Source organism: Lonchura striata, unplaced genomic scaffold (assembly GCF_046129695.1).
Source record: "Lonchura striata isolate bLonStr1 unplaced genomic scaffold, bLonStr1.mat Scaffold_117, whole genome shotgun sequence".
Classification (NCBI taxonomy): Eukaryota; Metazoa; Chordata; class Aves; order Passeriformes; family Estrildidae; genus Lonchura; species Lonchura striata.
This window is the reverse complement of record NW_027461085.1, coordinates 407,518-551,696: the sequence shown is the minus strand read 5'-3', so window position 1 is coordinate 551,696 and position 144,179 is coordinate 407,518.

Here is a 144,179-nt window from a genome sequence, read left to right as displayed (position 1 = left end):
CCCTGGGCTGGGGCCTCACTGCAAAGAATCCTTATATCGAAGGATGGACCCCACACCGAAGATGTCCCCACCTCAAACTTGTGCTGCCCTGATAGACCCAAGGGAGCCCTACAAACTGACATCAGGAACCTGGACTGCTGAGTTTTCTTTCCCAGGGAAAATGGAAAAAGGACGTGCCCAGGGGCCCCTGGCCCTGACTGCAAAGAATCCTTATATCGAAGGATGGACCCCACACCGAAGTTGTCCCCACCTCAAACTTGTGCTGCCCTGATAGACCCAAGGGAGCCCTACAAACTGACATCAGGAACCTGGACTGCTGAGTTTTCTTTCCCAGGGAAAATGGAAAAAGGATGTGCCCAGGGGCCCCTGGCACTGACTGCAAAGAATCCATATATCGAAGGATGGACCCCACACCGAAGTTGTCCCCACCTCAAACTTGTGCTGCCCTGATACACCCAAGGGAGCCCTACAAACTGACATCAGGTACCTGGACTGCTGAGTTTTCTTTCCCAGGGAAAATGGAAAAAGGATGTGCCCAGGGAACCCTGGCCCTGACTGCCAAAAATTCTTATATCGAAGGATGGACCCCACACCGAAGTTGTCCCCACCTCAAACTTGTGCTGCCCTGATAGACCCAAGGGAGCCCTACAAACTGACATCAGGAACCTGGACTGCTGAGTTTTCTTTCCCAGGGAAAATGGAAAAAGGATGTGCCCAGGGGCCCCTGGCCCTGACTGCAAAGAATCCTTATATTGAAGGATGGACCCCAAACCGAAGTTGTCCCCACCTCAAACTTGTGCTGCCCTGATAGACCCAAGGGAGCCCTACAAACTGACATCAGGAACCTGGACTGCTGAGTTTTCTTTCCCAGGGAAAATGGAAAAAGGATGTGCCCAGGGGCCCCTGGACATGGGCTGGGGCCTCACTGCAAAGAATCCTTATATCGAAGGATGGACCCCACATTGAAGATGTCCCCACCTCAAACTTGTGCTGCCCTGATAGACCCAAGGGAGCCCTACAAACTGACATCAGGAACCTGGACTGCTGAGTTTTCTTTCCCAGGGAAATGGAAAAAGGATGTGCCCAGGGGCCCCTGGACATGGGCTGGGGCCACACTGCAAAGAATCCTTATATCGAAGGATGGACCCCACACCGAAGTTGTCCCCACCTCAAACTTGTGCTGCCTTGATAGACCCAAGGGAGCCCTACAAACTGACATCAGGAACCTGGACTGCTGAGTTTTCTTTCCCAGGGAAAATGGAAAAAGGATGTGCCCAGGGGCCCCTGGCCCTGGGCTGGGGCCTCACTGCAAAGAATCCTTATATCGAAGGATGGACCCCACACCGAAGTTGTCCCCACCTCAAACTTGTGCTGCCCTGATAGACCCAAGGGAGCCCTACAAACTGACATCAGGAACCTGGACTGCTGACTTTTCTTTCCCAGGGAAAATGGAAAAAGGATGTCCCCAGGGTTCCCTGGCCCTGGGCTGGGGCCTCACTGCAAAGAATCCTTATATCGAAGGATGGACCCCACACCGAAGTTGTCCCCACCTCAAACTTGTGCTGCCCTGATAGACCCAAGGGAGCCCTACAAACTGACATCAGGAACCTGGACTGCTGAGTTTTCTTTCCCAGGGAAAATGGAAAAAGGATGTGCCCAGGGGCCCCTGGCCCTGGGACCCTGGCCCTGACTGCAAAGAATCCTTATATCGAAGGATGGACCCCACACTGAAGTTGTCCCCACCTCAAACTTGTGCTGCCCTGATAGACCCAAGGGAGCCCTACAAACTGACATCAGGAACCTGGACTGCTGAGTTTTCTTTCCCAGGGAAAATGGAAAAAGGATGTGCCCAGGGGCCCCTGGCCCTGACTGCAAAAAATCCTTATATCGAAGGATGGACCCCACACCGAAGATGTCCCCACCTCAAACTTGTGCTGCCCTGATAGACCCAAGGGAGCCCTACAAACTGACATCAGGAACCTGGACTGCTGAGTTTTCTTTCCCAGGGAAAATGGAAAAAGGATGTGCCCAGGGGCCCCTGGCCCTGGGCTGGGGCCTCACTGCAAAGAATCCTTATATCGAAGGATGGACCCCACACCGAAGTTGTCCCCACCTCAAACTTGTGCTGCCCTGATAGACCCAAGTGAGCCCTACAGACTGACATCAGGAACCTGGACTGCTGAGTTTTCTTTCCCAGGGAAAATGGAAAAAGGACGTGCCCAGGGGCCCCTGGCCCTGACTGCAAAGAATCCTTATATCGAAGGATGGACCCCACACCGAAGTTGTCCCCACCTCAAACTTGTGCTGCCCTGATAGACCTAAGGGAGCCCTACAAACTGACATCAGGAACCTGGACTGCTGACTTTTCTTTCCCAGGGAAAATGGAAAAAGGATGTGCCCAGGGAAACCTGGCCCTGACTGCCAAAAATTCTTATATCGAAGGATGGACCCCACACCGAAGTTGTCCCCACCTCAAACTTGTGCTGCCCTGATAGACCCAAGGGAGCCCTACAAACTGACATCAGGAACCTGGACTGCTGAGTTTTCTTTCCCAGGGAAAATGGAAAAAGGATGTGCCCAGGGGCCCCTGGCCCTGACTGCAAAGAATCCGTATATCGAAGGATGGACCCCACACCGAAGTTGTCCCCACCTCAAACTTGTGCTGCCCTGATAGACCCAAGGGAGCCCTACAAACTGACATCAGGAACCTGGACTGCTGAGTTTTCTTTCCCAGGGAAAATGGAAAAAGGATGTGCCCAGGGGCCCCTGGCCCTGACTGCAAAGAATCCTTATATCGAAGGATGGACCCCACACCGAAGATGTCCCCACCTCAAACTTGTGCTGCCCTGATAGACCCAAGGGAGCCCTACAAACTGACATCAGGAACCTGGACTGCTGAGTTTTCTTTCCCAGGGAAAATGGAAAAAGGATGTGCCCAGGGGCCCCTGGCCCTGACTGCAAGGAATCCTTATATCGAAGGATGGACCCCAAACCGAAGTTGTCCCCACCTCAAACTTGTGCTGCCCTGATAGACCCAAGGGAGCCCTACAGACTGACATCAGGAACCTGGACTGCTGACTTTTCTTTCCCAGGGAAAATGGAAAAAGGATGTGCCCAGGGGCCCCTGGCCCTGACTGCAAAAAATCCTTATATCGAAGGATGGACCCCACACCAAAGATGTCCCCACCCCAAACTTGTGCTGCCCTCATACACCCAAGGGAGCCCTACAAACTGACATCAGGAACCTGGACTGCTGAGTTTTCTTTCCCAGGGAAAATGGAAAAAGGATGTGCCCAGGGGCCCCTGGCCCTGGGACCCTGGCCCTGACTGCAAAGAATCCTTATATCGAAGGATGGACCCCACACCGAAGTTGTCCCCACCTCAAACTTGTGCTGCCCTGATAGACCCAAGGGAGCCCTACAAACTGACATCAGGAACCTGGACTGCTGAGTTTTCTTTCCCAGGGAAAATGGAAAAAGGATGTGCCCAGGGGCCCCTGGACGTGGGCTGGGGCCACACTGCAAAGAATCCTTATATCGAAGGATGGACCCCACACCGAAGTTGTCCCCACCTCAAACTTGTGCTGCCCTGATAGACCCAAGGGAGCCCTACAAACTGACATCAGGAACCTGGACTGCTGAGTTTTCTTTCCCAGGGAAAATGGAAAAAGGATGTGCCCAGGGGCCCCTGGCCCTGGGCTGGGGCCTCACTGCAAAGAATCCTTATATCGAAGGATGGACCCCACACCGAAGTTGTCCCCACCTCAAACTTGTGCTGCCCTGATAGACCCAAGGGAGCCCTACAAACTGACATCAGGAACCTGGACTGCTGAGTTTTCTTTCCCAGGGAAAATGGAAAAAGGATGTGCCCAGGGGCCCCTGGCCCTGGGACCCTGGCCCTGACTGCAAAGAATCCTTATATCGAAGGATGGACCCCACACCGAAGTCGTCCCCACCTCAAACTTGTGCTGCCCTGATAGACCCAAGGGAGCCCTACAAACTGACATCAGGAACCTGGACTGCTGAGTTTTCTTTCCCAGGGAAAATGGAAAAAGGATGTGCCCAGGGGCCCCTGGCCCTGACTGCAAAAAATCCTTATATCGAAGGATGGACCCCAGACCGAAGATGTCCCCACCTCAAACTTGTGCTGCCCTGATAGACCCAAGGGAGCCCTACAAACTGACATCAGGAACCTGGACTGCTGAGTTTTCTTTCCCAGGGAAAATGGAAAAAGGATGTGCCCAGGGGCCCCTGGCCCTGGGCTGGGGACTCACTGCAAAGAATCCTTATATCGAAGGATGGACCCCACACCGAAGTTGTCCCCACCTCAAACTTGTGCTGCCCTGATAGACCCAAGGGAGCCCTACAGACTGACATCAGGAACCTGGACTGCTGACTTTTCTTTCCCAGGGAAAATGGAAAAAGGATGTGCCCAGGGGCCCCTGGCCCTGGGCTGGGGCCTCACTGCAAAGAATCCTTATATCGAAGGATGGACCCCACACCGAAGATGTCCCCACCTCAAACTTGTGCTGCCCTGATAGACCCAAGGGAGCCCTACAAACTGACATCAGGAACCTGGACTGCTGAGTTTTCTTTCCCAGGGAAAATGGAAAAAGGATGTGCCCAGGGGCCCCTGGCCCTGACTGCAAAGAATCCTTATATCGAAGGATGGACCCCACACCGAAGTTGTCCCCACCTCAAACTTGTGCTGCCCTGATAGACCCAAGGGAGCCCTACAAACTGACATCAGGAACCTGGACTGCTGAGTTTTCTTTCCCAGGGAAAATGGAAAAAGGATGTGCCCAGGGGCCCCTGGCCCTGACTGCAAAGAATCCATATATCGAAGGATGGACCCCACACCGAAGTTGTCCCCACCTCAAACTTGTGCTGCCCTGATACACCCAAGGGAGCCCTACAGACTGACATCAGGAACCTGGACTGCTGAGTTTTCTTTCCCAGGGAAAATGGAAAAAGGATGTGCCCAGGGAACCCTGGCCCTGACTGCCAAAAATTCTTATATCGAAGGATGGACCCCACACCGAAGTTGTCCCCACCTCAAACTTGTGCTGCCCTGATAGACCCAAGGGAGCCCTACAAACTGACATCAGGAACCTGGACTGCTGAGTTTTCTTTCCCAGGGAAAATGGAAAAAGGATGTGCCCAGGGGCCCCTGGCCCTGACTGCAAAGAATCCTTATATTGAAGGATGGACCCCAAACCGAAGTTGTCCCCACCTCAAACTTGTGCTGCCCTGATAGACCCAAGGGAGCCCTACAAACTGACATCAGGAACCTGGACTGCTGAGTTTTCTTTCCCAGGGAAAATGGAAAAAGGATGTGCCCAGGGGCCCCTGGCCCTCGGCTGGGGCCTCACTGCAAAGAATCCTTATATCGAAGGATGGACCCCACACCGAAGTTGTCCCCACCTCAAACTTGTGCTGCCCTGATAGACCCAAGGGAGCCCTACAGACTGACATCAGGAACCTGGACTGCTGAGTTTTCTTTCCCAGGGAAAATGGAAAAAGGATGTGCCCAGGGGCCCCTGGCCCTGGGCTGGGGCCTCACTGCAAAGAATCCTTATATCGAAGGATGGACCCCACACCGAAGTTGTCCCCACCTCAAACTTGTGCTGCCCTGATAGACCCAAGGGAGCCCTACAAACTGACATCAGGAACCTGGACTGCTGAGTTTTCTTTCCCAGGGAAAATGGAAGAAAGATGTGCCCAGGGGCCCCTGGCCCTGGGCTGGGGCCTCACTGCAAAGAATCCTTATATCGAAGGATGGACCCCACACCCAAGTTGTCCCCACCTTAAAACTGTGCTGCCCTGATAGACCCAAGGGAGCCCTACAAACTGACATCAGGAACCTGGACTGCTGAGTTTTCTTTCCCAGGGAAAATGGAAAAAGGATGTGCCCGGGGGCCCCTAGCCCTGACTGCAAAAAATCCTTATATCGAAGGATGGACCCCACACCGAAGTTGTCCCCACCTCAAACTTGTGCTGCCCTGATAGACCCAAGGGAGCCCTACAAACTGACATCAGGAACCTGGACTCCTGAGTTTTCTTTCCCAGGGAAAATGGAAAAAGGATGTGCCCAGGGGCCCCTGGCCCTGACTGCAAAAAATCCTTATATCGAAGGATGGACCCCACACCAAAGATGTCCCCACCCCAAACTTGTGCTGCCCTCATACACCCAAGGGAGCCCTACAAACTGACATCAGGAACCTGGACTGCTGAGTTTTCTTTCCCAGGGAAAATGGAAAAAGGATGTGCCCAGGGTTCCCCGGCCCTGGGCTGGGGCCTCACTGCAAAGAATCCTTATATCGAAGGATGGACCCCACACCGAAGTTGTCCCCACCTCAAACTTGTGCTGCCCTGATAGACCCAAGGGAGCCCTACAAACTGACATCAGGAACCTGGACTGCTGAGTTTTCTTTCCCAGGGAAAATGGAAAAAGGATGTGCCCAGAGGCCCCTGGCCCTGGGACCCTGGCCCTGACTGCAAAGAATCCTTATATCGAAGGATGGACCCCACACCGAAGTTGTCCCCACCTCAAACTTGTGCTGCCCTGATAGACCCAAGGGAGCCCTACAAACTGACATCAGGAACCTGGACTGCTGAGTTTTCTTTCCCAGGGAAAATGGAAAAAGGATGTGCCCAGGGGCCCCTGGACGTGGGCTGGGGCCACACTGCAAAGAATCCTTATATCGAAGGATGGACCCCACACCGAAGTTGTCCCCACCTCAAACTTGTGCTGCCCTGATAGACCCAAGGGAGCCCTACAAACTGACATCAGGAACCTGGACTGCTGAGTTTTCTTTCCCAGGGAAAATGGAAAAAGGATGTGCCCAGGGGCCCCTGGCCCTGGGCTGGGGCCTCACTGCAAAGAATCCTTATATCGAAGGATGGACCCCACACCGAAGTTGTCCCCACCTCAAACTTGTGCTGCCCTGATAGACCCAAGGGAGCCCTACAAACTGACATCAGGAACCTGGACTGCTGAGTTTTCTTTCCCAGGGAAAATGGAAAAAGGATGTGCCCAGGGGCCCCTGGCCCTGGGACCCTGGCCCTGACTGCAAAGAATCCTTATATCGAAGGATGGACCCCACACCGAAGTCGTCCCCACCTCAAACTTGTGCTGCCCTGATACACCCAAGGGAGCCCTACAAACTGACATCAGGTACCTGGACTGCTGAGTTTTCTTTCCCAGGGAAAATGGAAAAAGGATGTGCCCAGGGAACCCTGGCCCTGACTGCCAAAAATTCTTATATCGAAGGATGGACCCCACACCGAAGTTGTCCCCACCTCAAACTTGTGCTGCCCTGATAGACCCAAGGGAGCCCTACAAACTGACATCAGGAACCTGGACTGCTGAGTTTTCTTTCCCAGGGAAAATGGAAAAAGGATGTGCCCAGGGGCCCCTGGCCCTGACTGCAAAGAATCCTTATATTGAAGGATGGACCCCAAACCGAAGTTGTCCCCACCTCAAACTTGTGCTGCCCTGATAGACCCAAGGGAGCCCTACAAACTGACATCAGGAACCTGGACTGCTGAGTTTTCTTTCCCAGGGAAAATGGAAAAAGGATGTGCCCAGGGGCCCCTGGACATGGGCTGGGGCCTCACTGCAAAGAATCCTTATATCGAAGGATGGACCCCACATTGAAGATGTCCCCACCTCAAACTTGTGCTGCCTTGATAGACCCAAGGGAGCCCTACAAACTGACATCAGGAACCTGGACTGCTGAGTTTTCTTTCCCAGGGAAATGGAAAAAGGATGTGCCCAGGGGCCCCTGGACATGGGCTGGGGCCACACTGCAAAGAATCCTTATATCGAAGGATGGACCCCACACCGAAGTTGTCCCCACCTCAAACTTGTGCTGCCCTGATAGACCCAAGGGAGCCCTACAAACTGACATCAGGAACCTGGACTGCTGACTTTTCTTTCCCAGGGAAAATGGAAAAAGGATGTCCCCAGGGTTCCCTGGCCCTGGGCTGGGGCCTCACTGCAAAGAATCCTTATATCGAAGGATGGACCCCACACCGAAGTTGTCCCCACCTCAAACTTGTGCTGCCCTGATAGACCCAAGGGAGCCCTACAAACTGACATCAGGAACCTGGACTGCTGAGTTTTCTTTCCCAGGGAAAATGGAAAAAGGATGTGCCCAGGGGCCCCTGGCCCTGGGACCCTGGCCCTGACTGCAAAGAATCCTTATATCGAAGGATGGACCCCACACTGAAGTTGTCCCCACCTCAAACTTGTGCTGCCCTGATAGACCCAAGGGAGCCCTACAAACTGACATCAGGAACCTGGACTGCTGAGTTTTCTTTCCCAGGGAAAATGGAAAAAGGATGTGCCCAGGGGCCCCTGGCCCTGACTGCAAAGAATCCTTATATCGAAGGATGGACCCCACACCGAAGATGTCCCCACCTCAAACTTGTGCTGCCCTGATAGACCCAAGGGAGCCCTACAAACTGACATCAGGAACCTGGACTGCTGAGTTTTCTTTCCCAGGGAAAATGGAAAAAGGATGTGCCCAGGGGCCCCTGGCCCTGGGCTGGGGCCTCACTGCAAAGAATCCTTATATCGAAGGATGGACCCCACACCGAAGTTGTCCCCACCTCAAACTTGTGCTGCCCTGATAGACCCAAGTGAGCCCTACAGACTGACATCAGGAACCTGGACTGCTGACTTTTCTTTCCCAGGGAAAATGGAAAAAGGATGTGCCCAGGGGCCCCTGGCCCTGGGCTGGGGCCTCACTGCAAAGAATCCTTATATCGAAGGATGGACCCCACACCGAAGATGTCCCCACCTCAAACTTGTGCTGCCCTCATACACCCAAGGGAGCCCTACAAACTGACATCAGGAACCTGGACTGCTGAGTTTTCTTTCCCAGGGAAAATGGAAAAAGGACGTGCCCAGGGGCCCCTGGCCCTGACTGCAAAGAATCCTTATATCGAAGGATGGACCCCACACCGAAGTTGTCCCCACCTCAAACTTGTGCTGCCCTGATAGACCTAAGGGAGCCCTACAAACTGACATCAGGAACCTGGACTGCTGACTTTTCTTTCCCAGGGAAAATGGAAAAAGGATGTGCCCAGGGAAACCTGGCCCTGACTGCCAAAAATTCTTATATCGAAGGATGGACCCCACACCGAAGTTGTCCCCACCTCAAACTTGTGCTGCCCTGATAGACCCAAGGGAGCCCTACAAACTGACATCAGGAACCTGGACTGCTGAGTTTTCTTTCCCAGGGAAAATGGAAAAAGGATGTGCCCAGGGGCCCCTGGCCCTGACTGCAAAGAATCCGTATATCGAAGGATGGACCCCACACCGAAGTTGTCCCCACCTCAAACTTGTGCTGCCCTGATAGACCCAAGGGAGCCCTACAAACTGACATCAGGAACCTGGACTGCTGAGTTTTCTTTCCCAGGGAAAATGGAAAAAGGATGTGCCCAGGGGCCCCTGGCCCTGACTGCAAAGAATCCTTATATCGAAGGATGGACCCCACACCGAAGATGTCCCCACCTCAAACTTGTGCTGCCCTGATAGACCCAAGGGAGCCCTACAAACTGACATCAGGAACCTGGACTGCTGAGTTTTCTTTCCCAGGGAAAATGGAAAAAGGATGTGCCCAGGGGCCCCTGGCCCTGACTGCAAGGAATCCTTATATCGAAGGATGGACCCCAAACCGAAGTTGTCCCCACCTCAAACTTGTGCTGCCCTGATAGACCCAAGGGAGCCCTACAGACTGACATCAGGAACCTGGACTGCTGACTTTTCTTTCCCAGGGAAAATGGAAAAAGGATGTGCCCAGGGGCCCCTGGCCCTGGGCTGGGGCCTCACTGCAAAGAATCCTTATATCGAAGGATGGACCCCACACCGAAGTTGTCCCCACCTCAAACTTGTGCTGCCCTGATAGACCCAAGGGAACCCTACAAACTGACATCAGGAACCTGGACTGCTGAGTTTTCTTTCCCAGGGAAAATGGAAAAAGGATGTGCCCAGGGAACCCTGGACCTGACTGCCAAAAATTCTTATATCAAAGGATGGACCCCACACCGAAGTTGTCCCCACCTCAAACTTGTGCTGCCCTGATAGACCCAAGGGAGCCCTACAAACTGACATCAGGAACCTGGACTGCTGAGTTTTCTTTCCCAGGGAAAATGGAAAAAGGATGTGCCCAGGGGCCCCTGGCCCTGGGCTGGGGCCTCACTGCAAAGAATCCTTATATCGAAGGATGGACCCCACACCGAAGTTGTCCCCACCTCAAACTTGTGCTGCCCTGATAGACCCAAGGGAGCCCTACAAACTGACATCAGGAACCTGGACTGCTGAGTTTTCTTTCCCAGGGAAAATGGAAAAAGGATGTCCCCAGGGTTCCCTGGCCCTGGGCTGGGGCCTCACTGCAAAGAATCCTTATATCGAAGGATGGACCCCACACCGAAGTTGTCCCCACCTCAATCTTGTGCTGCCCTGATAGACCCAAGGGAGCCCTACAAACTGACATCAGGAACCTGGACTGCTGAGTTTTCTTTCCCAGGGAAAATGGAAAAAGGATGTGCCCAGGGGCCCCTGGCCCTGACTGCAAAAAATCCTTATATCGAAGGATGGATCCCAGACCGAAGATGTCCCCACCTCAAACTTGTGCTGCCCTGATAGACCCAAGGGAGCCCTACAAACTGACATCAGGAACCTGGACTGCTGAGTTTTCTTTCCCAGGGAAAATGGAAAAAGGATGTGCCCAGGGGCCCCTGGCCCTGGGCTGGGGCCTCACTGCAAAGAATCCTTATATCGAAGGATGGACCCCACACCGAAGATGTCCCCACCTCAAACTTGTGCTGCCCTCATACACCCAAGGGAGCCCTACAAACTGACATCAGGAACCTGGACTGCTGAGTTTTCTTTCCCAGGGAAAATGGAAAAAGGACGTGCCCAGGGGCCCCTGGCCCTGACTGCAAAGAATCCTTATATCGAAGGATGGACCCCACTCCGAAGTTGTCCCCACCTCAAACTTGTGCTGCCCTGATAGACCTAAGGGGGCCCTACAAACTGACATCAGGAACCTGGACTGCTGAGTTTTCTTTCCCAGGGAAAATGGAAAAAGGATGTGCCCAGGGAACCCTGGACCTGACTGCAAAAAATCCTTATATCGAAGGATGGACCCCACACCGAAGTTGTCCCCACCTCAAACTTGTGCTGCCCTGATACACCCAAGGGAGCCCTACAAACTGACATCAGGTACCTGGACTGCTGAGTTTTCTTTCCCAGGGAAAATGGAAAAAGGATGTGCCCAGGGAACCCTGGCCCTGACTGCCAAAAACTCTTATATCGAAGGATGGACCCCACACCGAAGTTGTCCCCACCTCAAACTTGTGCTGCCCTGATAGACCCAAGGGAGCCCTACAAACTGACATCAGGAACCTGGACTGCTGAGTTTTCTTTCCCAGGGAAAATGGAAAAAGGATGTGCCCAGGGGCCCCTGGCCCTGACTGCAAAGAATCCTTATATTGAAGGATGGACCCCAAACCGAAGTTGTCCCCACCTCAAACTTGTGCTGCCCTGATAGACCCAAGGGAGCCCTACAAACTGACATCAGGAACCTGGATTGCTGAGTTTTCTTTCCCAGGGAAAATGGAAAAAGGATGTGCCCAGGGGCCCCTGGACATGGGCTGGGGCCTCACTGCAAAGAATCCTTATATCGAAGGATGGACCCCACATTGAAGATGTCCCCACCTCAAACTTGTGCTGCCCTGATAGACCCAAGGGAGCCCTACAAACTGACATCAGGAACCTGGACTGCTGAGTTTTCTTTCCCAGGGAAAATGGAAAAAGGATGTGCCCAGGGGCCCCTGGCCCTGGGCTGGGGCCACACTGCAAAGAATCCTTATATCGAAGGATGGACCCCACACCGAAGTTGTCCCCACCTCAAACTTGTGCTGCCCTGATAGACCCAAGGGAGCCCTACAAACTGACATCAGGAACCTGGACTGCTGAGTTTTCTTTCCCAGGGAAAATGGAAAAAGGATGTGCCCAGGGGCCCCTGGCCCTGGGCTGGGGCCTCACTGCAAAGAATCCTTATATCGAAGGATGGACCCGACACCGAAGATGTCCCCACCTCAAACTTGTGCTGCCCTGATAGACCCAAGGGAGCCCTACAAACTGACATCAGGAACCTGGACTGCTGAGTTTTCTTTCCCAGGGAAAATGGAAAAAGGACGTGCCCAGGGGCCCCTGGCCCTGACTGCAAAGAATCCTTATATCGAAGGATGGACCCCACACCGAAGTTGTCCCCACCTCAAACTTGTGCTGCCCTGATAGACCCAAGGGAGCCCTACAAACTGACATCAGGAACCTGGACTGCTGAGTTTTCTTTCCCAGGGAAAATGGAAAAAGGATGTGCCCAGGGGCCCCTGGCCCTGACTGCAAAAAATCCTTATATCGAAGGATGGACCCCACACCGAAGTTGTCCCCACCTCAAACTTGTGCTGCCTTGATAGACCCAAGGGAGCCCTACAAACTGACATCAGGAACCTGGACTGCTGAGTTTTCTTTCCCAGGGAAAATGGAAAAAGGATGTGCCCAGGGGCCCCTGGCCCTGGGACCCTGGCCCTGACTTCAAAGAATCCTTATATCGAAGGATGGACCCCACACCGAAGTTGTCCCCACCTCAAACTTGTGCTGCCCTGATAGACCCAAGGGAGCCCTACAAACTGACATCAGGAACCTGGACTCCTGAGTTTTCTTTCCCAGGGAAAATGGAAAAAGGATGTGCTCGGGGGCCCCTGGCCCTGACTGCAAAGAATCCTTATATCGAAGGATGGACCCCACACCGAAGTTGTCCCCACCTCAAACTTGTGCTGCCCTGATAGACCCAAGGGAGCCCTACAAACTGACATCAGGAACCTGGACTGCTGAGTTTTCTTTCCCAGGGAAAATGGAAAAAGGATGTGCCCAGGGGCCCCTGGCCCTGACTGCAAAGAATCCTTATATCGAAGGATGGACCCCACACCGAAGTTGTCCCCACCTCAAACTTGTGCTGCCCTGATAGACCCAAGGGAGCCCTACAAACTGACATCAGGAACCTGGACTGCTGAGTTTTCTTTCCCAGGGAAAATGGAAAAAGGATGTGCCCAGGGGCCCCTGGCCCTGACTGCAAAAAATCCTTATATCGAAGGATGGACCCCACACCGAAGTTGTCCCCACCTCAAACTTGTGCTGCCTTGATAGACCCAAGGGAGCCCTACAAACTGACATCAGGAACCTGGACTGCTGAGTTTTCTTTCCCAGGGAAAATGGAAAAAGGATGTGCCCAGGGGCCCCTGGCCCTGGGCTGGCGCCAAACTGCAAAGAATCCTTATATCGAAGGATGGACCCCACACCGAAGTTGTCCCCACCTCAAACTTGTGCTGCCCTGATAGACCCAAGGGAGCCCTACAAACTGACATCAGGAACCTGGACTGCTGAGTTTTCTTTCCCAGGGAAAATGGAAAAAGGATGTGCCCAGGGGCCCCTGGCCCTGGGACCCTGGCCCTGACTGCAAAGAATCCTTTTATCGAAGGATGGACCCCACACCGAAGTTGTCCCCACCTCAAACTTGTGCTGCCCTGATAGACCCAAGGGAGCCCGACAAACTGACATCAGGAACCTGGACTGCTGAGTTTTCTTTCCCAGGGAAAATGGAAAAAGGATGTGCCCGTGGGCCCCTGGCCCTGACTGCAAAAAATCCTTATATCGAAGGATGGACCCCACACCGAAGATGTCCCCACCTCAAACTTGTGCTGCCCTCATACACCCAAGGGAGCCCTACAAACTGACATCAGGAACCTGGACTGCTGAGTTTTCTTTCCCAGGGAAAATGGAAAAAGGATGTGCCCAGGGGCCCCTGGCCCTGGGCTGGGGCCTCACTGCAAAAAATCCTTATATCGAAGGATGGACCCCACACCGAAGATGTCCCCACCTCAAACTTGTGCTGCCCTGATAGACCCAAGGGAGCCCTACAGACTGACATCAGGAACCTGGACTGCTGACTTTTCTTTCCCAGGGAAAATGGAAAAAGGATGTGCCCAGGGGCCCCTGGCCCTGGGCTGGGGCCTCACTGCAAAGAATCCTTATATCGAAGGATGGACCCCACACCGAAGATGTCCCCACCTCAAACTTGTGCTGCCCTGATAGACCCAAGGGAGCCCTACAAACTGACATCAGGAACCTGGACTGCTGAGTTTTCTTTCCCAGGGAAAATGGAAAAAGGACGTGCCCAGGGGCCCCTGGCCCTGACTGCAAAGAATCCTTATATCGAAGGATGGACCCCACACCGAAGTTGTCCCCACCTCAAACTTGTGCTGCCCTGATAGACCCAAGGGAGCCCTACAAACTGACATCAGGAACCTGGACTGCTGAGTTTTCTTTCCCAGGGAAAATGGAAAAAGGATGTCCCCAGGGTTCCCTGGCCCTGGGCTGGGGCCTCACTGCAAAGAATCCTTATATCGAAGGATGGACCCCACACCGAAGTTGTCCCCACCTCAATCTTGTGCTGCCCTGATAGACCCAAGGGAGCCCTACAAACTGACATCAGGAACCTGGACTGCTGAGTTTTCTTTCCCAGGGAAAATGGAAAAAGGATGTGCCCAGGGGCCCTGGCCCTGGGAACCCTGGACCTGACTGCAAAGAATCCTTATATCGAAGGATGGACCCCACACTGAAGTTGTCCCCACCTCAAACTTGTGCTGCCCTGATAGACCCAAGGGAGCCCTACAAACTGACATCAGGAACCTGGACTGCTGAGTTTTCTTTCCCAGGGAAAATGGAAAAAGGATGTGCCCAGGGAACCCTGGCCCTGACTGCCAAAAACTCTTATATCGAAGGATGGACCCCACACCGAAGTTGTCCCCACCTCAAACTTGTGCTGCCCTGATAGACCCAAGGGAGCCCTACAAACTGACATCAGGAACCTGGACTGCTGAGTTTTCTTTCCCAGGGAAAATGGAAAAAGGATGTGCCCAGGGGCCCCTGGCCCTGACTGCAAAGAATCCTTATATTGAAGGATGGACCCCAAACCGAAGTTGTCCCCACCTCAAACTTGTGCTGCCCTGATAGACCCAAGGGAGCCCTACAAACTGACATCAGGAACCTGGATTGCTGAGTTTTCTTTCCCAGGGAAAATGGAAAAAGGATGTGCCCAGGGGCCCCTGGACATGGGCTGGGGCCTCACTGCAAAGAATCCTTATATCGAAGGATGGACCCCACATTGAAGATGTCCCCACCTCAAACTTGTGCTGCCCTGATAGACCCAAGGGAGCCCTACAAACTGACATCAGGAACCTGGACTGCTGAGTTTTCTTTCCCAGGGAAAATGGAAAAAGGATGTGCCCAGGGGCCCCTGGCCCTGGGCTGGGGCCTCACTGCAAAGAATCCTTATATCGAAGGATGGACCCCACACCGAAGTTGTCCCCACCTCAAACTTGTGCTGCCCTGATAGACCCAAGGGAGCCCTACAAACTGACATCAGGAACCTGGACTGCTGACTTTTCTTTCCCAGGGAAAATGGAAAAAGGATGTCCCCAGGGTTCCCTGGCCCTGGGCTGGGGCCTCACTGCAAAGAATCCTTATATCGAAGGATGGACCCCACACCGAAGTTGTCCCCACCTCAAACTTGTGCTGCCCTGATAGACCCAAGGGAGCCCTACAAACTGACATCAGGAACCTGGACTGCTGAGTTTTCTTTCCCAGGGAAAATGGAAAAAGGATGTGCCCAGGGGCCCCTGGCCCTGGGACCCTGGCCCTGACTGCAAAGAATCCTTATATCGAAGGATGGACCCCACACTGAAGTTGTCCCCACCTCAAACTTGTGCTGCCCTGATAGACCCAAGGGAGCCCTACAAACTGACATCAGGAACCTGGACTGCTGAGTTTTCTTTCCCAGGGAAAATGGAAAAAGGATGTGCCCAGGGGCCCCTGGCCCTGACTGCAAAAAATCCTTATATCGAAGGATGGACCCCACACCGAAGATGTCCCCACCTCAAACTTGTGCTGCCCTGATAGACCCAAGGGAGCCCTACAAACTGACATCAGGAACCTGGACTGCTGAGTTTTCTTTCCCAGGGAAAATGGAAAAAGGATGTGCCCAGGGGCCCCTGGCCCTGGGCTGGGGCCTCACTGCAAAGAATCCTTATATCGAAGGATGGACCCCACACCGAAGTTGTCCCCACCTCAAACTTGTGCTGCCCTGATAGACCCAAGTGAGCCCTACAGACTGACATCAGGAACCTGGACTGCTGAGTTTTCTTTCCCAGGGAAAATGGAAAAAGGACGTGCCCAGGGGCCCCTGGCCCTGACTGCAAAGAATCCTTATATCGAAGGATGGACCCCACACCGAAGTTGTCCCCACCTCAAACTTGTGCTGCCCTGATAGACCTAAGGGAGCCCTACAAACTGACATCAGGAACCTGGACTGCTGACTTTTCTTTCCCAGGGAAAATGGAAAAAGGATGTGCCCAGGGAAACCTGGCCCTGACTGCCAAAAATTCTTATATCGAAGGATGGACCCCACACCGAAGTTGTCCCCACCTCAAACTTGTGCTGCCCTGATAGACCCAAGGGAGCCCTACAAACTGACATCAGGAACCTGGACTGCTGAGTTTTCTTTCCCAGGGAAAATGGAAAAAGGATGTGCCCAGGGGCCCCTGGCCCTGACTGCAAAGAATCCGTATATCGAAGGATGGACCCCACACCGAAGTTGTCCCCACCTCAAACTTGTGCTGCCCTGATAGACCAAAGGGAGCCCTACAAACTGACATCAGGAACCTGGACTGCTGAGTTTTCTTTCCCAGGGAAAATGGAAAAAGGATGTGCCCAGGGGCCCCTGGCCCTGACTGCAAAGAATCCTTATATCGAAGGATGGAGCCCACACCGAAGATGTCCCCACCTCAAACTTGTGCTGCCCTGATAGACCCAAGGGAGCCCTACAAACTGACATCAGGAACCTGGACTGCTGAGTTTTCTTTCCCAGGGAAAATGGAAAAAGGATGTGCCCAGGGGCCCCTGGCCCTGACTGCAAGGAATCCTTATATCGAAGGATGGACCCCAAACCGAAGTTGTCCCCACCTCAAACTTGTGCTGCCCTGATAGACCCAAGGGAGCCCTACAAACTGACATCAGGAACCTGGACTGCTGACTTTTCTTTCCCAGGGAAAATGGAAAAAGGATGTGCCCAGGGGCCCCTGGCCCTGACTGCAAAAAATCCTTATATCGAAGGATGGACCCCACACCAAAGATGTCCCCACCCCAAACTTGTGCTGCCCTCATACACCCAAGGGAGCCCTACAAACTGACATCAGGAACCTGGACTGCTGAGTTTTCTTTCCCAGGGAAAATGGAAAAAGGATGTGCCCAGGGTTCCCCGGCCCTGGGCTGGGGCCTCACTGCAAAGAATCCTTATATCGAAGGATGGACCCCACACCGAAGTTGTCCCCACCTCAAACTTGTGCTGCCCTGATAGACCCAAGGGAGCCCTACAAACTGACATCAGGAACCTGGACTGCTGAGTTTTCTTTCCCAGGGAAAATGGAAAAAGGATGTGCCCAGGGGCCCCTGGCCCTGGGACCCTGGCCCTGACTGCAAAGAATCCTTATATCGAAGGATGGACCCCACACCGAAGTTGTCCCCACCTCAAACTTGTGCTGCCCTGATAGACCCAAGGGAGCCCTACAAACTGACATCAGGAACCTGGACTGCTGAGTTTTCTTTCCCAGGGAAAATGGAAAAAGGATGTGCCCAGGGGCCCCTGGACGTGGGCTGGGGCCACACTGCAAAGAATCCTTATATCGAAGGATGGACCCCACACCGAAGTTGTCCCCACCTCAAACTTGTGCTGCCCTGATAGACCCAAGGGAGCCCTACAAACTGACATCAGGAACCTGGACTGCTGAGTTTTCTTTCCCAGGGAAAATGGAAAAAGGATGTGCCCAGGGGCCCCTGGCCCTGGGCTGGGGCCTCACTGCAAAGAATCCTTATATCGAAGGATGGACCCCACACCGAAGTTGTCCCCACCTCAAACTTGTGCTGCCCTGATAGACCCAAGGGAGCCCTACAAACTGACATCAGGAACCTGGACTGCTGAGTTTTCTTTCCCAGGGAAAATGGAAAAAGGATGTGCCCAGGGGCCCCTGGCCCTGGGACCCTGGCCCTGACTGCAAAGAATCCTTATATCGAAGGATGGACCCCACACCGAAGTCGTCCCCACCTCAAACTTGTGCTGCCCTGATAGACCCAAGGGAGCCCTACAAACTGACATCAGGAACCTGGACTGCTGAGTTTTCTTTCCCAGGGAAAATGGAAAAAGGATGTGCCCAGGGGCCCCTGGCCCTGACTGCAAAAAATCCTTATATCGAAGGATGGACCCCAGACCGAAGATGTCCCCACCTCAAACTTGTGCTGCCCTGATAGACCCAAGGGAGCCCTACAAACTGACATCAGGAACCTGGACTGCTGAGTTTTCTTTCCCAGGGAAAATGGAAAAAGGATGTGCCCAGGGGCCCCTGGCCCTGGGCTGGGGACTCACTGCAAAGAATCCTTATATCGAAGGATGGACCCCACACCGAAGTTGTCCCCACCTCAAACTTGTGCTGCCCTGATAGACCCAAGGGAGCCCTACAGACTGACATCAGGAACCTGGACTGCTGACTTTTCTTTCCCAGGGAAAATGGAAAAAGGATGTGCCCAGGGGCCCCTGGCCCTGGGCTGGGGCCTCACTGCAAAGAATCCTTATATCGAAGGATGGACCCCACACCGAAGATGTCCCCACCTCAAACTTGTGCTGCCCTGATAGACCCAAGGGAGCCCTACAAACTGACATCAGGAACCTGGACTGCTGAGTTTTCTTTCCCAGGGAAAATGGAAAAAGGATGTGCCCAGGGGCCCCTGGCCCTGACTGCAAAGAATCCTTATATCGAAGGATGGACCCCACACCGAAGTTGTCCCCACCTCAAACTTGTGCTGCCCTGATAGACCCAAGGGAGCCCTACAAACTGACATCAGGAACCTGGACTGCTGAGTTTTCTTTCCCAGGGAAAATGGAAAAAGGATGTGCCCAGGGGCCCCTGGCCCTGACTGCAAAGAATCCATATATCGAAGGATGGACCCCACACCGAAGTTGTCCCCACCTCAAACTTGTGCTGCCCTGATACACCCAAGGGAGCCCTACAAACTGACATCAGGAACCTGGACTGCTGAGTTTTCTTTCCCAGGGAAAATGGAAAAAGGATGTGCCCAGGGAACCCTGGCCCTGACTGCCAAAAATTCTTATATCGAAGGATGGACCCCACACCGAAGTTGTCCCCACCTCAAACTTGTGCTGCCCTGATAGACCCAAGGGAGCCCTACAAACTGACATCAGGAACCTGGACTGCTGAGTTTTCTTTCCCAGGGAAAATGGAAAAAGGATGTGCCCAGGGGCCCCTGGCCCTGACTGCAAAGAATCCTTATATTGAAGGATGGACCCCAAACCGAAGTTGTCCCCACCTCAAACTTGTGCTGCCCTGATAGACCCAAGGGAGCCCTACAAACTGACATCAGGAACCTGGACTGCTGAGTTTTCTTTCCCAGGGAAAATGGAAAAAGGATGTGCCCAGGGGCCCCTGGACATGGGCTGGGGCCTCACTGCAAAGAATCCTTATATCGAAGGATGGACCCCACATTGAAGATGTCCCCACCTCAAACTTGTGCTGCCTTGATAGACCCAAGGGAGCCCTACAAACTGACATCAGGAACCTGGACTGCTGAGTTTTCTTTCCCAGGGAAATGGAAAAAGGATGTGCCCAGGGGCCCCTGGACATGGGCTGGGGCCACACTGCAAAGAATCCTTATATCGAAGGATGGACCCCACACCGAAGTTGTCCCCACCTCAAACTTGTGCTGCCCTGATAGACCCAAGGGAGCCCTACAAACTGACATCAGGAACCTGGACTGCTGACTTTTCTTTCCCAGGGAAAATGGAAAAAGGATGTCCCCAGGGTTCCCTGGCCCTGGGCTGGGGCCTCACTGCAAAGAATCCTTATATCGAAGGATGGACCCCACACCGAAGTTGTCCCCACCTCAAACTTGTGCTGCCCTGATAGACCCAAGGGAGCCCTACAAACTGACATCAGGAACCTGGACTGCTGAGTTTTCTTTCCCAGGGAAAATGGAAAAAGGATGTGCCCAGGGGCCCCTGGCCCTGGGACCCTGGCCCTGACTGCAAAGAATCCTTATATCGAAGGATGGACCCCACACTGAAGTTGTCCCCACCTCAAACTTGTGCTGCCCTGATAGACCCAAGGGAGCCCTACAAACTGACATCAGGAACCTGGACTGCTGAGTTTTCTTTCCCAGGGAAAATGGAAAAAGGATGTGCCCAGGGGCCCCTGGCCCTGACTGCAAAAAATCCTTATATCGAAGGATGGACCCCACACCGAAGATGTCCCCACCTCAAACTTGTGCTGCCCTGATAGACCCAAGGGAGCCCTACAAACTGACATCAGGAACCTGGACTGCTGAGTTTTCTTTCCCAGGGAAAATGGAAAAAGGATGTGCCCAGGGGCCCCTGGCCCTGGGCTGGGGCCTCACTGCAAAGAATCCTTATATCGAAGGATGGACCCCACACCGAAGTTGTCCCCACCTCAAACTTGTGCTGCCCTGATAGACCCAAGTGAGCCCTACAGACTGACATCAGGAACCTGGACTGCTGACTTTTCTTTCCCAGGGAAAATGGAAAAAGGATGTGCCCAGGGGCCCCTGGCCCTGGGCTGGGGCCTCACTGCAAAGAATCCTTATATCGAAGGATGGACCCCACACCGAAGATGTCCCCACCTCAAACTTGTGCTGCCCTCATACACCCAAGGGAGCCCTACAAACTGACATCAGGAACCTGGACTGCTGAGTTTTCTTTCCCAGGGAAAATGGAAAAAGGACGTGCCCAGGGGCCCCTGGCCCTGACTGCAAAGAATCCTTATATCGAAGGATGGACCCCACACCGAAGTTGTCCCCACCTCAAACTTGTGCTGCCCTGATAGACCTAAGGGAGCCCTACAAACTGACATCAGGAACCTGGACTGCTGACTTTTCTTTCCCAGGGAAAATGGAAAAAGGATGTGCCCAGGGAAACCTGGCCCTGACTGCCAAAAATTCTTATATCGAAGGATGGACCCCACACCGAAGTTGTCCCCACCTCAAACTTGTGCTGCCCTGATAGACCCAAGGGAGCCCTACAAACTGACATCAGGAACCTGGACTGCTGAGTTTTCTTTCCCAGGGAAAATGGAAAAAGGATGTGCCCAGGGGCCCCTGGCCCTGACTGCAAAGAATCCGTATATCGAAGGATGGACCCCACACCGAAGTTGTCCCCACCTCAAACTTGTGCTGCCCTGATAGACCCAAGGGAGCCCTACAAACTGACATCAGGAACCTGGACTGCTGAGTTTTCTTTCCCAGGGAAAATGGAAAAAGGATGTGCCCAGGGGCCCCTGGCCCTGACTGCAAAGAATCCTTATATCGAAGGATGGACCCCACACCGAAGATGTCCCCACCTCAAACTTGTGCTGCCCTGATAGACCCAAGGGAGCCCTACAAACTGACATCAGGAACCTGGACTGCTGAGTTTTCTTTCCCAGGGAAAATGGAAAAAGGATGTGCCCAGGGGCCCCTGGCCCTGACTGCAAGGAATCCTTATATCGAAGGATGGACCCCAAACCGAAGTTGTCCCCACCTCAAACTTGTGCTGCCCTGATAGACCCAAGGGAGCCCTACAGACTGACATCAGGAACCTGGACTGCTGACTTTTCTTTCCCAGGGAAAATGGAAAAAGGATGTGCCCAGGGGCCCCTGGCCCTGGGCTGGGGCCTCACTGCAAAGAATCCTTATATCGAAGGATGGACCCCACACCGAAGTTGTCCCCACCTCAAACTTGTGCTGCCCTGATAGACCCAAGGGAACCCTACAAACTGACATCAGGAACCTGGACTGCTGAGTTTTCTTTCCCAGGGAAAATGGAAAAAGGATGTGCCCAGGGAACCCTGGACCTGACTGCCAAAAATTCTTATATCAAAGGATGGACCCCACACCGAAGTTGTCCCCACCTCAAACTTGTGCTGCCCTGATAGACCCAAGGGAGCCCTACAAACTGACATCAGGAACCTGGACTGCTGAGTTTTCTTTCCCAGGGAAAATGGAAAAAGGATGTGCCCAGGGGCCCCTGGCCCTGGGCTGGGGCCTCACTGCAAAGAATCCTTATATCGAAGGATGGACCCCACACCGAAGTTGTCCCCACCTCAAACTTGTGCTGCCCTGATAGACCCAAGGGAGCCCTACAAACTGACATCAGGAACCTGGACTGCTGAGTTTTCTTTCCCAGGGAAAATGGAAAAAGGATGTCCCCAGGGTTCCCTGGCCCTGGGCTGGGGCCTCACTGCAAAGAATCCTTATATCGAAGGATGGACCCCACACCGAAGTTGTCCCCACCTCAATCTTGTGCTGCCCTGATAGACCCAAGGGAGCCCTACAAACTGACATCAGGAACCTGGACTGCTGAGTTTTCTTTCCCAGGGAAAATGGAAAAAGGATGTGCCCAGGGGCCCTGGCCCTGGGAACCCTGGCCCTGACTGCAAAGAATCCTTATATCGAAGGATGGACCCCACACTGAAGTTGTCCCCACCTCAAACTTGTGCTGCCCTGATAGACCCAAGGGAGCCCTACAAACTGACATCAGGAACCTGGACTGCTGAGTTTTCTTTCCCAGGGAAAATGGAAAAAGGATGTGCCCAGGGGCCCCTGGCCCTGACTGCAAAAAATCCTTATATCGAAGGATGGATCCCAGACCGAAGATGTCCCCACCTCAAACTTGTGCTGCCCTGATAGACCCAAGGGAGCCCTACAAACTGACATCAGGAACCTGGACTGCTGAGTTTTCTTTCCCAGGGAAAATGGAAAAAGGATGTGCCCAGGGGCCCCTGGCCCTGGGCTGGGGCCTCACTGCAAAGAATCCTTATATCGAAGGATGGACCCCACACCGAAGATGTCCCCACCTCAAACTTGTGCTGCCCTCATACACCCAAGGGAGCCCTACAAACTGACATCAGGAACCTGGACTGCTGAGTTTTCTTTCCCAGGGAAAATGGAAAAAGGACGTGCCCAGGGGCCCCTGGCCCTGACTGCAAAGAATCCTTATATCGAAGGATGGACCCCACTCCGAAGTTGTCCCCACCTCAAACTTGTGCTGCCCTGATAGACCTAAGCGAGCCCTACAAACTGACATCAGGAACCTGGACTGCTGAGTTTTCTTTCCCAGGGAAAATGGAAAAAGGATGTGCCCAGGGAACCCTGGACCTGACTGCAAAAAATCCTTATATCGAAGGATGGACCCCACACCGAAGTTGTCCCCACCTCAAACTTGTGCTGCCCTGATACACCCAAGGGAGCCCTACAAACTGACATCAGGTACCTGGACTGCTGAGTTTTCTTTCCCAGGGAAAATGGAAAAAGGATGTGCCCAGGGAACCCTGGCCCTGACTGCCAAAAACTCTTATATCGAAGGATGGACCCCACACCGAAGTTGTCCCCACCTCAAACTTGTGCTGCCCTGATAGACCCAAGGGAGCCCTACAAACTGACATCAGGAACCTGGACTGCTGAGTTTTCTTTCCCAGGGAAAATGGAAAAAGGATGTGCCCAGGGGCCCCTGGCCCTGACTGCAAAGAATCCTTATATTGAAGGATGGACCCCAAACCGAAGTTGTCCCCACCTCAAACTTGTGCTGCCCTGATAGACCCAAGGGAGCCCTACAAACTGACATCAGGAACCTGGATTGCTGAGTTTTCTTTCCCAGGGAAAATGGAAAAAGGATGTGCCCAGGGGCCCCTGGACATGGGCTGGGGCCTCACTGCAAAGAATCCTTATATCGAAGGATGGACCCCACATTGAAGATGTCCCCACCTCAAACTTGTGCTGCCCTGATAGACCCAAGGGAGCCCTACAAACTGACATCAGGAACCTGGACTGCTGAGTTTTCTTTCCCAGGGAAAATGGAAAAAGGATGTGCCCAGGGGCCCCTGGCCCTGGGCTGGGGCCACACTGCAAAGAATCCTTATATCGAAGGATGGACCCCACACCGAAGTTGTCCCCACCTCAAACTTGTGCTGCCCTGATAGACCCAAGGGAGCCCTACAAACTGACATCAGGAACCTGGACTGCTGAGTTTTCTTTCCCAGGGAAAATGGAAAAAGGATGTGCCCAGGGGCCCCTGGCCCTGGGCTGGGGCCTCACTGCAAAGAATCCTTATATCGAAGGATGGACCCGACACCGAAGATGTCCCCACCTCAAACTTGTGCTGCCCTGATAGACCCAAGGGAGCCCTACAAACTGACATCAGGAACCTGGACTGCTGAGTTTTCTTTCCCAGGGAAAATGGAAAAAGGACGTGCCCAGGGGCCCCTGGCCCTGACTGCAAAGAATCCTTATATCGAAGGATGGACCCCACACCGAAGTTGTCCCCACCTCAAACTTGTGCTGCCCTGATAGACCCAAGGGAGCCCTACAAACTGACATCAGGAACCTGGACTGCTGAGTTTTCTTTCCCAGGGAAAATGGAAAAAGGATGTGCCCAGGGGCCCCTGGCCCTGACTGCAAAAAATCCTTATATCGAAGGATGGACCCCACACCGAAGTTGTCCCCACCTCAAACTTGTGCTGCCTTGATAGACCCAAGGGAGCCCTACAAACTGACATCAGGAACCTGGACTGCTGAGTTTTCTTTCCCAGGGAAAATGGAAAAAGGATGTGCCCAGGGGCCCCTGGCCCTGGGACCCTGGCCCTGACTTCAAAGAATCCTTATATCGAAGGATGGACCCCACACCGAAGTTGTCCCCACCTCAAACTTGTGCTGCCCTGATAGACCCAAGGGAGCCCTACAAACTGACATCAGGAACCTGGACTCCTGAGTTTTCTTTCCCAGGGAAAATGGAAAAAGGATGTGCTCGGGGGCCCCTGGCCCTGACTGCAAAGAATCCTTATATCGAAGGATGGACCCCACACCGAAGTTGTCCCCACCTCAAACTTGTGCTGCCCTGATAGACCCAAGGGAGCCCTACAAACTGACATCAGGAACCTGGACTGCTGAGTTTTCTTTCCCAGGGAAAATGGAAAAAGGATGTGCCCAGGGGCCCCTGGCCCTGACTGCAAAGAATCCTTATATCGAAGGATGGACCCCACTCCGAAGTTGTCCCCACCTCAAACTTGTGCTGCCCTGATAGACCTAAGCGAGCCCTACAAACTGACATCAGGAACCTGGACTGCTGAGTTTTCTTTCCCAGGGAAAATGGAAAAAGGATGTGCCCAGGGAACCCTGGACCTGACTGCAAAAAATCCTTATATCGAAGGATGGACCCCACACCGAAGTTGTCCCCACCTCAAACTTGTGCTGCCCTGATACACCCAAGGGAGCCCTACAAACTGACATCAGGTACCTGGACTGCTGAGTTTTCTTTCCCAGGGAAAATGGAAAAAGGATGTGCCCAGGGAACCCTGGCCCTGACTGCCAAAAACTCTTATATCGAAGGATGGACCCCACACCGAAGTTGTCCCCACCTCAAACTTGTGCTGCCCTGATAGACCCAAGGGAGCCCTACAAACTGACATCAGGAACCTGGACTGCTGAGTTTTCTTTCCCAGGGAAAATGGAAAAAGGATGTGCCCAGGGGCCCCTGGCCCTGACTGCAAAGAATCCTTATATTGAAGGATGGACCCCAAACCGAAGTTGTCCCCACCTCAAACTTGTGCTGCCCTGATAGACCCAAGGGAGCCCTACAAACTGACATCAGGAACCTGGATTGCTGAGTTTTCTTTCCCAGGGAAAATGGAAAAAGGATGTGCCCAGGGGCCCCTGGACATGGGCTGGGGCCTCACTGCAAAGAATCCTTATATCGAAGGATGGACCCCACATTGAAGATGTCCCCACCTCAAACTTGTGCTGCCCTGATAGACCCAAGGGAGCCCTACAAACTGACATCAGGAACCTGGACTGCTGAGTTTTCTTTCCCAGGGAAAATGGAAAAAGGATGTGCCCAGGGGCCCCTGGCCCTGGGCTGGGGCCACACTGCAAAGAATCCTTATATCGAAGGATGGACCCCACACCGAAGTTGTCCCCACCTCAAACTTGTGCTGCCCTGATAGACCCAAGGGAGCCCTACAAACTGACATCAGGAACCTGGACTGCTGAGTTTTCTTTCCCAGGGAAAATGGAAAAAGGATGTGCCCAGGGGCCCCTGGCCCTGGGCTGGGGCCTCACTGCAAAGAATCCTTATATCGAAGGATGGACCCGACACCGAAGATGTCCCCACCTCAAACTTGTGCTGCCCTGATAGACCCAAGGGAGCCCTACAAACTGACATCAGGAACCTGGACTGCTGAGTTTTCTTTCCCAGGGAAAATGGAAAAAGGACGTGCCCAGGGGCCCCTGGCCCTGACTGCAAAGAATCCTTATATCGAAGGATGGACCCCACACCGAAGTTGTCCCCACCTCAAACTTGTGCTGCCCTGATAGACCCAAGGGAGCCCTACAAACTGACATCAGGAACCTGGACTGCTGAGTTTTCTTTCCCAGGGAAAATGGAAAAAGGATGTGCCCAGGGGCCCCTGGCCCTGACTGCAAAAAATCCTTATATCGAAGGATGGACCCCACACCGAAGTTGTCCCCACCTCAAACTTGTGCTGCCTTGATAGACCCAAGGGAGCCCTACAAACTGACATCAGGAACCTGGACTGCTGAGTTTTCTTTCCCAGGGAAAATGGAAAAAGGATGTGCCCAGGGGCCCCTGGCCCTGGGACCCTGGCCCTGACTTCAAAGAATCCTTATATCGAAGGATGGACCCCACACCGAAGTTGTCCCCACCTCAAACTTGTGCTGCCCTGATAGACCCAAGGGAGCCCTACAAACTGACATCAGGAACCTGGACTCCTGAGTTTTCTTTCCCAGGGAAAATGGAAAAAGGATGTGCTCGGGGGCCCCTGGCCCTGACTGCAAAGAATCCTTATATCGAAGGATGGACCCCACACCGAAGTTGTCCCCACCTCAAACTTGTGCTGCCCTGATAGACCCAAGGGAGCCCTACAAACTGACATCAGGAACCTGGACTGCTGAGTTTTCTTTCCCAGGGAAAATGGAAAAAGGATGTGCCCAGGGGCCCCTGGCCCTGACTGCAAAGAATCCTTATATCGAAGGATGGACCCCACACCGAAGTTGTCCCCACCTCAAACTTGTGCTGCCCTGATAGACCCAAGGGAGCCCTACAAACTGACATCAGGAACCTGGACTGCTGAGTTTTCTTTCCCAGGGAAAATGGAAAAAGGATGTGCCCAGGGGCCCCTGGCCCTGACTGCAAAAAATCCTTATATCGAAGGATGGACCCCACACCGAAGTTGTCCCCACCTCAAACTTGTGCTGCCTTGATAGACCCAAGGGAGCCCTACAAACTGACATCAGGAACCTGGACTGCTGAGTTTTCTTTCCCAGGGAAAATGGAAAAAGGATGTGCCCAGGGGCCCCTGGCCCTGGGCTGGCGCCAAACTGCAAAGAATCCTTATATCGAAGGATGGACCCCACACCGAAGTTGTCCCCACCTCAAACTTGTGCTGCCCTGATAGACCCAAGGGAGCCCTACAAACTGACATCAGGAACCTGGACTGCTGAGTTTTCTTTCCCAGGGAAAATGGAAAAAGGATGTGCCCAGGGGCCCCTGGCCCTGGGACCCTGGCCCTGACTGCAAAGAATCCTTTTATCGAAGGATGGACCCCACACCGAAGTTGTCCCCACCTCAAACTTGTGCTGCCCTGATAGACCCAAGGGAGCCCGACAAACTGACATCAGGAACCTGGACTGCTGAGTTTTCTTTCCCAGGGAAAATGGAAAAAGGATGTGCCCGTGGGCCCCTGGCCCTGACTGCAAAAAATCCTTATATCGAAGGATGGACCCCACACCGAAGATGTCCCCACCTCAAACTTGTGCTGCCCTCATACACCCAAGGGAGCCCTACAAACTGACATCAGGAACCTGGACTGCTGAGTTTTCTTTCCCAGGGAAAATGGAAAAAGGATGTGCCCAGGGGCCCCTGGCCCTGGGCTGGGGCCTCACTGCAAAAAATCCTTATATCGAAGGATGGACCCCACACCGAAGATGTCCCCACCTCAAACTTGTGCTGCCCTGATAGACCCAAGGGAGCCCTACAGACTGACATCAGGAACCTGGACTGCTGACTTTTCTTTCCCAGGGAAAATGGAAAAAGGATGTGCCCAGGGGCCCCTGGCCCTGGGCTGGGGCCTCACTGCAAAGAATCCTTATATCGAAGGATGGACCCCACACCGAAGATGTCCCCACCTCAAACTTGTGCTGCCCTGATAGACCCAAGGGAGCCCTACAAACTGACATCAGGAACCTGGACTGCTGAGTTTTCTTTCCCAGGGAAAATGGAAAAAGGACGTGCCCAGGGGCCCCTGGCCCTGACTGCAAAGAATCCTTATATCGAAGGATGGACCCCACACCGAAGTTGTCCCCACCTCAAACTTGTGCTGCCCTGATAGACCCAAGGGAGCCCTACAAACTGACATCAGGAACCTGGACTGCTGAGTTTTCTTTCCCAGGGAAAATGGAAAAAGGATGTCCCCAGGGTTCCCTGGCCCTGGGCTGGGGCCTCACTGCAAAGAATCCTTATATCGAAGGATGGACCCCACACCGAAGTTGTCCCCACCTCAATCTTGTGCTGCCCTGATAGACCCAAGGGAGCCCTACAAACTGACATCAGGAACCTGGACTGCTGAGTTTTCTTTCCCAGGGAAAATGGAAAAAGGATGTGCCCAGGGGCCCTGGCCCTGGGAACCCTGGCCCTGACTGCAAAGAATCCTTATATCGAAGGATGGACCCCACACTGAAGTTGTCCCCACCTCAAACTTGTGCTGCCCTGATAGACCCAAGGGAGCCCTACAAACTGACATCAGGAACCTGGACTGCTGAGTTTTCTTTCCCAGGGAAAATGGAAAAAGGATGTGCCCAGGGGCCCCTGGCCCTGACTGCAAAAAATCCTTATATCGAAGGATGGATCCCAGACCGAAGATGTCCCCACCTCAAACTTGTGCTGCCCTGATAGACCCAAGGGAGCCCTACAAACTGACATCAGGAACCTGGACTGCTGAGTTTTCTTTCCCAGGGAAAATGGAAAAAGGATGTGCCCAGGGGCCCCTGGCCCTGGGCTGGGGCCTCACTGCAAAGAATCCTTATATCGAAGGATGGACCCCACACCGAAGATGTCCCCACCTCAAACTTGTGCTGCCCTCATACACCCAAGGGAGCCCTACAAACTGACATCAGGAACCTGGACTGCTGAGTTTTCTTTCCCAGGGAAAATGGAAAAAGGACGTGCCCAGGGGCCCCTGGCCCTGACTGCAAAGAATCCTTATATCGAAGGATGGACCCCACTCCGAAGTTGTCCCCACCTCAAACTTGTGCTGCCCTGATAGACCTAAGCGAGCCCTACAAACTGACATCAGGAACCTGGACTGCTGAGTTTTCTTTCCCAGGGAAAATGGAAAAAGGATGTGCCCAGGGAACCCTGGACCTGACTGCAAAAAATCCTTATATCGAAGGATGGACCCCACACCGAAGTTGTCCCCACCTCAAACTTGTGCTGCCCTGATACACCCAAGGGAGCCCTACAAACTGACATCAGGTACCTGGACTGCTGAGTTTTCTTTCCCAGGGAAAATGGAAAAAGGATGTGCCCAGGGAACCCTGGCCCTGACTGCCAAAAACTCTTATATCGAAGGATGGACCCCACACCGAAGTTGTCCCCACCTCAAACTTGTGCTGCCCTGATAGACCCAAGGGAGCCCTACAAACTGACATCAGGAACCTGGACTGCTGAGTTTTCTTTCCCAGGGAAAATGGAAAAAGGATGTGCCCAGGGGCCCCTGGCCCTGACTGCAAAGAATCCTTATATTGAAGGATGGACCCCAAACCGAAGTTGTCCCCACCTCAAACTTGTGCTGCCCTGATAGACCCAAGGGAGCCCTACAAACTGACATCAGGAACCTGGATTGCTGAGTTTTCTTTCCCAGGGAAAATGGAAAAAGGATGTGCCCAGGGGCCCCTGGACATGGGCTGGGGCCTCACTGCAAAGAATCCTTATATCGAAGGATGGACCCCACATTGAAGATGTCCCCACCTCAAACTTGTGCTGCCCTGATAGACCCAAGGGAGCCCTACAAACTGACATCAGGAACCTGGACTGCTGAGTTTTCTTTCCCAGGGAAAATGGAAAAAGGATGTGCCCAGGGGCCCCTGGCCCTGGGCTGGGGCCACACTGCAAAGAATCCTTATATCGAAGGATGGACCCCACACCGAAGTTGTCCCCACCTCAAACTTGTGCTGCCCTGATAGACCCAAGGGAGCCCTACAAACTGACATCAGGAACCTGGACTGCTGAGTTTTCTTTCCCAGGGAAAATGGAAAAAGGATGTGCCCAGGGGCCCCTGGCCCTGGGACCCTGGCCCTGACTGCAAAGAATCCTTATATCGAAGGATGGACCCCACACCGAAGTTGTCCCCACCTCAAACTTGTGCTGCCCTGATAGACCCAAGGGAGCCCTACAAACTGACATCAGGAACCTGGACTCCTGAGTTTTCTTTCCCAGGGAAAATGGAAAAAGGATGTGCCCGGGGGCCCCTGGCCCTGACTGCAAAGAATCCTTATATCGAAGGATGGACCCCACACCGAAGTTGTCCCCACCTCAAACTTGTGCTGCCCTGATAGACCCAAGGGAGCCCTACAAACTGACATCAGGAACCTGGACTGCTGAGTTTTCTTTCCCAGGGAAAATGGAAAAAGGATGTGCCCAGGGGCCCCTGGCCCTGACTGCAAAGAATCCTTATATCGAAGGATGGACCCCACACCGAAGTTGTCCCCACCTCAAACTTGTGCTGCCCTGATAGACCCAAGGGAGCCCTACAAACTGACATCAGGAACCTGGACTGCTGAGTTTTCTTTCCCAGGGAAAATGGAAAAAGGATGTGCCCAGGGGCCCCTGGCCCTGACTGCAAAAAATCCTTATATCGAAGGATGGACCCCACACCGAAGTTGTCCCCACCTCAAACTTGTGCTGCCTTGATAGACCCAAGGGAGCCCTACAAACTGACATCAGGAACCTGGACTGCTGAGTTTTCTTTCCCAGGGAAAATGGAAAAAGGATGTGCCCAGGGGCCCCTGGCCCTGGGCTGGCGCCAAACTGCAAAGAATCCTTATATCGAAGGATGGACCCCACACCGAAGTTGTCCCCACCTCAAACTTGTGCTGCCCTGATAGACCCAAGGGAGCCCTACAAACTGACATCAGGAACCTGGACTGCTGAGTTTTCTTTCCCAGGGAAAATGGAAAAAGGATGTGCCCAGGGGCCCCTGGCCCTGGGACCCTGGCCCTGACTGTAAAGAATCCTTTTATCGAAGGATGGACCCCACACCGAAGTTGTCCCCACCTCAAACTTGTGCTGCCCTGATAGACCCAAGGGAGCCCGACAAACTGACATCAGGAACCTGGACTGCTGAGTTTTCTTTCCCAGGGAAAATGGAAAAAGGATGTGCCCGTGGGCCCCTGGCCCTGACTGCAAAAAATCCTTATATCGAAGGATGGACCCCACACCGAAGATGTCCCCACCTCAAACTTGTGCTGCCCTCATACACCCAAGGGAGCCCTACAAACTGACATCAGGAACCTGGACTGCTGAGTTTTCTTTCCCAGGGAAAATGGAAAAAGGATGTGCCCAGGGGCCCCTGGCCCTGGGCTGGCGCCAAACTGCAAAGAATCCTTATATCGAAGGATGGACCCCACACCGAAGTTGTCCCCACCTCAAACTTGTGCTGCCCTGATAGACCCAAGGGAACCCTACAAACTGACATCAGGAACCTGGACTGCTGAGTTTTCTTTCCCAGGGAAAATGGAAAAAGGATGTGCCCAGGGGCCCCTGGCCCTGGGACCCTGGCCCTGACTGCAAAGAATCCTTATATCGAAGGATGGACCCCACACCGAAGTTGTCCCCACCTCAAACTTGTGCTGCCCTGATAGACCCAAGGGAGCCCTACAAACTGACATCAGGAACCTGGACTCCTGAGTTTTCTTTCCCAGGGAAAATGGAAAAAGGATGTGCCCGGGGGCCCCTGGCCCTGACTGCAAAGAATCCTTATATCGAAGGATGGACCCCACACCGAAGATGTCCCCACCTCAAACTTGTGCTGCCCTCATACACCCAAGGGAGCCCTACAAACTGACATCAGGAACCTGGACTGCTGAGTTTTCTTTCCCAGGGAAAATGGAAAAAGGATGTGCCCAGGGGCCCCTGGCCCTGACTGCAAAGAATCCTTATATCGAAGGATGGACCCCACACCGAAGTTGTCCCCACCTCAAACTTGTGCTGCCCTGATAGACCCAAGGGAGCCCTACAAACTGACATCAGGAACCTGGACTGCTGAGTTTTCTTTCCCAGGGAAAATGGAAAAAGGATGTGCCCAGGGGCCCCTGGCCCTGACTGCAAAAAATCCTTATATCGAAGGATGGACCCCACACCGAAGTTGTCCCCACCTCAAACTTGTGCTGCCTTGATAGACCCAAGGGAGCCCTACAAACTGACATCAGGAACCTGGACTGCTGAGTTTTCTTTCCCAGGGAAAATGGAAAAAGGATGTGCCCAGGGGCCCCTGGCCCTGGGACCCTGGCCCTGACTGCAAAGAATCCTTTTATCGAAGGATGGACCCCACACCGAAGTTGTCCCCACCTCAAACTTGTGCTGCCCTGATAGACCCAAGGGAGCCCGACAAACTGACATCAGGAACCTGGACTGCTGAGTTTTCTTTCCCAGGGAAAATGGAAAAAGGATGTGCCCGTGGGCCCCTGGCCCTGACTGCAAAAAATCCTTATATCGAAGGATGGACCCCACACCGAAGATGTCCCCACCTCAAACTTGTGCTGCCCTGATAGACCCAAGGGAGCCCGACAAACTGACATCAGGAACCTGGACTGCTGAGTTTTCTTTCCCAGGGAAAATGGAAAAAGGATGTGCCCGTGGGCCCCTGGCCCTGACTGCAAAAAATCCTTATATCGAAGGATGGACCCCACACCGAAGATGTCCCCACCTCAAACTTGTGCTGCCCTGATAGACCCAAGGGAGCCCTACAAACTGACATCAGGAACCTGGACTGCTGAGTTTTCTTTCCCAGGGAAAATGGAAAAAGGATGTGCCCAGGGGCCCCTGGCCCTGACTGCAAAGAATCCTTATATCGAAGGATGGACCCCACACCGAAGTTGTCCCCACCTCAAACTTGTGCTGCCCTGATAGACCCAAGTGAACCCTACAAACTGACATCAGGAACCTGGACTGGTGCGTTTCCTTTCCCAGGGAAAATGGAAACAGGATGTGCACAGGGGCCCCTGGCCCTGACTGCAAAGAATCCTTATAATGAAGGATGGACCCCACACCGAAGTTGTCCCCACCTCAAACTTGTGCTGCCCTGATAGACCCAAGGGAGCCCTACAAACTGACATCAGGAACCTGGACTGCTGAGTTTTCTTTCCCAGGGAAAATGGAAAAAGGATGTGCCCAGGGGCCCTGGCCCTGGGAACCCTGGCCCTGACTGCAAAGAATCCTTATATCGAAGGATGGACCCCACACTGAAGTTGTCCCCACCTCAAACTTGTGCTGCCCTGATAGACCCAAGGGAGCCCTACAAACTGACATCAGGAACCTGGACTGCTGAGTTTTCTTTCCCAGGGAAAATGGAAAAAGGATGTGCCCAGGGGCCCCTGGCCCTGACTGCAAAAAATCCTTATATCGAAGGATGGATCCCAGACCGAAGATGTCCCCACCTCAAACTTGTGCTGCCCTGATAGACCCAAGGGAGCCCTACAAACTGACATCAGGAACCTGGACTGCTGAGTTTTCTTTCCCAGGGAAAATGGAAAAAGGATGTGCCCAGGGGCCCCTGGCCCTGGGCTGGGGCCTCACTGCAAAGAATCCTTATATCGAAGGATGGACCCCACACCGAAGATGTCCCCACCTCAAACTTGTGCTGCCCTCATACACCCAAGGGAGCCCTACAAACTGACATCAGGAACCTGGACTGCTGAGTTTTCTTTCCCAGGGAAAATGGAAAAAGGACGTGCCCAGGGGCCCCTGGCCCTGACTGCAAAGAATCCTTATATCGAAGGATGGACCCCACTCCGAAGTTGTCCCCACCTCAAACTTGTGCTGCCCTGATAGACCTAAGCGAGCCCTACAAACTGACATCAGGAACCTGGACTGCTGAGTTTTCTTTCCCAGGGAAAATGGAAAAAGGATGTGCCCAGGGAACCCTGGACCTGACTGCAAAAAATCCTTATATCGAAGGATGGACCCCACACCGAAGTTGTCCCCACCTCAAACTTGTGCTGCCCTGATACACCCAAGGGAGCCCTACAAACTGACATCAGGTACCTGGACTGCTGAGTTTTCTTTCCCAGGGAAAATGGAAAAAGGATGTGCCCAGGGAACCCTGGCCCTGACTGCCAAAAACTCTTATATCGAAGGATGGACCCCACACCGAAGTTGTCCCCACCTCAAACTTGTGCTGCCCTGATAGACCCAAGGGAGCCCTACAAACTGACATCAGGAACCTGGACTGCTGAGTTTTCTTTCCCAGGGAAAATGGAAAAAGGATGTGCCCAGGGGCCCCTGGCCCTGACTGCAAAGAATCCTTATATTGAAGGATGGACCCCAAACCGAAGTTGTCCCCACCTCAAACTTGTGCTGCCCTGATAGACCCAAGGGAGCCCTACAAACTGACATCAGGAACCTGGATTGCTGAGTTTTCTTTCCCAGGGAAAATGGAAAAAGGATGTGCCCAGGGGCCCCTGGACATGGGCTGGGGCCTCACTGCAAAGAATCCTTATATCGAAGGATGGACCCCACATTGAAGATGTCCCCACCTCAAACTTGTGCTGCCCTGATAGACCCAAGGGAGCCCTACAAACTGACATCAGGAACCTGGACTGCTGAGTTTTCTTTCCCAGGGAAAATGGAAAAAGGATGTGCCCAGGGGCCCCTGGCCCTGGGCTGGGGCCTCACTGCAAAGAATCCTTATATCGAAGGATGGACCCCACACCGAAGATGTCCCCACCTCAAACTTGTGCTGCCCTGATAGACCCAAGGGAGCCCTACAAACTGACATCAGGAACCTGGACTGCTGAGTTTTCTTTCCCAGGGAAAATGGAAAAAGGACGTGCACAGGGGCCCCTGGCCCTGACTGCAAAGAATCCTTATATCGAAGGATGGACCCCACACCGAAGTTGTCCCCACCTCAAACTTGTGCTGCCCTGATAGACCCAAGGGAGCCCTACAAACTGACATCAGGAACCTGGACTGCTGAGTTTTCTTTCCCAGGGAAAATGGAAAAAGGATGTGCCCAGGGGCCCCTGGCCCTGACTGCAAAAAATCCTTATATCGAAGGATGGACCCCACACCGAAGTTGTCCCCACCTCAAACTTGTGCTGCCTTGATAGACCCAAGGGAGCCCTACAAACTGACATCAGGAACCTGGACTGCTGAGTTTTCTTTCCCAGGGAAAATGGAAAAAGGATGTGCCCAGGGGCCCCTGGCCCTGGGACCCTGGCCCTGACTGCAAAGAATCCTTATATCGAAGGATGGACCCCACACCGAAGTTGTCCCCACCTCAAACTTGTGCTGCCCTGATAGACCCAAGGGAGCCCTACAAACTGACATCAGGAACCTGGACTCCTGAGTTTTCTTTCCCAGGGAAAATGGAAAAAGGATGTGCCCGGGGGCCCCTGGCCCTGACTGCAAAGAATCCTTATATCGAAGGATGGACCCCACACCGAAGTTGTCCCCACCTCAAACTTGTGCTGCCCTGATAGACCCAAGGGAGCCCTACAAACTGACATCAGGAACCTGGACTGCTGAGTTTTCTTTCCCAGGGAAAATGGAAAAAGGATGTGCCCAGGGGCCCCTGGCCCTGACTGCAAAGAATCCTTATATCGAAGGATGGACCCCACACCGAAGTTGTCCCCACCTCAAACTTGTGCTGCCCTGATAGACCCAAGGGAGCCCTACAAACTGACATCAGGAACCTGGACTGCTGACTTTTCTTTCCCAGGGAAAATGGAAAAAGGATGTGCCCAGGGGCCCCTGGCCCTGACTGCAAAAAATCCTTATATCGAAGGATGGACCCCACACCGAAGTTGTCCCCACCTCAAACTTGTGCTGCCTTGATAGACCCAAGGGAGCCCTACAAACTGACATCAGGAACCTGGACTGCTGAGTTTTCTTTCCCAGGGAAAATGGAAAAAGGATGTGCCCAGGGGCCCCTGGCCCTGGGCTGGCGCCAAACTGCAAAGAATCCTTATATCGAAGGATGGACCCCACACCGAAGTTGTCCCCACCTCAAACTTGTGCTGCCCTGATAGACCCAAGGGAGCCCTACAAACTGACATCAGGAACCTGGACTGCTGAGTTTTCTTTCCCAGGGAAAATGGAAAAAGGATGTGCCCAGGGGCCCCTGGCCCTGGGACCCTGGCCCTGACTGTAAAGAATCCTTTTATCGAAGGATGGACCCCACACCGAAGTTGTCCCCACCTCAAACTTGTGCTGCCCTGATAGACCCAAGGGAGCCCGACAAACTGACATCAGGAACCTGGACTGCTGAGTTTTCTTTCCCAGGGAAAATGGAAAAAGGATGTGCCCGTGGGCCCCTGGCCCTGACTGCAAAAAATCCTTATATCGAAGGATGGACCCCACACCGAAGATGTCCCCACCTCAAACTTGTGCTGCCCTCATACACCCAAGGGAGCCCTACAAACTGACATCAGGAACCTGGACTGCTGAGTTTTCTTTCCCAGGGAAAATGGAAAAAGGATGTGCCCAGGGGCCCCTGGCCCTGGGCTGGGGCCTCACTGCAAAGAATCCTTATATCGAAGGATGGACCCCACACCGAAGTTGTCCCCACCTCAAACTTGTGCTGCCCTGATAGACCCAAGGGAACCCTACAAACTGACATCAGGAACCTGGACTGCTGAGTTTTCTTTCCCAGGGAAAATGGAAAAAGGATGTGCCCAGGGGCCCCTGGCCCTGGGACCCTGGCCCTGACTGCAAAGAATCCTTATATCGAAGGATGGACCCCACACCGAAGTTGTCCCCACCTCAAACTTGTGCTGCCCTGATAGACCCAAGGGAGCCCTACAAACTGACATCAGGAACCTGGACTCCTGAGTTTTCTTTCCCAGGGAAAATGGAAAAAGGATGTGCCCGGGGGCCCCTGGCCCTGACTGCAAAGAATCCTTATATCGAAGGATGGACCCCACACCGAAGATGTCCCCACCTCAAACTTGTGCTGCCCTCATACACCCAAGGGAGCCCTACAAACTGACATCAGGAACCTGGACTGCTGAGTTTTCTTTCCCAGGGAAAATGGAAAAAGGATGTGCCCAGGGGCCCCTGGCCCTGGGACCCTGGCCCTGACTGCAAAGAATCCTTTTATCGAAGGATGGACCCCACACCGAAGTTGTCCCCACCTCAAACTTGTGCTGCCCTGATAGACCCAAGGGAGCCCGACAAACTGACATCAGGAACCTGGACTGCTGAGTTTTCTTTCCCAGGGAAAATGGAAAAAGGATGTGCCCGTGGGCCCCTGGCCCTGACTGCAAAAAATCCTTATATCGAAGGATGGACCCCACACCGAAGATGTCCCCACCTCAAACTTGTGCTGCCCTGATAGACCCAAGGGAGCCCGACAAACTGACATCAGGAACCTGGACTGCTGAGTTTTCTTTCCCAGGGAAAATGGAAAAAGGATGTGCCCGTGGGCCCCTGGCCCTGACTGCAAAAAATCCTTATATCGAAGGATGGACCCCACACCGAAGATGTCCCCACCTCAAACTTGTGCTGCCCTGATAGACCCAAGGGAGCCCTACAAACTGACATCAGGAACCTGGACTGCTGAGTTTTCTTTCCCAGGGAAAATGGAAAAAGGATGTGCCCAGGGGCCCCTGGCCCTGACTGCAAAGAATCCTTATAATGAAGGATGGACCCCACACCGAAGTTGTCCCCACCTCAAACTTGTGCTGCCCTGATAGACCCAAGGGAGCCCTACAAACTGACATCAGGAACCTGGACTGCTGAGTTTTCTTTCCCAGGGAAAATGGAAAAAGGATGTGCCCAGGGGCCCTGGCCCTGGGAACCCTGGCCCTGACTGCAAAGAATCCTTATATCGAAGGATGGACCCCACACTGAAGTTGTCCCCACCTCAAACTTGTGCTGCCCTGATAGACCCAAGGGAGCCCTACAAACTGACATCAGGAACCTGGACTGCTGAGTTTTCTTTCCCAGGGAAAATGGAAAAAGGATGTGCCCAGGGGCCCCTGGCCCTGACTGCAAAAAATCCTTATATCGAAGGATGGATCCCAGACCGAAGATGTCCCCACCTCAAACTTGTGCTGCCCTGATAGACCCAAGGGAGCCCTACAAACTGACATCAGGAACCTGGACTGCTGAGTTTTCTTTCCCAGGGAAAATGGAAAAAGGATGTGCCCAGGGGCCCCTGGCCCTGGGCTGGGGCCTCACTGCAAAGAATCCTTATATCGAAGGATGGACCCCACACCGAAGATGTCCCCACCTCAAACTTGTGCTGCCCTCATACACCCAAGGGAGCCCTACAAACTGACATCAGGAACCTGGACTGCTGAGTTTTCTTTCCCAGGGAAAATGGAAAAAGGACGTGCCCAGGGGCCCCTGGCCCTGACTGCAAAGAATCCTTATATCGAAGGATGGACCCCACTCCGAAGTTGTCCCCACCTCAAACTTGTGCTGCCCTGATAGACCTAAGCGAGCCCTACAAACTGACATCAGGAACCTGGACTGCTGAGTTTTCTTTCCCAGGGAAAATGGAAAAAGGATGTGCCCAGGGAACCCTGGACCTGACTGCAAAAAATCCTTATATCGAAGGATGGACCCCACACCGAAGTTGTCCCCACCTCAAACTTGTGCTGCCCTGATACACCCAAGGGAGCCCTACAAACTGACATCAGGTACCTGGACTGCTGAGTTTTCTTTCCCAGGGAAAATGGAAAAAGGATGTGCCCAGGGAACCCTGGCCCTGACTGCCAAAAACTCTTATATCGAAGGATGGACCCCACACCGAAGTTGTCCCCACCTCAAACTTGTGCTGCCCTGATAGACCCAAGGGAGCCCTACAAACTGACATCAGGAACCTGGACTGCTGAGTTTTCTTTCCCAGGGAAAATGGAAAAAGGATGTGCCCAGGGGCCCCTGGCCCTGACTGCAAAGAATCCTTATATTGAAGGATGGACCCCAAACCGAAGTTGTCCCCACCTCAAACTTGTGCTGCCCTGATAGACCCAAGGGAGCCCTACAAACTGACATCAGGAACCTGGATTGCTGAGTTTTCTTTCCCAGGGAAAATGGAAAAAGGATGTGCCCAGGGGCCCCTGGACATGGGCTGGGGCCTCACTGCAAAGAATCCTTATATCGAAGGATGGAGCCCACATTGAAGATGTCCCCACATCAAACTTGTGCTGCCCTGATAGACCCAAGGGAGCCCTACAAACTGACATCAGGAACCTGGACTGCTGAGTTTTCTTTCCCAGGGAAAATGGAAAAAGGATGTGCCCAGGGGCCCCTGGCCCTGGGCTGGGGCCACACTGCAAAGAATCCTTATATCGAAGGATGGACCCCACACCGAAGTTGTCCCCACCTCAAACTTGTGCTGCCCTGATAGACCCAAGGGAGCCCTACAGACTGACATCAGGAACCTGGACTGCTGACTTTTCTTTCCCAGGGAAAATGGAAAAAGGATGTGCCCAGGGGCCCCTGGCCCTGGGCTGGGGCCTCACTGCAAAGAATCCTTATATCGAAGGATGGACCCCACACCGAAGATGTCCCCACCTCAAACTTGTGCTGCCCTGATAGACCCAAGGGAGCCCTACAAACTGACATCAGGAACCTGGACTGCTGAGTTTTCTTTCCCAGGGAAAATGGAAAAAGGACGTGCCCAGGGGCCCCTGGCCCTGACTGCAAAGAATCCTTATATCGAAGGATGGACCCCACACCGAAGTTGTCCCCACCTCAAACTTGTGCTGCCCTGATAGACCCAAGGGAGCCCTACAAACTGACATCAGGAACCTGGACTGCTGAGTTTTCTTTCCCAGGGAAAATGGAAAAAGGATGTGCCCAGGGGCCCCTGGCCCTGACTGCAAAAAATCCTTATATCGAAGGATGGACCCCACACCGAAGTTGTCCCCACCTCAAACTTGTGCTGCCTTGATAGACCCAAGGGAGCCCTACAAACTGACATCAGGAACCTGGACTGCTGAGTTTTCTTTCCCAGGGAAAATGGAAAAAGGATGTGCCCAGGGGCCCCTGGCCCTGGGCTGGGGCCTCACTGCAAAGAATCCTTATATCGAAGGATGGACCCCACACCGAAGTTGTCCCCACCTCAAACTTGTGCTGCCCTGATAGACCCAAGGGAACCCTACAAACTGACATCAGGAACCTGGACTGCTGAGTTTTCTTTCCCAGGGAAAATGGAAAAAGGATGTGCCCAGGGGCCCCTGGCCCTGGGACCCTGGCCCTGACTGCAAAGAATCCTTATATCGAAGGATGGACCCCACACCGAAGTTGTCCCCACCTCAAACTTGTGCTGCCCTGATAGACCCAAGGGAGCCCTACAAACTGACATCAGGAACCTGGACTCCTGAGTTTTCTTTCCCAGGGAAAATGGAAAAAGGATGTGCCCGGGGGCCCCTGGCCCTGACTGCAAAAAATCCTTATATCGAAGGATGGACCCCACACCGAAGATGTCCCCACCTCAAACTTGTGCTGCCCTCATACACCCAAGGGAGCCCTACAAACTGACATCAGGAACCTGGACTGCTGAGTTTTCTTTCCCAGGGAAAATGGAAAAAGGATGTGCCCAGGGGCCCCTGGCCCTGACTGCAAAGAATCCTTATATCGAAGGATGGACCCCACACCGAAGTTGTCCCCACCTCAAACTTGTGCTGCCCTGATAGACCCAAGGGAGCCCTACAAACTGACATCAGGAACCTGGACTGCTGAGTTTTCTTTCCCAGGGAAAATGGAAAAAGGATGTGCCCAGGGGCCCCTGGCCCTGGGCTGGGGCCTCACAGCAAAGAATCCTTATATTGAAGGATGGACCCCACACCGAAGTTGTCCCCACCTCAAACTTGTGCTGCCCTGATAGACCCAAGTGAACCCTACAAACTGACATCAGGAACCTGGACTGCTGAGTTTCCTTTCCCAGGGAAAATGGAAACAGGATGTGCACAGGGGCCCCTGGCCCTGACTGCAAAGAATCCTTATAATGAAGGATGGACCCCACACCGAAGTTGTCCCCACCTCAAACTTGTGCTGCCCTGATAGACCCAAGGGAGCCCTACAAACTGACATCAGGAACCTGGATTGCTGAGTTTTCTTTCCCAGGGAAAATGGAAAAAGGATGTGCCCAGGGGCCCCTGGACATGGGCTGGGGCCTCACTGCAAAGAATCCTTATATCGAAGGATGGACCCCACACCGAAGATGTCCCCACCTCAAACTTGTGCTGCCCTGATAGACCCAAGGGAGCCCTACAAACTGACATCAGGAACCTGGACTCCTGAGTTTTCTTTCCCAGGGAAAATGGAAAAAGGATGTGCCCGGGGGCCCCTGGCCCTGACTGCAAAAAATCCTTATATCGATGGATGGACCCCACACCGAAGTTGTCCCCACCTCAAACTTGTGCTGCCCTGATAGACCCAAGGGAGCCCTACAAACTGACATCAGGAACCTGGACTGCTGAGTTTTCTTTCCCAGGGAAAATGGAAAAAGGAGGTGCCCAGGGGCCCCTGGACATGGGCTGGGGCCACACTGCAAAGAATCCTTATATCGAAGGATGGACCCCACACCAAAGTTGTCCCCACCTCAAATTTGTGCTGCCCTGATAGACCCAAGGGAACCCTACAAACTGACATCAGGAACCTGGACTGCTGAGTTTTCTTTCCCAGGGAAAATGGAAAAAGGATGGGCCCAGGGGCCCCTGGCCCTGGGCTGGGGCCTCACTGCAAAGAATCCTTATATTGAAGGATGGACCCCACACCAAAGTTGTCCCCACCTCAAACTTGTGCTGCCCTGATAGACCCAAGGGAGCCCTACAAACTGACATCAGGAACCTGGACTGCTGAGTTTTCTTTCCCAGGGAAAATGGAAAAAGGATGTGCCCAGGGGCCCCTGGACATGGGCTGGGGCCACACTGCAAAGAATCCTTATATCGAAGGATGGACCCCACACCGAAGTTGTCCCCACCTCAAACTTGTGCTGCCCTGATAGACCCAAGGGAGCCCTACAAACTGACATCAGGAACCTGGACTGCTGAGTTTTCTTTCCCAGGGAAAATGGAAAAAGGATGTGCCCAGGGGCCCCTGGCCCTGGGCTGGGGCCTCACTGCAAAGAATCCTTATATCGAAGGATGGACCCCACACCGAAGTTGTCCCCACCTCAAACTTGTGCTGCCCTGATAGACCCAAGGGAGCCCTACAGACTGACATCAGGAACCTGGACTGCTGACTTTTCTTTCCCAGGGAAAATGGAAAAAGGATGTGCCCAGGGGCCCCTGGCCCTGGGCTGGGGCCTCACTGCAAAGAATCCTTATATCGAAGGATGGACCCCACACCGAAGATGTCCCCACCTCAAACTTGTGCTGCCCTGATAGACCCAAGGGAGCCCTACAAACTGACATCAGGAACCTGGACTGCTGAGTTTTCTTTCCCAGGGAAAATGGAAAAAGGACGTGCCCAGGGGCCCCTGGCCCTGACTGCAAAGAATCCTTATATCGAAGGATGGACCCCACACCGAAGTTGTCCCCACCTCAAACTTGTGCTGCCCTGATAGACCCAAGGGAGCCCTACAAACTGACATCAGGAACCTGGACTGCTGAGTTTTCTTTCCCAGGGAAAATGGAAAAAGGATGTGCCCAGGGGCCCCTGGCCCTGACTGCAAAAAATCCTTATATCGAAGGATGGACCCCACACCGAAGTTGTCCCCACCTCAAACTTGTGCTGCCTTGATAGACCCAAGGGAGCCCTACAAACTGACATCAGGAACCTGGACTGCTGAGTTTTCTTTCCCAGGGAAAATGGAAAAAGGATGTGCCCAGGGGCCCCTGGCCCTGGGCTGGGGCCAAACTGCAAAGAATCCTTATATCGAAGGATGGACCCCACACCGAAGTTGTCCCCACCTCAAACTTGTGCTGCCCTGATAGACCCAAGGGAGCCCTACAAACTGACATCAGGAACCTGGACTGCTGAGTTTTCTTTCCCAGGGAAAATGGAAAAAGGATGTGCCCAGGGGCCCCTGGCCCTGGGACCCTGGCCCTGACTGCAAAGAATCCTTATATCGAAGGATGGACCCCACACCGAAGTTGTCCCCACCTCAAACTTGTGCTGCCCTGATAGACCCAAGGGAGCCCGACAAACTGACATCAGGAACCTGGACTGCTGAGTTTTCTTTCCCAGGGAAAATGGAAAAAGGATGTGCCCGTGGGCCCCTGGCCCTGACTGCAAAAAATCCTTATATCGAAGGATGGACCCCACACCGAAGATGTCCCCACCTCAAACTTGTGCTGCCCTCATACACCCAAGGGAGCCCTACAAACTGACATCAGGAACCTGGACTGCTGAGTTTTCTTTCCCAGGGAAAATGGAAAAAGGATGTGCCCAGGGGCCCCTGGCCCTGACTGCAAAGAATCCTTATATCGAAGGATGGACCCCACACCGAAGTTGTCCCCACCTCAAACTTGTGCTGCCCTGATAGACCCAAGTGAACCCTACAAACTGACATCAGGAACCTGGACTGGTGCGTTTCCTTTCCCAGGGAAAATGGAAACAGGATGTGCACAGGGGCCCCTGGCCCTGACTGCAAAGAATCCTTATAATGAAGGATGGACCCCACACCGAAGTTGTCCCCACCTCAAACTTGTGCTGCCCTGATAGACCCAAGGGAGCCCTACAAACTGACATCAGGAACCTGGATTGCTGAGTTTTCTTTCCCAGGGAAAATGGAAAAAGGATGTGCCCAGGGGCCCCTGGACATGGGCTGGGGCCTCACTGCAAAGAATCCTTATATCGAAGGATGGACCCCACACCGAAGATGTCCCCACCTCAAACTTGTGCTGCCCTGATAGACCCAAGGGAGCCCTACAAACTGACATCAGGAACCTGGACTGCTGAGTTTTCTTTCCCAGGGAAAATGGAAAAAGGATGTGCCCAGGGGCCCCTGGCCCTGACTGCAAAAAATCCTTATATCGATGGATGGACCCCACACCGAAGTTGTCCCCACCTCAAACTTGTGCTGCCCTGATAGACCCAAGGGAGCCCTACAAACTGACATCAGGAACCTGGACTGCTGAGTTTTCTTTCCCAGGGAAAATGGAAAAAGGAGGTGTCCAGGGGCCCCTGGACATGGGCTGGGGCCACACTGCAATGAATCCTTATATCGAAGGATGGACCCCACACCAAAGTTGTCCCCACCTCAAATTTGTGCTGCCCTGATAGACCCAAGGGAACCCTACAAACTGACATCAGGAACCTGGACTGCTGAGTTTTCTTTCCCAGGGAAAATGGAAAAAGGATGGGCCCAGGGGCCCCTGGCCCTGGGCTGGGGCCTCACTGCAAAGAATCCTTATATTGAAGGATGGACCCCACACCGAAGTTGTCCCCACCTCAAACTTGTGCTGCCCTGATAGACCCAAGGGAGCCCTACAAACTGACATCAGGAACCTGGACTGCTGAGTTTTCTTTCCCAGGGAAAATGGAAAAAGGATGTGCCCAGGGGCCCCTGGCCCTGGGCTGGGGACTCACTGCAAAGAATCCTTATATTGAAGGATGGACCCCACACCGAAGTTGTCCCCACCTCAAACTTGTGCTGCCCTGATAGACCCAAGTGAACCCTACAAACTGACATCAGGAACCTGGACTGCTGAGTTTCCTTTCCCAGGGAAAATGGAAACAGGATGTGCACAGGGGCCCCTGGCCCTGACTGCAAAGAATCCTTATAATGAAGGATGGACCCCACACCGAAGTTGTCCCCACCTCAAACTTGTGCTGCCCTGATAGACCCAAGGGAGCCCTACAAACTGACATCAGGAACCTGGATTGCTGAGTTTTCTTTCCCAGGGAAAATGGAAAAAGGATGTGCCCAGGGGCCCCTGGACATGGGCTGGGGCCTCACTGCAAAGAATCCTTATATCGAAGGATGGACCCCACACCGAAGATGTCCCCACCTCAAACTTGTGCTGCCCTGATAGACCCAAGGGAGCCCTACAAACTGACATCAGGAACCTGGACTCCTGAGTTTTCTTTCCCAGGGAAAATGGAAAAAGGATGTGCCCGGGGGCCCCTGGCCCTGACTGCAAAAAATCCTTATATCGATGGATGGACCCCACACCGAAGTTGTCCCCACCTCAAACTTGTGCTGCCCTGATAGACCCAAGGGAGCCCTACAAACTGACATCAGGAACCTGGACTGCTGAGTTTTCTTTCCCAGGGAAAATGGAAAAAGGAGGTGCCCAGGGGCCCCTGGACATGGGCTGGGGCCACACTGCAAAGAATCCTTATATCGAAGGATGGACCCCACACCAAAGTTGTCCCCACCTCAAATTTGTGCTGCCCTGATAGACCCAAGGGAACCCTACAAACTGACATCAGGAACCTGGACTGCTGAGTTTTCTTTCCCAGGGAAAATGGAAAAAGGATGGGCCCAGGGGCCCCTGGCCCTGGGCTGGGGCCTCACTGCAAAGAATCCTTATATTGAAGGATGGACCCCACACCGAAGTTGTCCCCACCTCAAACTTGTGCTGCCCTGATAGACCCAAGGGAGCCCTACAAACTGACATCAGGAACCTGGACTGCTGAGTTTTCTTTCCCAGGGAAAATGGAAAAAGGATGTGCCCAGGGGCCCCTGGACATGGGCTGGGGCCACACTGCAAAGAATCCTTATATCGAAGGATGGACCCCACACCGAAGTTGTCCCCACCTCAAACTTGTGCTGCCCTGATAGACCCAAGGGAGCCCTACAAACTGACATCAGGAACCTGGACTGCTGAGTTTTCTTTCCCAGGGAAAATGGAAAAAGGATGTGCCCAGGGGCCCCTGGCCCTGGGCTGGGGCCTCACTGCAAAGAATCCTTATATCGAAGGATGGACCCCACACCGAAGTTGTCCCCACCTCAAACTTGTGCTGCCCTGATAGACCCAAGGGAGCCCTACAGACTGACATCAGGAACCTGGACTGCTGACTTTTCTTTCCCAGGGAAAATGGAAAAAGGATGTGCCCAGGGGCCCCTGGCCCTGGGCTGGGGCCTCACTGCAAAGAATCCTTATATCGAAGGATGGACCCCACACCGAAGATGTCCCCACCTCAAACTTGTGCTGCCCTGATAGACCCAAGGGAGCCCTACAAACTGACATCAGGAACCTGGACTGCTGAGTTTTCTTTCCCAGGGAAAATGGAAAAAGGACGTGCCCAGGGGACCCTGGCCCTGACTGCAAAGAATCCTTATATCGAAGGATGGACCCCACACCGAAGTTGTCCCCACCTCAAACTTGTGCTGCCCTGATAGACCCAAGGGAGCCCTACAAACTGACATCAGGAACCTGGACTGCTGAGTTTTCTTTCCCAGGGAAAATGGAAAAAGGATGTGCCCAGGGACCCCTGGCCCTGACTGCAAAAAATCCTTATATCGAAGGATGGACCCCACACCGAAGTTGTCCCCACCTCAAACTTGTGCTGCCTTGATAGACCCAAGGGAGCCCTACAAACTGACATCAGGAACCTGGACTGCTGAGTTTTCTTTCCCAGGGAAAATGGAAAAAGGATGTGCCTAGGGGCCCCTGGCCCTGGGCTGGGGCCAAACTGCAAAGAATCCTTATATCGAAGGATGGACCCCACACCGAAGTTGTCCCCACCTCAAACTTGTGCTGCCCTGATAGACCCAAGGGAGCCCTACAAACTGACATCAGGAACCTGGACTGATGAGTTTTCTTTCCCAGGGAAAATGGAAAAAGGATGTGCCCAGGGGCCCCTGGCCCTGGGACCCTGGCCCTGACTGCAAAGAATCCTTTTATCGAAGGATGGACCCCACACCGAAGTTGTCCCCACCTCAAACTTGTGCTGCCCTGATAGACCCAAGGGAGCCCGACAAACTGACATCAGGAACCTGGACTGCTGAGTTTTCTTTCCCAGGGAAAATGGAAAAAGGATGTGCCCGTGGGCCCCTGGCCCTGACTGCAAAAAATCCTTATATCGAAGGATGGACCCCACACCGAAGATGTCCCCACCTCAAACTTGTGCTGCCCTCATACACCCAAGGGAGCCCTACAAACTGACATCAGGAACCTGGACTGCTGAGTTTTCTTTCCCAGGGAAAATGGAAAAAGGATGTGCCCAGGGGCCCCTGGCCCTGACTGCAAAGAATCCTTATATCGAAGGATGGACCCCACACCGAAGTTGTCCCCACCTCAAACTTGTGCTGCCCTGATAGACCCAAGGGAGCCCTACAAACTGACATCAGGAACCTGGATTGCTGAGTTTTCTTTCCCAGGGAAAATGGAAAAAGGATGTGCCCAGGGGCCCCTGGACATGGGCTGGGGCCTCACTGCAAAGAATCCTTATATCGAAGGATGGACCCCACACCGAAGATGTCCCCACCTCAAACTTGTGCTGCCCTGATAGACCCAAGGGAGCCCTACAAACTGACATCAGGAACCTGGACTGCTGAGTTTTCTTTCCCAGGGAAAATGGAAAAAGGATGTGCCCAGGGGCCCCTGGCCCTGACTGCAAAAAATCCTTATATCGATGGATGGACCCCACACCGAAGTTGTCCCCACCTCAAACTTGTGCTGCCCTGATAGACCCAAGGGAGCCCTACAAACTGACATCAGGAACCTGGACTGCTGAGTTTTCTTTCCCAGGGAAAATGGAAAAAGGAGGTGCCCAGGGGCCCCTGGACATGGGCTGGGGCCACACTGCAATGAATCCTTATATCGAAGGATGGACCCCACACCAAAGTTGTCCCCACCTCAAATTTGTGCTGCCCTGATAGACCCAAGGGAACCCTACAAACTGACATCAGGAACCTGGACTGCTGAGTTTTCTTTCCCAGGGAAAATGGAAAAAGGATGGGCCCAGGGGCCCCTGGCCCTGGGCTGGGGCCTCACTGCAAAGAATCCTTATATTGAAGGATGGACCCCACACCGAAGTTGTCCCCACCTCAAACTTGTGCTGCCCTGATAGACCCAAGGGAGCCCTACAAACTGACATCAGGAACCTGGACTGCTGAGTTTTCTTTCCCAGGGAAAATGGAAAAAGGATGTGCCCAGGGGCCCCTGGACCTGACTGCCAAAAATTCTTATATCGAAGGATGGACCCCACACCGAAGCTGTCCCCACCTCAAACTTGTGCTGCCCTGATAGACCCAAGGGAGCCCTACAAACTGACATCAGGAACCTGGACTGCTGAGTTTTCTTTCCCAGGGAAAATGGAAAAAGGATGTGCCCAGGGGCCCCTGGCCCTGACTGCAAAAAATCCTTATATCGAAGGATGGACCCCACACCGAAGATGTCCCCACCTCAAACTTGTGCTGCCCTCATACACCAAAGGGAGCCCTACAAACTGACATCAGGAACCTGGACTGCTGAGTTTTCTTTCCCAGGGAAAATGGAAAAAGGATGTGCCCAGGGGCCCCTGGCCCTGACTGCAAAGAATCCTTATAACGGAGGATGGACCCCACACCGAAGATGTCCCCACCTCAAACTTGTGCTGCCCTGATAGACCCAAGGGAGCCCTACAAACTGACATCAGGAACCTGGACTGCTGAGTTTTCTTTCCCAGGGAAAATGGAAAAAGGATGTGCCCAGGGGCCCCTGGCCCTGACTGCAAAAAATCCTTATATCGAAGGATGGACCCCACACCGAAGTTGTCCCCACCTCAAACTTGTGCTGCCCTGATAGACCCAAGGGAACCCTACAAACTGACATCAGGAACCTGGACTGCTGAGTTTTCTTTCCCAGGGAAAATGGAAAAAGGATGTGCCCAGGGGCCCCTGGCCCTGACTGCAAAGAATCCTTATAACGGAGGATGGACCCCACACCGAAGCTGTCCCCACCTCAAACTTGTGCTGCCCTGATAGACCCAAGGGAACCCTACAAACTGACATCAGGAACCTGGACTGCTGAGTTTTCTTTCCCAGGGAAAATGGAAAAAGGATGGGCCCAGGGGCCCCTGGCCCTGGGCTGGGGCCTCACTGCAAAGAATCCTTATATTGAAGGATGGACCCCACACCGAAGTTGTCCCCACCTCAAACTTGTGCTGCCCTGATAGACCCAAGGGAGCCCTACAAACTGACATCAGGAACCTGGACTGCTGAGTTTTCTTTCCCAGGGAAAATGGAAAAAGGATGTGCCCAGGGGCCCCTGGCCCTGGGCTGGGGCCACACTGCAAAGAATCCTTATATCGAAGGATGGACCCCACACCGAAGTTGTCCCCACCTCAAACTTGTGCTGCCCTGATAGACCCAAGGGAGCCCTACAGACTGACATCAGGAACCTGGACTGCTGACTTTTCTTTCCCAGGGGAAATGGAAAATAGATGTGCCCAGGGGCCCCTGGCCCTGGGCTGGGGCCTCACTGCAAAGAATCCTTATATCGAAGGATGGACCCCACACCGAAGTTGTCCCCACCTCAAACTTGTGCTGCCCTGATAGACCCAAGGGAGCCCTACAAACTGACATCAGGAACCTGGACTGCTGAGTTTTCTTTCCCAGGGAAAATGGAAAAAGGATGTGCCCAGGGGCCCCTGGCCCTGGGACCCTGGCCCTGACTGCAAAGAATCCTTATATCGAAGGATGGACCCCACACCGAAGTTGTCCCCACCTCAAACTTGTGCTGCCCTGATAGACCCAAGGGAGCCCTACAAACTGACATCAGGAACCTGGACTCCTGAGTTTTCTTTCCCAGGGAAAATGGAAAAAGGATGTGCCCGGGGGCCCCTGGCCCTGACTGCAAAAAATCCTTATATCGAAGGATGGACCCCACACTGAAGTTGTCCCCACCTCAAACTTGTGCTGCCCTCATACACCCAAGGGAGCCCTACAAACTGACATCAGGAACCTGGACTGCTGAGTTTTCTTTCCCAGGGAAAATGGAAAAAGGATGTGCCCAGGGGCCCCTGGCCCTGACTGCAAAGAATCCTTATATCGAAGGATGGACCCCACACCGAAGTTGTCCCCACCTCAAACTTGTGCTGCCCTGATAGACCCAAGGGAGCCCTACAAACTGACATCAGGAACCTGGACTGCTGAGTTTTCTTTCCCAGGGAAAATGGAAAAAGGATGTGCCCAGGGAACCCTGGACCTGACTGCCAAAAATTCTTATATCAAAGGATGGACCGCACACCGAAGTTGTCCCCACCTCAAACTTGTGCTGCCTTGATAGACCCAAGGGAGCCCTACAAACTGACATCAGGAACCTGGACTGCTGAGTTTTCTTTCCCAGGGAAAATGGAAAAAGGATGTGCCCAGGGACCCCTGGACATGGGCTGGGGCCTCACTGCAAAGAATCCTTATATCGAAGGATGGACCCCACACCGAAGTTGTCCCCACCTCAAACTTGTGCTGCCCTGATAGACCCAAGGGAGCCCTACAAACTGACATCAGGAACCTGGACTGCTGAGTTTTCTTTCCCAGGGAAAATGGAAAAAGGATGTGCCCAGGGGCCCCTGGCCCTGACTGCAAAAAATCCTTATATCGAAGGATGGACCCCACACCGAAGTTGTCCCCACCTCAAACTTGTGCTGCCCTGATAGACCCAAGGGAACCCTACAAACTGACATCAGGAACCTGGACTGCTGAGTTTTCTTTCCCAGGGAAAATGGAAAAAGGATGTGCCCAGGGGCCCCTGGCCCTGACTGCAAAGAATCCTTATAACGGAGGATGGACCCCACACCGAAGCTGTCCCCACCTCAAACTTGTGCTGCCCTGATAGACCCAAGGGAGCCCTACAAACTGACATCAGGAACCTGGACTGCTGAGTTTTCTTTCCCAGGGAAAATGGAAAAAGGATGTGCCCAGGGGCCCCTGGACATGGGCTGGGGCCTCACTGCAAAGAATCCTTATATCGAAGGATGGACCCCACATTGAAGATGTCCCCACCTCAAACTTGTGCTGCCCTGATAGACCCAAGGGAGCCCTACAAACTGACATCAGGAACCTGGACTGCTGAGTTTTCTTTCCCAGGGAAAATGGAAAAAGGATGTGCCCAGGGGCCCCTGGACATGGGCTGGGGCCACACTGCAAAGAATCCTTATATCGAAGGATGGACCCCACACCGAAGTTGTCCCCACCTCAAACTTGTGCTGCCCTGATAGACCCAAGGGAGCCCTACAAACTGACATCAGGAACCTGGACTGCTGAGTTTTCTTTCCCAGGGAAAATGGAAAAAGGATGTGCCCAGGGGCCCCTGGCCCTGGGCTGGGGCCTCACTGCAAAGAATCCTTATATCGAAGGATGGACCCCACACCGAAGTTGTCCCCACCTCAAACTTGTGCTGCCCTGATAGACCCAAGGGAGCCCTACAGACTGACATCAGGAACCTGGACTGCTGACTTTTCTTTCCCAGGGAAAATGGAAAAAGGATGTGCCCAGGGGCCCCTGGCCCTGGGCTGGGGCCTCACTGCAAAGAATCCTTATATCGAAGGATGGACCCCACACCGAAGATGTCCCCACCTCAAACTTGTGCTGCCCTGATAGACCCAAGGGAGCCCTACAAACTGACATCAGGAACCTGGACTGCTGAGTTTTCTTTCCCAGGGAAAATGGAAAAAGGACGTGCCCAGGGGCCCCTGGCCCTGACTGCAAAGAATCCTTATATCGAAGGATGGACCCCACACCGAAGTTGTCCCCACCTCAAACTTGTGCTGCCCTGATAGACCCAAGGGAGCCCTACAAACTGACATCAGGAACCTGGACTGCTGAGTTTTCTTTCCCAGGGAAAATGGAAAAAGGATGTGCCCAGGGGCCCCTGGCCCTGACTGCAAAAAATCCTTATATCGAAGGATGGACCCCACACCGAAGTTGTCCCCACCTCAAACTTGTGCTGCCTTGATAGACCCAAGGGAGCCCTACAAACTGACATCAGGAACCTGGACTGCTGAGTTTTCTTTCCCAGGGAAAATGGAAAAAGGATGTGCCCAGGGGCCCCTGGCCCTGGGCTGGGGCCAAACTGCAAAGAATCCTTATATCGAAGGATGGACCCCACACCGAAGTTGTCCCCACCTCAAACTTGTGCTGCCCTGATAGACCCAAGGGAGCCCTACAAACTGACATCAGGAACCTGGACTGCTGAGTTTTCTTTCCCAGGGAAAATGGAAAAAGGATGTGCCCAGGGGCCCCTGGCCCTGGGACCCTGGCCCTGACTGCAAAGAATCCTTATATCGAAGGATGGACCCCACACCGAAGTTGTCCCCACCTCAAACTTGTGCTGCCCTGATAGACCCAAGGGAGCCCGACAAACTGACATCAGGAACCTGGACTCCTGAGTTTTCTTTCCCAGGGAAAATGGAAAAAGGATGTGCCCGGGGGCCCCTGGCCCTGACTGCAAAATATCCTTATATCGAAGGATGGACCCCACACCGAAGATGTCCCCACCTCAAACTTGTGCTGCCCTCATACACCCAAGGGAGCCCTACAAACTGACATCAGGAACCTGGACTGCTGAGTTTTCTTTCCCAGGGAAAATGGAAAAAGGATGTGCCCAGGGGCCCCTGGCCCTGACTGCAAAGAATCCTTATATCGAAGGATGGACCCCACACCGAAGTTGTCCCCACCTCAAACTTGTGCTGCCCTGATAGACCCAAGTGAACCCTACAAACTGACATCAGGAACCTGGACTGCTGAGTTTCCTTTCCCAGGGAAAATGGAAACAGGATGTGCACAGGGGCCCCTGGCCCTGACTGCAAAGAATCCTTATAATGAAGGATGGACCCCACACCGAAGTTGTCCCCACCTCAAACTTGTGCTGCCCTGATAGACCCAAGGGAGCCCTACAAACTGACATCAGGAACCTGGATTGCTGAGTTTTCTTTCCCAGGGAAAATGGAAAAAGGATGTGCCCAGGGGCCCCTGGACATGGGCTGGGGCCTCACTGCAAAGAATCCTTATATCGAAGGATGGACCCCACACCGAAGTTGTCCCCACCTCAAACTTGTGCTGCCCTGATAGACCCAAGGGAGCCCTACAAACTGACATCAGGAACCTGGACTGCTGAGTTTTCTTTCCCAGGGAAAATGGAAAAAGGATGTGCCCAGGGGCCCCTGGCCCTGACTGCAAAAAATCCTTATATCGATGGATGGACCCCACACCGAAGTTGTCCCCACCTCAAACTTGTGCTGCCCTGATAGACCCAAGGGAGCCCTACAAACTGACATCAGGAACCTGGACTGCTGAGTTTTCTTTCCCAGGGAAAATGGAAAAAGGAGGTGCCCAGGGGCCCCTGGACATGGGCTGGGGCCACACTGCAAAGAATCCTTATATCGAAGGATGGACCCCACACCAAAGTTGTCCCCACCTCAAATTTGTGCTGCCCTGATAGACCCAAGGGAACCCTACAAACTGACATCAGGAACCTGGACTGCTGAGTTTTCTTTCCCAGGGAAAATGGAAAAAGGATGGGCCCAGGGGCCCCTGGCCCTGGGCTGGGGCCTCACTGCAAAGAATCCTTATATTGAAGGATGGACCCCACACCGAAGTTGTCCCCACCTCAAACTTGTGCTGCCCTGATAGACCCAAGGGAGCCCTACAAACTGACATCAGGAACCTGGACTGCTGAGTTTTCTTTCCCAGGGAAAATGGAAAAAGGATGTGCCCAGGGAACCCTGGACCTGACTGCCAAAAATTCTTATATCGAAGGATGGACCCCACACCGAAGCTGTCCCCACCTCAAACTTGTGCTGCCCTGATAGACCCAAGGGAGCCCTACAAACTGACATCAGGAACCTGGACTGCTGAGTTTTCTTTCCCAGGGAAAATGGAAAAAGGATGTGCCCAGGGGCCCCTGGCCCTGACTGCAAAGAATCCTTATATCGAAGGATGGACCCCACACCGAAGTTGTCCCCACCTCAAACTTGTGCTGCCCTGATAGACCCAAGGGAGCCCTACAAACTGACATCAGGAACCTGGACTGCTGAGTTTTCTTTCCCAGGGAAAATGGAAAAAGGATGTGCCCAGGGGCCCCTGGCCCTGACTGCAAAAAATCCTTATATCGAAGGATGGACCCCACACCGAAGTTGTCCCCACCTCAAAATTGTGCTGCCCTGATAGACCCAAGGGAACCCTACAAACTGACATCAGGAACCTGGACTGCTGAGTTTTCTTTCCCAGGGAAAATGGAAAAAGGATGGGCCCAGGGGCCCCTGGCCCTGGGCTGGGGCCTCACTGCAAAGAATCCTTATATTGAAGGATGGACCCCACACCGAAGTTGTCCCCACCTCAAACTTGTGCTGCCCTGATAGACCCAAGGGAGCCCTACAAACTGACATCAGGAACCTGGACTGCTGAGTTTTCTTTCCCAGGGAAAATGGAAAAAGGATGTGCCCAGGGGCCCCTGGCCCTGGGACCCTGGCCCTGACTGCCAAAAATCCTTATATCGAAGGATGGACCCCACACCGAAGTTGTCCCCACCTCAAACTTGTGCTGCCCTGATAGACCCAAGGGAGCCCTACAAACTGACATCAGGAACCTGGACTGCTGAGTTTTCTTTCCCAGGGAAAATGGAAAAAGGATGTGCCCAGGGGCCCCTGGCCCTGACTGCAAAGAATCCTTATATCGAAGGATGGACCCCACACCGAAGTTGTCCCCACCTCAAACTTGTGCTGCCCTGATAGACCCAAGGGAGCCCTACAAACTGACATCAGGAACCTGGACTGCTGAGTTTTCTTTCCCAGGGAAAATGGAAAAAGGATGTGCCCAGGGGCCCCTGGCCCTGACTGCCAAAAATTCTTATATCGAAGGATGGACCCCACACCGAAGCTGTCCCCACCTCAAACTTGTGCTGCCCTGATAGACCCAAGGGAGCCCTACAAACTGACATCAGGAACCTGGACTGCTGAGTTTTCTTTCCCAGGGAAAATGGAAAAAGGATGTGCACAGGGGCCCCTGGCCCTGACTGCAAAAAATCCTTATATCGAAGGATGGACCTCACACCGAAGTTGTCCCCACCTCAAAATTGTGCTGCCCTGATAGACCCAAGGGAGCCCTACAAACTGACATCAGGAACCTGGACTGCTGAGTTTTCTTTCCCAGGGAAAATGGAAAAAGGATGTGCCCAGGGGCCCCTGGCCCTGACTGCAAAAAATCCTTATATCGAAGGATGGACCCCACACCGAAGATGTCCCCACCTCAAACTTGTGCTGCCCTCATACACCAAAGGGAGCCCTACAAACTGACATCAGGAACCTGGACTGCTGAGTTTTCTTTCCCAGGGAAAATGGAAAAAGGATGTGCACAGGGGCCCCTGGCCCTGACTGCAAAAAATCCTTATATCGAAGGATGGACCCCACACCGAAGTTGTCCCCACCTCAAACTTGTGCTGCCCTGATAGACCCAAGGGAGCCCTACAAACTGACATCAGGAACCTGGACTGCTGAGTTTTCTTTCCCAGGGAAAATGGAAAAAGGATGTGCCCAGGGAACCCTGGACCTGACTGCCAAAAATTCTTATATCGAAGGATGGACCCCACACCGAAGCTGTCCCCACCTCAAACTTGTGCTGCCCTGATAGACCCAAGGGAGCCCTACAAACTGACATCAGGAACCTGGACTGCTGAGTTTTCTTTCCCAGGGAAAATGGAAAAAGGATGTGCCCAGGGGCCCCTGGCCCTGACTGCAAAGAATCCTTATATCGAAGGATGGACCCCAAACCGAAGTTGTCCCCACCTCAAACTTGTGCTGCCCTGATAGACCCAAGGGAGCCCTACAAACTGACATCAGGAACCTGGACTGCTGAGTTTTCTTTCCCAGGGAAAATGGAAAAAGGATGTGCCCAGGGGCCCCTGGCCCTGGGCTGGGGCGTCACTGCAAAGAATCCTTATATCGAAGGATGGACCCCACATTGAAGATGTCCCCACCTCAAACTTGTGCTGCCCTGATAGACCCAAGGGAGCCCTACAAACTGACATCAGGAACCTGGACTGCTGAGTTTTCTTTCCCAGGGAAAATGGAAAAAGGATGTGCCCAGGGGCCCCTGGACATGGGCTGGGGCCACACTGCAAAGAATCCTTATATCGAAGGATGGACCCCACACCGAAGTTGTCCCCACCTCAAACTTGTGCTGCCCTGATAGACCCAAGGGAGCCCTACAAACTGACATCAGGAACCTGGACTGCTGAGTTTTCTTTCCCAGGGAAAATGGAAAAAGGATGTGCCCAGGGGCCCCTGGCCCTGACTGCAAAGAATCCTTATATCGAAGGATGGACCCCACACCGAAGTTGTCCCCACCTCAAACTTGTGCTGCCCTGATAGACCCAAGGGAGCCCTACAAACTGACATCAGGAACCTGGACTGCTGAGTTTTCTTTCCCAGGGAAAATGGAAAAAGGATGTGCCCAGGGGCCCCTGGCCCTGACTGCAAAAAATCCTTATATCGAAGGATGGACCCCACACCGAAGTTGTCCCCACCTCAAACTTGTGCTGCCTTGATAGACCCAAGGGAGCCCTACAAACTGACATCAGGAACCTGGACTGCTGAGTTTTCTTTCCCAGGGAAAATGGAAAAAGGATGTGCCCAGGGGCCCCTGGCCCTGGGCTGGGGCCTCACTGCAAAGAATCCTTATATCGAAGGATGGACCCCACACCGAAGTTGTCCCCACCTCAAACTTGTGCTGCCCTGATAGACCCAAGGGAGCCCTACAAACTGACATCAGGAACCTGGACTGCTGAGTTTTCTTTCCCAGGGAAAATGGAAAAAGGATGTGCCCAGGGGCCCCTGGCCCTGGGACCCTGGCCCTGACTGCAAAGAATCCTTATATCGAAGGATGGACCCCACACCGAAGTTGTCCCCACCTCAAACTTGTGCTGCCCTGATAGACCCAAGGGAGCCCGACAAACTGACATCAGGAACCTGGACTCCTGAGTTTTCTTTCCCAGGGAAAATGGAAAAAGGATGTGCCCAGGGGCCCCTGGCCCTGACTGCAAAAAATCCTTATATCGAAGGATGGACCCCACACCGAAGATGTCCCCACCTCAAACTTGTGCTGCCCTCATACACCCAAGGGAGCCCTACAAACTGACATCAGGAACCTGGACTGCTGAGTTTTCTTTCCCAGGGAAAATGGAAAAAGGATGTGCCCAGGGGCCCCTGGCCCTGACTGCAAAGAATCCTTATATCGAAGGATGGACCCCACACCGAAGTTGTCCCCACCTCAAACTTGTGCTGCCCTGATAGACCCAAGGGAGCCCTACAAACTGACATCAGGAACCTGGACTGCTGAGTTTTCTTTCCCAGGGAAAATGGAAAAAGGATGTGCCCAGGGGCCCCTGGCCCTGGGCTGGGGCCTCACTGCAAAGAATCCTTATATCGAAGGATGGACCCCACACCGAAGTTGTCCCCACCTCAAACTTGTGCTGCCCTGATAGACCCAAGTGAACCCTACAAACTGACATCAGGAACCTGGACTGCTGAGTTTTCTTTCCCAGGGAAAATGGAAAAAGGATGTGCCCAGGGGCCCCTGGCCCTGACTGCAAAAAATCCTTATATCGATGGATGGACCCCACACCGAAGTTGTCCCCACCTCAAACTTGTGCTGCCCTGATAGACCCAAGGGAGCCCTACAAACTGACATCAGGAACCTGGACTGCTGAGTTTTCTTTCCCAGGGAAAATGGAAAAAGGAGGTGCCCAGGGGCCCCTGGACATGGGCTGGGGCCACACTGCAAAGAATCCTTATATCGAAGGATGGACCCCACACCAAAGTTGTCCCCACCTCAAATTTGTGCTGCCCTGATAGACCCAAGGGAACCCTACAAACTGACATCAGGAACCTGGACTGCTGAGTTTTCTTTCCCAGGGAAAATGGAAAAAGGATGTGCCCAGGGGCCCCTGGCCCTGGGCTGGGGCCTCACTGCAAAGAATCCTTATATTGAAGGATGGACCCCACACCGAAGTTGTCCCCACCTCAAACTTGTGCTGCCCTGATACACCCAAGGGAGCCCTACAAACTGACATCAGGAACCTGGACTGCTGAGTTTTCTTTCCCAGGGAAAATGGAAAAAGGATGTGCCCAGGGGCCCCTGGCCCTGGGACCCTGGCCCTGACTGCAAAGAATCCTTATATCGAAGGATGGACCCCACACCGAAGTTGTCCCCACCTCAAACTTGTGCTGCCCTGATAGACCCAAGGGAGCCCTACAAACTGACATCAGGAACCTGGACTCCTGAGTTTTCTTTCCCAGGGAAAATGGAAAAAGGATGTGCCCGGGGGCCCCTGGCCCTGACTGCAAAAAATCCTTATATCGAAGGATGGACCCCACACCGAAGTTGTCCCCACCTCAAACTTGTGCTGCCCTCATACACCCAAGGGAGCCCTACAAACTGACATCAGGAACCTGGACTGCTGAGTTTTCTTTCCCAGGGAAAATGGAAAAAGGATGTGCCCAGGGGCCCCTGGCCCTGACTGCAAAGAATCCTTATATCGAAGGATGGACCCCACACCGAAGTTGTCCCCACCTCAAACTTGTGCTGCCCTGATAGACCCAAGGGAGCCCTACAAACTGACATCAGGAACCTGGACTGCTGAGTTTTCTTTCCCAGGGAAAATGGAAAAAGGATGTGCCCAGGGAACCCTGGACCTGACTGCCAAAAATTCTTATATCAAAGGATGGACCCCACACCGAAGTTGTCCCCACCTCAAACTTGTGCTGCCTTGATAGACCCAAGGGAGCCCTACAAACTGACATCAGGAACCTGGACTGCTGAGTTTTCTTTCCCAGGGAAAATGGAAAAAGGATGTGCCCAGGGGCCCCTGGACATGGGCTGGGGCCTCACTGCAAAGAATCCTTATATCGAAGGATGGACCCCACACCGAAGTTGTCCCCACCTCAAACTTGTGCTGCCCTGATAGACCCAAGGGAGCCCTACAAACTGACATCAGGAACCTGGACTGCTGAGTTTTCTTTCCCAGGGAAAATGGAAAAAGGATGTCCCCAGGGTTCCCTGGCCCTGGGCTGGGGCCTCACTGCAAAGAATCCTTATATCGAAGGATGGACCCCACACCGAAGTTGTCCCCACCTCAAACTTGTGCTGCCCTGATAGACCCAAGGGAGCCCTACAAACTGACATCAGGAACCTGGACTGCTGAGTTTTCTTTCCCAGGGAAAATGGAAAAAGGATGTGCCCAGGGGCCCCTGGCCCTGACTGCAAAGAATCCTTATATCGAAGGATGGACCCCACACCGAAGCTGTCCCCACCTCAAACTTGTGCTGCCCTGATACACCCAAGGGAGCCCTACAAACTGACATCAGGAACCTGGACTGCTGAGTTTTCTTTCCCAGGGAAAATGGAAAAAGGATGTCCCCAGGGTTCCCTGGCCCTGGGCTGGGGCCTCACTGCGAAGAATCCTTATATCGAAGGATGGACCCCACACCGAAGTTGTCCCCACCTCAAACTTGTGCTGCCCTGATAGACCCAAGGGAGCCCTACAAACTGACATCAGGAACCTGGACTGCTGAGTTTTCTTTCCCAGGGAAAATGGAAAAAGGATGTGCCCAGGGGCCCCTGGCCCTGGGACCCTGGCCCTGACTGCAAAGAATCCTTATATCGAAGGATGGACCCCACACTGAAGTTGTCCCCACCTCAAACTTGTGCTGCCCTGATACACCCAAGGGAGCCCTACAAACTGACATCAGGAACCTGGACTGCTGAGTTTTCTTTCCCAGGGAAAATGGAAAAAGGATGTGCCCAGGGGCCCCTGGCCCTGACTGCAAAAAATCCTTATATCGAAGGATGGACCCCAGACCGAAGATGTCCCCACCTCAAACTTGTGCTGCCCTGATAGACCCAAGGGAGCCCTACAAACTGACATCAGGAACCTGGACTGCTGAGTTTTCTTTCCCAGGGAAAATGGAAAAAGGATGTGCCCAGGGGCCCCTGGCCCTGACTGCAAAGAATCCTTATATCGAAGGATGGACCCCACACCGAAGTTGTCCCCACCTCAAACTTGTGCTGCCCTGATACACCCAAGGGAGCCCTACAAACTGACATCAGGTACCTGGACTGCTGAGTTTTCTTTCCCAGGGAAAATGGAAAAAGGATGGGCCCAGGGGCCCCTGGCCCTGGGCTGGGGTCTCACTGCAAAGAATCCTTATATTGAAGGATGGACCCCACACCGAAGTTGTCCCCACCTCAAACTTGTGCTGCCCTGATAGACCCAAGGGAGCCCTACAAACTGACATCAGGAACCTGGACTGCTGAGTTTTCTTTCCCAGGGAAAATGGAAAAAGGATGTGCCCAGGGGCCCCTGGCCCTGACTGCAAAGAATCCTTATATCGAAGGATGGACCCCACACCGAAGTTGTCCCCACCTCAAACTTGTGCTGCCCTGATACACCCAAGGGAGCCCTACAAACTGACATCAGGAACCTGGACTGCTGAGTTTTCTTTCCCAGGGAAAATGGAAAAAGGATGTGCCCGGGGGCCCCTGGCCCTGACTGCAAAGAATCCTTATATCGAAGGATGGACCCCACACCGAAGTTGTCCCCACCTCAAACTTGTGCTGCCCTGATAGACCCAAGGGAACCCTACAAACTGACATCAGGAACCTGGACTGCTGAGTTTTCTTTCCCAGGGAAAATGGAAAAAGGATGTGCCCAGGGGCCCCTGGCCCTGACTGCAAAGAATCCTTATAACGGAGGATGGACCCCACACCGAAGCTGTCCCCACCTCAAACTTGTGCTGCCCTGATAGACCCAAGGGAGCCCTACAAACTGACATCAGGAACCTGGATTGCTGAGTTTTCTTTCCCAGGGAAAATGGAAAAAGGATGTGCCCAGGGGCCCCTGGACATGGGCTGGGGCCTCACTGCAAAGAATCCTTATATCGAAGGATGGACCCCACATTGAAGATGTCCCCACCTCAAACTTGTGCTGCCCTGATAGACCCAAGGGAGCCCTACAAACTGACATCAGGAACCTGGACTGCTGAGTTTTCTTTCCCAGGGAAAATGGAAAAAGGATGTGCCCAGGGGCCCCTGGACATGGGCTGGGGCCACACTGCAAAGAATCCTTATATCGAAGGATGGACCCCACACCGAAGTTGTCCCCACCTCAAACTTGTGCTGCCCTGATAGACCCAAGGGAGCCCTACAAACTGACATCAGGAACCTGGACTGCTGAGTTTTCTTTCCCAGGGAAAATGGAAAAAGGATGTGCCCAGGGGCCCCTGGCCCTGGGCTGGGGCCTCACTGCAAAGAATCCTTATATCGAAGGATGGACCCCACACCGAAGTTGTCCCCACCTCAAACTTGTGCTGCCCTGATAGACCCAAGGGAGCCCTACAGACTGACATCAGGAACCTGGACTGCTGACTTTTCTTTCCCAGGGAAAATGGAAAAAGGATGTGCCCAGGGGCCCCTGGCCCTGGGCTGGGGCCTCACTGCAAAGAATCCTTATATCGAAGGATGGACCCCACACCGAAGATGTCCCCACCTCAAACTTGTGCTGCCCTGATAGACCCAAGGGAGCCCTACAAACTGACATCAGGAACCTGGACTGCTGAGTTTTCTTTCCCAGGGAAAATGGAAAAAGGACGTGCCCAGGGGCCCCTGGCCCTGACTGCAAAGAATCCTTATATCGAAGGATGGACCCCACACCGAAGTTGTCCCCACCTCAAACTTGTGCTGCCCTGATAGACCCAAGGGAGCCCTACAAACTGACATCAGGAACCTGGACTGCTGAGTTTTCTTTCCCAGGGAAAATGGAAAAAGGATGTGCCCAGGGGCCCCTGGCCCTGACTGCAAAAAATCCTTATATCGAAGGATGGACCCCACACCGAAGTTGTCCCCACCTCAAACTTGTGCTGCCTTGATAGACCCAAGGGAGCCCTACAAACTGACATCAGGAACCTGGACTGCTGAGTTTTCTTTCCCAGGGAAAATGGAAAAAGGATGTGCCCAGGGGCCCCTGGCCCTGGGCTGGGGCCAAACTGCAAAGAATCCTTATATCGAAGGATGGACCCCACACCGAAGTTGTCCCCACCTCAAACTTGTGCTGCCCTGATAGACCCAAGGGAGCCCTACAAACTGACATCAGGAACCTGGACTGCTGAGTTTTCTTTCCCAGGGAAAATGGAAAAAGGATGTGCCCAGGGGCCCCTGGCCCTGGGACCCTGGCCCTGACTGCAAAGAATCCTTATATCGAAGGATGGACCCCACACCGAAGTTGTCCCCACCTCAAACTTGTGCTGCCCTGATAGACCCAAGGGAGCCCGACAAACTGACATCAGGAACCTGGACTCCTGAGTTTTCTTTCCCAGGGAAAATGGAAAAAGGATGTGCCCGGGGGCCCCTGGCCCTGACTGCAAAAAATCCTTATATCGAAGGATGGACCCCACACCGAAGATGTCCCCACCTCAAACTTGTGCTGCCCTCATACACCCAAGGGAGCCCTACAAACTGACATCAGGAACCTGGACTGCTGAGTTTTCTTTCCCAGGGAAAATGGAAAAAGGATGTGCCCAGGGGCCCCTGGCCCTGACTGCAAAGAATCCTTATATCGAAGGATGGACCCCACACCGAAGTTGTCCCCACCTCAAACTTGTGCTGCCCTGATAGACCCAAGTGAACCCTACAAACTGACATCAGGAACCTGGACTGCTGAGTTTCCTTTCCCAGGGAAAATGGAAACAGGATGTGCACAGGGGCCCCTGGCCCTGACTGCAAAGAATCCTTATAATGAAGGATGGACCCCACACCGAAGTTGTCCCCACCTCAAACTTGTGCTGCCCTGATAGACCCAAGGGAGCCCTACAAACTGACATCAGGAACCTGGATTGCTGAGTTTTCTTTCCCAGGGAAAATGGAAAAAGGATGTGCCCAGGGGCCCCTGGACATGGGCTGGGGCCTCACTGCAAAGAATCCTTATATCGAAGGATGGACCCCACACCGAAGTTGTCCCCACCTCAAACTTGTGCTGCCCTGATAGACCCAAGGGAGCCCTACAAACTGACATCAGGAACCTGGACTGCTGAGTTTTCTTTCCCAGGGAAAATGGAAAAAGGATGTGCCCAGGGGCCCCTGGCCCTGACTGCAAAAAATCCTTATATCGATGGATGGACCCCACACCGAAGTTGTCCCCACCTCAAACTTGTGCTGCCCTGATAGACCCAAGGGAGCCCTACAAACTGACATCAGGAACCTGGACTGCTGAGTTTTCTTTCCCAGGGAAAATGGAAAAAGGAGGTGCCCAGGGGCCCCTGGACATGGGCTGGGGCCACACTGCAAAGAATCCTTATATCGAAGGATGGACCCCACACCAAAGTTGTCCCCACCTCAAATTTGTGCTGCCCTGATAGACCCAAGGGAACCCTACAAACTGACATCAGGAACCTGGACTGCTGAGTTTTCTTTCCCAGGGAAAATGGAAAAAGGATGGGCCCAGGGGCCCCTGGCCCTGGGCTGGGGCCTCACTGCAAAGAATCCTTATATTGAAGGATGGACCCCACACCGAAGTTGTCCCCACCTCAAACTTGTGCTGCCCTGATAGACCCAAGGGAGCCCTACAAACTGACATCAGGAACCTGGACTGCTGAGTTTTCTTTCCCAGGGAAAATGGAAAAAGGATGTGCCCAGGGGCCCCTGGCCCTGACTGCAAAGAATCCTTATATCGAAGGATGGACCCCACACCGAAGTTGTCCCCACCTCAAACTTGTGCTGCCCTGATACACCCAAGGGAGCCCTACAAACTGACATCAGGAACCTGGACTGCTGAGTTTTCTTTCCCAGGGAAAATGGAAAAAGGATGTGCCCAGGGAACCCTGGACCTGACTGCCAAAAATTCTTATATCGAAGGATGGACCCCACACCGAAGCTGTCCCCACCTCAAACTTGTGCTGCCCTGATAGACCCAAGGGAGCCCTACAAACTGACATCAGGAACCTGGACTGCTGAGTTTTCTTTCCCAGGGAAAATGGAAAAAGGATGTGCCCAGGGGCCCCTGGCCCTGACTGCAAAAAATCCTTATATCGAAGGATGGACCCCACACCGAAGTTGTCCCCACCTCAAAATTGTGCTGCCCTGATAGACCCAAGGGAACCCTACAAACTGACATCAGGAACCTGGACTGCTGAGTTTTCTTTCCCAGGGAAAATGGAAAAAGGATGTGCCCAGGGGCCCCTGGCCCTGACTGCAAAGAATCCTTATAACGGAGGATGGACCCCACACCGAAGCTGTCCCCACCTCAAACTTGTGCTGCCCTGATAGACCCAAGGGAACCCTACAAACTGACATCAGGAACCTGGACTGCTGAGTTTTCTTTCCCAGGGAAAATGGAAAAAGGATGGGGCCAGGGGCCCCTGGCCCTGGGCTGGGGCCTCACTGCAAAGAATCCTTATATTGAAGGATGGACCCCACACCGAAGTTGTCCCCACCTCAAACTTGTGCTGCCCTGATAGACCCAAGGGAGCCCTACAAACTGACATCAGGAACCTGGACTGCTGAGTTTTCTTTCCCAGGGAAAATGGAAAAAGGATGTGCCCAGGGGCCCCTGGCCCTGGGACCCTGGCCCTGACTGCCAAAAATCCTTATATCGAAGGATGGACCCCACACCGAAGTTGTCCCCACCTCAAACTTGTGCTGCCCTGATAGACCCAAGGGAGCCCTACAAACTGACATCAGGAACCTGGACTGCTGAGTTTTCTTTCCCAGGGAAAATGGAAAAAGGATGTGCCCAGGGGCCCCTGGCCCTGACTGCAAAGAATCCTTATATCGAAGGATGGACCCCACACCGAAGTTGTCCCCACCTCAAACTTGTGCTGCCCTGATACACCCAAGGGAGCCCTACAAACTGACATCAGGAACCTGGACTGCTGAGTTTTCTTTCCCAGGGAAAATGGAAAAAGGATGTGCCCAGGGGCCCCTGGCCCTGACTGCCAAAAATCCTTATATCGAAGGATGGACCCCACACCGAAGCTGTCCCCACCTCAAACTTGTGCTGCCCTGATAGACCCAAGGGAGCCCTACAAACTGACATCAGGAACCTGGACTGCTGAGTTTTCTTTCCCAGGGAAAATGGAAAAAGGATGTGCCCAGGGGCCCCTGGCCCTGACTGCAAAGAATCCTTATATCGAAGGATGGACCCCACACCGAAGTTGTCCCCACCTCAAACTTGTGCTGCCCTGATACACCCAAGGGAGCCCTACAAACTGACATCAGGAACCTGGACTGCTGAGTTTTCTTTCCCAGGGAAAATGGAAAAAGGATGTGCCCAGGGGCCCCTGGCCCTGACTGCCAAAAATCCTTATATCGAAGGATGGACCCCACACCGAAGCTGTCCCCACCTCAAACTTGTGCTGCCCTGATAGACCCAAGGGAGCCCTACAAACTGACATCAGGAACCTGGACTGCTGAGTTTTCTTTCCCAGGGAAAATGGAAAAAGGATGTGCCCAGGGGCCCCTGGCCCTGACTGCAAAGAATCCTTATATCGAAGGATGGACCCCACACCGAAGTTGTCCCCACCTCAAACTTGTGCTGCCCTGATACACCCAAGGGAGCCCTACAAACTGACATCAGGAACCTGGACTGCTGAGTTTTCTTTCCCAGGGAAAATGGAAAAAGGATGTGCCCAGGGAACCCTGGACCTGACTGCCAAAAATTCTTATATCGAAGGATGGACCCCACACCGAAGCTGTCCCCACCTCAAACTTGTGCTGCCCTGATAGACCCAAGGGAGCCCTACAAACTGACATCAGGAACCTGGACTGCTGAGTTTTCTTTCCCAGGGAAAATGGAAAAAGGATGTGCCCAGGGGCCCCTGGCCCTGACTGCAAAAAATCCTTATATCGAAGGATGGACCCCACACCGAAGTTGTCCCCACCTCAAAATTGTGCTGCCCTGATAGACCCAAGGGAACCCTACAAACTGACATCAGGAACCTGGACTGCTGAGTTTTCTTTCCCAGGGAAAATGGAAAAAGGATGGGCCCAGGGGCCCCTGGCCCTGGGCTGGGGCCTCACTGCAAAGAATCCTTATATTGAAGGATGGACCCCACACCGAAGTTGTCCCCACCTCAAACTTGTGCTGCCCTGATAGACCCAAGGGAGCCCTACAAACTGACATCAGGAACCTGGACTGCTGAGTTTTCTTTCCCAGGGAAAATGGAAAAAGGATGTGCCCAGGGGCCCCTGGCCCTGGGACCCTGGCCCTGACTGCCAAAAATCCTTATATCGAAGGATGGACCCCACACCGAAGTTGTCCCCACCTCAAACTTGTGCTGCCCTGATAGACCCAAGGGAGCCCTACAAACTGACATCAGGAACCTGGACTGCTGAGTTTTCTTTCCCAGGGAAAATGGAAAAAGGATGTGCCCAGGGGCCCCTGGCCCTGACTGCAAAGAATCCTTATATCGAAGGATGGACCCCACACCGAAGTTGTCCCCACCTCAAACTTGTGCTGCCCTGATACACCCAAGGGAGCCCTACAAACTGACATCAGGAACCTGGACTGCTGAGTTTTCTTTCCCAGGGAAAATGGAAAAAGGATGTGCCCAGGGGCCCCTGGCCCTGACTGCCAAAAATCCTTATATCGATGGATGGACCCCACACCGAAGTTGTCCCCACCTCAAACTTGTGCTGCCCTGATAGACCCAAGGGAGCCCTACAAACTGACATCAGGAACCTGGACTGCTGAGTTTTCTTTCCCAGGGAAAATGGAAAAAGGATGTGCACAGGGGCCCCTGGCCCTGACTGCAAAGAATCCTTATATCGAAGGATGGACCTCACACCGAAGTTGTCCCCACCTCAAAATTGTGCTGCCCTGATAGACCCAAGGGAGCCCTACAAACTGACATCAGGAACCTGGACTGCTGAGTTTTCTTTCCCAGGGAAAATGGAAAAAGGATGTGCCCAGGGTCCCCTGGCCCTGACTGCAAAAAATCCTTATATCGAAGGATGGACCCCACACCGAAGATGTCCCCGCCTCAAACTTGTGCTGCCCTCATACACCAAAGGGAGCCCTACAAACTGACATCAGGAACCTGGACTGCTGAGTTTTCTTTCCCAGGGAAAATGGAAAAAGGATGTGCACAGGGGCCCCTGGCCCTGACTGCAAAGAATCCTTATATCGAAGGATGGACCCCACACCGAAGTTGTCCCCACCTCAAACTTGTGCTGCCCTGATAGACCCAAGGGAGCCCTAAAAACTGACATCAGGAACCTGGACTGCTGAGTTTTCTTTCCCAGGGAAAATGGAAAAAGGATGTGCCCAGGGAACCCTGGACCTGACTGCCAAAAATTCTTATATCGAAGGATGGACCCCACACCGAAGCTGTCCCCACCTCAAACTTGTGCTGCCCTGATAGACCCAAGGGAGCCCTACAAACTGACATCAGGAACCTGGACTGCTGAGTTTTCTTTCCCAGGGAAAATGGAAAAAGGATGTGCCCAGGGGCCCCTGGCCCTGACTGCAAAGAATCCTTATATCGAAGGATGGACCCCAAACCGAAGTTGTCCCCACCTCAAACTTGTGCTGCCCTGATAGACCCAAGGGAGCCCTACAAACTGACATCAGGAACCTGGACTGCTGAGTTTTCTTTCCCAGGGAAAATGGAAAAAGGATGTGCCCAGGGGCCCCTGGCCCTGGGCTGGGGCGTCACTGCAAAGAATCCTTATATCGAAGGATGGACCCCACATTGAAGATGTCCCCACCTCAAACTTGTGCTGCCCTGATAGACCCAAGGGAGCCCTACAAACTGACATCAGGAACCTGGACTGCTGAGTTTTCTTTCCCAGGGAAAATGGAAAAAGGATGTGCCCAGGGGCCCCTGGACATGGGCTGGGGCCACACTGCAAAGAATCCTTATATCGAAGGATGGACCCCACACCGAAGTTGTCCCCACCTCAAACTTGTGCTGCCCTGATAGACCCAAGGGAGCCCTACAAACTGACATCAGGAACCTGGACTGCTGAGTTTTCTTTCCCAGGGAAAATGGAAAAAGGATGTGCCCAGGGGCCCCTGGCCCTGACTGCAAAAAATCCTTATATCGAAGGATGGACCCCACACCGAAGTTGTCCCCACCTCAAACTTGTGCTGCCTTGATAGACCCAAGGGAGCCCTACAAACTGACATCAGGAACCTGGACTGCTGAGTTTTCTTTCCCAGGGAAAATGGAAAAAGGATGTGCCCAGGGGCCCCTGGCCCTGGGCTGGGGCCTCACTGCAAAGAATCCTTATATCGAAGGATGGACCCCACACCGAAGTTGTCCCCACCTCAAACTTGTGCTGCCCTGATAGACCCAAGGGAGCCCTACAAACTGACATCAGGAACCTGGACTGCTGAGTTTTCTTTCCCAGGGAAAATGGAAAAAGGATGTGCCCAGGGGCCCCTGGCCCTGGGACCCTGGCCCTGACTGCAAAGAATCCTTATATCGAAGGATGGACCCCACACCGAAGTTGTCCCCACCTCAAACTTGTGCTGCCCTGATAGACCCAAGGGAGCCCGACAAACTGACATCAGGAACCTGGACTCCTGAGTTTTCTTTCCCAGGGAAAATGGAAAAAGGATGTGCCCAGGGGCCCCTGGCCCTGACTGCAAAAAATCCTTATATCGAAGGATGGACCCCACACCGAAGATGTCCCCACCTCAAACTTGTGCTGCCCTCATACACCCAAGGGAGCCCTACAAACTGACATCAGGAACCTGGACTGCTGAGTTTTCTTTCCCAGGGAAAATGGAAAAAGGATGTGCCCAGGGGCCCCTGGCCCTGACTGCAAAGAATCCTTATATCGAAGGATGGACCCCACACCGAAGTTGTCCCCACCTCAAACTTGTGCTGCCCTGATAGACCCAAGGGAGCCCTACAAACTGACATCAGGAACCTGGACTGCTGAGTTTTCTTTCCCAGGGAAAATGGAAAAAGGATGTGCCCAGGGGCCCCTGGCCCTGGGCTGGGGCCTCACTGCAAAGAATCCTTATATCGAAGGATGGACCCCACACCGAAGTTGTCCCCACCTCAAACTTGTGCTGCCCTGATAGACCCAAGTGAACCCTACAAACTGACATCAGGAACCTGGACTGCTGAGTTTTCTTTCCCAGGGAAAATGGAAAAAGGATGTGCCCAGGGGCCCCTGGCCCTGACTGCAAAAAATCCTTATATCGATGGATGGACCCCACACCGAAGTTGTCCCCACCTCAAACTTGTGCTGCCCTGATAGACCCAAGGGAGCCCTACAAACTGACATCAGGAACCTGGACTGCTGAGTTTTCTTTCCCAGGGAAAATGGAAAAAGGATGTGCCCAGGGGCCCCTGGCCCTGGGACCCTGGCCCTGACTGCAAAAAATCCTTATATCGAAGGATGGACCACACACCGAAGTTGTCCCCACCTCAAACTTGTGCTGCCCTGATAGACCCAAGGGAGCCCTACAAACTGACATCAGGAACCTGGACTGCTGAGTTTTCTTTCCCAGGGAAAATGGAAAAAGGATGTGCCCAGGGGCCCCTGGCCCTGACTGCAAAGAATCCTTATATCGAAGGATGGACCCCACACCGAAGTTGTCCCCACCTCAAACTTGTGCTGCCCTGATACACCGAAGGGAGCCCTACAAACTGACATCAGGAACCTGGACTGCTGAGTTTTCTTTCCCAGGGAAAATGGAAAAAGGATGTGCCCAGGGAACCCTGGCCCTGACTGCCAAAAATTCTTATATCGAAGGATGGACCCCACACCGAAGCTGTCCCCACCTCAAACTTGTGCTGCCCTGATAGACCCAACGGAGCCCTACAAACTGACATCAGGAACCTGGACTGCTGAGTTTTCTTTCCCAGGGAAAATGGAAAAAGGATGTGCCCAGGGGCCCCTGGCCCTGACTGCAAAGAATCCTTATATCGAAGGATGGACCTCACACCGAAGTTGTCCCCACCTCAAACTTGTGCTGCCCTGATAGACCCAAGGGAGCCCTACAAACTGACATCAGGAACCTGGACTGCTGAGTTTTCTTTCGCAGGGAAAATGGAAAAAGGATGTGCCCAGGGGCCCCTGGCCCTGACTGCAAAAAATCCTTATATCGAAGGATGGACCCCACACCGAAGATGTCCCCACCTCAAACTTGTGCTGCCCTGATAGACCCAAGGGAGCCCTACAAACTGACATCAGGAACCTGGACTGCTGAGTTTTCTTTCCCAGGGAAAATGGAAAAAGGATGTGCCCAGGGGCCCCTGGCCCTGACTGCAAAGAATCCTTATATCGAAGGATGGACCCCACACCGAAGTTGTCCCCACCTCAAACTTGTGCTGCCCTGATACACCCAAGGGAGCCCTACAAACTGACATCAGGAACCTGGACTGCTGAGTTTTCTTTCCCAGGGAAAATGGAAAAAGGATGTGCCCAGGGGCCCCTGGCCCTGACTGCAAAGAATCCTTATATCGAAGGATGGACCCCACACCGAAGTTGTCCCCACCTCAAACTTGTGCTGCCCTGATAGACCCAAGGGAGCCCTACAAACTGACATCAGGAACCTGGACTGCTGAGTTTTCTTTCCCAGGGAAAATGGAAAAAGGAGGTGCCCAGGGGCCCCTGGACATGGGCTGGGGCCACACTGCAAAGAATCCTTATATCGAAGGATGGACCCCACACCAAAGTTGTCCCCACCTCAAATTTGTGCTGCCCTGATAGACCCAAGGGAACCCTACAAACTGACATCAGGAACCTGGACTGCTGAGTTTTCTTTCCCAGGGAAAATGGAAAAAGAATGTGCCCAGGGGCCTCTGGCCGTGGGCTGGGGCCTCACTACAAAAAATCCTTATATCGAAGGATGGACCCCACACCGAATTTGTCCCCACCTCAAACTTGTGCTGCCCTGATAGACCCAAGGGAGCCCTACAAACTGACATCAGGAACCTGGACTGCTGAGTTTTCTTTCCCAGGGAAAATGGAAAAAGGATGTGCCCAGGGGCCCCTGGCCCTGGGACCCTGGCCCTGACTGCCAAAAATCCTTATATCGAAGGATGGACCCCACACCGAAGTTGTCCCCACCTCAAACTTGTGCTGCCCTGATAGACCCAAGGGAGCCCTACAAACTGACATCAGGAACCTGGACTGCTGAGTTTTCTTTCCCAGGGAAAATGGAAAAAGGATGTGCCCAGGGGCCCCTGGCCCTGACTGCAAAGAATCCTTATATCGAAGGATGGACCCCACACCGAAGTTGTCCCCACCTCAAACTTGTGCTGCCCTGATACACCCAAGGGAGCCCTACAAACTGACATCAGGAACCTGGACTGCTGAGTTTTCTTTCCCAGGGAAAATGGAAAAAGGATGTGCCCAGGGGCCCCTGGCCCTGACTGCCAAAAATCCTTATATCGATGGATGGACCCCACACCGAAGTTGTCCCCACCTCAAACTTGTGCTGCCCTGATAGACCCAAGGGAGCCCTACAAACTGACATCAGGAACCTGGACTGCTGAGTTTTCTTTCCCAGGGAAAATGGAAAAAGGATGTGCACAGGGGCCCCTGGCCCTGACTGCAAAGAATCCTTATATCGAAGGATGGACCTCACACCGAAGTTGTCCCCACCTCAAAATTGTGCTGCCCTGATAGACCCAAGGGAGCCCTACAAACTGACATCAGGAACCTGGACTGCTGAGTTTTCTTTCCCAGGGAAAATGGAAAAAGGATGTGCCCAGGGTCCCCTGGCCCTGACTGCAAAAAATCCTTATATCGAAGGATGGACCCCACACCGAAGATGTCCCCGCCTCAAACTTGTGCTGCCCTCATACACCAAAGGGAGCCCTACAAACTGACATCAGGAACCTGGACTGCTGAGTTTTCTTTCCCAGGGAAAATGGAAAAAGGATGTGCACAGGGGCCCCTGGCCCTGACTGCAAAGAATCCTTATATCGAAGGATGGACCCCACACCGAAGTTGTCCCCACCTCAAACTTGTGCTGCCCTGATAGACCCAAGGGAGCCCTAAAAACTGACATCAGGAACCTGGACTGCTGAGTTTTCTTTCCCAGGGAAAATGGAAAAAGGATGTGCCCAGGGAACCCTGGACCTGACTGCCAAAAATTCTTATATCGAAGGATGGACCCCACACCGAAGCTGTCCCCACCTCAAACTTGTGCTGCCCTGATAGACCCAAGGGAGCCCTACAAACTGACATCAGGAACCTGGACTGCTGAGTTTTCTTTCCCAGGGAAAATGGAAAAAGGATGTGCCCAGGGGCCCCTGGCCCTGACTGCAAAGAATCCTTATATCGAAGGATGGACCCCAAACCGAAGTTGTCCCCACCTCAAACTTGTGCTGCCCTGATAGACCCAAGGGAGCCCTACAAACTGACATCAGGAACCTGGACTGCTGAGTTTTCTTTCCCAGGGAAAATGGAAAAAGGATGTGCCCAGGGGCCCCTGGCCCTGGGCTGGGGCGTCACTGCAAAGAATCCTTATATCGAAGGATGGACCCCACATTGAAGATGTCCCCACCTCAAACTTGTGCTGCCCTGATAGACCCAAGGGAGCCCTACAAACTGACATCAGGAACCTGGACTGCTGAGTTTTCTTTCCCAGGGAAAATGGAAAAAGGATGTGCCCAGGGGCCCCTGGACATGGGCTGGGGCCACACTGCAAAGAATCCTTATATCGAAGGATGGACCCCACACCGAAGTTGTCCCCACCTCAAACTTGTGCTGCCCTGATAGACCCAAGGGAGCCCTACAAACTGACATCAGGAACCTGGACTGCTGAGTTTTCTTTCCCAGGGAAAATGGAAAAAGGATGTGCCCAGGGGCCCCTGGCCCTGACTGCAAAAAATCCTTATATCGAAGGATGGACCCCACACCGAAGTTGTCCCCACCTCAAACTTGTGCTGCCTTGATAGACCCAAGGGAGCCCTACAAACTGACATCAGGAACCTGGACTGCTGAGTTTTCTTTCCCAGGGAAAATGGAAAAAGGATGTGCCCAGGGGCCCCTGGCCCTGGGCTGGGGCCTCACTGCAAAGAATCCTTATATCGAAGGATGGACCCCACACCGAAGTTGTCCCCACCTCAAACTTGTGCTGCCCTGATAGACCCAAGGGAGCCCTACAAACTGACATCAGGAACCTGGACTGCTGAGTTTTCTTTCCCAGGGAAAATGGAAAAAGGATGTGCCCAGGGGCCCCTGGCCCTGGGACCCTGGCCCTGACTGCAAAGAATCCTTATATCGAAGGATGGACCCCACACCGAAGTTGTCCCCACCTCAAACTTGTGCTGCCCTGATAGACCCAAGGGAGCCCGACAAACTGACATCAGGAACCTGGACTCCTGAGTTTTCTTTCCCAGGGAAAATGGAAAAAGGATGTGCCCAGGGGCCCCTGGCCCTGACTGCAAAAAATCCTTATATCGAAGGATGGACCCCACACCGAAGATGTCCCCACCTCAAACTTGTGCTGCCCTCATACACCCAAGGGAGCCCTACAAACTGACATCAGGAACCTGGACTGCTGAGTTTTCTTTCCCAGGGAAAATGGAAAAAGGATGTGCCCAGGGGCCCCTGGCCCTGACTGCAAAGAATCCTTATATCGAAGGATGGACCCCACACCGAAGTTGTCCCCACCTCAAACTTGTGCTGCCCTGATAGACCCAAGGGAGCCCTACAAACTGACATCAGGAACCTGGACTGCTGAGTTTTCTTTCCCAGGGAAAATGGAAAAAGGATGTGCCCAGGGGCCCCTGGCCCTGGGCTGGGGCCTCACTGCAAAGAATCCTTATATCGAAGGATGGACCCCACACCGAAGTTGTCCCCACCTCAAACTTGTGCTGCCCTGATAGACCCAAGTGAACCCTACAAACTGACATCAGGAACCTGGACTGCTGAGTTTTCTTTCCCAGGGAAAATGGAAAAAGGATGTGCCCAGGGGCCCCTGGCCCTGACTGCAAAAAATCCTTATATCGATGGATGGACCCCACACCGAAGTTGTCCCCACCTCAAACTTGTGCTGCCCTGATAGACCCAAGGGAGCCCTACAAACTGACATCAGGAACCTGGACTGCTGAGTTTTCTTTCCCAGGGAAAATGGAAAAAGGATGTGCCCAGGGGCCCCTGGCCCTGGGACCCTGGCCCTGACTGCAAAAAATCCTTATATCGAAGGATGGACCACACACCGAAGTTGTCCCCACCTCAAACTTGTGCTGCCCTGATAGACCCAAGGGAGCCCTACAAACTGACATCAGGAACCTGGACTGCTGAGTTTTCTTTCCCAGGGAAAATGGAAAAAGGATGTGCCCAGGGGCCCCTGGCCCTGACTGCAAAGAATCCTTATATCGAAGGATGGACCCCACACCGAAGTTGTCCCCACCTCAAACTTGTGCTGCCCTGATACACCGAAGGGAGCCCTACAAACTGACATCAGGAACCTGGACTGCTGAGTTTTCTTTCCCAGGGAAAATGGAAAAAGGATGTGCCCAGGGAACCCTGGCCCTGACTGCCAAAAATTCTTATATCGAAGGATGGACCCCACACCGAAGCTGTCCCCACCTCAAACTTGTGCTGCCCTGATAGACCCAACGGAGCCCTACAAACTGACATCAGGAACCTGGACTGCTGAGTTTTCTTTCCCAGGGAAAATGGAAAAAGGATGTGCCCAGGGGCCCCTGGCCCTGACTGCAAAGAATCCTTATATCGAAGGATGGACCTCACACCGAAGTTGTCCCCACCTCAAACTTGTGCTGCCCTGATAGACCCAAGGGAGCCCTACAAACTGACATCAGGAACCTGGACTGCTGAGTTTTCTTTCGCAGGGAAAATGGAAAAAGGATGTGCCCAGGGGCCCCTGGCCCTGACTGCAAAAAATCCTTATATCGAAGGATGGACCCCACACCGAAGATGTCCCCACCTCAAACTTGTGCTGCCCTGATAGACCCAAGGGAGCCCTACAAACTGACATCAGGAACCTGGACTGCTGAGTTTTCTTTCCCAGGGAAAATGGAAAAAGGATGTGCCCAGGGGCCCCTGGCCCTGACTGCAAAGAATCCTTATATCGAAGGATGGACCCCACACCGAAGTTGTCCCCACCTCAAACTTGTGCTGCCCTGATACACCCAAGGGAGCCCTACAAACTGACATCAGGAACCTGGACTGCTGAGTTTTCTTTCCCAGGGAAAATGGAAAAAGGATGTGCCCAGGGGCCCCTGGCCCTGACTGCAAAGAATCCTTATATCGAAGGATGGACCCCACACCGAAGTTGTCCCCACCTCAAACTTGTGCTGCCCTGATAGACCCAAGGGAGCCCTACAAACTGACATCAGGAACCTGGACTGCTGAGTTTTCTTTCCCAGGGAAAATGGAAAAAGGAGGTGCCCAGGGGCCCCTGGACATGGGCTGGGGCCACACTGCAAAGAATCCTTATATCGAAGGATGGACCCCACACCAAAGTTGTCCCCACCTCAAATTTGTGCTGCCCTGATAGACCCAAGGGAACCCTACAAACTGACATCAGGAACCTGGACTGCTGAGTTTTCTTTCCCAGGGAAAATGGAAAAAGAATGTGCCCAGGGGCCTCTGGCCGTGGGCTGGGGCCTCACTACAAAAAATCCTTATATCGAAGGATGGACCCCACACCGAATTTGTCCCCACCTCAAACTTGTGCTGCCCTGATAGACCCAAGGGAGCCCTACAAACTGACATCAGGAACCTGGACTGCTGAGTTTTCTTTCCCAGGGAAAATGGAAAAAGGATGTGCCCAGGGGCCCCTGGACATGGGCTGGGGCCTCACTGCAAAGAATCCTTATATCGAAGGATGGACCCCACACCGAAGATGTCCCCACCTCAAACTTGTGCTGCCCTGATAGACCCAAGGGAGCCCTACAAACTGACATCAGGAACCTGGACTGCTGAGTTTTCTTTCCCAGGGAAAATGGAAAAAGGATGTGCCCAGGGGCCCCTGGCCATGACTGCAAAAAATCCTTATATCGAAGGATGGACCCCACACCGAAGTTGTCCCCACCTCAAACTTGTGCTGCCCTGATAGACCCAAGGGAGCCATACAAACTGACATCAGGAACCTGGACTGCTGAGTTTTCTTTCCCAGGGAAAATGGAAAAAGGATGTGCCCAGGGGCCCCTGGCCCTGACTGCAAAAAATCCTTATATCGAAGGATGCACCCCACACCGAAGTTGTCCCCACCTCAAACTTGTGCTGCCCTGATAGACCCAAGGGAGCCCTACAAACTGACATCAGGAACCTGGACTGCTGAGTTTTCTTTCCCAGGGAAAATGGAAAAACGGATGTGCCCAGGGTCCCCTAGCCCTGGACAGGGCCCTCACTAAAAAAAATCCTTATATCGAAGGATGGACCCCACACCGAAGTTGTCCCCACCTCAAACTTGTGCTGCCCTGATAGACCCAAGGGAGCCCTACAAACTGACATCAGGAACCTGGACTGCTGAGTTTTCTTTCCCAGGGAAAATGGAAAAAGGATGTGCCCAGGGGCCCCGGCCCTGGGCAGGGACCTCACTGCAAAAAATTCTTATATCGAAGGATGGACCCCACACCGAAGTTGTCCCCACCTCAAACTTGTGCTGCCCTGATAGACCCAAGGGAGCCCTACAAACTGACATCAGGAACCTGGACTGGTGAGTTTTCTTTCCCAGGGAAAATGGCCAAATGATGTGCCCAGGGGCCCCTGGACCTGGGTAGGGACCTCATTGCAAAGAATCCTTATATCGAAGGATGGACCCCACACCGAAGTTGTCCCCACCTCAAACTTGTGCTGCCCTAATAGACCCAAGGGAGCCCTACAAACTGACATCAGGAACCTGGACTGCTGAGTTTTCTTTCCCAGGGAAAATGGAAAAAGGATGTGCCCAGGGGCCCCTGGCCCTGACTGCAAAAAATCCTTATATCGAAGGATGGACCCCACACCGAAGTTGTCCCCACCTCAAACTTGTGCTGCCCTGATACACCGAAGGGAGCCCTACAAACTGACATCAGGAACCTGGACTGCTGAGTTTTCTTTCCCAGGGAAAATGGAAAAAGGATGTGCCTGGGGCCCCTGGCCCTGACTGCAAAGAATCGTTATATCGAAGGATGGACCCCACACCGAAGTTGTCCCCACCTCAAACTTGTGCTGCCCTGATAGACCCAAGGGAGCCCTACAAACTGACATCAGGAACCTGGACTGCTGAGTTTTCTTTCCCAGGGAAAATGGAAAAAGGATGTGCCCAGGGGCCCCTGGACCTGGGCTGGGGCCTCACTGCAAGGAATCCTTATATCGAAGGATGGACCCACACCGAAGTTGTCCCCACCTCAAACTTGTGCTGCCCTGATACACCCAAGGGAGCCCTACAAACTGACATCAGGAACCTGGACTGCTGAGTTTTCTTTCCCAGGGAAAATGGAAAAAGGATGTGCCCAGGGGCCCCTGGCCCTGACTGCAAAAAATCCTTATATCGAAGGATGGAACCCACACCGAAGTTGTCCCCACCTCAAACTTGTGTTGCCCTGATAGACCCAAGGGAGCCCTACAAACTGACATCAGGAACCTGGACTGCTGAGTTTTCTTTCCCAGGGAAAATGGAAAAAGGATGTGCCCAGGGGCCCCTGGCCATGACTGCAAAAAATCCTTATATCGAAGGATGGACCCCACACCGAAGTTGTCCCCACCTCAAACTTGTGCTGCCCTGATAGACCCAAGGGAGCCCTACAAACTGACATCAGGAATCTGGACTGCTGAGTTTTCTTTCCCAGGGAAAATGGAAAAAGGATGTGCCCAGGGGCCCCGGCCCTGGGCAGGGACCTCACTGCAAAAAATCCTTATATCGAAGGATGGACCCCACACCGAAGTTGTCCCCACCTCAAACTTGTGCTGCCCTGATAGACCCAAGGGAGCCCTACAAACTGACATCAGGAACCTGGACTGCTGAGTTTTCTTTCCCAGGGAAAATGGCCAAATGATGTGCCCAGGGGGCCCTGGACCTGGGTAGGGACCTCATTGCAAAGAATCCTTATATCGAAGGATGGACCCCACACCGAAGTTGTCCCCACCTCAAACTTGTGCTGCCCTGATAGACCCAAGGGAGCCCTACAAACTGACATCAGGAACCTGGACTGCTGAGTTTTCTTTCCCAGGGAAAATGGAAAAAGGATGTGCCCAGGGGCCCCTGGCCCTGACTGCAAAAAATCCTTATATCGAAGGATGCACCCCACACCGAAGTTGTCCCCACCTCAAACTTGTGTTGCCCTGATAGACCCAAGGGAGCCCTACAAACTGACATCAGGAACCTGGACTGCTGAGTTTTCTTTCCCAGGGAAAATGGAAAAAGGATGTGCCCAGGGTCCCCTAGCCCTGGACAGGGCCCTCACTAAAAAAAATCCTTATATCGAAGGATGGACCCCACACCGAAGTTGTCCCCACCTCAAACTTGTGCTGCCCTGATAGACCCAAGGGAGCCCTACAAACTGACATCAGGAACCTGGACTGCTGAGTTTTCTTTCCCAGGGAAAATGGAAAAAGGATGTGCCCGGGGGCCCCTGGCCCTGACTGCAAAAAATCCTTATATCGAAGGATGGACCCCACACCGAAGTTGTCCCCACCTCAAACTTGTGCTGCCCTGATAGACCCAAGGGAGCCATACAAACTGACATCAGGAACCTGGACTGCTGAGTTTTCTTTCCCAGGGAAAATGGAAAAAGGATGTGCCCGGGGGCCCCTGGCCCTGACTGCAAAGAATCCTTATATCGAAGGATGGACCCCACACCGAAGTTGTCCCCACCTCAAACTTGTGCTGCCCTGATAGACCCAAGGGAGCCCTACAAACTGACATCAGGAACCTGGACTGCTGAGTTTTCTTTCCCAGGGAAAATGGCCAAAGGTTGTGCCCGGGGGCCCCTGGCCCTGACTGCAAAAAATCCTTATATCGAAGGATGGACCCCACACCGAAGTTGTCCCCACCTCAAACTTGTGCTGCCCTGATACACCCAAGGGAGCCCTACAAACTGACATCAGGAACCTGGACTGCTGAGTTTTCTTTCCCAGGGAAAATGGAAAAAGGATGTGCCCAGGGGCCCCTGGCCCTGACTGCAAAAAATCCTTATATCGAAGGATGGAACCCACACCGAAGTTGTCCCCACCTCAAACTTGTGTTGCCCTGATAGACCCAAGGGAGCCCTACAAACTGACATCAGGAACCTGGACTGCTGAGTTTTCTTTCCCAGGGAAAATGGAAAAAGGATGTGCCCAGGGGCCCCTGGCCATGACTGCAAAAAATCCTTATATCGAAGGATGGACCCCACACCGAAGTTGTCCCCACCTCAAACTTGTGCTGCCCTGATAGACCCAAGGGAGCCCTACAAACTGACATCAGGAATCTGGACTGCTGAGTTTTCTTTCCCAGGGAAAATGGAAAAAGGATGTGCCCAGGGGCCCCGGCCCTGGGCAGGGACCTCACTGCAAAAAATCCTTATATCAAAGGATGGACCCCACACCGAAGTTGTCCCCACCTCAAACTTGTGCTGCCCTGATACACCCAAGGGAGCCCTACAAACTGACATCAGGAACCTGGACTGCTGAGTTTTCTTTCCCAGGGAAAATGGCCAAATGATGTGCCCAGGGGGCCCTGGACCTGGGTAGGGACCTCATTGCAAAGAATCCTTATATCGAAGGATGGACCCCACACCGAAGTTGTCCCCACCTCAAACTTGTGCTGCCCTGATAGACCCAAGGGAGCCCTACAAACTGACATCAGGAACCTGGACTGCTGAGTTTTCTTTCCCAGGGAAAATGGAAAAAGGATGTGCCCAGGGGCCCCTGGCCCTGACTGCAAAAAATCCTTATATCGAAGGATGCACCCCACACCGAAGTTGTCCCCACCTCAAACTTGTGCTGCCCTGATAGACCCAAGGGAGCCCTACAAACTGACATCAGGAAACTGGACTGCTGAGTTTTCTTTCCCAGGGAAAATGGAAAAACGGATGTGCCCAGGGTCCCCTAGCCCTGGACAGGGCCCTCACTAAAAAAAATCCTTATATCGAAGGATGGACCCCACACCGAAGTTGTCCCCACCTCAAACTTGTGCTGCCCTGATAGACCCAAGGGAGCCCTACAAACTGACATCAGGAACCTGGACTGCTGGGTTTTCTTTCCCAGGGAAAATGGAAAAAGGATGTGCCCGGGGGCCCCTGGCCCTGACTGCAAAAAATCCTTATATCGAAGGATGGACCCCACACCGAAGTTGTCCCCACCTCAAACTTGTGCTGCCCTGATAGACCCAAGGGAGCCCTACAAACTGACATCAGGAACCTGGACTGCTGAGTTTTCTTTCCCAGGGAAAATGGAAAAAGGATGTGCCCGGGGGCCCCTGGCCCTGACTGCAAAGAATCCTTATATCGAAGGATGGACCCCACACCGAAGTTGTCCCCACCTCAAACTTGTGCTGCCCTGATAGACCCAAGGGAGCCCTACAAACTGACATCAGGAACCTGGACTGCTGAGTTTTCTTTCCCAGGGAAAATGGCCATATGATGTGCCCAGGGGCCCCTGGACCTGGGTAGGGACCTCATTGCAAAGAATCCTTATATCGGAGGATGGACCCCACACCGAAGTTGTCCCCACCTCAAACTTGTGCTGCTCTGATAGACCCAAGGGAGCCCTACAAACTGACATCAGGAACCTGGACTGCTGAGTTTTCTTTCCCAGGGAAAATGGAAAAAGGATGTGCCCAGGGTCCCCTGGCCCTGACTGCAAAAAATCCATATATCGAAGGATGGACCCCCCCCCGAAGTTGTCCCCACCTCAAACTTGTGCTGCCCTGATAGACCCAAGGGAGCCCTACAAATTGACATCAGGAACCTGGACTGCTGAGTTTTCTTTCCCAGGGAAAATGGAAAAAGGATGTGCCCAGGGGCCCCTGGCCCTGACTGCAAAAAATCCTTATATCGAAGGATGGACCCCACACCGAAGTTGTCCCCACCTCAAACTTGTGCTGCCCTGATACACCCAAGGGAGCCCTACAAACTGACATCAGGAACCTGGACTGGTGAGTTTTCTTTCCCAGGGAAAATGGCCTAATGATGTGCCCAGGGGCCCCAGGACCTGGGTAGGGACCTCATTGCAAAAAATCCTTATATCGAAGGATGGACCCCACACCGAAGTTGTCCCCATCTCAAACTTGTGCTGCCCTGATAGACCCAAGGGAGCCCTACAAACTGACATCAGCAACCTGGACTGCTGAGTTTTCTTTCCCAGGGAAAATGGAAAAAGGATGTGCCCAGGGGCCCCTGGACCTGGGCTGGGGCCTCACTGCAAGGAATCCTTATATCGAAGGATGGACCCACACCGAAGTTGTCCCCACCTCAAACTTGTGCTGCCCTGATACACCCAAGGGAGCCCTACAAACTGACATCAGGAACCTGGACTGCTGAGTTTTCTTTCCCAGGGAAAATGGAAAAAGGTTGTGCCCAGGGTCCCCTAGCCCTGGACAGGGCCCTCACTAAAAAAAATCCTTATATCGAAGGATGGACCCCACACCGAAGTTGTCCCCACCTCAAACTTGTGCTGCCCTGATAGACCCAAGGGAGCCCTACAAACTGACATCAGGAACCTGGACTGCTGAGTTTTCTTTCCCAGGGAAAATGGAAAAAGGATGTGCCCGGGGGCCCCTGGCCCTGACTGCAAAAAATCCTTATATCGAAGGATGGACCCCACACCGAAGTTGTCCCCACCTCAAACTTGTGCTGCCCTGATAGACCCAAGGGAGCCATACAAACTGACATCAGGAACCTGGACTGCTGAGTTTTCTTTCCCAGGGAAAATGGAAAAAGGATGTGCCCGGGGGCCCCTGGCCCTGACTGCAAAGAATCCTTATATCGAAGGATGGACCCCACACCGAAGTTGTCCCCACCTCAAACTTGTGCTGCCCTGATACACCCAAGGGAGCCCTACAAACTGACATCAGGAACCTGGACTGCTGAGTTTTCTTTCCCAGGGAAAATGGCCAAAGGTTGTGCCCGGGGGCCCCTGGCCCTGACTGAAAAAAATCCTTATATCGAAGGATGGACCCCACACCGAAGTTGTCCCCACCTCAAACTTGTGCTGCCCTGATACACCCAAGGGAGCCCTACAAACTGACATCAGGAACCTGGACTGCTGAGTTTTCTTTCCCAGGGAAAATGGAAAAAGGATGTGCCGGGGACCCCCTGGCCCTGACTGCAAAAAATCCTTATATCGAAGGATGGACCCCACACCGAAGTTGTCCCCACCTCAAACTTGTGCTGCCCTGATAGACCCAAGGGAGCCCTACAAACTGACATCAGGAACCTGGACTGCTGAGTTTTCTTTCCCAGGGAAAATGGAAAAAGGATGTGCCCAGGGGCCCCTGGCCCTGACTGCAAAAAATCCTTATATCGAAGGATGGACCCCACACCGAAGTTGTCCCCACCTCAAACTTGTGCTGCCCTGATACACCCAAAGGAGCCCTACAAACTGACATCAGGAACCTGGACTGCTGAGTTTTCTTTCCCAGGGAAAATGGAAAAAGGATGTGCCGGGGGCCCCTGTCCCTGACTGCAAAAAATCCTTATATCGAAGGATGGACCCCACACCGAAGTTGTCCCCACCTCAAACTTGTGCTGCCCTGATAGACCCAAGGGAGCCCTACAAACTGACATCAGGAACCTGGACTGCTGAGTTTTCTTTCCCAGGGAAAATGGAAAAAGGGTGTGCCCGGGGGCCCCTGGCCCTGACTGCAAAGAATCCATATATCGAAGGATGGACCCCACACTGAAGTTGTCCCCACCTCAAACTTGTGCTGCCCTGATAGACCCAAGGGAGCCCTACAAACTGACATCAGGAACCTGGACTGCTGAGTTTTCTTTCCCAGGGAAAATGGAAAAAGGATGTGCCCAGGGGCCCCTGGCCCTGACTGCAAAATATCCTTATATCGAAGGATGGACCCCACACCGAAGTTGTCCCCACCTCAAACTTGTGCTGCCCTGATAGACCCAAGGGAGCCCTACAAACTGACATCAGGAACCTGGACTGGTGAGTTTTCTTTCCCAGGGAAAATGGCCAAATGATGTGCCCAGGGGCCCCTGGACCTGGGTAGGGACCTCACTGCAAAAAATCCTTATATCGAAGGATGGACCCCACACCGAAGTTGTCCCCACCTCAAACTTGTGCTGCCCTGATAGACCCAAGGGAGCCCTACAAACTGACATCAGGAACCTGGACTGCTGAGTTTTCTTTCCCAGGGAAAATGGAAAAAGGATGTGCCCAGGGGCCCCTGGACCTGGGCTGGGGCCTCACTGCAAGGAATCCTTATATCGAAGGATGGACCCACACCGAAGTTGTCCCCACCTCAAACTTGTGCTGCCCTGATACACCCAAGGGAGCCCTACAAACTGACATCAGGAACCTGGACTGCTGAGTTTTCTTTCCCAGGGAAAATGGAAAAAGGATGTGCCCAGGGTCCCCTAGCCCTGGACAGGGCCCTCACTAAAAAAAATCCTTATATCGAAGGATGGACCCCACACCGAAGTTGTCCCCACCTCAAACTTGTGCTGCCCTGATAGACCCAAGGGAGCCCTACAAACTGACATCAGGAACCTGGACTGCTGAGTTTTCTTTCCCAGGGAAAATGGACAAAGGATGTGCCCGGGGGCCCCTGGCCCTGACTGCAAAAAATCCTTATATCGAAGGATGGACCCCACACCGAAGTTGTCCCCACCTCAAACTTGTGCTGCCCTGATACACCCAAGGGAGCCCTACAAACTGACATCAGGAACCTGGACTGCTGAGTTTTCTTTCCCAGGGAAAATGGAAAAAGGATGTGCCCGGGGGCCCCTGGCCCTGACTGCAAAGAATCCTTATATCGAAGGATGGACCCCACACCGAAGTTGTCCCCACCTCAAACTTGTGCTGCCCTGATAGACCCAAGGGAGCCCTACAAACTGACATCAGCAACCTGGACTGCTGAGTTTTCTTTCCCAGGGAAAATGGCCAAAGGATGTGCCCAGGGGCCCCTGGACCTGACTGAAAAAAATCCTTATATCGAAGGATGGACCCCACACCGAAGTTGTCCCCACCTCAAACTTGTGCTGCCCTGATACACCCAAGAGAACCCTACAAACTGACATCAGGAACCTGGACTGCTGAGTTTTCTTTCCCAGGGAAAATGGAAAAAGGATGTGCCCAGGGGCCCCTGGCCCTGACTGCAAAAAATCCTTATATCGAAGGATGGACCGCACACCGAAGTTGTCCCCACCTCAAAGTTGTGCTGCCCTGATAGACCCAAGGGAGCCCTACAAACTGACATCAGGAACCTGGACTGGTGAGTTTTCTTTCCCAGGGAAAATGGAAAAAGGATGTGCCCAGGGGCCCTGGCCCTGGGCAGGGACCTCACTGCAAAAAATCCTTATATCGAAGGATGGACCCCACACCGAAGTTGCCCCCACCTCAAACTTGTGCTGCCCTGATAGACCCAAGGGAGCCCTACAAACTGACATCAGGAACCTGGACTGCTGAGTTTTCTTTCCCAGGGAAAATGGAAAAAGGATGTGCCCAGGGGCCCCTGGCCCTGACTGCAAAAAATCCTTATATTGAAGGATGGAGCCCACACCGAAGCTGTGCCCACCTCAAACTTGTACTGCCCTGATAGACCCAAGGCAGCCCTACAAACTGACATCAGGAACCTGGACTGCTGAGTTTTCTTTCCCAGGGAAAATGGAAAAAGGATGTGCCCAGGGGCCCCTGGCCCTGACTGCAAAAAATCCTTATATCGAAGGATGCACCCCACACCGAAGTTGTCCCCACCTCAAACTTGTGCTGCCCTGATAGACCCAAGGGAGCCCTACAAACTGACATCAGGAACCTGGACTGCTGAGTTTTCTTTCCCAGGGAAAATGGAAAAACGGATGTGCCCAGGGTCCCCTATCCCTGGACAGGGCCCTCACTAAAAAAAATCCTTATATCGAAGGATGGAGCCCACACCGAAGTTGTCCCCACCTCAAACTTGTGCTGCCCTGATAGACCCAAGGGAGCCCTACAAACTGACATCAGGAACCTGGACTGCTGAGTTTTCTTTCCCAGGGAAAATGGAAAAAGGATGTGCCCGGGGGCCCCTGGCCCTGACTGCAAAAAATCCTTATATCGAAGGATGGACCCCACACCGAAGTTGTCCCCACCTCAAACTTGTGCTGCCCTGATACACCCAAGGGAGCCCTACAAACTGACATCAGGAACCTGGACTGCTGAGTTTTCTTTCCCAGGGAAAATGGAAAAAGGATGTGCCCGGGGGCCCCTGGCCCTGACTGCAAAGAATCCATATATCGAAGGATGGACCCCACACTGAAGTTCTCCCCACCTCAAACTTGTGCTGCCCTGATAGACCCAAGGGAGCCCTACAAACTGACATCAGGAACCTGGACTGCTGAGTTTTCTTTCCCAGGGAAAATGGCCAAAGGTTGTGCCCGGGGGCCCCTGGCCCTGACAGGAAAAAATCCATATATCGAAGGATGGACCCCACACCGAAGTTGTCCCCACCTCAAACTTGTGCTGCCCTGATAAACCCAAGAGAACCCTACAAACTGACATCAGGAACCTGGACTGCTGAGTTTTCTTTCCCAGGGAAAATGGAAAAAGGATGTGCCCAGGGGCCCCTGGCCCTGACTGCAAAATATCCTTATATCGAAGGATGGAGCCCACACCGAAGTTGTCCCCACCTCAAACTTGTGCTGCCCTGATAGACCCAAGGGAGCCCTACAAACTGACATCAGGAACCTGGACTGCTGAGTTTTCTTTCCCAGGGAAAATGGAAAAAGGATGTGCCCAGGGGCCCTGGCCCTGGGCAGGGACCTCACTGCAAAAAATCCTTATATCGAAGGATGGACCCCACACCGAAGTTGTCCCCACCTCAAACTTGTGCTGCCCTGATAGACCCAAGGGAGCCCTACAAACTGACATCAGGAACCTGGACTGCTGAGTTTTCTTTCCCAGGGAAAATGGAAAAAGGATGTGCCCAGGGGCCCCTGGCCCTGACTGCAAAAAATCCTTATATTGAAGGATGGAGCCCACACCGAAGTTGTCCCCACCTCAAACTTGTGCTGCCCTGAAACACCCAAGGGAGCCCTACAAACTGACATCAGGAACCTGGACTGCTGAGTTTTCTTTCCCAGGGAAAATGGAAAAAGGATGTGCCCAGGGGCTCCTGGCCCTGACTGCAAAAAATCCTTATATCGAAGGATGGACCCCACACCGAAGTTGTCCCCACCTCAAACTTGTGCTGCCCTGATAAACCCAAGGGAGCCCTACAAACTGACATCAGGAACCTGGACTGCTGAGTTTTCTTTCCCAGGGAAAATGGAAAAAGGATGTGCCCAGGGGCCCCTGGCCCTGACTGCAAAATATCCTTATATTGAAGGATGGAACCCACACCGAAGCTGTGCCCACCTCAAACTTGTACTGCCCTGATAGACCCAAGGCAGCCCTACAAACTGACATCAGGAACCTGGACTGCTGAGTTTTCTTTCCCAGGGAAAATGGAAAAAGGATGTGCCCAGGGGCCCCTGGCCCTGACTGCAAAAAATCCTTATATCGAAGGATGCACCCCACACCGAAGTTGTCCCCACCTCAAACTTGTGCTGCCCTGATAGACCCAAGGGAGCCCTACAAACTGACATCAGGAACCTGGACTGCTGAGTTTTCTTTCCCAGGGAAAATGGAAAAAGGATGTGCCCGGGGGCCCCTGGCCCTGACTGCAAAGAATCCATATATCGAAGGATGGACCCCACACCGAAGTTCTCCCCACCTCAAACTTGTGCTGCCCTGATAGACCCAAGGGAGCCCTACAAACTGACATCAGGAACCTGGACTGCTGAGTTTTCTTTCCCAGGGAAAATGGCCAAAGGTTGTGCCCGGGGGCCCCTGGCCCTGACCTAAAAAAATCCTTATATCGAAGGATGGACCCCACACCGAAGTTGTCCCCACCTCAAACTTGTGCTGCCCTGATAAACCCAAGAGAACCCTACAAACTGACATCAGGAACCTGGACTGCTGAGTTTTCTTTCCCAGGGAAAATGGAAAAAGGATGTGCCCAGGGGCCCCTGGCCCTGACTGCAAAATATCCTTATATCGAAGGATGGACCCCACACCGAAGTTGTCCCCACCTCAAACTTGTGCTGCCCTGATAGACCCAAGTGAGCCCTACAGACTGACATCAGGAACCTGGACTGCTGAGTTTTCTTTCCCAGGGAAAATGGAAAAAGGATGTGCCCAGGGGCCCCGGCCCTGGGCAGGGACCTCACTGCAAAAAATCCTTATATCGAAGGATGGACCCCACACCGAAGTTGTCCCCACCTCAAACTTGTGCTGCCCTGATAGACCCAAGGGAGCCCTACAAACTGACATCAGGAACCTGGACTGCTGAGTTTTCTTTCCCAGGGAAAATGGCCAAATGATGTGCCCAGGGGCCCCTGGACCTGGGTAGGGACCTCATTGCAAAGAATCCTTATATCGAAGGATGGAGCCCACACCGAAGTTGTCCCCACCTCAAACTTGTGCTGCCCTGATAGACCCAAGGGAGCCCTACAAACTGACATCAGGAACCTGGACTGCTGAGTTTTCTTTCCCAGGGAAAATGGAAAAAGGATGTGCCGGGGGCCCCTGGCCCTGACTGCAAAGAATCGTTATATCGAAGGATGGACCCCACACCGAAGTTGTCCCCACCTCAAACTTGTGCTGCCCTGATAGACCCAAGGGAGCCCTACAAACTGACATCAGGAACCTGGACTGCTGAGTTTTCTTTCCCAGGGAAAATGGCCAAAGGTTGTGCCCGGGAGCCCTTGGCCCTGACTGAAAAAAATCCTTATATCGAAGGATGGACCCCGCACCGAAGTTGTCCCCACCTCAAGCTTGTGCTGCCCTGATAGACCCAAGTGAGCCCTACAGACTGACATCAGGAACCTGGACTGCTGAGTTTTCTTTCCCAGGGAAAATGGAAAAAGGATGTGCCCAGGGGCCCCTGGCCCTGGGCCCCTGGCCCTGACTGTAAAAAATCCTTATATCGAAGGATGGACCCCACACCGATGTTGTCCCCACCTCAAACTTGTGCTGCCCTGATAGACCCAAGGCAGCCCTACAAACTGACATCAGGAACCTGGACTGCTGAGTTTTCTTTCCCAGGGAAAATGGAAAAAGGATGTGCCCAGGGGCACCTAGGCCTGACTGCAAATAATCCTTATATCAAAGGATAGACCCCACACCGAAGCTGTCCCCACCTCAAACTTGTACTGCCCTGATAGACCCAAGGCAGCCCTACAAACTGACATCAGGAACCTGGACTGCTGAGTTTTCTTTCCCAGAGAAAATGGAAAAAGAATGTGCCCAGGGGCCCCTGGCCCAGGGCTGCGACCTCACTGCAAAGAATCATTATATCGAAGAATGGACCCCACACCGAAGTTGTCCCCACCTCAAACTTGTGCTGCCCTGATAAACCCAAGAGAGCCCTACAAACTGACATCAGGAACCTGGACTGCTGAGTTTTCTTTCCCAGAGAAAATGGAAAAAGAATGTGCCCAGGGGCCCCTGGCCCAGGGCTGCGACCTCACTGCAAAGAATCATTATATCGAAGAATGGACCCCACACCGAAGTTGTCCCCACCTCAAACTTGTGCTGCCCTGATAGACCCAAGAGAGCCCTACAAACTGACATCAGGAACCTGGACTGCTGAGTTTTCTTTCCCAGGGAAAATGGCCAAAGGATGTGCCCAGGGGCCCCTGGCCCTGGGCAGGGCCATCACTGCAAAAAATCCTTATATCGAAGGATGGAGCCCACACCGAAGTTGTCCCCACCTCAAACTTGTGCTGCCCTGATAGACCCAAGGGAGCCCTACAAACTGACATCAGGAACCTGGACTGGTGAGTTTTCTTTCCCAGGGAAAATGGAAAAAGGATGTGCCCGGGGGCCCCTGGCCCTGACTGCAAAGAATCCTTATATCGAAGGATGGACCCCACACCGAAGTTGTCCCCACCTCAAACTTGTGCTGCCCTGATAGACCCAAGGGAGCCCTACAAACTGACATCAGGAACCTGGACTGCTGAGTTTTCTTTCCCAGGGAAAATGGAAAAAGGATGTGCCCAGGGGCCCCTGGCCCTGGGCAGGGACCTCACTGCAAAAAATCCTTATATCGAAGGATGGACCCCACACCGAAGTTGTCCCCACCTCAAACTTGTGCTGCCCTGATAGACCCAAGGGAGCCCTACAAACTGACATCAGGAACCTGGACTGGTGAGTTTTCTTTCCCAGGGAAAATGGCCAAATGATGTGCCCAGGGGCCCCTGGACCTGGGTAGGGACCTCACTGCAAAGAATCCTTATATCGAAGGATGGACCCCACACCGAAGTTGTCCCCACCTCAAACTTGTGCTGCCCTGATAGACCCAAGGGAGCCCTACAAACTGACATCAGGAACCTGGACTGCTGAGTTTTCTTTCCCAGGGAAAATGGAAAAAGGATGTGCCCAGGGGCCCCGGCCCTGGGCAGGGACCTCACTGCAAAAAATCCTTATATCGAAGGATGGACCCCACACCGAAGTTGTCCCCACCTCAAACTTGTGCTGCCCTGATAGACCCAAGGGAGCCCTACAAACTGACATCAGGAACCTGGACTGCTGAGTTTTCTTTCCCAGGGAAAATGGAAAAAGGATGTGCCCGGGGGCCCCTGGCCCTGACTGCAAAGAATCCTTATATCGAAGGATGGACCCCACACCGAAGTTCTCCCCACCTCAAACTTGTGCTGCCCTGATAGACCCAAGGGAGCCCTACAAATTGACATCAGGAACCTGGACTGTTGAGTTTTCTTTCCCAGGGAAAATGGAAAAAGGATGTGCCCTGTTGCCCCTGGCCCTGACTGCAAAAAATCCTTATATCGAAGGATGGAGCCCACACCGAAGTTGTCCCCACCTCAAACTTGTGCTGCCCTGATAGACCCAAGGGAGCCCTACAAACTGACATCAGGAACCTGGACTGCTGAGTTTTCTTTCCCAGGGAAAATGGAAAAAGGATGTGCCCAGGGGCCCTGGCCCTGGGCAGGGACCTCACTGCAAAAAATCCTTATATCGAAGGATGGACCCCACACCGAAGTTGTCCCCACCTCAAACTTGTGCTGCCCTGATAGACCCAAGGGAGCCCTACAAACTGACATCAGGAACCTGGACTGGTGAGTTTTCTTTCCCAGGGAAAATGGCCAAATGATGTGCCCAGGGGCCCCTGGACCTGGGTAGGGACCTCACTGCAAAGAATCCTTATATCGAAGGATGGACCCCACAGCGAAGTTGTCCCCACCTCAAACTTGTGCTGCCCTGATAGACCCAAGGGAGCCCTACAAACTGACATCAGGAACCTGGACTGCTGAGTTTTCTTTCCCAGGGAAAATGGAAAAAGGATGTGCCCGGGGGCCCCTGGCCCTGACTGCAAAAAATCCTTATATCGAAGGATGGACCCCACACCGAAGTTGTCCCCACCTCAAACTTGTGCTGCCCTGATACACCCAAGGGAGCCCTACAAACTGACATCAGGAACCTGGACTGCTGAGTTTTCTTTCCCAGGGAAAATGGAAAAAGGATGTGCCCAGGGGCCCTGGCCCTGGGCTGGGACCTCACTGCAAAAAATCCTTATATCGAAGGATGGACCCCACACCGAAGTTGTCCCCACCTCAAACTTGTGCTGCCCTGATAGACCCAAGGGAGCCCTACAAACTGACATCAGGAACCTGGACTGCTGAGTTTTCTTTCCCAGGGAAAATGGAAAAAGGATGTGCCCAGGGGCCCCGGCCCTGGGCAGGGACCTCACTGCAAAAAATCCTTATATCGAAGGATGGACCCCACACCGAAGTTGTCCCCACCTCAAACTTGTGCTGCCCTGATAGACCCAAGGGAGCCCTACAAACTGACATCAGGAACCTTGACTGCTGAGTTTTCTTTCCCAGGGAAAATGGAAAAAGGATGTGCCCAGGGGCCCCTGGCCCTGACTGCAAAAAATCCTTATATCGAAGGATGGACCCCACACCGAAGTTGTCCCCACCTCAAACTTGTGCTGCCCTGATAGACCCAAGGGAGCCCTACAAACTGACATCAGGAACCTGGACTGCTGAGTTTTCTTTCCCAGGGAAAATGGAAAAAGGATGTGCCGGGGGACCCCTGGCCCTGACTGCAAAAAATCCTTATATCGAAGGATGGACCCCACACCGAAGTTGTCCCCACCTCAAACTTGTGCTGCCCTGATAGACCCAAGGGAGCCCTACAAACTGACATCAGGAACCTGGACTGCTGAGTTTTCTTTCCCAGGGAAAATGGAAAAAGGATGTGCCCAGGGGCCCCTGGACCTGGGTAGGGACCTCATTGCAAAGAATCCTTATATCGAAGGATGGACCCCACACCGAAGTTGTCCCCACCTCAAACTTGTGTTGCCCTGATACACCCAAGGGAGCCCTACAAACTGACATCAGGAACCTGGACTGCTGAGTTTTCTTTCCCAGGGAAAATGGCCAAAGGTTGTGCCCGGGAGCCCTTGGCCCTGACTGAAAAAAATCCAAATATCGAAGGATGGACCCCGCACCGAAGTTGTCCCCACCTCAAGCTTGTGCTGCCCTGATAGACCCAAGGGAGCCCTACAAACTGACATCAGGAACCTGGACTGCTGAGTTTTCTTTCCCAGGGAAAATGGAAAAAGGATGTGCCCAGGGGCCCCTGGCCATGACTGCAAATAATCCTTATATCGAAGGATGGACCCCACACCGAAGTTCTCCCCACCTCAAACTTGTGCTGCCCTGATACACCCAAGAGAACCCTACAAACTGACATCAGGAACCTGGACTGCTGAGTTTTCTTTCCCAGGGAAAATGGAAAAAGGATGTGCCCTGGGGCCCCTGGCCCTGACTGCAAAAAATCCTTATATCGAAGGATGGAGCCCACACTGAAGTTGTCCCCACCTCAAACTTGTGCTGCCCTGATAGACCCAAGGGAGCCCTACAAACTGACATCAGGAACCTGGACTGCTGAGTTTTCTTTCCCAGGGAAAATGGAAAAAGGATGTTCCCGGGGGCCCCTGGCCCTGACTGCAAAGAATCCTTATATCGAAGGATGGACCCCACACCGAAGTTGTCCCCACCTCAAACTTGTGCTGCCCTGATAGACCCAAGGGAGCCCTACAGACTGACATCAGGAACCTGGACTGCTGAGTTTTCTTTCCCAGGGAAAATGGCCAAATGATGTGCCCAGGGGCCCCTGGACCTGGGTAGGGACCTCATTGCAAAGAATCCTTATATCGAAGGATGGACCCCACACCGAAGTTGTCCCCACCTCAAACTTGTGCTGCTCTGATAGACCCAAGGGAGCCCTACAGACTGACATCAGGAACCTGGACTGCTGAGTTTTCTTTCCCAGGGAAAATGGAAAAAGGATGTGCACGGGGGCCCCTGGCCCTGACTGCAAAGAATCCTTATATCGAAGGATGGACCCCACACCGAAGTTGTCCCCACCTCAAACTTGTGCTGCCCTGATAGACCCAAGGGAGCCCTACAAACTGACATCAGGAACCTGGACTGCTGAGTTTTCTTTCCCAGGGAAAATGGAAAAAGGATGTGCCCAGGGGCCCCGGCCCTGGGCAGGGACCTCACTGCAAAGAATCCTTATATCGAAGGATGGACCCCACACCGAAGTTGTCCCCACCTCAAACTTGTGCTGCCCTGATAGACCCAAGGGAGCCCTACAAACTGACATCAGGAACCTGGACTGCTGAGTTTTCTTTCCCAGGGAAAATGGAAAAAGGATGTGCCCAGGGTCCCCTGGCCCTGAATGCAAAAAATCCTTATATCGAAGGATGGACCCCACACCGAAGTTGTCCCCACCTCAAACTTGTGCTGCCCTGATAGACCCAAGGGAGCCCTACAAACTGACATCAGGAACCTGGACTGCTGAGTTTTCTTTCCCAGGGAAAATGGAAAAAGGATGTGCCCAGGGGCCCTGGCCCTGGGCAGGGACCTCACTGCAAAAAATCCTTATATCGAAGGATGGACCCCACACCGAAGTTGTCCCCACCTCAAACTTGTGCTGCCCTGATAGACCCAAGGGAGCCCTACAAACTGACATCAGGAACCTGGACTGCTGAGTTTTCTTTCCCAGGGAAAATGGAGAAAGGATGTGCCCAGGGGCCCCTGGCCCTGACTGCAAAAAATCCTTATATCGAAGGATGGACCCCACACCGAAGTTGTCCCCACCTCAAACTTGTGCTGCCCTGATAGACCCAAGGGAGCCCTACAAACTGACATCAGGAACCTGGACTGCTGAGTTTTCTTTCCCAGGGAAAATGGAAAAAGGATGTGCCGGGGGCCCCCTGGCCCTGACTGCAAAAAATCCTTATATCGAAGGATGGACCCCACACCGAAGTTGTTGCCACCTCAAACTTGTGCTGCCCTGATAGACCCAAGGGAGCCCTACAAACTGACATCAGGAACCTGGACTGCTGAGTTTTCTTTCCCAGGGAAAATGGAAAAAGGATGTGCCCAGGGGCCCCGGCCCTGGGCAGGGACCTCACTGCAAAAAATCCTTATATCGAAGGATGGACCCCACACCGAAGTTGTCCCCACCTCAAACTTGTGCTGCCCTGATAGACCCAAGGGAGCCATACAAACTGACATCAGGAACCTGGACTGTTGAGTTTTCTTTCCCAGGGAAAATGGCCAAATGATGTGCCCAGGGGCCCCTGGACCTGGGTAGGGACCTCATTGCAAAGAATCCTTATATCGAAGGATGGACCCCACACCGAAGTTGTCCCCACCTCAAACTTGTGCTGCCCTGATAGACCCAAGGGAGCCCTACAAACTGACATCAGGAACCTGGACTGCTGAGTTTTCTTTCCCAGGGAAAATGGCCAAAGGTTGTGCCCGGGAGCCCTTGGCCCTGACTGAAAAAAATCCTTATATCGAAGGATGGACCCCGCACCGAAGTTGTCCCCACCTCAAACTTGTGCTGCCCTGATAGACCCAAGGGAGCCCTACAAACTGACATCAGGAACCTGGACTGCTGAGTTTTCTTTCCCAGGGAAAATGGAAAAAGGATGTGCCCAGGGGCCCCTGGCCCTGACTGCAAAAAATCCTTATATCGAAGGATGGAACCCACACCGAAGTTGTCCCCACCTCAAACTTGTGCTGCCCTGATAGACCCAAGGGAGCCCTACAAACTGACATCAGGAACCTGGACTGCTGAGTTTTCTTTCCCAGGGAAAATGGAAAAAGGATGTGCCCAGGGGCCCCTGGCCATGACTGCAAAAAATCCTTATATCGAAGGATGGAGCCCACACCGAAGTTGTCCCCACCTCAAACTTGTGCTGCCCTGATAGACCCAAGGGAGCCCTACAAACTGACATCAGGAACCTGGACTGCTGAGTTTTCTTTCCCAGGGAAAATGGAAAAAGGATGTGCTCAGGGGCCCTGGCCCTGGGCAGGTACCTCACTGCAAAAAATCCTTATATCGAAGGATGGACCCCACACCGAAGTTGTCCCCACCTCAAACTTGTGCTGCCCTGATAGACCCAAGGGAGCCCTACAAACTGACATCAGGAACCTGGACTGCTGAGTTTTCTTTCCCAGGGAAAATGGAAAAAGGATGTGCCCAGGGGCCCCTGCCCTGGGCAGGGACCTCACTGCAAAAAATCCTTATATCGAAGGATGGACCCCACACCGAAGTTGTCCCCACCTCAAACTTGTGCTGCCCTGATAGACCCAAGGGAGCCCTACAAACTGACATCAGGAACCTGGACTGCTGAGTTTTCTTTCCCAGGGAAAATGGAAAAAGGATGTGCCCAGGGGCCCCTGGACCTGGGTAGGGACCTCATTGCAAAGAATCCTTATATCGAAGGATGGACCCCACACCGAAGTTGTCCCCACCTCAAACTTGTGCTGCCCTGATAGACCCAAGGGAGCCCTACAAACTGACATCAGGAACCTGGACTGCTGAGTTTTCTTTCCCAGGGAAAATGGAAAAAGGTTGTGCCCAGGGGCCCCTGGCCCTGACTGCAAAAAATCCTTATATCGAAGGATGGAGCCCACACCGAAGTTGTCCCCACCTCAAACTTGTGCTGCCCTGATAGACCCAAGGGAGCCCTACAAACTGACATCAGGAACCTGGACTGCTGAGTTTTCTTTCCCAGGGAAAATGGAAAAAGGATGTGCCCAGGGGCCCCTGGACCTGGGCTGGCGCCTCACTGCAAAGAATCCTTATATCGAAGGATGGACCCCACACCGAAGTTGTCCCCACCTCAAACTTGTGCTGCCCTGATAGACCCAAGGGAGCCCTACAAACTGACATCAGGAACCTGGACTGCTGAGTTTTCTTTCCCAGGGAAAATGGAAAAAGGATGTGCCCAGGGGCCCCGGCCCTGGGCAGGGACCTCACCGCAAAAAATCCTTATATCGAAGGATGGACCCCACACCGAAGTTGTCCCCACCTCAAACTTGTGCTGCCCTGATAGACCCAAGGGAGCCCTACAAACTGACATCAGGAACCTGGACTGCTGAGTTTTCTTTCCCAGGGAAAATGGAAAAAGGATGTGCCCAGGGGCCCCTGGCCATGACTGCAAAAAATCCTTATATCGAAGGATGGACCCCACACCGAAGTTGTCCCCACCTCAAACTTGTGCTGCCCTGATACACCCAAGAGAACCCTACAAACTGACATCAGGAATCTGGACTGCTGAGTTTTCTTTCCCAGGGAAAATGGAAAAAGGATGTACCCTGGGGCCCCTGGCCCTGACTGCAAAAAATCCTTATATCGAAGGATGGACCCCACACCGAAGTTGTCCCCACCTCAAACTTGTGCTGCCCTGATACACCCAAGGGAGCCCTACAAACTGACATCAGGAACCTGGACTGCTGAGTTTTCTTTCCCAGGGAAAATGGAAAAAGGATGTGCCCAGGGGCCCCTGGACCTGGGTAGGGACCTCATTGCAAAGAATCCTTATATCGAAGGATGGACCCCACACCGAAGTTCTCCCCACCTCAAACTTGTGCTGCCCTGATAGACCCAAGGGAGCCCTACAAACTGACATCAGGAACCTGGACTGCTGAGTTTTCTTTCCCAGGGAAAATGGAAAAAGGATGTGCCCGGGGGCCCCTGGCCCTGACTGCAAAAAATCCTTATATCGAAGGATGGACCCCACACCGAAGTTGTCCCCACCTCAAACTTGTGCTGCCCTGATAGACCCAAGGGAGCCCTACAAACTGACATCAGGAACCTGGACTGCTGAGTTTTCTTTCCCAGGGAAAATGGAAAAAGGATGTGCCCAGGGGCCCTGGCCCTGGGCAGGGACCTCACTGCAAAAAATCCTTATATCGAAGGATAGACCCCACACCGAAGTTGTCCCCACCTCAAACTTGTGCTGCCCTGATAGACCCAAGGGAGCCCTACAAACTGACATCAGGAACCTCTACTGCTGAGTTTTCTTTCCCAGGGAAAATGGAAAAAGGATGTGCCCAGGGGCCCCTGTCCCTGACTGCAAAAAATCCTTATATCGAAGGATGGACCCCACACCGAAGTTGTCCCCACCTCAAACTTGTGCTGCCCTGATAGACCCAAGGGAGCCCTACAAACTGACATCAGGAACCTGGACTGCTGAGTTTTCTTTCCCAGGGAAAATGGAAAAAGGTTGTGCCCAGGGGCCCCTGGCCCTGACTGCAAAAAATCCTTATATCGAAGGATGGAGCCCACACCGAAGTTGTCCCCACCTCAAACTTGTGCTGCCCTGATACACCCAAGGGAGCCCTACAAACTGACATCAGGAACCTGGACTGCTGAGTTTTCTTTCCCAGGGAAAATGGAAAAAGGATGTGCCCAGGGGCTCCTGGCCCTGACTGCAAAAAATCCTTATATCGAAGGATGGAGCCCACACCGAAGTTGTCCCCACCTCAAACTTGTGCTGCCCTGATAAACCCAAGGCAGCCCTACAAACTGACATCAGGAACCTGGACTGCTGAGTTTTCTTTCCCAGGGAAAATGGAAAAAGGATGTGCCCAGGGGCCCCTGGACCTGGGTAGGGACCTCATTGCAAAGAATCCTTATATCGAAGGATGGACCCCACACCGAAGTTGTCCCCACCTCAAACTTGTGCTGCCCTGATACACCCAAGGGAGCCCTACAAACTGACATCAGGAACCTGGACTGGTGAGTTTTCTTTCCCAGGGAAAATGGAAAAAGGATGTGCCCAGGGGCCCCTGGACCTGGGTAGGGACCTCACTGCAAAGAATCCTTATATCGAAGGATGGACCCCACACCGAAGTTGTCCCCACCTCAAACTTGTGCTGCCCTGATAGACCCAAGGGAGCCCTACAAACTGACATCAGGAACCTGGACTGCTGAGTTTTCTTTCCCAGGGAAAATGGAAAAAGGATGTGCCCAGGGTCCCCTCGCCCTGAATGCAAAAAATCCTTATATCGAAGGATGGACCCCACACCGAAGTTGTCCCCACCTCAAACTTGTGCTGCCCTGATAGACCCAAGGGAGCCCTACAAACTGACATCAGGAACCTGGACTGCTGAGTTTTCTTTCCCAGGGAAAATGGAAAAAGGATGTGCCCAGGGGCCCCGGCCCTGGGCAGGGACCTCACTGCAAAAAATCCTTATATCGAAGGATGGACCCCACACCGAAGTTGTCCCCACCTCAAACTTGTGCTGCCCTGATAGACCCAAGGGAGCCCTACAAACTGACATCAGGAACCTGGACTGCTGAGTTTTCTTTCCCAGGGAAAATGGCCAAAGGTTGTGCCCGGGAGCCCTTGGCCCTGACTGAAAAAAATCCAAATATCGAAGGATGGACCCCGCACCGAAGTTGTCCCCACCTCAAGCTTGTGCTGCCCTGATAGACCCAAGGGAGCCCTACAAACTGACATCAGGAACCTGGACTGCTGAGTTTTCTTTCCCAGGGAAAATGGAAAAAGGATGTGCCCAGGGGCCCCTGGCCATGACTGCAAATAATCCTTATATCGAAGGATGGACCCCACACCGAAGTTCTCCCCACCTCAAACTTGTGCTGCCCTGATACACCCAAGAGAACCCTACAAACTGACATCAGGAACCTGGACTGCTGAGTTTTCTTTCCCAGGGAAAATGGAAAAAGGATGTGCCCTGGGGCCCCTGGACCTGACTGCAAAAAATCCTTATATCGAAGGATGGAGCCCACACTGAAGTTGTCCCCACGTCAAACTTGTGCTGCCCTGATAGACCCAAGGGAGCCCTACAAACTGACATCAGGAACCTGGACTGCTGAGTTTTCTTTCCCAGGGAAAATGGAAAAAGGATGTGCCCGGGGGCCCCTGGCCCTGACTGCAAAAAATCCTTATATCGAAGGATGGACCCCACACCGAAGTTGTCCCCACCTCAAACTTGTGCTGCCCTGATACACCCAAGGGAGCCCTACAAACTGACATCAGGAACCTGGACTGCTGAGTTTTCTTTCCCAGGGAAAATGGAAAAAGGATGTGCCCAGGGGCCCTGGCCCTGGGCTGGGACCTCACTGCAAAAAATCCTTATATCGAAGGATGGACCCCACACCGAAGTTGTCCCCACCTCAAACTTGTGCTGCCCTGATAGACCCAAGGGAGCCCTACAAACTGACATCAGGAACCTGGACTGCTGAGTTTTCTTTCCCAGGGAAAATGGAAAAAGGATGTGCCCAGGGGCCCCGGCCCTGGGCAGGGACCTCACTGCAAAAAATCCTTATATCGAAGGATGGACCCCACACCGAAGTTGTCCCCACCTCAAACTTGTGCTGCCCTGATAGACCCAAGGGAGCCCTACAAACTGACATCAGGAACCTTGACTGCTGAGTTTTCTTTCCCAGGGAAAATGGAAAAAGGATGTGCCCAGGGGCCCCTGGCCCTGACTGCAAAAAATCCTTATATCGAAGGATGGACCCCACACCGAAGTTGTCCCCACCTCAAACTTGTGCTGCCCTGATAGACCCAAGGGAGCCCTACAAACTGACATCAGGAACCTGGACTGCTGAGTTTTCTTTCCCAGGGAAAATGGAAAAAGGATGTGCCGGGGGACCCCTGGCCCTGACTGCAAAAAATCCTTATATCGAAGGATGGACCCCACACCGAAGTTGTCCCCACCTCAAACTTGTGCTGCCCTGATAGACCCAAGGGAGCCCTACAAACTGACATCAGGAACCTGGACTGCTGAGTTTTCTTTCCCAGGGAAAATGGAAAAAGGATGTGCCCAGGGGCCCCTGGACCTGGGTAGGGACCTCATTGCAAAGAATCCTTATATCGAAGGATGGACCCCACACCGAAGTTGTCCCCACCTCAAACTTGTGTTGCCCTGATACACCCAAGGGAGCCCTACAAACTGACATCAGGAACCTGGACTGCTGAGTTTTCTTTCCCAGGGAAAATGGCCAAAGGTTGTGCCCGGGAGCCCTTGGCCCTGACTGAAAAAAATCCAAATATCGAAGGATGGACCCCGCACCGAAGTTGTCCCCACCTCAAGCTTGTGCTGCCCTGATAGACCCAAGGGAGCCCTACAAACTGACATCAGGAACCTGGACTGCTGAGTTTTCTTTCCCAGGGAAAATGGAAAAAGGATGTGCCCAGGGGCCCCTGGCCATGACTGCAAATAATCCTTATATGAAAGGATGGACCCCACACCGAAGTTCTCCCCACCTCAAACTTGTGCAGCCCTGATACACCCAAGAGAACCCTACAAACTGACATCAGGAACCTGGACTGCTGAGTTTTCTTTCCCAGGGAAAATGGAAAAAGGATGTGCCCTGGGGCCCCTGGCCCTGACTGCAAAAAATCCTTATATCGAAGGATGGAGCCCACACTGAAGTTGTCCCCACCTCAAACTTGTGCTGCCCTGATAGACCCAAGGGAGCCCTACAAACTGACATCAGGAACCTGGACTGCTGAGTTTTCTTTCCCAGGGAAAATGGAAAAAGGATGTTCCCGGGGGCCCCTGGCCCTGACTGCAAAGAATCCTTATATCGAAGGATGGACCCCACACCGAAGTTGTCCCCACCTCAAACTTGTGCTGCCCTGATAGACCCAAGGGAGCCCTACAGACTGACATCAGGAACCTGGACTGCTGAGTTTTCTTTCCCAGGGAAAATGGCCAAATGATGTGCCCAGGGGCCCCTGGACCTGGGTAGGGACCTCATTGCAAAGAATCCTTATATCGAAGGATGGACCCCACACCGAAGTTGTCCCCACCTCAAACTTGTGCTGCTCTGATAGACCCAAGGGAGCCCTACAGACTGACATCAGGAACCTGGACTGCTGAGTTTTCTTTCCCAGGGAAAATGGAAAAAGGATGTGCCCAGGGGCCCCTGGCCCAGGGCTGCGACCTCACTGCAAAGAATCATTATATCGAAGAATGGACCGCACACCGAAGTTGTCCCCACCTCAAACTTGTGCTGCCCTGATAGACCCAAGAGAGCCCTACAAACTGACATCAGGAACCTGGACTGCTGAGTTTTCTTTCCCAGGGAAAATGGAAAAAGGATGTGCCCAGGGGCCCCTGGCCCTGGGCAGGGCCATCACTGCAAAAAATCCTTATATCGAAGGATGGAGCCCACACCGAAGTTGTCCCCACCTCAAACTTGTGCTGCCCTGATAGACCCAACGGAGCCCTACAAACTGACATCAGGAACCTGGACTGCTGAGTTTTCTTTCCCAGGGAAAATGGAAAAAGGATGTGCACGGGGGCCCCTGGCCCTGACTGCAAAGAATCCTTATATCGAAGGATGGACCCCACACCGAAGTTGTCCCCACCTCAAACTTGTGCTGCCCTGATAGACCCAAGGGAGCCCTACAAACTGACATCAGGAACCTGGACTGCTGAGTTTTCTTTCCCAGGGAAAATGGAAAAAGGATGTGCCCAGGGGCCCCGGCCCTGGGCAGGGACCTCACTGCAAAGAATCCTTATATCGAAGGATGGACCCCACACCGAAGTTGTCCCCACCTCAAACTTGTGCTGCCCTGATAGACCCAAGGGAGCCCTACAAACTGACATCAGGAACCTGGACTGCTGAGTTTTCTTTCCCAGGGAAAATGGAAAAAGGATGTGCCCAGGGTCCCCTGGCCCTGAATGCAAAAAATCCTTATATCGAAGGATGGACCCCACACCGAAGTTGTCCCCACCTCAAACTTGTGCTGCCCTGATAGACCCAAGGGAGCCCTACAAACTGACATCAGGAACCTGGACTGCTGAGTTTTCTTTCCCAGGGAAAATGGAAAAAGGATGTGCCCAGGGGCCCTGGCCCTGGGCAGGGACCTCACTGCAAAAAATCCTTATATCGAAGGATGGACCCCACACCGAAGTTGTCCCCACCTCAAACTTGTGCTGCCCTGATAGACCCAAGGGAGCCCTACAAACTGACATCAGGAACCTGGACTGCTGAGTTTTCTTTCCCAGGGAAAATGGAGAAAGGATGTGCCCAGGGGCCCCTGGCCCTGACTGCAAAAAATCCTTATATCGAAGGATGGACCCCACACCGAAGTTGTCCCCACCTCAAACTTGTGCTGCCCTGATAGACCCAAGGGAGCCCTACAAACTGACATCAGGAACCTGGACTGCTGAGTTTTCTTTCCCAGGGAAAATGGAAAAAGGATGTGCCGGGGGCCCCCTGGCCCTGACTGCAAAAAATCCTTATATCGAAGGATGGACCCCACACCGAAGTTGTTGCCACCTCAAACTTGTGCTGCCCTGATAGACCCAAGGGAGCCCTACAAACTGACATCAGGAACCTGGACTGCTGAGTTTTCTTTCCCAGGGAAAATGGAAAAAGGATGTGCCCAGGGGCCCCTGTCCCTGACTGCAAAAAATCCTTATATCGAAGGATGGACCCCACACCGAAGTTGTCCCCACGTCAAACTTGTGCTGCCCTGATAGACCCAAGGGAGCCCTACAAACTGACATCAGGAACCTGGACTGCTGAGTTTTCTTTCCCAGGGAAAATGGAAAAAGGATGTGCCCAGGGGCCCTGGCCCTGGGCAGGGACCTCACTGCAAAAAATCCTTATATCGAAGGATGGACCCCACACCGAAGTTGTCCCCACGTCAAACTTGTGCTGCCCTGATAGACCCAAGGGAGCCCTACAAACTGACATCAGGAACCTGGACTGCTGAGTTTTCTTTCCCAGGGAAAATGGCCAAATGATGTGCCCAGGGGCCCCTGGACCTGGGTAGGGACCTCATTGCAAAGAATCCTTATATCGAAGGATGGACCCCACACCGAAGTTGTCCCCACCTCAAACTTGTGCTGCCCTGATAGACCCAAGGGAGCCCTACAAACTGACATCAGGAACCTGGACTGCTGAGTTTTCTTTCCCAGGGAAAATGGAAAAAGGATGTGCCCAGGGGCTTTGGCCCTGGGCAGGGACCTCACTGCAAAAAATCCTTATATCGAAGGATGGACCCCACACCGAAGTTGTCCCCACCTCAAACTTGTGCTGCCCTGATAGACCCAAGGGAGCCCTACAAACTGACATCAGGAACCTGGACTGCTGAGTTTTCTTTCCCAGGGAAAATGTAAAAAGGATGTGCCCAGGGGCCCCTGGCCATGACTGCAAAAAATCCTTATATCGAAGGATGGACCCCACACCGAAGTTGTCCCCACCTCAAACTTGTGCTGCCCTGATAGACCCAAGGGAGCCCTACAAACTGACATCAGGAACCTGGACTGCTGAGTTTTCTTTCCCAGGGAAAATGGAAAAAGGATGTGCCCAGGGGCCCCGGCCCTGGGCAGGGACCTCACTGCAAAAAATCCTTATATCGAAGGATGGACCCCACACCGAAGTTGTCCCCACCTCAAACTTGTGCTGCCCTGATAGACCCAAGGGAGCCATACAAACTGACATCAGGAACCTGGACTGTTGAGTTTTCTTTCCCAGGGAAAATGGCCAAATGATGTGCCCAGGGGCCCCTGGACCTGGGTAGGGACCTCATTGCAAAGAATCCTTATATCGAAGGATGGACCCCACACCGAAGTTGTCCCCACCTCAAACTTGTGCTGCCCTGATAGACCCAAGGGAGCCCTACAAACTGACATCAGGAACCTGGACTGCTGAGTTTTCTTTCCCAGGGAAAATGGCCAAAGGTTGTGCCCGGGAGCCCTTGGCCCTGACTGAAAAAAATCCTTATATCGAAGGATGGACCCCGCACCGAAGTTGTCCCCACCTCAAACTTGTGCTGCCCTGATAGACCCAAGGGAGCCCTACAAACTGACATCAGGAACCTGGACTGCTGAGTTTTCTTTCCCAGGGAAAATGGAAAAAGGATGTGCCCAGGGGCCCCTGGCCCTGACTGCAAAAAATCCTTATATCGAAGGATGGAACCCACACCGAAGTTGTCCCCACCTCAAACTTGTGCTGCCCTGATAGACCCAAGGGAGCCCTACAAACTGACATCAGGAACCTGGACTGCTGAGTTTTCTTTCCCAGGGAAAATGGAAAAAGGATGTGCCCAGGGGCCCCTGGCCATGACTGCAAAAAATCCTTATATCGAAGGATGGAGCCCACACCGAAGTTGTCCCCACCTCAAACTTGTGCTGCCCTGATAGACCCAAGGGAGCCCTACAAACTGACATCAGGAACCTGGACTGCTGAGTTTTCTTTCCCAGGGAAAATGGAAAAAGGATGTGCTCAGGGGCCCTGGCCCTGGGCAGGGACCTCACTGCAAAAAATCCTTATATCGAAGGATGGACCCCACACCGAAGTTGTCCCCACCTCAAACTTGTGCTGCCCTGATAGACCCAAGGGAGCCCTACAAACTGACATCAGGAACCTGGACTGCTGAGTTTTCTTTCCCAGGGAAAATGGAAAAAGGATGTGCCCAGGGGCCCCTGCCCTGGGCAGGGACCTCACTGCAAAAAATCCTTATATCGAAGGATGGACCCCACACCGAAGTTGTCCCCACCTCAAACTTGTGCTGCCCTGATAGACCCAAGGGAGCCCTACAAACTGACATCAGGAACCTGGACTGCTGAGTTTTCTTTCCCAGGGAAAATGGAAAAAGGATGTGCCCAGGGGCCCCTGGACCTGGGTAGGGACCTCATTGCAAAGAATCCTTATATCGAAGGATGGACCCCACACCGAAGTTGTCCCCACCTCAAACTTGTGCTGCCCTGATAGACCCAAGGGAGCCCTACAAACTGACATCAGGAACCTGGACTGCTGAGTTTTCTTTCCCAGGGAAAATGGAAAAAGGTTGTGCCCAGGGGCCCCTGGCCCTGACTGCAAAAAATCCTTATATCGAAGGATGGAGCCCACACCGAAGTTGTCCCCACCTCAAACTTGTGCTGCCCTGATAGACCCAAGGGAGCCCTACAAACTGACATCAGGAACCTGGACTGCTGAGTTTTCTTTCCCAGGGAAAATGGAAAAAGGATGTGCCCAGGGGCCCCTGGACCTGGGCTGGCGCCTCACTGCAAAGAATCCTTATATCGAAGGATGGACCCCACACCGAAGTTGTCCCCACCTCAAACTTGTGCTGCCCTGATAGACCCAAGGGAGCCCTACAAACTGACATCAGGAACCTGGACTGCTGAGTTTTCTTTCCCAGGGAAAATGGAAAAAGGATGTGCCCAGGGGCCCCGGCCCTGGGCAGGGACCTCACCGCAAAAAATCCTTATATCGAAGGATGGACCCCACACCGAAGTTGTCCCCACCTCAAACTTGTGCTGCCCTGATAGACCCAAGGGAGCCCTACAAACTGACATCAGGAACCTGGACTGCTGAGTTTTCTTTCCCAGGGAAAATGGAAAAAGGATGTGCCCAGGGGCCCCTGGCCATGACTGCAAAAAATCCTTATATCGAAGGATGGACCCCACACCGAAGTTGTCCCCACCTCAAACTTGTGCTGCCCTGATACACCCAAGAGAACCCTACAAACTGACATCAGGAATCTGGACTGCTGAGTTTTCTTTCCCAGGGAAAATGGAAAAAGGATGTACCCTGGGGCCCCTGGCCCTGACTGCAAAAAATCCTTATATCGAAGGATGGACCCCACACCGAAGTTGTCCCCACCTCAAACTTGTGCTGCCCTGATACACCCAAGGGAGCCCTACAAACTGACATCAGGAACCTGGACTGCTGAGTTTTCTTTCCCAGGGAAAATGGAAAAAGGATGTGCCCAGGGGCCCCTGGACCTGGGTAGGGACCTCATTGCAAAGAATCCTTATATCGAAGGATGGACCCCACACCGAAGTTCTCCCCACCTCAAACTTGTGCTGCCCTGATAGACCCAAGGGAGCCCTACAAACTGACATCAGGAACCTGGACTGCTGAGTTTTCTTTCCCAGGGAAAATGGAAAAAGGATGTGCCCGGGGGCCCCTGGCCCTGACTGCAAAAAATCCTTATATCGAAGGATGGACCCCACACCGAAGTTGTCCCCACCTCAAACTTGTGCTGCCCTGATAGACCCAAGGGAGCCCTACAAACTGACATCAGGAACCTGGACTGCTGAGTTTTCTTTCCCAGGGAAAATGGAAAAAGGATGTGCCCAGGGGCCCTGGCCCTGGGCAGGGACCTCACTGCAAAAAATCCTTATATCGAAGGATAGACCCCACACCGAAGTTGTCCCCACCTCAAACTTGTGCTGCCCTGATAGACCCAAGGGAGCCCTACAAACTGACATCAGGAACCTCTACTGCTGAGTTTTCTTTCCCAGGGAAAATGGAAAAAGGATGTGCCCAGGGGCCCCTGTCCCTGACTGCAAAAAATCCTTATATCGAAGGATGGACCCCACACCGAAGTTGTCCCCACCTCAAACTTGTGCTGCCCTGATAGACCCAAGGGAGCCCTACAAACTGACATCAGGAACCTGGACTGCTGAGTTTTCTTTCCCAGGGAAAATGGAAAAAGGTTGTGCCCAGGGGCCCCTGGCCCTGACTGCAAAAAATCCTTATATCGAAGGATGGAGCCCACACCGAAGTTGTCCCCACCTCAAACTTGTGCTGCCCTGATACACCCAAGGGAGCCCTACAAACTGACATCAGGAACCTGGACTGCTGAGTTTTCTTTCCCAGGGAAAATGGAAAAAGGATGTGCCCAGGGGCTCCTGGCCCTGACTGCAAAAAATCCTTATATCGAAGGATGGAGCCCACACCGAAGTTGTCCCCACCTCAAACTTGTGCTGCCCTGATAAACCCAAGGCAGCCCTACAAACTGACATCAGGAACCTGGACTGCTGAGTTTTCTTTCCCAGGGAAAATGGAAAAAGGATGTGCCCAGGGGCCCCTGGACCTGGGTAGGGACCTCATTGCAAAGAATCCTTATATCGAAGGATGGACCCCACACCGAAGTTGTCCCCACCTCAAACTTGTGCTGCCCTGATACACCCAAGGGAGCCCTACAAACTGACATCAGGAACCTGGACTGGTGAGTTTTCTTTCCCAGGGAAAATGGAAAAAGGATGTGCCCAGGGGCCCCTGGACCTGGGTAGGGACCTCACTGCAAAGAATCCTTATATCGAAGGATGGACCCCACACCGAAGTTGTCCCCACCTCAAACTTGTGCTGCCCTGATAGACCCAAGGGAGCCCTACAAACTGACATCAGGAACCTGGACTGCTGAGTTTTCTTTCCCAGGGAAAATGGAAAAAGGATGTGCCCAGGGTCCCCTCGCCCTGAATGCAAAAAATCCTTATATCGAAGGATGGACCCCACACCGAAGTTGTCCCCACCTCAAACTTGTGCTGCCCTGATAGACCTAAGGGAGCCCTACAAACTGACATCAGGAACCTGGACTGCTGAGTTTTCTTTCCCAGGGAAAATGGAAAAAGGATGTGCCCAGGGGCCCTGGCCCTGGGCAGGGACCTCACTGCAAAAAATCCTTATATCGAAGGATGGACCCCACACCGAAGTTGTCCCCACCTCAAACTTGTGCCGCCCTGATAGACCCAAGGGAGCCCTACAAACTGACATCAGGAACCTGGACTGCTGAGTTTTCTTTCCCAGGGAAAATGGAAAAAGGATGTGCCCAGGGGCCCCGGCCCTGGGCAGGGACCTCACTGCAAAAAATCCTTATATCGAAGGATGGACCCCACACCGAAGTTGTCCCCACCTCAAACTTGTGCTGCCCTGATAGACCCAAGGGAGCCCTACAAACTGACATCAGGAACCTGGACTGCTGAGTTTTCTTTCCCAGGGAAAATGGCCAAAGGTTGTGCCAGGGAGCCCTTGGCCCTGACTGAAAAAAATCCAAATATCGAAGGATGGACCCCGCACCGAAGTTGTCCCCACCTCAAGCTTGTGCTGCCCTGATAGACCCAAGGGAGCCCTACAAACTGACATCAGGAACCTGGACTGCTGAGTTTTCTTTCCCAGGGAAAATGGAAAAAGGATGTGCCCAGGGGCCCCTGGCCATGACTGCAAATAATCCTTATATCGAAGGATGGACCCCACACCGAAGTTCTCCCCACCTCAAACTTGTGCTGCCCTGATACACCCAAGAGAACCCTACAAACTGACATCAGGAACCTGGACTGCTGAGTTTTCTTTCCCAGGGAAAATGGAAAAAGGATGTGCCCTGGGGCCCCTGGACCTGACTGCAAAAAATCCTTATATCGAAGGATGGAGCCCACACTGAAGTTGTCCCCACGTCAAACTTGTGCTGCCCTGATAGACCCAAGGGAGCCCTACAAACTGACATCAGGAACCTGGACTGCTGAGTTTTCTTTCCCAGGGAAAATGGAAAAAGGATGTGCCCGGGGGCCCCTGGCCCTGACTGCAAAAAATCCTTATATCGAAGGATGGACCCCACACCGAAGTTGTCCCCACCTCAAACTTGTGCTGCCCTGATACACCCAAGGGAGCCCTACAAACTGACATCAGGAACCTGGACTGCTGAGTTTTCTTTCCCAGGGAAAATGGAAAAAGGATGTTCCCGGGGGCCCCTGGCCCTGACTGCAAAGAATCCTTATATCGAAGGATGGACCCCACACCGAAGTTGTCCCCACCTCAAACTTGTGCTGCCCTGATAGACCCAAGGGAGCCCTACAGACTGACATCAGGAACCTGGACTGCTGAGTTTTCTTTCCCAGGGAAAATGGCCAAATGATGTGCCCAGGGGCCCCTGGACCTGGGTAGGGACCTCATTGCAAAGAATCCTTATATCGAAGGATGGACCCCACACCGAAGTTGTCCCCACCTCAAACTTGTGCTGCTCTGATAGACCCAAGGGAGCCCTACAGACTGACATCAGGAACCTGGACTGCTGAGTTTTCTTTCCCAGGGAAAATGGAAAAAGGATGTGCCCAGGGGCCCCTGGCCCAGGGCTGCGACCTCACTGCAAAGAATCATTATATCGAAGAATGGACCGCACACCGAAGTTGTCCCCACCTCAAACTTGTGCTGCCCTGATAGACCCAAGAGAGCCCTACAAACTGACATCAGGAACCTGGACTGCTGAGTTTTCTTTCCCAGGGAAAATGGAAAAAGGATGTGCCCAGGGGCCCCTGGCCCTGGGCAGGGCCATCACTGCAAAAAATCCTTATATCGAAGGATGGAGCCCACACCGAAGTTGTCCCCACCTCAAACTTGTGCTGCCCTGATAGACCCAAGGGAGCCCTACAAACTGACATCAGGAACCTGGACTGCTGAGTTTTCTTTCCCAGGGAAAATGGAAAAAGGTTGTGCCCGGGGGCCCCTGGCCCTGACTGCAAAGAATCCTTATATCGAAGGATGGACCCCACACCGAAGTTGTCCCCACCTCAAACTTGTGCTGCCCTGATAGACCCAAGGGAGCCCTACAAACTGACATCAGGAACCTGGACTGCTGAGTTTTCTTTCCCAGGGAAAATGGAAAAAGGATGTGCCCAGGGGCCCCGGCCCTGGGCAGGGACCTCACTGCAAAAAATCCTTATATCGAAGGATGGAGCCCACACCGAAGTTGTCCCCACCTCAAACTTGTGCTGCCCTGATAGACCCAAGGGAGCCCTACAAACTGACATCAGGAACCTGGACTGCTGAGTTTTCTTTCCCAGGGAAAATGGCCAAATGATGTTCCCAGGGGCCCCTGGACCTGGGTAGGGACCTCACTGCAAAGAATCCTTATATCGAAGGATGGACCCCACACCGAAGTTGTCCCCACCTCAAACTTGTGCTGCCCTGATAGACCCAAGGGAGCCCTACAAACTGACATCAGGAACCTGGACTGCTGAGTTTTCTTTCCCAGGGAAAATGGAAAAAGGATGTGCCCAGGGGCCCTGGCCCTGGGCAGGGACCTCACTGCAAAAAATCCTTATATCGAAGGATGGACCCCACACCGAAGTTGTCCCCACCTCAAACTTGTGCTGCCCTGATAGACCCAAGGGAGCCCTACAAACTGACATCAGGAACCTGGACTGCTGAGTTTTCTTTCCCAGGGAAAATGGAGAAAGGATGTGCCCAGGGGCCCCTGGCCCTGACTGCAAAAAATCCTTATATCGAAGGATGGACCCCACACCGAAGTTGTCCCCACCTCAAACTTGTGCTGCCCTGATAGACCCAAGGGAGCCCTACAAACTGACATCAGGAACCTGGACTGCTGAGTTTTCTTTCCCAGGGAAAATGGAAAAAGGATGTGCCGGGGGCCCCCTGGCCCTGACTGCAAAAAATCCTTATATCGAAGGATGGACCCCACACCGAAGTTGTTGCCACCTCAAACTTGTGCTGCCCTGATAGACCCAAGGGAGCCCTACAAACTGACATCAGGAACCTGGACTGCTGAGTTTTCTTTCCCAGGGAAAATGGAAAAAGGATGTGCCCAGGGGCCCCTGTCCCTGACTGCAAAAAATCCTTATATCGAAGGATGGACCCCACACCGAAGTTGTCCCCACGTCAAACTTGTGCTGCCCTGATAGACCCAAGGGAGCCCTACAAACTGACATCAGGAACCTGGACTGCTGAGTTTTCTTTCCCAGGGAAAATGGAAAAAGGATGTGCCCAGGGGCCCTGGCCCTGGGCAGGGACCTCACTGCAAAAAATCCTTATATCGAAGGATGGACCCCACACCGAAGTTGTCCCCACGTCAAACTTGTGCTGCCCTGATAGACCCAAGGGAGCCCTACAAACTGACATCAGGAACCTGGACTGCTGAGTTTTCTTTCCCAGGGAAAATGGCCAAATGATGTGCCCAGGGGCCCCTGGACCTGGGTAGGGACCTCATTGCAAAGAATCCTTATATCGAAGGATGGACCCCACACCGAAGTTGTCCCCACCTCAAACTTGTGCTGCCCTGATAGACCCAAGGGAGCCCTACAAACTGACATCAGGAACCTGGACTGCTGAGTTTTCTTTCCCAGGGAAAATGGAAAAAGGATGTGCCCAGGGGCTTTGGCCCTGGGCAGGGACCTCACTGCAAAAAATCCTTATATCGAAGGATGGACCCCACACCGAAGTTGTCCCCACCTCAAACTTGTGCTGCCCTGATAGACCCAAGGGAGCCCTACAAACTGACATCAGGAACCTGGACTGCTGAGTTTTCTTTCCCAGGGAAAATGTAAAAAGGATGTGCCCAGGGGCCCCTGGCCATGACTGCAAAAAATCCTTATATCGAAGGATGGACCCCACACCGAAGTTGTCCCCACCTCAAACTTGTGCTGCCCTGATAGACCCAAGGGAGCCCTACAAACTGACATCAGGAACCTGGACTGCTGAGTTTTCTTTCCCAGGGAAAATGGAAAAAGGATGTGCCCAGGGGCCCCGGCCCTGGGCAGGGACCTCACTGCAAAAAATCCTTATATCGAAGGATGGACCCCACACCGAAGTTGTCCCCACCTCAAACTTGTGCTGCCCTGATAGACCCAAGGGAGCCATACAAACTGACATCAGGAACCTGGACTGTTGAGTTTTCTTTCCCAGGGAAAATGGCCAAATGATGTGCCCAGGGGCCCCTGGACCTGGGTAGGGACCTCATTGCAAAGAATCCTTATATCGAAGGATGGACCCCACACCGAAGTTGTCCCCACCTCAAACTTGTGCTGCCCTGATAGACCCAAGGGAGCCCTACAAACTGACATCAGGAACCTGGACTGCTGAGTTTTCTTTCCCAGGGAAAATGGCCAAAGGTTGTGCCCGGGAGCCCTTGGCCCTGACTGAAAAAAATCCTTATATCGAAGGATGGACCCCGCACCGAAGTTGTCCCCACCTCAAACTTGTGCTGCCCTGATAGACCCAAGGGAGCCCTACAAACTGACATCAGGAACCTGGACTGCTGAGTTTTCTTTCCCAGGGAAAATGGAAAAAGGATGTGCCCAGGGGCCCCTGGCCCTGACTGCAAAAAATCCTTATATCGAAGGATGGAACCCACACCGAAGTTGTCCCCACCTCAAACTTGTGCTGCCCTGATAGACCCAAGGGAGCCCTACAAACTGACATCAGGAACCTGGACTGCTGAGTTTTCTTTCCCAGGGAAAATGGAAAAAGGATGTGCCCAGGGGCCCCTGGCCATGACTGCAAAAAATCCTTATATCGAAGGATGGAGCCCACACCGAAGTTGTCCCCACCTCAAACTTGTGCTGCCCTGATAGACCCAAGGGAGCCCTACAAACTGACATCAGGAACCTGGACTGCTGAGTTTTCTTTCCCAGGGAAAATGGAAAAAGGATGTGCTCAGGGGCCCTGGCCCTGGGCAGGGACCTCACTGCAAAAAATCCTTATATCGAAGGATGGACCCCACACCGAAGTTGTCCCCACCTCAAACTTGTGCTGCCCTGATAGACCCAAGGGAGCCCTACAAACTGACATCAGGAACCTGGACTGCTGAGTTTTCTTTCCCAGGGAAAATGGAAAAAGGATGTGCCCAGGGGCCCCTGCCCTGGGCAGGGACCTCACTGCAAAAAATCCTTATATCGAAGGATGGACCCCACACCGAAGTTGTCCCCACCTCAAACTTGTGCTGCCCTGATAGACCCAAGGGAGCCCTACAAACTGACATCAGGAACCTGGACTGCTGAGTTTTCTTTCCCAGGGAAAATGGAAAAAGGATGTGCCCAGGGGCCCCTGGACCTGGGTAGGGACCTCATTGCAAAGAATCCTTATATCGAAGGATGGACCCCACACCGAAGTTGTCCCCACCTCAAACTTGTGCTGCCCTGATAGACCCAAGGGAGCCCTACAAACTGACATCAGGAACCTGGACTGCTGAGTTTTCTTTCCCAGGGAAAATGGAAAAAGGTTGTGCCCAGGGGCCCCTGGCCCTGACTGCAAAAAATCCTTATATCGAAGGATGGAGCCCACACCGAAGTTGTCCCCACCTCAAACTTGTGCTGCCCTGATAGACCCAAGGGAGCCCTACAAACTGACATCAGGAACCTGGACTGCTGAGTTTTCTTTCCCAGGGAAAATGGAAAAAGGATGTGCCCAGGGGCCCCTGGACCTGGGCTGGCGCCTCACTGCAAAGAATCCTTATATCGAAGGATGGACCCCACACCGAAGTTGTCCCCACCTCAAACTTGTGCTGCCCTGATAGACCCAAGGGAGCCCTACAAACTGACATCAGGAACCTGGACTGCTGAGTTTTCTTTCCCAGGGAAAATGGAAAAAGGATGTGCCCAGGGGCCCCGGCCCTGGGCAGGGACCTCACCGCAAAAAATCCTTATATCGAAGGATGGACCCCACACCGAAGTTGTCCCCACCTCAAACTTGTGCTGCCCTGATAGACCCAAGGGAGCCCTACAAACTGACATCAGGAACCTGGACTGCTGAGTTTTCTTTCCCAGGGAAAATGGAAAAAGGATGTGCCCAGGGGCCCCTGGCCATGACTGCAAAAAATCCTTATATCGAAGGATGGACCCCACACCGAAGTTGTCCCCACCTCAAACTTGTGCTGCCCTGATACACCCAAGAGAACCCTACAAACTGACATCAGGAATCTGGACTGCTGAGTTTTCTTTCCCAGGGAAAATGGAAAAAGGATGTACCCTGGGGCCCCTGGCCCTGACTGCAAAAAATCCTTATATCGAAGGATGGACCCCACACCGAAGTTGTCCCCACCTCAAACTTGTGCTGCCCTGATACACCCAAGGGAGCCCTACAAACTGACATCAGGAACCTGGACTGCTGAGTTTTCTTTCCCAGGGAAAATGGAAAAAGGATGTGCCCAGGGGCCCCTGGACCTGGGTAGGGACCTCATTGCAAAGAATCCTTATATCGAAGGATGGACCCCACACCGAAGTTCTCCCCACCTCAAACTTGTGCTGCCCTGATAGACCCAAGGGAGCCCTACAAACTGACATCAGGAACCTGGACTGCTGAGTTTTCTTTCCCAGGGAAAATGGAAAAAGGATGTGCCCGGGGGCCCCTGGCCCTGACTGCAAAAAATCCTTATATCGAAGGATGGACCCCACACCGAAGTTGTCCCCACCTCAAACTTGTGCTGCCCTGATAGACCCAAGGGAGCCCTACAAACTGACATCAGGAACCTGGACTGCTGAGTTTTCTTTCCCAGGGAAAATGGAAAAAGGATGTGCCCAGGGGCCCTGGCCCTGGGCAGGGACCTCACTGCAAAAAATCCTTATATCGAAGGATAGACCCCACACCGAAGTTGTCCCCACCTCAAACTTGTGCTGCCCTGATAGACCCAAGGGAGCCCTACAAACTGACATCAGGAACCTCTACTGCTGAGTTTTCTTTCCCAGGGAAAATGGAAAAAGGATGTGCCCAGGGGCCCCTGTCCCTGACTGCAAAAAATCCTTATATCGAAGGATGGACCCCACACCGAAGTTGTCCCCACCTCAAACTTGTGCTGCCCTGATAGACCCAAGGGAGCCCTACAAACTGACATCAGGAACCTGGACTGCTGAGTTTTCTTTCCCAGGGAAAATGGAAAAAGGTTGTGCCCAGGGGCCCCTGGCCCTGACTGCAAAAAATCCTTATATCGAAGGATGGAGCCCACACCGAAGTTGTCCCCACCTCAAACTTGTGCTGCCCTGATACACCCAAGGGAGCCCTACAAACTGACATCAGGAACCTGGACTGCTGAGTTTTCTTTCCCAGGGAAAATGGAAAAAGGATGTGCCCAGGGGCTCCTGGCCCTGACTGCAAAAAATCCTTATATCGAAGGATGGAGCCCACACCGAAGTTGTCCCCACCTCAAACTTGTGCTGCCCTGATAAACCCAAGGCAGCCCTACAAACTGACATCAGGAACCTGGACTGCTGAGTTTTCTTTCCCAGGGAAAATGGAAAAAGGATGTGCCCAGGGGCCCCTGGACCTGGGTAGGGACCTCATTGCAAAGAATCCTTATATCGAAGGATGGACCCCACACCGAAGTTGTCCCCACCTCAAACTTGTGCTGCCCTGATACACCCAAGGGAGCCCTACAAACTGACATCAGGAACCTGGACTGGTGAGTTTTCTTTCCCAGGGAAAATGGAAAAAGGATGTGCCCAGGGGCCCCTGGACCTGGGTAGGGACCTCACTGCAAAGAATCCTTATATCGAAGGATGGACCCCACACCGAAGTTGTCCCCACCTCAAACTTGTGCTGCCCTGATAGACCCAAGGGAGCCCTACAAACTGACATCAGGAACCTGGACTGCTGAGTTTTCTTTCCCAGGGAAAATGGAAAAAGGATGTGCCCAGGGTCCCCTCGCCCTGAATGCAAAAAATCCTTATATCGAAGGATGGACCCCACACCGAAGTTGTCCCCACCTCAAACTTGTGCTGCCCTGATAGACCTAAGGGAGCCCTACAAACTGACATCAGGAACCTGGACTGCTGAGTTTTCTTTCCCAGGGAAAATGGAAAAAGGATGTGCCCAGGGGCCCTGGCCCTGGGCAGGGACCTCACTGCAAAAAATCCTTATATCGAAGGATGGACCCCACACCGAAGTTGTCCCCACCTCAAACTTGTGCTGCCCTGATAGACCCAAGGGAGCCCTACAAACTGACATCAGGAACCTGGACTGCTGAGTTTTCTTTCCCAGGGAAAATGGAAAAAGGATGTGCCCAGGGGCCCCGGCCCTGGGCAGGGACCTCACTGCAAAAAATCCTTATATCGAAGGATGGACCCCACACCGAAGTTGTCCCCACCTCAAACTTGTGCTGCCCTGATAGACCCAAGGGAGCCCTACAAACTGACATCAGGAACCTGGACTGCTGAGTTTTCTTTCCCAGGGAAAATGGCCAAAGGTTGTGCCCGGGAGCCCTTGGCCCTGACTGAAAAAAATCCAAATATCGAAGGATGGACCCCGCACCGAAGTTGTCCCCACCTCAAGCTTGTGCTGCCCTGATAGACCCAAGGGAGCCCTACAAACTGACATCAGGAACCTGGACTGCTGAGTTTTCTTTCCCAGGGAAAATGGAAAAAGGATGTGCCCAGGGGCCCCTGGCCATGACTGCAAATAATCCTTATATCGAAGGATGGACCCCACACCGAAGTTCTCCCCACCTCAAACTTGTGCTGCCCTGATACACCCAAGAGAACCCTACAAACTGACATCAGGAACCTGGACTGCTGAGTTTTCTTTCCCAGGGAAAATGGAAAAAGGATGTGCCCTGGGGCCCCTGGACCTGACTGCAAAAAATCCTTATATGGAAGGATGGAGCCCACACTGAAGTTGTCCCCACGTCAAACTTGTGCTGCCCTGATAGACCCAAGGGAGCCCTACAAACTGACATCAGGAACCTGGACTGCTGAGTTTTCTTTCCCAGGGAAAATGGAAAAAGGATGTGCCCGGGGGCCCCTGGCCCTGACTGCAAAAAATCCTTATATCGAAGGATGGACCCCACACCGAAGTTGTCCCCACCTCAAACTTGTGCTGCCCTGATACACCCAAGGGAGCCCTACAAACTGACATCAGGAACCTGGACTGCTGAGTTTTCTTTCCCAGGGAAAATGGAAAAAGGATGTTCCCGGGGGCCCCTGGCCCTGACTGCAAAGAATCCTTATATCGAAGGATGGACCCCACACCGAAGTTGTCCCCACCTCAAACTTGTGCTGCCCTGATAGACCCAAGGGAGCCCTACAGACTGACATCAGGAACCTGGACTGCTGAGTTTTCTTTCCCAGGGAAAATGGCCAAATGATGTGCCCAGGGGCCCCTGGACCTGGGTAGGGACCTCATTGCAAAGAATCCTTATATCGAAGGATGGACCCCACACCGAAGTTGTCCCCACCTCAAACTTGTGCTGCTCTGATAGACCCAAGGGAGCCCTACAGACTGACATCAGGAACCTGGACTGCTGAGTTTTCTTTCCCAGGGAAAATGGAAAAAGGATGTGCCCAGGGGCCCCTGGCCCAGGGCTGCGACCTCACTGCAAAGAATCATTATATCGAAGAATGGACCGCACACCGAAGTTGTCCCCACCTCAAACTTGTGCTGCCCTGATAGACCCAAGAGAGCCCTACAAACTGACATCAGGAACCTGGACTGCTGAGTTTTCTTTCCCAGGGAAAATGGAAAAAGGATGTGCCCAGGGGCCCCTGGCCCTGGGCAGGGCCATCACTGCAAAAAATCCTTATATCGAAGGATGGAGCCCACACCGAAGTTCTCCCCACCTCAAACTTGTGCTGCCCTGATAGACCCAAGGGAGCCCTACAAACTGACATCAGGAACCTGGACTGCTGAGTTTTCTTTCCCAGGGAAAATGGAAAAAGGTTGTGCCCGGGGGCCCCTGGCCCTGACTGCAAAGAATCCTTATATCGAAGGATGGACCCCACACCGAAGTTGTCCCCACCTCAAACTTGTGCTGCCCTGATAGACCCAAGGGAGCCCTACAAACTGACATCAGGAACCTGGACTGCTGAGTTTTCTTTCCCAGGGAAAATGGAAAAAGGATGTGCCCAGGGGCCCCGGCCCTGGGCAGGGACCTCACTGCAAAAAATCCTTATATCGAAGGATGGAGCCCACACCGAAGTTGTCCCCACCTCAAACTTGTGCTGCCCTGATAGACCCAAGGGAGCCCTACAAACTGACATCAGGAACCTGGACTGCTGAGTTTTCTTTCCCAGGGAAAATGGCCAAATGATGTTCCCAGGGGCCCCTGGACCTGGGTAGGGACCTCACTGCAAAGAATCCTTATATCGAAGGATGGACCCCACACCGAAGTTGTCCCCACCTCAAACTTGTGCTGCCCTGATAGACCCAAGGGAGCCCTACAAACTGACATCAGGAACCTGGACTGCTGAGTTTTCTTTCCCAGGGAAAATGGAAAAAGGATGTGCCCAGGGTCCCCTGGCCCTGAATGCAAAAAATCCTTATATCGAAGGATGGACCCCACACCGAAGTTGTCCCCACCTCAAACTTGTGCTGCCCTGATAGACCCAAGGGAGCCCTACAAACTGACATCAGGAACCTGGACTGCTGAGTTTTCTTTCCCAGGGAAAATGGAAAAAGGATGTGCCCAGGGGCCCTGGCCCTGGGCAGGGACCTCACTGCAAAAAATCCTTATATCGAAGGATGGACCCCACACCGAAGTTGTCCCCACCTCAAACTTGTGCTGCCCTGATACACCCAAGGGAGCCCTACAAACTGACATCAGGAACCTGGACTGCTGAGTTTTCTTTCCCAGGGAAAATGGAGAAAGGATGTGCCCAGGGGCCCCTGGCCCTGACTGCAAAAAATCCTTATATCGAAGGATGGACCCCACACCGAAGTTGTCCCCACCTCAAACTTGTGCTGCCCTGATAGACCCAAGGGAGCCCTACAAACTGACATCAGGAACCTGGACTGCTGAGTTTTCTTTCCCAGGGAAAATGGAAAAAGGATGTGCCGGGGGCCCCCTGGCCCTGACTGCAAAAAATCCTTATATCGAAGGATGGACCCCACACCGAAGTTGTTGCCACCTCAAACTTGTGCTGCCCTGATAGACCCAAGGGAGCCCTACAAACTGACATCAGGAACCTGGACTGCTGAGTTTTCTTTCCCAGGGAAAATGGAAAAAGGATGTGCCCAGGGGCCCCTGTCCCTGACTGCAAAAAATCCTTATATCGAAGGATGGACCCCACACCGAAGTTGTCCCCACGTCAAACTTGTGCTGCCCTGATAGACCCAAGGGAGCCCTACAAACTGACATCAGGAACCTGGACTGCTGAGTTTTCTTTCCCAGGGAAAATGGAAAAAGGATGTGCCCAGGGGCCCTGGCCCTGGGCAGGGACCTCACTGCAAAAAATCCTTATATCGAAGGATGGACCCCACACCGAAGTTGTCCCCACGTCAAACTTGTGCTGCCCTGATAGACCCAAGGGAGCCCTACAAACTGACATCAGGAACCTGGACTGCTGAGTTTTCTTTCCCAGGGAAAATGGCCAAATGATGTGCCCAGGGGCCCCTGGACCTGGGTAGGGACCTCATTGCAAAGAATCCTTATATCGAAGGATGGACCCCACACCGAAGTTGTCCCCACCTCAAACTTGTGCTGCCCTGATAGACCCAAGGGAGCCCTACAAACTGACATCAGGAACCTGGACTGCTGAGTTTTCTTTCCCAGGGAAAATGGAAAAAGGATGTGCCCAGGGGCTTTGGCCCTGGGCAGGGACCTCACTGCAAAAAATCCTTATATCGAAGGATGGACCCCACACCGAAGTTGTCCCCACCTCAAACTTGTGCTGCCCTGATAGACCCAAGGGAGCCCTACAAACTGACATCAGGAACCTGGACTGCTGAGTTTTCTTTCCCAGGGAAAATGGAAAAAGGATGTGCCCAGGGGCCCCTGGCCATGACTGCAAAAAATCCTTATATCGAAGGATGGACCCCACACCGAAGTTGTCCCCACCTCAAACTTGTGCTGCCCTGATAGACCCAAGGGAGCCCTACAAACTGACATCAGGAACCTGGACTGCTGAGTTTTCTTTCCCAGGGAAAATGGAAAAAGGATGTGCCCAGGGGCCCCGGCCCTGGGCAGGGACCTCACTGCAAAAAATCCTTATATCGAAGGATGGACCCCACACCGAAGTTGTCCCCACCTCAAACTTGTGCTGCCCTGATAGACCCAAGGGAGCCATACAAACTGACATCAGGAACCTGGACTGCTGAGTTTTCTTTCCCAGGGAAAATGGCCAAATGATGTGCCCAGGGGCCCCTGGACCTGGGTAGGGACCTCATTGCAAAGAATCCTTATATCGAAGGATGGACCCCACACCGAAGTTGTCCCCACCTCAAACTTGTGCTGCCCTGATAGACCCAAGGGAGCCCTACAAACTGACATCAGGAACCTGGACTGCTGAGTTTTCTTTCCCAGGGAAAATGGCCAAAGGTTGTGCCCGGGAGCCCTTGGCCCTGACTGAAAAAAATCCTTATATCGAAGGATGGACCCCGCACCGAAGTTGTCCCCACCTCAAACTTGTGCTGCCCTGATAGACCCAAGGGAGCCCTACAAACTGACATCAGGAACCTGGACTGCTGAGTTTTCTTTCCCAGGGAAAATGGAAAAAGGATGTGCCCAGGGGCCCCTGGCCCTGACTGCAAAAAATCCTTATATCGAAGGATGGAACCCACACCGAAGTTGTCCCCACCTCAAACTTGTGCTGCCCTGATACACCCAAGGGAGCCCTACAAACTGACATCAGGAACCTGGACTGCTGAGTTTTCTTTCCCAGGGAAAATGGAAAAAGGATGTGCCCAGGGGCCCCTGTCCCTGACTGCAAAAAATCCTTATATCGAAGGATGGAGCCCACACCGAAGTTGTCCCCACCTCAAACTTGTGCTGCCCTGATAGACCCAAGGGAGCCCTACAAACTGACATCAGGAACCTGGACTGCTGAGTTTTCTTTCCCAGGGAAAATGGAAAAAGGATGTGCTCAGGGGCCCTGGCCCTGGGCAGGGACCTCACTGCAAAAAATCCTTATATCGAAGGATGGACCCCACACCGAAGTTGTCCCCACCTCAAACTTGTGCTGCCCTGATAGACCCAAGGGAGCCCTACAAACTGACATCAGGAACCTGGACTGCTGAGTTTTCTTTCCCAGGGAAAATGGAAAAAGGATGTGCCCAGGGGCCCCTGCCCTGGGCAGGGACCTCACTGCAAAAAATCCTTATATCGAAGGATGGACCCCACACCGAAGTTGTCCCCACCTCAAACTTGTGCTGCCCTGATAGACCCAAGGGAGCCCTACAAACTGACATCAGGAACCTGGACTGCTGAGTTTTCTTTCCCAGGGAAAATGGAAAAAGGATGTGCCCAGGGGCCCCTGGACCTGGGTAGGGACCTCATTGCAAAGAATCCTTATATCGAAGGATGGACCCCACACCGAAGTTGTCCCCACCTCAAACTTGTGCTGCCCTGATACACCCAAGGGAGCCCTACAAACTGACATCAGGAACCTGGACTGCTGAGTTTTCTTTCCCAGGGAAAATGGAAAAAGGATGTGCCCAGGGGCCCCTGGCCCTGACTGCAAAAAATCCTTATATCGAAGGATGGACCCCACACCGAAGTTCTCCCCACCTCAAACTTGTGCTGCCCTGATAGACCCAAGGGAGCCCTACAAACTGACATCAGGAACCTGGACTGCTGAGTTTTCTTTCCCAGGGAAAATGGAAAAAGGATGTGCCGGGGGCCCCTGGCCCTGACTGCAAAGAATCGTTATATCGAAGGATGGACCCCACACCGAAGTTGTCCCCACCTCAAACTTGTGCTGCCCTGATAGACCCAAGGGAGCCCTACAAACTGACATCAGGAACCTGGACTGCTGAGTTTTCTTTCCCAGGGAAAATGGAAAAAGGTTGTGCCCAGGGGCCCCTGGCCCTGACTGCAAAAAATCCTTATATCGAAGGATGGAGCCCACACCGAAGTTGTCCCCACCTCAAACTTGTGCTGCCCTGATAGACCCAAGGGAGCCCTACAAACTGACATCAGGAACCTGGACTGCTGAGTTTTCTTTCCCAGGGAAAATGGAAAAAGGATGTGCCCAGGGGCCCCTGGACCTGGGCTGGCGCCTCACTGCAAAGAATCCTTATATCGAAGGATGGACCCCACACCGAAGTTGTCCCCACCTCAAACTTGTGCTGCCCTGATAGACCCAAGGGAGCCCTACAAACTGACATCAGGAACCTGGACTGCTGAGTTTTCTTTCCCAGGGAAAATGGAAAAAGGATGTGCCCAGGGGCCCTGGCCCTGGGCAGGGACCTCACCGCAAAAAATCCTTATATCGAAGGATGGACCCCACACCGAAGTTGTCCCCACCTCAAACTTGTGCTGCCCTGATAGACCCAAGGGAGCCCTACAAACTGACATCAGGAACCTGGACTGCTGAGTTTTCTTTCCCAGGGAAAATGGAAAAAGGATGTGCCCAGGGGCCCCTGGCCATGACTGCAAAAAATCCTTATATCGAAGGATGGACCCCACACCGAAGTTCTCCCCACCTCAAACTTGTGCTGCCCTGATAGACCCAAGGGAGCCCTACAAACTGACATCAGGAACCTGGACTGCTGAGTTTTCTTTCCCAGGGAAAATGGAAAAAGGATGTGCCCAGGGGCCCCTGGCCATGACTGCAAAAAATCCTTATATCGAAGGATGGACCCCACACCGAAGTTGTCCCCACCTCAAACTTGTGCTGCCCTGATACACCCAAGAGAACCCTACAAACTGACATCAGGAATCTGGACTGCTGAGTTTTCTTTCCCAGGGAAAATGGAAAAAGGATGCGCCCAGGGGCCCCTGTCCCTGACTGCAAAAAATCCTTATATCGAAGGATGGACCCCACACCGAAGTTGTCCCCACCTCAAACTTGTGCTGCCCTGATAGACCCAAGGGAGCCCTACAAACTGACATCAGGAACCTGGACTGCTGAGTTTTCTTTCCCAGGGAAAATGGAAAAAGGTTGTGCCCAGGGGCCCCTGGCCCTGACTGCAAAAAATCCTTATATCGAAGGATGGAGCCCACACCGAAGTTGTCCCCACCTCAAACTTGTGCTGCCCTGATACACCCAAGGGAGCCCTACAAACTGACATCAGGAACCTGGACTGCTGAGTTTTCTTTCCCAGGGAAAATGGAAAAAGGATGTGCCCAGGGGCTCCTGGCCCTGACTGCAAAAAATCCTTATATCGAAGGATGGAGCCCACACCGAAGTTGTCCCCACCTCAAACTTGTGCTGCCCTGATAAACCCAAGGCAGCCCTACAAACTGACATCAGGAACCTGGACTGCTGAGTTTTCTTTCCCAGGGAAAATGGAAAAAGGATGTGCCCAGGGGCCCCTGGACCTGGGTAGGGACCTCATTGCAAAGAATCCTTATATCGAAGGATGGACCCCACACCGAAGTTGTCCCCACCTCAAACTTGTGCTGCCCTGATACACCCAAGGGAGCCCTACAAACTGACATCAGGAACCTGGACTGGTGAGTTTTCTTTCCCAGGGAAAATGGAAAAAGGATGTGCCCAGGGGCCCCTGGACCTGGGTAGGGACCTCACTGCAAAGAATCCTTATATCGAAGGATGGACCCCACACCGAAGTTGTCCCCACCTCAAACTTGTGCTGCCCTGATAGACCCAAGGGAGCCCTACAAACTGACATCAGGAACCTGGACTGCTGAGTTTTCTTTCCCAGGGAAAATGGAAAAAGGATGTGCCCAGGGTCCCCTCGCCCTGAATGCAAAAAATCCTTATATCGAAGGATGGACCCCACACCGAAGTTGTCCCCACCTCAAACTTGTGCTGCCCTGATAGACCCAAGGGAGCCCTACAAACTGACATCAGGAACCTGGACTGCTGAGTTTTCTTTCCCAGGGAAAATGGAAAAAGGATGTGCCCAGGGGCCCCTGGCCATGACTGCAAAAAATCCTTATATCGAAGGATGGACCCCACACCGAAGTTGTCCCCACCTCAAACTTGTGCTGCCCTGATAGACCCAAGGGAGCCCTACAAACTGACATCAGGAACCTGGACTGCTGAGTTTTCTTTCCCAGGGAAAATGGAAAAAGGATGTGCCCAGGGGCCCCGGCCCTGGGCAGGGACCTCACTGCAAAAAATCCTTATATCGAAGGATGGACCCCACACCGAAGTTGTCCCCACCTCAAACTTGTGCTGCCCTGATAGACCCAAGGGAGCCCTACAAACTGACATCAGGAACCTGGACTGCTGAGTTTTCTTTCCCAGGGAAAATGGCCAAATGATGTGCCCAGGGGCCCCTGGACCTGGGTAGGGACCTCATTGCAAAGAATCCTTATATCGAAGGATGGACCCCACACCGAAGTTGTCCCCACCTCAAACTTGTGCTGCCCTGATAGACCCAAGGGAGCCCTACAAACTGACACCAGGAACCTGGACTGCTGAGTTTTCTTTCCCAGGGAAAATGGCCAAAGGTTGTGCCCGGGAGCCCTTGGCCCTGACTGAAAAAAATCCTTATATCGAAGGATGGACCCCGCACCGAAGTTGTCCCCACCTCAAACTTGTGCTGCCCTGATAGACCCAAGGGAGCCCTACAAACTGACATCAGGAACCTGGACTGCTGAGTTTTCTTTCCCAGGGAAAATGGAGAAAGGATGTGCCCAGGGGCCCCTGGCCCTGACTGCAAAAAATCCTTATATCGAAGGATGGACCCCACACCGAAGTTGTCCCCACCTCAAACTTGTGCTGCCCTGATAGACCCAAGGGAGCCCTACAAACTGACATCAGGAACCTGGACTGCTGAGTTTTCTTTCCCAGGGAAAATGGAAAAAGGATGTGCCGGGGGCCCCCTGGCCCTGACTGCAAAAAATCCTTATATCGAAGGATGGACCCCACACCGAAGTTGTTGCCACCTCAAACTTGTGCTGCCCTGATAGACCCAAGGGAGCCCTACAAACTGACATCAGGAACCTGGACTGCTGAGTTTTCTTTCCCAGGGAAAATGGAAAAAGGATGTGCCCGGGGGCCCCTGGCCCTGACTGCAAAAAATCCTTATATCGAAGGATGGACCCCACACCGAAGTTGTCCCCACCTCAAGCTTGTGCTGCCCTGATAGACCCAAGGGAGCCCTACAAACTGACATCAGGAACCTGGACTGCTGAGTTTTCTTTCCCAGGGAAAATGGCCAAAGGTTGTGCCCGGGGGCCCTTGGCCCTGACTGAAAAAAATCCTTATATCGAAGGATGGACCCCGCACCGAAGTTGTCCCCACTTCAAACTTGTGCTGCCCTGATAGACGCAAGGGAGCCCTACAAACTGACATCAGGAACCTGGACTGCTGAGTTTTCTTTCCCAGGGAAAATGGCCAAATGATGTGCCCAGGGGCCCCTGGACCTGGGTAGGGACCTCATTGCAAAGAATCCTTATATCGAAGGATGGACCCCACACCGAAGTTGTCCCCACCTCAAACTTGTGCTGCCCTGATACACCCAAGGGAGCCCTACAAACTGACATCAGGAACCTGGACTGCTGAGTTTTCTTTCCCAGGGAAAATGGAAAAAGGATGTGCCCAGGGGCCCCTGGACCTGGGTAGGGACCTCACTGCAAAGAATCCTTATATCGAAGGATGGACCCCACACCGAAGTTGTCCCCACCTCAAACTTGTGCTGCCCTGATAGACCCAAGGGAGCCCTACAAACTGACATCAGGAACCTGGACTGCTGAGTTTTCTTTCCCAGGGAAAATGGAAAAAGGATGTGCCCAGGGTCCCCTCGCCCTGAATGCAAAAAATCCTTATATCGAAGGATGGACCCCACACCGAAGTTGTCCCCACCTCAAACTTGTGCTGCCCTGATAGACCCAAGGGAGCCCTACAAACTGACATCAGGAACCTGGACTGCTGAGTTTTCTTTCCCAGGGAAAATGGAAAAAGGATGTGCCCAGGGGCCCTGGCCCTGGGCAGGGACCTCACTGCAAAAAATCCTTATATCGAAGGATGGACCCCACACCGAAGTTGTCCCCACCTCAAACTTGTGCTGCCCTGATAGACCCAAGGGAGCCCTACAAACTGACATCAGGAACCTGGACTGCTGAGTTTTCTTTCCCAGGGAAAATGGAAAAAGGATGTGCCCAGGGGCCCCGGCCCTGGGTAGGGACCTCACTGCAAAAAATCCTTATATCGAAGGATGGACCCCACACCGAAGTTGTCCCCACCTCAAACTTGTGCTGCCCTGATAGACCCAAGGGAGCCCTACAAACTGACATCAGGAACCTGGACTGCTGAGTTTTCTTTCCCAGGGAAAATGGAAAAAGGATGTGCCCGGGGGCCCCTGGCCCTGACTGCAAAAAATCCTTATATCGAAGGATGGACCCCACACCGAAGTTGTCCCCACCTCAAACTTGTGCTGCCCTGATAGACCCAAGGGAGCCCTACAAATTGACATCAGGAACCTGGACTGCTGAGTTTTCTTTCCCAGGGAAAATGGAAAAAGGATGTGCCCAGGGGCCCCTGGACCTGGGTAGGGACCTCATTGCAAAGAATCCTTATATCGAAGGATGGACCCCACACCGAAGTTGTCCCCACCTCAAACTTGTGTTGCCCTGATACACCCAAGGGAGCCCTACAAACTGACATCAGGAACCTGGACTGCTGAGTTTTCTTTCCCAGGGAAAATGGCCAAATGTTGTGCCCGGGAGCCCTTGGCCCTGACTGAAAAAAATCCTTATATCGAAGGATGGACCCCGCACCGAAGTTGTCCCCACCTCAAGCTTGTGCTGCCCTGATAGACCCAAGGGAGCCCTACAAACTGACATCAGGAACCTGGACTGCTGAGTTTTCTTTCCCAGGGAAAATGGAAAAAGGATGTGCCCAGGGGCCCCTGGCCATGACTGTAAATAATCCTTATATCGAAGGATGGACCCCACACCGAAGTTCTCCCCACCTCAAACTTGTGCTGCCCTGATACACCCAAGAGAACCCTACAAACTGACATCAGGAACCTGGACTGCTGAGTTTTCTTTCCCAGGGAAAATGGAAAAAGGATGTGCCCTGGAACCCCTGGACCTGACTGCAAAAAATCCTTATATCGAAGGATGGAGCCCACACTGAAGTTGTCCCCACCTCAAACTTGTGCTGCCCTGATACACCCAAGGGAGCCCTACAAACTGACATCAGGAACCTGGACTGCTGAGTTTTCTTTCCCAGGGAAAATGGAAAAAGGATGTGCCCGGGGGCCCCTGGTCCTGACTGCAAAAAATCCTTATATCGAAGGATGGACCCCACACCGAAGTTCTCCCCACCTCAAACTTGTGCTGCCCTGATACACCCAAGGGAGCCCTACAAACTGACATCAGGAACCTGGACTGCTGAGTTTTCTTTCCCAGGGAAAATGGAAAAAGGATGTTCCCGGGGGCCCCTGGCCCTGACTGCAAAGAATCCTTATATCGAAGGATGGACCCCACACCGAAGTTGTCCCCACCTCAAACTTGTGCTGCCCTGATAGACCCAAGGGAGCCCTACAAACTGACATCAGGAACCTGGACTGCTGAGTTTTCTTTCCCAGGGAAAATGGCCAAATGATGTGCCCAGGGGCCCCTGGACCTGGGTAGGGACCTCATTGCAAAGAATCCTTATATCGAAGGATGGACCCCACACCGAAGTTGTCCCCACCTCAAACTTGTGCTGCTCTGATAGACCCAAGGGAGCCCTACAAATTGACATCAGGAACCTGGACTGCTGAGTTTTCTTTCCCAGGGAAAATGGAAAAAGGATGTGCCCAGGGGCCCCTGGCCCTGACTGCAAAAAATCCTTATATCGAAGGATGGACCCCACACCGAAGTTGTCCCCACCTCAAACTTGTGCTGCCCTGATAGACCCAAGGGAGCCCTACAAATTGACATCAGGAACCTGGACTGCTGAGTTTTCTTTCCCAGGGAAAATGGAAAAAGGATGTGCCCAGGGGCCCCTGGCCCTGACTGCAAAAAATCCTTATATCGAAGGATGGAGCCCACACTGAAGTTGTCCCCACCTCAAACTTGTGCTGCCCTGATACACCCAAGGGAGCCCTACAAACTGACATCAGGAACCTGGACTGCTGAGTTTTCTTTCCCAGGGAAAATGGAAAAAGGATGTGCCCGGGGGCCCCTGGCCCTGACTGCAAAAAATCCTTATATCGAAGGATGGACCCCACACCGAAGTTGTCCCCACCTCAAACTTGTGCTGCCCTGATACACCCAAGGGAGCCCTACAAACTGACATCAGGAACCTGGACTGCTGAGTTTTCTTTCCCAGGGAAAATGGAAAAAGGATGTTCCCGGGGGCCCCTGGCCCTGACTGCAAAGAATCCTTATATCGAAGGATGGACCCCACACCGAAGTTGTCCCCACCTCAAACTTGTGCTGCCCTGATAGACCCAAGGGAGCCCTACAAACTGACATCAGGAACCTGGACTGCTGAGTTTTCTTTCCCAGGGAAAATGGCCAAATGATGTGCCCAGGGGCCCCTGGACCTGGGTAGGGACCTCATTGCAAAGAATCCATATATCGAAGGATGGACCCCACACCGAAGTTGTCCCCACCTCAAACTTGTGCTGCTCTGATAGACCCAAGGGAGCCCTACAAATTGACATCAGGAACCTGGACTGCTGAGTTTTCTTTCCCAGGGAAAATGGAAAAAGGATGTGCCCAGGGGCCCCTGGCCCTGACTGCAAAAAATCCTTATATCGAAGGATGGACCCCACACCGAAGTTGTCCCCACCTCAAACTTGTGCTGCCCTGATAGACCCAAGTGAGCCCTACAGACTGACATCAGGAACCTGGACTGCTGAGTTTTCTTTCCCAGGGAAAATGGAAAAAGGATGTGCCCAGGGGCCCCTGGCCCAGGGCTGCGACCTCACTGCAAAGAATCATTATATCGAAGAATGGACCCCACACCGAAGTTGTCCCCACCTCAAACTTGTGCTGCCCTGATAGACCCAAGAGAGCCCTACAAACTGACATCAGGAACCTGGACTGCTGAGTTTTCTTTCCCAGGGAAAATGGCCAAAGGATGTGCCCAGGGGCCCCTGGCCCTGGGCAGGGCCATCACTGCAAAAAGTCCTTATATCGAAGGATGGAGCCCACACCGAAATTGTCCCCACCTCAAACTTGTGCTGCCCTGATAGACCCAAGGGAGCCCTACAAACTGACATCAGGAACCTGGACTGCTGAGTTTTCTTTCCCAGGGAAAATGGCCAAAGGATGTGCCCAGGGGCCCCTGGCCCTGACTGCAAAGAATCCTTATATCGAAGGATGGACCCCACACCGAAGTTGTCCCCACCTCAAACTTGTGCTGCCCTGATAGACCCAAGGGAGCCCTACAAACTGACATCAGGAACCTGGACTGCTGAGTTTTCTTTCCCAGGGAAAATGGCCAAATGATGTGCCCAGGGGCCCCTGGACCTGGGTAGGGACCTCATTGCAAAGAATCCTTATATCGAAGGATGGACCCCACACCGAAGTTGTCCCCACCTCAAACTTGTGCTGCTCTGATAGACCCAAGGGAGCCCTACAAATTGACATCAGGAACCTGGATTGCTGAGTTTTCTTTCCCAGGGAAAATGGAAAAAGGATGTGCCCAGGGGCCCCTGGCCCTCACTGCAAAAAATCCTTATATCGAAGGATGGACCCCACACCGAAGTTGTCCCCACCTCAAACTTGTGCTGCCCTGATAGACCCAAGGGAGCCCTACAAATTGACATCAGGAACCTGGACTGCTGAGTTTTCTTTCCCAGGGAAAATGGAAAAAGGATGTGCCCAGGGGCCCCTGGCCCTGACTGCAAAAAATCCTTATATCGAAGGATGGAGCCCACACTGAAGTTGTCCCCACCTCAAACTTGTGCTGCCCTGATAGACCCAAGGGAGCCCTACAAACTGACATCAGGAACCTGGACTGCTGAGTTTTCTTTCCCAGGGAAAATGGAAAAAGGATGTTCCCGGGGGCCCCTGGCCCTGACTGCAAAGAATCCTTATATCGAAGGATGGACCCCACACCGAAGTTGTCCCCACCTCAAACTTGTGCTGCCCTGATAGACCCAAGGGAGCCCTACAAACTGACATCAGGAACCTGGACTGCTGAGTTTTCTTTCCCAGGGAAAATGGCCAAATGATGTGCCCAGGGGCCCCTGGACCTGGGTAGGGACCTCATTGCAAAGAATCCTTATATCGAAGGATGGACCCCACACCGAAGTTGTCCCCACCTCAAACTTGTGCTGCTCTGATAGACCCAAGGGAGCCCTACAAATTGACATCAGGAACCTGGACTGCTGAGTTTTCTTTCCCAGGGAAAATGGAAAAAGGATGTGCCCAGGGGCCCCTGGCCCTGACTGCAAAAAATCCTTATATCGAAGGATGGACCCCACACCGAAGTTGTCCCCACCTCAAACTTGTGCTGCCCTGATAGACCCAAGGGAGCCCTACAAATTGACATCAGGAACCTGGACTGCTGAGTTTTCTTTCCCAGGGAAAATGGAAAAAGGATGTGCCCAGGGGCCCCTGGCCCTGACTGCAAAAAATCCTTATATCGAAGGATGGAGCCCACACTGAAGTTGTCCCCACCTCAAACTTGTGCTGCCCTGATACACCCAAGGGAGCCCTACAAACTGACATCAGGAACCTGGACTGCTGAGTTTTCTTTCCCAGGGAAAATGGAAAAAGGATGTGCCCGGGGGCCCCTGGCCCTGACTGCAAAAAATCCTTATATCGAAGGATGGACCCCACACCGAAGTTGTCCCCACCTCAAACTTGTGCTGCCCTGATACACCCAAGGGAGCCCTACAAACTGACATCAGGAACCTGGACTGCTGAGTTTTCTTTCCCAGGGAAAATGGAAAAAGGATGTTCCCGGGGGCCCCTGGCCCTGACTGCAAAGAATCCTTATATCGAAGGATGGACCCCACACCGAAGTTGTCCCCACCTCAAACTTGTGCTGCCCTGATAGACCCAAGGGAGCCCTACAAACTGACATCAGGAACCTGGACTGCTGAGTTTTCTTTCCCAGGGAAAATGGCCAAATGATGTGCCCAGGGGCCCCTGGACCTGGGTAGGGACCTCATTGCAAAGAATCCATATATCGAAGGATGGACCCCACACCGAAGTTGTCCCCACCTCAAACTTGTGCTGCTCTGATAGACCCAAGGGAGCCCTACAAATTGACATCAGGAACCTGGACTGCTGAGTTTTCTTTCCCAGGGAAAATGGAAAAAGGATGTGCCCAGGGGCCCCTGGCCCTGACTGCAAAAAATCCTTATATCGAAGGATGGACCCCACACCGAAGTTGTCCCCACCTCAAACTTGTGCTGCCCTGATAGACCCAAGTGAGCCCTACAGACTGACATCAGGAACCTGGACTGCTGAGTTTTCTTTCCCAGGGAAAATGGAAAAAGGATGTGCCCAGGGGCCCCTGGCCCAGGGCTGCGACCTCACTGCAAAGAATCATTATATCGAAGAATGGACCCCACACCGAAGTTGTCCCCACCTCAAACTTGTGCTGCCCTGATAGACCCAAGAGAGCCCTACAAACTGACATCAGGAACCTGGACTGCTGAGTTTTCTTTCCCAGGGAAAATGGCCAAAGGATGTGCCCAGGGGCCCCTGGCCCTGGGCAGGGCCATCACTGCAAAAAGTCCTTATATCGAAGGATGGAGCCCACACCGAAATTGTCCCCACCTCAAACTTGTGCTGCCCTGATAGACCCAAGGGAGCCCTACAAACTGACATCAGGAACCTGGACTGCTGAGTTTTCTTTCCCAGGGAAAATGGCCAAAGGATGTGCCCAGGGGCCCCTGGCCCTGACTGCAAAGAATCCTTATATCGAAGGATGGACCCCACACCGAAGTTGTCCCCACCTCAAACTTGTGCTGCCCTGATAGACCCAAGGGAGCCCTACAAACTGACATCAGGAACCTGGACTGCTGAGTTTTCTTTCCCAGGGAAAATGGCCAAATGATGTGCCCAGGGGCCCCTGGACCTGGGTAGGGACCTCATTGCAAAGAATCCTTATATCGAAGGATGGACCCCACACCGAAGTTGTCCCCACCTCAAACTTGTGCTGCTCTGATAGACCCAAGGGAGCCCTACAAATTGACATCAGGAACCTGGATTGCTGAGTTTTCTTTCCCAGGGAAAATGGAAAAAGGATGTGCCCAGGGGCCCCTGGCCCTCACTGCAAAAAATCCTTATATCGAAGGATGGACCCCACACCGAAGTTGTCCCCACCTCAAACTTGTGCTGCCCTGATAGACCCAAGGGAGCCCTACAAATTGACATCAGGAACCTGGACTGCTGAGTTTTCTTTCCCAGGGAAAATGGAAAAAGGATGTGCCCAGGGGCCCCTGGCCCTGACTGCAAAAAATCCTTATATCGAAGGATGGAGCCCACACTGAAGTTGTCCCCACCTCAAACTTGTGCTGCCCTGATAGACCCAAGGGAGCCCTACAAACTGACATCAGGAACCTGGACTGCTGAGTTTTCTTTCCCAGGGAAAATGGAAAAAGGATGTGCCCGGGGGCCCCTGGCCCTGACTGCAAAAAATCCTTATATCGAAGGATGGACCCCACACCGAAGTTGTCCCCACCTCAAACTTGTGCTGCCCTGATACACCCAAGGGAGCCCTACAAACTGACATCAGGAACCTGGACTGCTGAGTTTTCTTTCCCAGGGAAAATGGCCAAATGATGTGCCCAGGGGCCCCTGGACCTGGGTAGGGACCTCATTGCAAAGAATCCATATATCGAAGGATGGACCCCACACCGAAGTTGTCCCCACCTCAAACTTGTGCTGCTCTGATAGACCCAAGGGAGCCCTACAAACTGACATCAGGAACCTGGACTGCTGAGTTTTCTTTCCCAGGGAAAATGGCCAAAGGATGTGCCCAGGGGCCCCTGGACCTGGGTAGGGACCTCATTGCAAAGAATCCATATATCGAAGGATGGACCCCACACCGAAGTTGTCCCCACCTCAAACTTGTGCTGCTCTGATAGACCCAAGGGAGCCCTACAAATTGACATCAGGAACCTGGACTGCTGAGTTTTCTTTCCCAGGGAAAATGGAAAAAGGATGTGCCCAGGGGCCCCTGGCCCTGACTGCAAAAAATCCTGATATCGAAGGATGGACCCCACACCGAAGTTGTCCCTACCTCAAACTTGTGCTGCCCTGATAGACCCAAGGGAGCCCTACAAATTGACATCAGGAACCTGGACTGCTGAGTTTTCTTTCCCAGGGAAAATGGAAAAAGGATGTGCCCAGGGGCCCCTGGCCCAGGGCTGCGACCTCACTGCAAAGAATCATTATATCGAAGAATGGACCCCACACCGAAGTTGTCCCCACCTCAAACTTGTGCTGCCCTGATAGACCCAAGAGAGCCCTACAAACTGACATCAGGAACCTGGACTGCTGAGTTTTCTTTCCCAGGGAAAATGGCCAAAGGATGTGCCCAGGGGCCCCTGGCCCTGGGCAGGGCCATCACTGCAAAAAATCCTTATATCGAAGGATGGAGCCCACACCGAAATTGTCCCCACCTCAAACTTGTGCTGCCCTGATAGACCCAAGGGAGCCCTACAAACTGACATCAGGAACCTGGACTGCTGAGTTTTCTTTCCCAGGGAAAATGGCCAAATGATGTGCCCAGGGGCCCCTGGACCTGGGTAGGGACCTCATTGCAAAGAATCCTTATATCGAAGGATGGACCCCACACCGAAGTTGTCCCCACCTCAAACTTGTGCTGCTCTGATAGACCCAAGGGAGCCCTACAAATTGACATCAGGAACCTGGACTGCTGAGTTTTCTTTCCCAGGGAAAATGGAAAAAGGATGTGCCGGGGGACCCCTGGCCCTGACTGCAAAAAATCCTTATATCGAAGGATGGACCCCACACCGAAGTTGTCCCCACCTCAAACTTGTGCTGCCCTGATAGACCCAAGGGAGCCCTACAAACTGACATCAGGAACCTGTACTGCTGAGTTTTCTTTCCCAGGGAAAATGGAAAAAGGATGTGCCCAGGGGCCCCTGGACCTGGGTAGGGACCTCATTGCAAAGAATCCTTATATCGAAGGATGGACCCCACACCGAAGTTGTCCCCACCTCAAACTTGTGCTGCTCTGATAGACCCAAGGGAGCCCTACAAATTGACATCAGGAACCTGGACTGCTGAGTTTTCTTTCCCAGGGAAAATGGAAAAAGGATGTGCCCAGGGGCCCCTGGCCCTGACTGCAAAAAATCCTTATATCGAAGGATGGACCCCACACCGAAGTTGTCCCCACCTCAAACTTGTGCTGCCCTGATACACCCAAGGGAGCCCTACAAACTGACATCAGGAACCTGGACTGCTGAGTTTTCTTTCCCAGGAAAAATGGAAAAAGGATGTTCCCGGGGGCCCCTGGCCCTGACTGCAAAGAATCCTTATATCGAAGGATGGACCCCACACCGAAGTTGTCCCCACCTCAAACTTGTGCTGCCCTGATAGACCCAAGGGAGCCCTACAAACTGACATCAGGAACCTGGACTGCTGAGTTTTCTTTCCCAGGGAAAATGGCCAAATGATGTGCCCAGGGTCCCTGGACCTGGGTAGGGACCTCATTGCAAAGAATCCATATATCGAAGGATGGACCCCACACCGAAGTTGTCCCCACCTCAAACTTGTGCTGCTCTGATAGACCCAAGGGAGCCCTACAAATTGACATCAGGAACCTGGACTGCTGAGTTTTCTTTCCCAGGGAAAATGGAAAAAGGATGTGCCCAGGGGCCCCTGGCCCTGACTGCAAAAAATCCTTATATCGAAGGATGGACCCCACACCGAAGTTGTCCCCACCTCAAACTTGTGCTGCCCTGATAGACCCAAGGGAGCCCTACAAATTGACATCAGGAACCTGGACTGCTGAGTTTTCTTTCCCAGGGAAAATGGAAAAAGGATGTGCCCAGGGGCCCCTGGCCCTGACTGCAAAAAATCCTTATATCGAAGGATGGACCCCACACCGAAGTTGTCCCCACCTCAAACTTGTGCTGCCCTGATAGACCCAAGTGAGCCCTACAGACTGACATCAGGAACCTGGACTGCTGAGTTTTCTTTCCCAGGGAAAATGGAAAAAGGATGTGCCCAGGGGCCCCTGGCCCAGGGCTGCGACCTCACTGCAAAGAATCATTATATCGAAGAATGGACCCCACACCGAAGTTGTCCCCACCTCAAACTTGTGCTGCCCTGATAGACCCAAGAGAGCCCTACAAACTGACATCAGGAACCTGGACTGCTGAGTTTTCTTTCCCAGGGAAAATGGAAAAAGGATGTGCCCAGGGGCCCCTGGCCCTGGGCAGGGCCATCACTGCAAAAAGTCCTTATATCGAAGGATGGAGCCCACACCGAAATTGTCCCCACCTCAAACTTGTGCTGCCCTGATAGACCCAAGGGAGCCCTACAAACTGACATCAGGAACCTGGACTGCTGAGTTTTCTTTCCCAGGGAAAATGGCCAAATGATGTGCCCAGGGGCCCCTGGACCTGGGTAGGGACCTCATTGCAAAAAATCCTTATATCGAAGGATGGAGCCCACACTGAAGTTGTCCCCACCTCAAACTTGTGCTGCCCTGATACACCCAAGGGAGCCCTACAAACTGACATCAGGAACCTGGACTGCTGAGTTTTCTTTCCCAGGGAAAATGGAAAAAGGATGTGCCCGGGGTCCCCTGGCCCTGACTGCAAAAAATCCTTATATCGAAGGATGGAGCCCACACCGAAGTTGTCCCCACCTCAAACTTGTGCTGCCCTGATAGACCCAAGGGAGCCCTACAAACTGACATCAGGAACCTGGACTGCTGAGTTTTCTTTCCCAGGGAAAATGGAAAAAGGATGTTCCCGGGGGCCCCTGGCCCTGACTGCAAAGAATCCTTATATCGAAGGATGGACCCCACACCGAAGTTGTACCCACCTCAAACTTGTGCTGCCCTGATAGACCCAAGGGAGCCCTACAAACTGACATCAGGAACCTGGACTGCTGAGTTTTCTTTCCCAGGGAAAATGGCCAAATGATGTGCCCAGGGGCCCCTGGACCTGGGTAGGGACCTCATTGCAAAGAATCCATATATCGAAGGATGGACCCCACACCGAAGTTGTCCCCACCTCAAACTTGTGCTGCTCTGATAGACCCAAGGGAGCCCTACAAATTGACATCAGGAACCTGGACTGCTGAGTTTTCTTTCCCAGGGAAAATGGAAAAAGGATGTGCCCAGGGGCCCCTGGCCCTGACTGCAAAAAATCCTTATATCGAAGGATGGACCCCACACCGAAGTTGTCCCCACCTCAAACTTGTGCTGCCCTGATAGACCCAAGGGAGCCCTACAAATTGACATCAGGAACCTGGACTGCTGAGTTTTCTTTCCCAGGGAAAATGGAAAAAGGATGTGCCCAGGGGCCCCTGGCCCTGACTGCAAAAAATCCTTATATCGAAGGATGGAGCCCACACCGAAGTTGTCCCCACCTCAAACTTGTGCTGCCCTGATAGACCCAAGAGAGCCCTACAGACTGACATCAGGAACCTGGACTGCTGAGTTTTCTTTCCCAGGGAAAATGGAAAAAGGATGTGCCCAGGGGCCCCTGGCCCAGGGCTGCGACCTCACTGCAAAGAATCATTATATCGAAGAATGGACCCCACAACGAAGTTGTCCCCACCTCAAACTTGTGCTGCCCTGATAGACCCAAGAGAGCCCTACAAACTGACATCAGGAACCTGGACTGCTGAGTTTTCTTTCCCAGGGAAAATGGCCAAAGGATGTGCCCAGGGGCCCCTGGCCCTGGGCAGGGCCATCACTGCAAAAAATCCTTATATCGAAGGATGGAGCCCACACCGAAATTGTCCCCACCTCAAACTTGTGCTGCCCTGATAGACCCAAGGGAGCCCTACAAACTGACATCAGGAACCTGGACTGCTGAGTTTTCTTTCCCAGGGAAAATGGAAAAAGGATGTGCCCGGGGGCCCCTGGCCCTGACTGCAAAGAATCCTTATATCGAAGGATGGACCCCACACCGAAGTTGTCCCCACCTCAAACTTGTGCTGCCCTGATAGACCCAAGGGAGCCCTACAAACTGACATCAGGAACCTGGACTGCTGAGTTTTCTTTCCCAGGGAAAATGGCCAAATGATGTGCCCAGGGGCCCCTGGACCTGGGTAGGGACCTCATTGCAAAGAATCCTTATATCGAAGGATGGACCCCACACCGAAGTTGTCCCCACCTCAAACTTGTGCTGCTCTGATAGACCCAAGGGAGCCCTACAAATTGACATCAGGAACCTGGACTGCTGAGTTTTCTTTCCCAGGGAAAATGGAAAAAGGATGTGCCGGGGGACCCCTGGCCCTGACTGCAAAAAATCCTTATATCGAAGGATGGACCCCACACCGAAGTTGTCCCCACCTCAAACTTGTGCTGCCCTGATAGACCCAAGGGAGCCCTACAAACTGACATCAGGAACCTGGACTGCTGAGTTTTCTTTCCCAGGGAAAATGGCCAAATGTTGTGCCCGGGAGCCCTTGGCCCTGACTGACAAAAATCCTTATATCGAAGGATGGACCCCGCACCGAAGTTGTCCCGACCTCAAGCTTGTGCTGCCCTGATAGACCCAAGGGAGCCCTACAAACTGACATCAGGAACCTGGACTGCTGAGTTTTCTTTCCCAGGGAAAATGGAAAAAGGATGTGCCCAGGGGCCCCTGGCCATGACTGTAAATAATCCTTATATCGAAGGATGGACCCCACACCGAAGTTCTCCCCACCTCAAACTTGTGCTGCCCTGATACACCCAAGAGAACCCTACAAACTGACATCAGGAACCTGGACTGCTGAGTTTTCTTTCCCAGGGAAAATGGAAAAAGGATGTGCCCTGGGGCCCCTGGACCTGACTGCAAAAAATCCTTATATCGAAGGATGGAGCCCACACTGAAGTTGTCCCCACCTCAAACTTGTGCTGCCCTGATACACCCAAGGGAGCCCTACAAACTGACATCAGGAACCTGGACTGCTGAGTTTTCTTTCCCAGGGAAAATGGAAAAAGGATGTGCCCGGGGGCCCCTGGCCCTGACTGCAAAAAATCCTTATATCGAAGGATGGACCCCACACCGAAGTTGTCCCCACCTCAAACTTGTGCTGCCCTGATAGACCCAAGGGAGCCCTACAAACTGACATCAGGAACCTGGACTGCTGAGTTTTCTTTCCCAGGGAAAATGGAAAAAGGATGTTCCCGGGGGCCCCTGGCCCTGACTGCAAAGAATCCTTATATCGAAGGATGGACCCCACACCGAAGTTGTCCCCACCTCAAACTTGTGCTGCCCTGATAGACCCAAGGGAGCCCTACAAACTGACATCAGGAACCTGGACTGCTGAGTTTTCTTTCCCAGGGAAAATGGCCAAATGATGTGCCCAGGGGCCCCTGGACCTGGGTAGGGACCTCATTGCAAAGAATCCTTATATCGAAGGATGGACCCCACACCGAAGTTGTCCCCACCTCAAACTTGTGCTGCTCTGATAGACCCAAGGGAGCCCTACAAATTGACATCAGGAACCTGGACTGCTGAGTTTTCTTTCCCAGGGAAAATGGAAAAAGGATGTGCCCAGGGGCCCCTGGCCCTGACTGCAAAAAATCCTTATATCGAAGGATGGACCCCACACCGAAGTTGTCCCCACCTCAAACTTGTGCTGCCCTGATAGACCCAAGGGAGCCCTACAAATTGACATCAGGAACCTGGACTGCTGAGTTTTCTTTCCCAGGGAAAATGGAAAAAGGATGTGCCCAGGGGCCCCTGGCCCTGACTGCAAAAAATCCTTATATTGAAGGATGGAGCCCACACTGAAGTTGTCCCCACCTCAAACTTGTGCTGCCCTGATACACCCAAGGGAGCCCTACAAACTGACATCAGGAACCTGGACTGCTGAGTTTTCTTTCCCAGGGAAAATGGAAAAAGGATGTGCCCGGGGGCCCCTGGCCCTGACTGCAAAAAATCCTTATATCGAAGGATGGACCCCACACCGAAGTTGTCCCCACCTCAAACTTGTGCTGCCCTGATACACCCAAGGGAGCCCTACAAACTGACATCAGGAACCTGGACTGCTGAGTTTTCTTTCCCAGGGAAAATGGAAAAAGGATGTTCCCGGGGGCCCCTGGCCCTGACTGCAAAGAATCCTTATATCGAAGGATGGACCCCACACCGAAGTTGTCCCCACCTCAAACTTGTGCTGCCCTGATAGACCCAAGGGAGCCCTACAAACTGACATCAGGAACCTGGACTGCTGAGTTTTCTTTCCCAGGGAAAATGGCCAAATGATGTGCCCAGGGTCCCTGGACCTGGGTAGGGACCTCATTGCAAAGAATCCATATATCGAAGGATGGACCCCACACCGAAGTTGTCCCCACCTCAAACTTGTGCTGCTCTGATAGACCCAAGGGAGCCCTACAAATTGACATCAGGAACCTGGACTGCTGAGTTTTCTTTCCCAGGGAAAATGGAAAAAGGATGTGCCCAGGGGCCCCTGGCCCTGACTGCAAAAAATCCTTATATCGAAGGATGGACCCCACACCGAAGTTGTCCCCACCTCAAACTTGTGCTGCTCTGATAGACCCAAGGGAGCCCTACAAACTGACATCAGGAACCTGGACTGCTGAGTTTTCTTTCCCAGGGAAAATGGAAAAAGGATGTGCCCGGGGGCCCCTGGCCCTGACTGCAAAAAATCCTTATATCGAAGGATGGACCCCACACCGAAGTTGTCCCCACCTCAAACTTGTGCTGCCCTGATAGACCCAAGGGAGCCCTACAAACTGACATCAGGAACCTGGACTGCTGAGTTTTCTTTCCCAGGGAAAATGGAAAAAGGATGTTCCCGGGGGCCCCTGGCCCTGACTGCAAAGAATCCTTATATCGAAGGATGGACCCCACACCGAAGTTGTCCCCACCTCAAACTTGTGCTGCCCTGATAGACCCAAGGGAGCCCTACAAACTGACATCAGGAACCTGGACTGCTGAGTTTTCTTTCCCAGGGAAAATGGCCAAATGATGTGCCCAGGGGCCCCTGGACCTGGGTAGGGACCTCATTGCAAAGAATCCTTATATCGAAGGATGGACCCCACACCGAAGTTGTCCCCACCTCAAACTTGTGCTGCTCTGATAGACCCAAGGGAGCCCTACAAATTGACATCAGGAACCTGGACTGCTGAGTTTTCTTTCCCAGGGAAAATGGAAAAAGGATGTGCCCAGGGGCCCCTGGCCCTGACTGCAAAAAATCCTTATATCGAAGGATGGACCCCACACCGAAGTTGTCCCCACCTCAAACTTGTGCTGCCCTGATAGACCCAAGGGAGCCCTACAAATTGACATCAGGAACCTGGACTGCTGAGTTTTCTTTCCCAGGGAAAATGGAAAAAGGATGTGCCCAGGGGCCCCTGGCCCTGACTGCAAAAAATCCTTATATTGAAGGATGGAGCCCACACTGAAGTTGTCCCCACCTCAAACTTGTGCTGCCCTGATACACCCAAGGGAGCCCTACAAACTGACATCAGGAACCTGGACTGCTGAGTTTTCTTTCCCAGGGAAAATGGAAAAAGGATGTGCCCGGGGGCCCCTGGCCCTGACTGCAAAAAATCCTTATATCGAAGGATGGACCCCACACCGAAGTTGTCCCCACCTCAAACTTGTGCTGCCCTGATAGACCCAAGGGAGCCCTACAAACTGACATCAGGAACCTGGACTGCTGAGTTTTCTTTCCCAGGGAAAATGGAAAAAGGATGTTCCCGGGGGCCCCTGGCCCTGACTGCAAAGAATCCTTATATCGAAGGATGGACCCCACACCGAAGTTGTCCCCACCTCAAACTTGTGCTGCCCTGATAGACCCAAGGGAGCCCTACAAACTGACATCAGGAACCTGGACTGCTGAGTTTTCTTTCCCAGGGAAAATGGCCAAATGATGTGCCCAGGGTCCCTGGACCTGGGTAGGGACCTCATTGCAAAGAATCCATATATCGAAGGATGGACCCCACACCGAAGTTGTCCCCACCTCAAACTTGTGCTGCTCTGATAGACCCAAGGGAGCCCTACAAATTGACATCAGGAACCTGGACTGCTGAGTTTTCTTTCCCAGGGAAAATGGAAAAAGGATGTGCCCAGGGGCCCCTGGCCCTGACTGCAAAAAATCCTTATATCGAAGGATGGACCCCACACCGAAGTTGTCCCCACCTCAAACTTGTGCTGCCCTGATAGACCCAAGGGAGCCCTACAAATTGACATCAGGAACCTGGACTGCTGAGTTTTCTTTCCCAGGGAAAATGGAAAAAGGATGTGCCCAGGGGCCCCTGGCCCTGACTGCAAAAAATCCTTATATCGAAGGATGGACCCCACACCGAAGTTGTCCCCACCTCAAACTTGTGCTGCCCTGATAGACCCAAGTGAGCCCTACAGACTGACATCAGGAACCTGGACTGCTGAGTTTTCTTTCCCAGGGAAAATGGAAAAAGGATGTGCCCAGGGGCCCCTGGCCCAGGGCTGCGACCTCACTGCAAAGAATCATTATATCGAAGAATGGACCCCACACCGAAGTTGTCCCCACCTCAAACTTGTGCTGCCCTGATAGACCCAAGAGAGCCCTACAAACTGACATCAGGAACCTGGACTGCTGAGTTTTCTTTCCCAGGGAAAATGGAAAAAGGATGTGCCCAGGGGCCCCTGGCCCTGGGCAGGGCCATCACTGCAAAAAGTCCTTATATCGAAGGATGGAGCCCACACCGAAATTGTCCCCACCTCAAACTTGTGCTGCCCTGATAGACCCAAGGGAGCCCTACAAACTGACATCAGGAACCTGGACTGCTGAGTTTTCTTTCCCAGGGAAAATGGAAAAAGGATGTGCCCGGGGGCCCCTGGCCCTGACTGCAAAGAATCCTTATATCGAAGGATGGACCCCACACCGAAGTTGTCCCCACCTCAAACTTGTGCTGCCCTGATAGACCCAAGGGAGCCCTACAAACTGACATCAGGAACCTGGACTGCTGAGTTTTCTTTCCCAGGGAAAATGGCCAAATGATGTGCCCAGGGGCCCCTGGACCTGGGTAGGGACCTCATTGCAAAAAATCCTTATATCGAAGGATGGAGCCCACACTGAAGTTGTCCCCACCTCAAACTTGTGCTGCCCTGATACACCCAAGGGAGCCCTACAAACTGACATCAGGAACCTGGACTGCTGAGTTTTCTTTCCCAGGGAAAATGGAAAAAGGATGTGCTCGGGGGCCCCTGGCCCTGACTCCAAAAAATCCTTATATCGAAGGATGGAGCCCACACCGAAGTTGTCCCCACCTCAAACTTGTGCTGCCCTGATAGACCCAAGGGAGCCCTACAAACTGACATCAGGAACCTGGACTGCTGAGTTTTCTTTCCCAGGGAAAATGGAAAAAGGATGTTCCCGGGGGCCCCTGGCCCTGACTGCAAAGAATCCTTATATCGAAGGATGGACCCCACACCGAAGTTGTACCCACCTCAAACTTGTGCTGCCCTGATAGACCCAAGGGAGCCCTACAAACTGACATCAGGAACCTGGACTGCTGAGTTTTCTTTCCCAGGGAAAATGGAAAAAGGATGTGCCCAGGGGCCCCTGGCCATGACTGCAAAAAATCCTTATATCGAAGGATGGACCCCACACCGAAGTTGTCCCCACCTCAAACTTGTGCTGCCCTGATAGACCCAAGGGAGCCCTACAAACTGACATCAGGAACCTGGACTGCTGAGTTTTCTTTCCCAGGGAAAATGGAAAAAGGATGTGCCCAGAGGCCCCGGCCCTGGGCAGGGACCTCACTGCAAAAAATCCTTATATCGAAGGATGGACCCCACACCGAAGTTGTCCCCACCTCAAACTTGTGCTGCCCTGATAGACCCAAGGGAGCCATACAAACTGACATCAGGAACCTGGACTGCTGAGTTTTCTTTCCCAGGGAAAATGGAAAAAGGATGTGCCCAGGGGCCCTGGCCCTGGGCAGGGACCTCACTGCAAAAAATCCTTATATCGAAGGATGGACCCCACACCGAAGTTGTCCCCACCTCAAACTTGTGCTGCCCTGATAGACCCAAGGGAGCCCTACAAACTGACATCAGGAACCTGGACTGCTGAGTTTTCTTTCCCAGGGAAAATGGCCAAAGGATGTGCCCAGGGGCCCCTGGACCTGGGTAGGGACCTCATTGCAAAGAATCCTTATATCGAAGGATGGACCCCACACCGAAGTTGTCCCCACCTCAAACTTGTGCTGCCCTGATACACCCAAGGGAGCCCTACAAATTGACATCAGGAACCTGGACTGCTGAGTTTTCTTTCCCAGGGAAAATGGAAAAAGGATGTGCCCAGGGGCCCCTGGCCCTGACTGCAAAAAATCCTTATATCGAAGGATGGACCCCACACCGAAGTTGTCCCCACCTCAAACTTGTGCTGCCCTGATAGACCCAAGGGAGCCCTACAAATTGACATCAGGAACCTGGACTGCTGAGTTTTCTTTCCCAGGGAAAATGGAAAAAGGATGTGCCCAGGGGCCCCTGGCCCTGACTGCAAAAAATCCTTATATTGAAGGATGGAGCCCACACTGAAGTTGTCCCCACCTCAAACTTGTGCTGCCCTGATACACCCAAGGGAGCCCTACAAACTGACATCAGGAACCTGGACTGCTGAGTTTTCTTTCCCAGGGAAAATGGAAAAAGGATGTGCCCGGGGGCCCCTGGCCCTGACTGCAAAAAATCCTTATATCGAAGGATGGACCCCACACCGAAGTTGTCCCCACCTCAAACTTGTGCTGCCCTGATAGACCCAAGGGAGCCCTACAAACTGACATCAGGAACCTGGACTGCTGAGTTTTCTTTCCCAGGGAAAATGGAAAAAGGATGTTCCCGGGGGCCCCTGGCCCTGACTGCAAAGAATCCTTATATCGAAGGATGGACCCCACACCGAAGTTGTCCCCACCTCAAACTTGTGCTGCCCTGATAGACCCAAGGGAGCCCTACAAACTGACATCAGGAACCTGGACTGCTGAGTTTTCTTTCCCAGGGAAAATGGCCAAATGATGTGCCCAGGGTCCCTGGACCTGGGTAGGGACCTCATTGCAAAGAATCCATATATCGAAGGATGGACCCCACACCGAAGTTGTCCCCACCTCAAACTTGTGCTGCTCTGATAGACCCAAGGGAGCCCTACAAATTGACATCAGGAACCTGGACTGCTGAGTTTTCTTTCCCAGGGAAAATGGAAAAAGGATGTGCCCAGGGGCCCCTGGCCCTGACTGCAAAAAATCCTTATATCGAAGGATGGACCCCACACCGAAGTTGTCCCCACCTCAAACTTGTGCTGCCCTGATAGACCCAAGGGAGCCCTACAAATTGACATCAGGAACCTGGACTGCTGAGTTTTCTTTCCCAGGGAAAATGGAAAAAGGATGTGCCCAGGGGCCCCTGGCCCTGACTGCAAAAAATCCTTATATTGAAGGATGGAGCCCACACTGAAGTTGTCCCCACCTCAAACTTGTGCTGCCCTGATACACCCAAGGGAGCCCTACAAACTGACATCAGGAACCTGGACTGCTGAGTTTTCTTTCCCAGGGAAAATGGAAAAAGGATGTGCCCGGGGGCCCCTGGCCCTGACTGCAAAAAATCCTTATATCGAAGGATGGACCCCACACCGAAGTTGTCCCCACCTCAAACTTGTGCTGCCCTGATAGACCCAAGGGAGCCCTACAAACTGACATCAGGAACCTGGACTGCTGAGTTTTCTTTCCCAGGGAAAATGGAAAAAGGATGTTCCCGGGGGCCCCTGGCCCTGACTGCAAAGAATCCTTATATCGAAGGATGGACCCCACACCGAAGTTGTCCCCACCTCAAACTTGTGCTGCCCTGATAGACCCAAGGGAGCCCTACAAACTGACATCAGGAACCTGGACTGCTGAGTTTTCTTTCCCAGGGAAAATGGCCAAATGATGTGCCCAGGGTCCCTGGACCTGGGTAGGGACCTCATTGCAAAGAATCCATATATCGAAGGATGGACCCCACACCGAA